We start from the raw sequence: 120,127 nt of genomic DNA, 5'->3' as shown, positions 1-120,127 counted from the left end.
TCTCTCAGCCTCTCTGGAGGCTCCGCGATTGACCAACCTTTACATGCTTTTTCTCTCTTGTCAAGGTAAGTTGGCCGTGTCCTGTCTACCGTTGTTGAAGCATGCCGCCAAGTTGGTTGGCTCAGGCTCCTCTAACCAAAGCCTGTAGAGAGACCCTGATGAGTCTTCCAGTGATTCTGGGCAGTTATTTGGCTCTGCTGCGCTTGCAGCGGTCAACCCAGGCTTGCGTACAAGCAGCAGCTGGCCGGCCTGCATCGTAGGCGATTGTGGCATCCTGCTGGGAGTGCCTCTGGTTCACTTTAATGCACTTATCCTGCCCCAACTACACCTTTGTGGGGCAACCACTGCCTGCTTATGGCCAGTGCATCACCGAGCTGGCGGTGGGGACACTTTACCCAGGACTAGCTTGGCTGCTGGACCGCTCTCGTTTCTGATCCATGGGTGGTGTCTACACTTGCCTAGGGTTACGCGCTACAGTTCCGCCGCCCTCCTGTTCCTGGTCGAGTCAGGATGACGGGAATTCGCGACCAGGTAAAGGCTCAGACTCTGAGCCACGAGATGGATGCCTGCTGGCCAAGGGCGGTATATTGCCTGTTGACCCCCTGCAGGACCCAGGGAGCTTTATACTTAAGTATTTTTATTGGTCCCAAAAACGGCTGCGGACTCGACCCAATTTTTGGACCTGAGAGGTCTGAATGTTCTTTCGAGACCATCCCCTTCCACATGTTGGGCATCAGGGGTGTGCTTCAGACAATCTTCTCCAGGCAACTGGTTCACCCTGGTTGACATGAGGGACGCATACTTTATGTCCCAATCGCACCATGTCATTGGCTGTTTTCTCTGCTTTGCATTTCAGGGGCAAGCCTTTCGTCCAGGGTTCTCCCATTCGGTCTCTCTGTCCCCATGTATGTTGCTTGGTGCATTGCTGCAACACTGTGTCCTCTGCAGGCCAAGGGGTTAAAGATCCTGCCCTACTTGGACAATTCGCTCATCTGTGCGCCCACAGAGGCCCAAGCCACTGCAGACACGAGCACATTACTCGACCATTGTAGACCTATTGGGTCTACTTGTGAGTAACTTAGTTCCATCTCAAGATGTCACGTTCTTGGAATCACAATGGACTTCCCTCACTGTGACCGTTCGCCCATCGCCTCAGCGTGTCGAGGGCATTCTGCATATGCTGCCCGACTTTCTGCCCGGCCGTGCACCCCTTTTATTGCTTATCTTCATCTGTTGGGCAAGCTGGCTCCTGCCACTACAGTAATACCCTGGGACTGTTGTCTCTGCGAGCACTGCGGATGTGGTTCACAGCCTGAGACTGGACCCTTCTCGTATGCTGTGCCATCGCACCACACTGTGGGTGTCCTCTCACTGCCTCGCATCACTGGCTCAGTGGCAAAATGCAGTATTAATGACAAAGGGTTCCACTTGGTTCGCTGCCGTCTCGACAAGAGGTTTGTCTCTACTGGCGCGTCCGCCATGGTATGGGGCGTGCAGTGACAGATCGCCCGGGGTCATGGTCTCCGCGGAGGAAAACTGCAGCACATCCACGCCTTGGAGTCGGAGTCTGTGCAGCGGACGTTGCAACACTTCCTCCCAGACCTGTGCGGACGGCATGTCTTGGTGCGGTCAGACAATACTTAAGTGGTTTTTCATATCAACCATCAATGGGGGACACGCTCGTTAACATTGCTGTGGCTGACCCAGAGGCTCTTGACCTGGGCAGCCCCTGTTCTCGCCAGCCTGAGAGCTGCCTACATTCCAGGGGTGCAGATGTTTCGGCCAATATTCTGTCTCTGGGACGCCCACCAACGGGGGAGTGGAGACTCCACCTGGAGGTAGTGGGGGTCATTTCGGAGAGGTATGGCAAAGCAGCTGTAGATCTACTTTCGTCCGAAGAGACAACACATTGCCCACTTTAGTTCTCCCTGGCAGACAATGCCAGTCCCCTGGGTCAAGACGCACTGGCACATGACTGGACGAGAGTGCTGCTCTGCACTTTTCCACCGCTTCCATGATAGGCCCAACACCCCCGAAGGTCCTTCAGGAGGGGCATTGGGTCCTTCTAGTGGCCACCTGGTGGCCAGGGAGAATCTGGTTTCCTTTGCTGCACAGGCTCTGTTGCAGCTCTCCAATGCCTCTTCCCCACAGGACGGACCTTCTGTCACAGCTGGGGGATCAGATCCTGCATCCCAATCCCAGTCGCCTCCAACTCTGGGCCTGGCCGCTACAGGGCCGACGTTTCCTTCAGAGTATGACGGGAAACATCGGACATATGATGACTAATGCCTGGGCCCCTTCCACACGACTGGTTTATACCCATATGTGGAAGGTTTAGCAGCTGGTGTCATGCAAGACATGAGGACCCTGTACACTGACATGTTTCTCTTATTTTAACCTTCCTTCAAGCACTGCTTTCTCAAGGTTGGTCTCCATCCACTCTGGAAGTTTATGTTTGCTGCCATCTTTGCTGGCATTCGGTGGCGAGTGGAGAAACGATAGGCCGTAAAAAGGATGCTTTGTGTGTCTGAGAGGTGCCCGATGTTTGCACCCTCCCACATGCCCTGTTGTGCCTGTGTGAGACCTCTCTCTCTCGTCCTCACTGCCCTGCGATCTCCTCCGTTTGAAACAGTTGGCAGATGCAAGCCTTGAGTGTCTGTCAAAAGACTTTCTCCTTGCCTTGGCTTTGGCGAAGCGGGTCAGGAAGCTACAAGTGTTGTCTGTTCACAAGCCCTGTTGCCATGGGAATCCAGCTGGTGTTATTCTCTGGCATGATGTTGGGTTTCTTCCTACTGTGGCCTCATTTGCGGGCCACACTGTGCCCCTCCAGCTTGCTAGCCTTTATACGGATGGGTCTAGCCTTTCTGCCCTGTTCGGGCACTGAAGGCATATGTCAGACTCACAGCTTCTCTGCGGCGGTCTGATAATCTGTTTGTTTGCTACTCAGGGCCCTGCGAAGGGCAGGCTCCTTCTAAACAGGGTCTTGCACGTCAGACTGTGGACGTGGTGGAACGAGTGTACGTTCTACAGGTCCGCCAACCCCCTGCTGGTGTACGGTGCCATTCCACCAGAAGCATTAGTGTGGCAGGCCACTATGGCGGGAGTCACTCTGGAGGCTATATGTCCAGCAGCCTCTTGGTATCCCGAATACCTTTGTAAGGTTTTACAGGGTTAACTTGGCCGACTTTCACCCTTTGGTGGGGATCCTATCCCAGCACGCATCCTCATCCCAGTGTGGTGGGCGTGCTTGCGGGGTTGTATATTTCTGTGTGATTCCTCAGGACTCTGTTGGTAGTCGTCATCCAGTGCTTTAAGCACCGCCTCTGGCGGTCAGTAGGGATGAAATAGAACGAAAGTTACGACTGTAACTACGGTTCTATGAATCCCGGATGACCGCCAGAGCGTTCGGTCCCTCGGAATCATCGTGTTGTTCGCGAGAAGATTAAGGGACTGAGCTGTCGTTGTCACGTGATTATATGGGCTTACCAGTGTCACCGGGGGTCACACGTGACCATGTTGGTATAAAATTCTCGACCTGTGCATGCGCAAGAGTGATCATTCAGTGCTTTAAGCACCGCCTCTGGTGTTCATTCGGGATTCATAGAACCGTAGTTACAGTCGTAACTTTCGTTACATTGACAGTTTATCGTTGATCACTCAGTAACAGATCTGCCTAAGGTGGAGCTTAGTTAGAACTGGATCTCGTGATCAAGATTTTTGACTTTGTCCCAGATTGATACCTTAATAAAATCAGTGTCAGTTATGGTATATGCTTAAAGACAGAAAATTATAAAATGATGTAAAATAACACAATACACTGTGATGGACTGGCGACCTGTCCAGGGTGTACCCTACCTCAGTGACCGCTCGAGATAGGCAACAGCCCCACTGCTACCCTGCATGGATAAGTGGGTACAGATAATGGATAGATAAATAAATAACACAATACAACTGTATCTGGACATGGCAAATGCTGATGCATTTGCCATGATAAGAGCAGTAGGAATAGTGCAATCAATACGAAAGGAGGTAGGAAAAAGAGCCTGTATGCTACCCATCATAATTCCTTTAAAAAGGAAGCTTGCAATGTCCCTCACTGGCGCAAAGGAGCCATAAGGATTCCCACAATCATTTGCTTGACATAATGTATAAGCACAGCTCATCTCACAGATATTAACACAAATATCTGGAGAGAAGAGAGCTTTATGGTTGGAGTGAAGCAATGTTAGGTCAATCAGTAACACTAATACTATTTACAGTGACATTGTTGCTTCATTTGTACTGTGTGTGACACATGCAAGTGTATGTACCTCAATATGTTTTTTGTGTAATACAGAGCTTCCACCGCTATTTGTCTGACTTGCGTTTTTTTGTAGTTCATTTTCAGAAGGCTGTAAACCCAGATGTGACTAGAATAATGATGATGGAGTTTAAGGCTGTCTGAAATCAACATAGCAGTCTGAAGTTCCTTTCCTACCCCAATAGAGTTCTTACTGTTGACCTCATGAAAGGTCAATGAACAGGAGTTAGGAACAAGAGCTAGAAGCTATATTAGAAAATTTCAGACGGAATCACGTTTTTTTTCACATCACGAGTCACAACTTGATGTTACTACTTGCGAAAAAGACAAAGAAGACAAAAGGAAATGTTGAAACTATAGCTCTTGCATAAAATTGAGTTAAAACTGGCTCATAATCCTGATGAACTGGCTGCAAAGATGAAGTTTGGAAGTGCACTTTCTCTCCTAAAATCATCTTAAAACAACTTTTTTTGATAAATGAAGGTGATAAAATCGATAGGTTTGTAAACTCCTCATCTCTTCACTGCTCCTTACTCCACCCTTGTGGTTTTCTTACTGCACGCAACCTCGCCCGTCAACAAGGCCCGAGAAAGAAGAGAAATACTTGGTCGGTCGGGGGACCAAAGCCCCAGGAAAGTAAAGCGCTGGGAAAGTGAAATAAGTTGGGCAATGTGTATGTAAATGCTGCCTGTGGTTTGCAAAACCCCAGGCTTCTCAGAAGCCCCAGGCTGTTGAGTGGCAATAGAAAAAGGGCTATAGTGGCATCCACGCGCATACAGATGCCACTCCCTGCCCACAAAATGGCGGAGAGCATGCCCATCGGATCAAAACGTTCTCTTGCTAACAGTGTTATAAAGTTATGAGTTACTTACTTCTTCACTACACATGTCCCTCTGAAAGGTCATGCTGTTCTGCTTTGTAGTTATCCTTTGGAAATAGGCTCATACTTGCCAATGGGGGAGAAGGGGAAATGGTGCCGAGCACTGGAGCGAGTTTGAGAAAGGCGTGGCTTGATACACGTCTTGTTTTGGTCTACAGATAGTGCTCCATCTCAGCCTAGTGGTGAAATATCACTTATTGTTCCTTTAAGAATATCCATCCATCCATCCATCCATTTTCTAACACGCCTATCCTTGTGGGGTTGTGAGGGGTGCTGGTGCCTATCTCCAGCTGTCAATGGACGAGAGGCGGGGTACATCCTGGACAGGTCGCCAGTCTATTGCAGGGCCTTTAAAGAATATACACAATACAATGTACTAATATATGTATTTTTTAAATCTTCAAAATTGGGATTACAGAAATAACTAACAAATGATTTCTTAGTTAAAATTACAAAGGCATTTTTAAGGCCTCCTCTTTAAATCGAGGGAAAGGAAAACTGAGTCCAAACCTCTCGTCAATGAGCCCATGTTTATTTCATGGCTTACACAGAAAGGGCTTTTAGCCATGTTTTTATTAGCTGTTCATGTCACACTCATCTGACAGAAGATGAAGCTTTCTATGCTGGCAGCATAATGGCATTTGTTTCACTTGCACTTAAAACAGAAAATGGTGTCATTCTGAAGTGTAGGTTTAACCTTGAAGTTTAATGTTTTTAGTTTTCTAAATGTGTGTGTTTGAAGTGTTCATTCCAAAACAGGAGGTGCCTATCACATGGTCGCTTTAGAGATTTTTCTCTAGTTTGTGCTAAACCTTCTTCACTCTTAAGAGGGTAGATGAGTGTTATGTACATATTTATTCAATGAATAGCTGTCAGTTTGAGGATGCCAAGCTGTTCAGCGCTTTTACACTTGATAATTTCTGATGGAAGAAACTTGTTAAGGAAAAGCTCCCTCACTCCAGGTATTCCTGCAGCATTGGATGCTGATTGACCCTTCTACAGTTGCAGAAAGCCAAAAACAAAGCCAGTTTAATAGAGCTTACCTTTTGTTCAGTCAGTAATGCCCAACATGGCCTTCTACACATGCACGTGTACAGTTAAGTCCAGAATTATTCATACTGCTACCAAACGTATATTTAAAAAAAAAAATAAAAAAATAATTCTACGAATAACTTTGTTGCTGATAGGAAATGAGAAAATGCCAGGTCAAAATTCATACCCTTTTATGAATTATATATTTGTATTGGCAATACAAGAATCAAACCCTTCTTAGAATTGCAGAGCAGTTTTCTACTATGTGTTGGGTATTTATCTTTAGTGATGACCTCTAAGTCTTTGAGTTTGGAGGCCTCTTTAATGCCACCCTGTTCTATAGCTCCTTTCAAACATTCTCTATTAGATTCAAGTCAGGACTCCTGCTGGGCCACTCCAAAATGACATTACCACCAGTCAGAAGAAATGTGGTTAAAAGATTGCTTGCACCAATTTGCATCTTTACTGTGTACATAGGCAGAAAATGCAGTAACAAGACCAGGAATTTAAGTGTCTCTAACATATTTATGAATAATAATTTTATTCAATTTCAAAGAGTACACACAAGCACAGCTTTCTTCTTCCAGGGCCAGCCAGAGTTTTTGGGCAGATTGGGTTTCATCCACTTGGATACATGCTTGGATCTGTGGTCTAGCATTAACACCGCATTGTTTGTTGGGCAGGTGGAGTCTACACAGAGCATGATCCGGATCCTGGGACTGTCAGCCACCTTGCCAAACTACCTGGATGTGGCCGCCTTCCTGCATGTCAACCCCTACATTGGCCTGTTTTTCTTTGACAGCCGCTTCAGACCTGTGCCTCTTGGACAAACCTTTGTCGGCATCAAAACCACCAACAAGGTAAATAAACAGCCATCCACTCAGAGCATTTATAAAGCAACTGGATGGGGAATGTTTAAATGCTTTGGTGCCAAACATCATTAAAGAATGCAGGTGTAGAGATTAAAAGCTTTAGTGGCATTAATACCTCCATGGTCATCATTGCCTAATGTTTGATCATTCGTATTTGAAAGTTAAGATTAAAAATGTTGAAAGGAGACTGACATGTACTGAACTTTCTAACAGTATACCAAATATTTTGAATGAGGAAGCCAAAAACTTTTAAAGTAAAAACAGATCATTATTGGTGTGTCCTGTACAGATCCAGCAGATGCATGACATGGAAGAGGTGTGTTATAACAAAGTTCTGGACCAGATTAAAGCCGGTCATCAGGTGAGTCCTTTAACATTTAAACAGAAAGTTCCCTCTGTATTTAGCATTTATACAGTTGTGCTGAAAATGGCGAGGATTTTGACCTGAAAATAAATATGTGGTACTCAATCCATGTGGGAAGGCTTATTTATAGGCATTTTAATTCAATGTTTTCTTTCTTAGAAATAAATAAATAAACGATTCAGATTAGATCTGATTGTGCAGGTCTTTGTTGGAGTTACAGAAATACCTATTCTAAAAATAAAATAACTGACAGTAATGCTGGCAGCCTTGCATCTCAAAATTCAGACTGATCCTTTGAACAGTCCCAAGTATTCGTATACAAACAAGCTCGTCATTTGCAGCTGTTGAGTGGAAGATGGAAGACACCCACAGACATCACCCTTTGCTGTACTTCGGTTATCTGGTGTGTGGTTTGGAGTTGTCAGGTATGTTTCCATTCCAGGAAACTTTCCAGGAACCAGGGTACTTTTCAGGGCTAGTTTATCCCTGCTCTGGGTTTCCACCGCACGAACCAGGGCCTAATCAGACAAATCTACACCCCCAAACCACTCCTACAAGGGTTTTTAAATCAAAACCAATCTAAGATTAATGACATTGTAGGATTTCACTGTTTTTTTAATGTCATTCTGTACTCCACTACTGCTTCGGGCAGTCCCTAGATCACTGCAGTACTACTGCAGTAGGAGGAACCGCTCAGGGAACATAATCTACATCTATGGCTGGGTATGGTGGATAAGCAGACAGAAAAGACCTAGGTCAATATAAAAGTTTGGGGAAGTTAAGTTCTGAAGAAAAAACATTCACAAACCCATAGTTGAAAAGGGCTCTTAGCCAATTAGTTGGTTAAAGGAGAAAATTAAGGAACCCTTAAAGTTATGAGTCACCCATGATTACTGGCTCTTCATTACCTTCTGACAACAGAACCACTTACAGGAAAATGTGAGCTGATGGAAATAGTGTAACTTGCAAAAATATTCATACTGTTGTGCAATTACATACTTTTTACGTTATTTTATGTTTATCAAATAACCGTGGGCCTGTTAGATATTGTCCAGTGAATATCACACCAATTGGCTGATGTTAGCAATAGTTGAAAGAGTAATTCGAACATTCTTCTCTTTTTTTGTACTTTGTGTTTGCGGTTGACTCTTGGGCCTCACTGCTTTTCCCTAGCCTCGCACCCCCATAGACTTTGGTGGCGCTGCTAATGGTGCCTCCCTTTCCGGGTGGGTTTTTGAAGAACAGGGGTTCCTAATGGAGTAAATGGGGGAGTTGTCCTTTACTCCCCATCCTAAGACGCCTCCCTCTGCCTGCTCCATCATGCTGCCACACATGTAGGACTGACATTCGTCTAACAGCAAACTCCACATACATGGAATAAATTATTGACAACTTCTCTTCAAGTATAAGAATTTACTAACAGAAATAATTGAACATTCAGAGAACACCATTATAGAATGTTGTTTACCTTTATAAATAATACATTTAAATCAACACATTTTCCCCACTAGGCTAGTGAAACTGCTCCACATTTTTAACTTCTCCTTGAAACCTCTTCCTGGGCCGCATTTCAGTGGTTCAAATGTGGTTAGGTCACTAGGGACTGTCATAACTATCATGGTAGTCTTTCTAGTTCAATATCACGGTGCACCTACCCTTGTCTGCTGTGAGGGTGATGATGTTCTTGTCTTTGCTTAGGGAGGTGACAGCAGCAGAGACAAGAGGGACACTCACCACCGTCACATTTTATTATAGGCAGAAATATGGGTGTGCTCTGGGATCCCCAGTTTCTCCTATTGTTGCAAATAAATCTCAGGAAGTCCAACATTTCACTGATAACATAAATTCTGTGGATAAATATATAAAGTTTACAAGAGAGGATGTAAAAATGGCAGGTTGACATTCCTGCACTGCGATGTCCTAGTCTTGGATGACAGTTAGAAACTGACGTGTGCCACAAACCCACCCACATGGACCAGTACTTGCAGTTTGACTCCCATCACCCACTGGAGCAAAAGTTAGGAGCCATCGGGACTCTGGATCATAGAGCAGATAACGTCCCTACAAACTCAGGAGCAAGTGAGAAGGTGAGATCACACACAAGACAGGCAAACGAGCAATGTGGTTATCCCAGCTGGACTTTCCTCAAAACTCAGAAGAAACCCAAACAGGACTCCAGCCAACCATCAGGTGAAAAGGAGGACCCCAAACCCAGACTAGTAGTCATTCCCTGTGTTGTAGGAGCTTCAGAGAAACTAAGACGTTTATTTTCTAAACATGACGCACCAGTGGCTTTCAAACCTCAAAACACACCAGGACAAAGACTGGTTCACCCTAAAGATTTGGTCCCCCGGCACAAACATTATTGGGGAAACAAAGCAGCCACTGGTGAAAAGGATGGCCCACCACAGAAGAGTGACATCATGATTCTGCAGTTTACACTCATCTGCAGGCCAGCTGTCACTCTTTTAGGGATAAAGATGGAACACTGGTTTGAAAGGGGAGTAAAGGAGGCCATTTTATAAAGAATAACCACCCATTGTGAAACAGGAGTAGAGGCCTCCAGGTCCAATTTTCCCTCTCTTACAATGCTGCTATTGCAAGTATGACTCTGCCCCCTGGAACAATAAGCAGCCATCAGAGCATTAGCGGTCAATTGGTAGGCTGATGGTCCTCTTTTGCATATTAACAACCTGTTCTGCTTGTCACAGTTAAACGTGTTGATCCAATAAGCAAAGGCTCTGCTGATAAGTCTGAGTTTAGCTGAAACTCCCAAGGCTGGCGTCTCTTGGAGAAGAGACGAAATGTGTCAATAAGGAGGAACCCATCCAGAGTCCCTACCCACTTTGTGAGCTGCAGTGGTTATTAATTTGGCCACTTCTAAACGCACTTGGTCGAGCTGGATTTTACTGTGTAAGAGGAAAGACGGGGTATCTATGCAACATGTTTCAGCTATTTATATGGAAAGACTGTGCAAAAGCATCTGTCTTTTTCCTTCATCTTTACACTTGCACACTGCTTTATGTTGGTTCATCAAATAAAATCCATTGTAGTTTGTGGTTATGTTCGAGCCATTAGAAAAACACTGTGCAATATGAGAGGGTACGAACAGAGAGCACTCCTTCTCCCATCACACACACACACACACACACACACACACACACACACACACACACACGCACACACACACGCACAGCGGATGTTTTATGACTAACAGAGCAGTCTAGGCTCAATATTAAAACTTCTTTCTCACAAATCTGTTTTTCGTAGAAAACAAACCAAAAGGGAAAAAAAATAATCTCAACTTTTTCAAGACTTGTAGTTTCTGCAGTAAATATCTAGTTGAACGTCCAAAATTAACACCTGCTATCTAAAGTCCCTTAGGTCCTTATCTACCCCAGTGTAGCCGTCCTCTCCCCCATCCCATCCCATCCCATCCCATCCCATCCCATCCCATCCCAGCACCTTCCACTCATTCTGCCTCCCCTCTGCAGCCTCAGAAGGCCTGCTGAGAACATGAGAACTGCCAATTCAGGCTTTACCATTTAGCTCCCATCTGCTGCAGAAGTTGAACTCCCTACTGAGCGCTGTTGTTATCCTCCTCCTTTTATTGCAAGTATGCACACACACACACACACACACACACACACACACACACACACACACACACACACACACACACACTTACACAAAGGGCTTTCTTTTTCTCTTCTTTCATGTCCATCCTATCCCTCATAGGCATTTATTATGCGGCATCTTGATCATACACCAGAAAAAAAATAAAAAAAAATAAATAAATATATATATATATATATATATATATATATATATATATATATATATATATATATATATATATATATATACAAAGCTCCAGTCCACCTCTTGGTCTTATGCTGCAGATTCCAGAGCCCAACTGGGGAGGCCTCTTCTTCTCTCGGTATTAAATTGTCAAGAAGTGGCGCTGACATATATTAATTTCATCAGGGAGGATGTGATGGATGAAATTTCCTTTATGATTTTCCCAGCGCCCTCCTGGTGGGAAGCATGCTGCCGGAACAAAGTTTAATAAGCTGAGAATCTGGTGCTTACGGTTCCACACAGCTCAGTGGTGCTGATAAAACACCTCCAATAAATAACATTTGCTACAGTGTTCCCTCTGGACTCTGTGTGTTGGAACATGCACACGGCTCGCTGCTGCTGCTGCTGCTGCTGCTGCTGCTGCTGCTGCATGTCTGCTGCCATGCACTTTTCTTTGCTCTTATGGATCATAAACATTGTTTATAAGCATTAAAACAAAAGCTTCTCAAAGTAACATTTTTAAAATGTTTAGTAAAATGGGGATTTCTGTTTCCAAATCTTTTCATTAAAAAAGAATACATGTGTTTTACAAATAAATATCTCAAAAGTGCAGGGTGCTTTTTTATTGATTCCTTATTACTCGTTGCCTAGTTAGTAAATACAATACAGCTGTGTATAATTTATTCTGAGTCCAAATGCAGCGGGTTCTGTTTCTGGCCTCAGAGGTTCTCCAGAGAATATTAGAGAACAACCAGAATCACAAAGACCAAGGGAACCCAGCAGACAAGTCAGGGAGAAGGTCACGGTCCAGTTTAAACCAGGGTCACGTTCTACAACAACCTCCCAGAGCTCTGATCAACCCATCATCTGAACGCTGCACTCTGGAGGAGCTGCAGAGAGCCACAGCTGTACTCTTGACCTGAGGACTGACTTGTTGGCTGGCCTGAAAAGACATTGAGGCTGATGTTTGTTGATGTGAATCATGTAGGTGTGATTAAAAGACAGGCAGATAGTTTTTTACTGTATTCTATTTGCAAACCAGCAACTACTTTTTGCAGTGTGTTGATTTTGAACAACTTTGCTCTGTCTTTGTTGAACAGGTCATGGTGTTTGTTCATGCTCGCAACGCCACAGTGAGGACAGCCTTTGGGTTGATAGAGATGGCCAAAAACCGAGGAGAAATCTGCTTCTTTCAGCCAGACCAGGGTCCGGACTATGGCCAGTGTGAGAAACAGGTAAAAAAAAAAGAAAAAGGCCACTGTTTTGTGTAAGAGAAACATGTCAGGTTAGTTTGGGCTTCAGGCAAGAAAATGATTCTGTCAGATTTGGTCCAGTACAGGGAGCTGCTGTGTTGGGGGAATGATTGAAAGCAGTGCAGTGAGGTGTCTGGGTACCTGAGGATGTAATGGAGATTGATGATTTCAGCATTTTAAAAGCTTAAAGGATCAGCACATCAGAAGTAAGCTCATGCTGCTTACTACTCTAATTAGAGAAATAGTTATTTACTTTTTTCTTTCATATTGCAAAGATTTATAAGAACAACACTCCAGACCTGCCTCTACCAACAACAGGGATGGGTACCTTTCTGATTTGAACTGATACCGATACACAGTACCTGGGAGTCAATACCGGTACTTAACGATACCTATTTTCCGTACGTGTGTTTATGTGGTAATAAATGTTATTTAGCTTAATAATATAAAATCTCAACATATTTCAGTTTAACATTTATTGCTCAATATATAAACTAGTCTGGCTCTACAAATGAACCTTATGAAATAATTCATGAATTTAAATGCATTGCTTGAATCCACGCCACATAAACCAAGTTTTTGACAAAAAGGACAGTACAGAGTGAACAAGGTGAACAAAGGATTGAATCTGTTTGTGAATGAAATTCAGGGAAATATTTTAGTGCAATAGTTGCAGGAAAAAAAAGACCACATTAAAATATTTAATTTATTGGTAATGTGGAAATGGAGAGGCTCTGCTCTCTTTGCTCTGACTGCTGACGGGTCTCAGGATGGTGCAGCAGCAGCTGCCTGTGAGGTGGCACTTGGAGAAGTGAGAAGGAGCTCACAGCAGCACTCGTTGCTAAATATAACGACCAAGTTGCTGTATTTAGCAGCAGTGACCAGGTGCTTCCTGTGATTAGAATTATTCAAGCATAATCTGCATTGCATTTTGGAAAGTGGAGGCAATACTTTTGAGCGCTTTCTGTCAGCCATCGTTGCTTGGTTGACTAGACCAGCGGCTACTGATGTCATTACACTTTTGTGTGTGCAATGCTGTGTTCATGTAAAGTAAATTGTAGAGTAAATGGCCCACGTTTCCACTCCCTCACTATCACAATGATACGTTTAGGTACCGAAACATGGTACCATTTGATTTTACATGAATAGGTACTCAGTAGTACCAACAGAATTCAGTAGGTACCTACCTACTGATTTACCAAATCCGGTACCCATCCCTAACCAACAATATATTGACTTTATTGCAACCTAAAGTACCAGGATTTAAATACCGTATTTTTCGAACTATAAATTGCTCCGGAATATAAGTCATATCAGTCAAAAAATGTGTCATGTACGTATATCATTACGAAACGAACGTTTACGTCTTGACTTAAATATATATCCTAATTTTTTATTTATATAATTATTTAAGTAGAACAATGACCAGTGCAAAATTAAGTTGTATTTATCGGAGATGAAGTGTAGACTGCAGATTCTGTCGTAGTATGATGGCTCCCACAGTCGATTGGGAGTGTCTGCCTGCGCTCTTTTCATTTATCTTTTCATTAATTATCCATTTCTTTCGTCTTTCTTCCTCCTTCGGTAAACGAAAGAAACGTACATCCGACTATTTGGAATGCCTCTGTTGTGCTGCCAGTGGCAGCACAACAAGTCGTAGGCATTGTTTAGATGCCAAAAATAAACTAACTAAAAGTACGCTCTAAATCACCCGTTTTGTAATGATAGTAGACGAGAACAGTACTGTTTTTGCCTACCAGCGGGACCCGATGTAGCGCAGACGTAGCTCGTGATGTCACGCGTGAAATGGTCTATTTTAGATGATTCATTCTGAATGAGTTTTACATCTCTTTCATGTTTTCAAAGAGGCCTGGGTTTAGGATTTTATCCGGATATATTGTGGTCCAGGCATACAGTTAGAAGTTAATCTGAAAAACTTACTTTATTGGTTAATTGCAGATAAAGGTAGCAGCACAGAACAAGATATTCTATCTCTGAAATACAAGCAGCTTTTCTTTAAAGAAGGCTTCTTTTTTTAATCCATGCCCCACCCGTGAAGAGCATTACGGACTAAACTGCTCCAGTTTGGGAAGCGCTAGATTTCCTGATGAACAGCCTATAATCACTGGCTGTAAGCCTTTCCTCATAGTTTTGGTTCTATATTGCCTGCAGTGTCGGCATGAAGTGAGAACACCGATGGTGAGTGTGTGTAATTAATGGTCTCTGTGCTGGGAGAGTACACAGAGGTGGAGCTTTATTCTTTCTCAGAGGACAGTCAGTCAGACTCCAACTCCCATATTTAAATCTCCTGCAACAGAAGCCAGAGTGATAAATTTAGTAACCTTTTCCTCCATTCCCTGGGGCTGGGCCAAGATTGATGTGCCTCTAATCTCTTCTCTATTTAAATGGGATATGTATACAAATCAGATCACTTTTCATGCTTTGTAAAACTGGAAATAGAGGCAGGAGATTAGGGAACTAAAAATGGGGCATTATGACCTGGTTAGTCTCTGAAACTGTGCTTTAAAAGTACTTCTGCAAGACTCTTTGCAGTTTATGTACATAAATGAATCTTTTTTTATTTAATAATGTGTATTATCCACTCCATTAGTTTAACTTTGAATGTGTGTTTTTTTTCTCAGTGTGCTCTCAGTGTGAGGAAGGGGCGCTCCACTTTAAACCCACACAGAGATAATGCGCTGCTTATTTGCACTCTGGAATTGCCCCACATTAATATTTATAGGTGTTTTTTTTAATCTCCAATATGCATGTGCAGTGAAATAATGCCCCTCTAAGGTCACTCAAATAATTTAGCATTTATTTATCCAGCTTTAGATTATTTATTTTTCTCTCTCCTACCCATGTTATTTAATTGGCTTTATCTCAGGGGCTGGAGAGGCTGTCAATCAAGCTTAGATATCTGAATTTACCCTCTAGAGTCACTTCTTATTAAAAACTGTTTTTCTCTTTGAGCTGAGAAGTAGAAAGTAATCCAGAGTAAGATAAAAATGGAAACATTCAGAAAACTAACTAGAAAAAGCTTTTTACTGTGCAGCTCTGCTTTTTGATCATGTTTGTACACTTGGTTTTTCAGTGTTGCATGGAGGCATTGGAAGGGCCCTCATGTGTTACAGTGTTTTACAGATTACTCTTCTCTCCGTTGAATGCACGTTGTGGCTATTTTATCTGGTAGGCAACGTTTAAAAATCTGTGGCGTCCAGCAGGAAGTTAAATGTCAGAGATAAGTTGAATTATTTAAAAACGATCCTGGCAGACTTGCTTTAGTGATGGTCTGTGCTCAGTACTGCCTTCAAATCATTATACAAAGACTGCTTTGTTGGTTTAAATTCAATTACCATGAATTCTACCACCTTCTTTAAACCATGTTTGCTTACAACAGTTAAAATACGGGTCAGTTTGGGCTTTCACGTCTGTCACAAATACTCAACTGTTAGATCTATATTTAATGAAGCTGTTTAGAAACGCCACGCTGTTTGCTCTAATCCAGTTGTCTTCTTCTTTTAGCTTTTGAATAGTTTGTTTTGTTCAATTTTTCCCTTTCCCCCTTTGCTGATCCTTGAAAGAAGTCATCATATGTTCTACTGAAAACCTTTGATTACCATCATCATGATGACTGACAATCTGTAGTCATGACCGAAACATTTCCCGGCAAATCTTGTATTTTATCGTTTGTGGCTTCAGTTTTTCTGGTGACAAATTCCCATTAAATTACTCTGCTGATAGATCGGTGACAAGATGAGTATCAGTTGAATGCAAATAACTTTGTTTTGCTTCAAAATATTAGTCTGATATTTAAAAAGAAAAATCTAATTTTCATTGTTTTAAAGTATTTTTGCAAAGGCATAAATTAATCTGTTATCCTTATTTTAGTCTGTGTTGCCACCACATTAGAAGCTGTAAAATGTTAGCTGAAATCTGTCCAACAATCTAATTAGTACTTGGATTAAAATTAGTTTGAAATTATTAAATTTCAAACTAATTTTTTTAAATTATAAATTCAACTAAAGTTGGATTTTCAACTTCAGCAACACTTTTTGCACTTGACGTACATAAAGCTGTTAGTGAATCTGCCTTTATTCCAAATTGTGTATTATCCACACTATTACATAAACTCAAACTGCTGCTCAGTGTGCTCCCCCAGAGCTACAGGAACCTTTTCCTGTAACTAGAATAGTTTTCAGGGTCCATTATTAGAAATCTTCTCTTTCCACCCCGTTGAGGATGGCTGTCTGTGCTTTACCTCACTCTGAAGGAACCTGGCCTCTGTTCCAAGTGTAAAATAACCATTTAGGGCACAATCATTCTTTTCCCAGCTGGTTCTGTTCATGACGGTTTTATAAATTCATGAACGTTTTTATGTCTGGGGCTTTGAAGCCAAGTTTTGTCAAAGACACTGTCAAACGTATGACATCTAACGGGGAGCGTAGCCGTTTTACTGTTTTATTGCTCTGTTTACCAGGGGAATGGTTTCCCCCAGAAAAAGCCACTTGTAAGGCGGCATTACTTATTGAATCACCAGGAACATATTTAGATGGAATATTGTAAAGGCAGAGAAGTAACATTTTCAACCACTTTAATTATTTCAACATTTTAACTCTTTAATTTATTCGTTCAAGTCCTGAGGGCAACTGATTTCACACCAATAGTTTAAAAGCAGAAACAAAACATGTGTCAACATTTCACCATAAATCACAACAACTCATTTAAGAATCTTAGAGCTGCAGGAGCAGATGTGTCTGTCTGCAGCTCATGCTTTCTAGATCCTGCTTCTATTTACAGTCATCTGTTGTGGAAGAGTTAGTAAATCCAACATTCAGAATTAGATGTTAGGATTTGAAAGGTATTTAGGCTCTGAGGGACAAATAGAATGCTAAAAAATAATGGCCTGTGGAAAAGAAAGTTAATACTCAGAATCTTTACGTGGTTGTGATTGTTTGCACAATCAAGGAATTTGACTTTGGTTACAGCACTCATAGCAAACAGACATTATAGGTATAAAGAGTAGTTTTTGTAATGTGTAAGAAAGAATAAAGGGAAGTTGTGGGTTACGATAGTGCTATACTTCTTTAGTTTGTCAGTGGTGTAGCTGACTACTCAAACCCTAAGGTATTCACTGGTTTTATAAATGCTGCTCTGTAGCAGGTGGTGTCCAAGATGTGTGGGGTCTGCAGAGATGTTAGCTTCTCCTTACCCTATGTTCCAGATGGAGGGAAGGTCATCCCTGATGACCCTCTCTGATTAGTCGATGCAATCTGGAGTGGCCCTGTTCTGTGAAAGAGCCAGATCACACAGTGAAGCCCCTGATGAAGGTTGGATTTCCTGAGTTGTGGCAGAAAGTCCAGTCTGTGTTGGGCCTTCTTCAGATCAGTGTCAGTGTGTGGGGACCTTCTCAGGTTCACAGAAAGGGTGATTCCTAGAAACTGGAAGTCATTCACAATAAACACAATGTTGTTGGGGAGGGTGAGGGAATAGTGTGTGTGTGTGTGTGTGTGTGTGTGTGTGTGTGTGTGTGTGTGTGTGTGTGTGTGTGTGTGTGTGTGTGTGTGTGTGTGTGTGTGTGTGTGTGTGTGTGTGTGTGTGTCTTAAATGGGTTAAGATCCAGGTGGTCAGTGCTGATGTTTCTTGAGAGGGAGGAAATGCTCCCCAGTCTCAGTCGGTAGTCAGGAAGCTGGTGAGCCACTGACAGTTGGTGGGTGGCACTGTGAGCTGGGTGAGCTTCTGGTGCAGGATGTCTGGGTTGATGGTGTTGGAGGCCGAGCTGAAACCCACAAACAAGATCCAACAGTAAGTCCCTGGGTGGTAGAGGCGATGCAGGATGAAGTGCCGTGCAAAGCCACCTGCCCACCTGTTTGCCTCGTGAACAAATTGCAAGGGGTCCAGCAGGGGGCAGGCTGATCTCCTTCAGCTGTTTCAACACCAGTTGCTCAAAGTCTTTATGATCGCAGACCTCAGGGATACAGGTCAGTATTTTAACCGTGTGGTGGTGTTTCCTGGGGACTAGGATGATGGTGGAGTGTTCAATGCAGGAGGAAACCCAACACAGCTCCAGAGACTTGTTAGAGATCTGAGTGAAGATAGGGGCTAGTTGCTCAGCATAGGCCTTCAGGCAGAACGGGGGAATATGATCAGGTCCCAGAGCTTTCCTGGTCTGCTGATGCTGTAAAGAACCTATTGACATTCCTCTGTGATCTTTAGTGCCGGATAGAGGGTCAAAGGGGAGAGGGGGGCGTTGTAGAGTTATCTGTGAGGGACACAGGTAGTCCTTTTTTTGTGGTAGTGAGGTGTAAATGGCTGGTTTTCAAACCTACAGATGAAGCCGATGAGGTTTTCCGCCTGTCAGAGAGTCTTCACAGTGCGGGAGGACAGGCTCCTGTAGCTTGTAATGTTCAAGGTCCTTCAGACTGTAGCAGGATCGACAGCTAAGAAGCTGCTTTTCAGCTCCTCACTGTAGCGTCTCTTGGCTGCCCTGATCTCCTAGGTGCGTTTGTTCCTGGCCTGCTCACACAGGGCCAAGTCCCCACTACTGAAAGTCTCTTTGTTGTACCATTGTTTGTTTTGTGTGTGAAAGTTCTTGGTCTGCACACACGTCCAACACAAAAACTGATGTATGATTTCACAGCATCAGTAAATGGTCTGTGGAAAAAGCTTCAATCGCACTCCAATTTGTGCAGTCGATACAGGTCTGTAACATCTGCCTAGACTCAGCAGTACACTTCCTCACTGTCCTAACCACTGGCTTAGAACTTTGCATTTACAGAAAATCTCAAAGTGCTACAGTCAATAAAACAATCTAATAAAAACAGGAACAATAACATGCAGATACAATTCACCAATAAAGGTAGTGAGTACAATAGAAACAAATTAAAATCAAAACAGGTCAAAACATTTCAAAGATCTCATTAAAATCATTGATTAAAATGAAAATTCATGCCTGTATTAAAGCATATCACAGTGTTTGAAGCCCTGAGACGTGGAGTCAGAGCGTGCCACAATCGGAGGGAAGCACAGGAAAAGGGTTAAATCTATTGAGGTAACAACTTTTGGAAAAATAATGCAGCAAATACAACACTTCTGTCCAAAAAAGGTTAAAGACTGGCTGAGGTTCCTTAAGGCAGCGTAACGGTGCTACGTGCTTAACTAAGAAAACAACGCGGATGTTTCAGAGCAACATAAGGCTCAGGTGCAGCATCGGTGAAGTTGTAAACCACCCGGACAATCTGTAAGCTAGCAACGCTGCGTGGATGCATACTGAAACAGCAAAACAACATACAAACATATGTTCAGGCTTTGTTGACTAAAAGTTAATGTTTCAATTAATTTTTACTCGTACAAGAGCAGCATATAGTTTTCACAAGCCTAGAGCGCCCTCTTGCGGCAATGGACGGTAATGTTTACTTCTTGGTTCATGTTGGTCAGTATGTTTTATCATTTAAAATTGATATATAAGTTACACCTGACTATAAGTCGCAGAATTGGCCAAACTATGAATAAAAGTGTGACTTATAGTCCAATAAAATACGCTATATTTGTGATTTATTTCCTCCTTTGAGTATTTAACAATTTGAAGCCTTCCATTCATTAAAATGTTTGTCTTGCTTTGGATTTTTTTAAAATACAAAATAATCAAAAAAATATTGATGCCAAAAACAGGACCAGCACTTTTGGAAATGACTCTCCATCAAATAATGGAGAACAGAGTTGTGTCAGTACTTTGTGAATTGTCTTTTCTTAGATTTACAGAAAATAATGCCATCAAGCCTGCTACTGCTGTCGTCTCTGCATAGATCTTTATTTATTTCTTTTTTACAATCTATTGTTTTTAATGTTACAGTCAGTGAGCTCCACCACTTTGATGCTATATAAAACTAGGCTAGAATCATACTTTGTGAGATGGAATTGATTTAAGTAGTACCTCCTGCCTTTCATACATGCCTTGAAAGTGAGAAAGGCAGGGACTGAAATATTCCAAAAGTTTTTCCTTTTTCTTCTAGTCATTCATGTTGTGGGCCACCCACCTACCCACTTTCAGCAGACCAGACTGAGAGGGTACCTGAAAGGGCTCAAACTCACTGCAGTGGGGCAGCCCAGCTGGAATAATGGCATCACCATTGAATCTTCCACTATGTAACCTCAGCAAATTGGACAGGCTTCCATTTTGTGCAGCAGGGTTCTCTTAGCTACAGTCTGCTAGCGTCATGCAGGCGAAAAGCTTCACTGACATCAATGTTTCCAGAAGGATACCTTTGCTTGTGGTTCTCTCGGTCCTTACTGCAGCTTATTAGCACTTTGCCTTGAAGTTGGTTCTTTGTTCATTTAGAAGAACGGTCCTTCCTTAAATTACTAAAAGGATCTTGGTGTCTTTGTGTTTGCAAACAAAAATATGCAGGCTCACTAATGTACAGTAGGCAACTTAAAGCTACTTGTTACCTTAAAATACACATTATTAGTTTGATGGAGAAAGCAAATTACCCACAGAAAACCAAGACAGACACATGGGCACCACCTTAACCTCAGTTGGCATTCTGTGGAAATTTGGTTTTGTAACACAGCCTGCTGTGACTTGATAGTGCTCTTGTGCAGTTGATTACTCTTCAACTAAAGTTTAGTCTAGCTCAGTCTATTTTCCACACTGTTATGCAGCAGTAGGTTTGGGTTGGCTATGAATAACAATAAGTGCCAAATACAATTAAGTTAGTTAAATTGTTAGTAATTTTGGGAAAAATTAACAAGTCAGGGTACCAGCTGATCATCAGAATATAATAGCGCTCTGTCTCTATCGCTTATTGTTTTAAGAATCCCTGCCTGGTGAGGTATCATATTAGAGAACAATAGAGGGAGGGAATTTGCACACCGGTGTTCTCAAACAGCAAGCCTTACGCATACAGGATACAACAATAAGCACAAACAACGTCTCTCCATAATACAAGAATTTATCAGCAAAATCCTTCAACTTCCAATTAAAATACTTTAGTCAACACTTTAACTTAACACATATTACCATGTAAAATAAAAATAATAAGGAAACCTAATAAACGATGAAATAAAGGAACATATGATGCAGCTGAAACCAGTAACCAATAAAATGATGCAGTGATATCACAGTTCAGTCTGATTATGTATGTTAAATAAAACCAAGGTTTGTTTTGAGGGATTTGGAATGAAGTCAAATTACTTTTACAACAAACAGTTGGGTTGTTTGAACAACCCCTTCACAATACAAAGCAGAAGGAAGGTGCAATGTCATTTTAATAAAATTATTTTTTAATAATAATTTGCCAAATTAGAGATAAACAACATTTTGGATAATTGATTGTTAATATTGTGTTGATTAGCCCTCTGTAAATTGTTTTTAATGAAGTTCACACGTTAATGGCATAAAACCCGACTTCATGTTTTTATCAAATCTACAAAGAGAGGCTGAACGCAAACGTTCTTTGCAGAAAGCAAAAACAAAAACATCAACAATGGTCATGCTTTATTCAACACAGTTGAAAGACTCATAAACCCTCCTGTTATTGTACCATCAGAACTCCACTCTATGAATTTGCCAACTTTTTTCAGACAAAATTAAATTAAAAAAAGCTCAGTTTTGTGACGTAGTGACATATGTATTTTATGAAACAGCTACTTGCACATCTGTCCATACTTTGCTCAGAGGTGCTTCTAGGTTTTTTGACGAGTCTGACTTTAAAGTGCAAGTTTGACGCGCTATTAGAGCTAATCAAAAACTCTTGTCAAATAGCAAAAATAAAGCTGATAAACAAGAAACAATATTTGTAATATATGAGGAATAACTAAAGAATAAAACATAAGATTATATATTACATTAAAAATTATTTAAAAATATTTCAAATTGAATAAATGGCAATGAAACAAAAATTAAATTAATACTAATAGTAAAGAGTACTATTCTGCTTACTAATAAATAGAAAACCTTACTAAAATGAATGTATATGTATGACTAACTGAACTCAAATAAATGTAAATATATAGGTAAAACTAAAGAATTGTAAAGAAAAATCTAATTTTATTAAAAATAATTGAGAAAAAGCAAAGATTTACTCTTAAAAGCTGGACTGATCAACACCAAAGCTACAGAAAGAATATATTGTCAGATTATAAAACCTTGGATAAATGTTAATTAAAAAAAAAAAAAAAAACGTTTTCAGTTATTTTAGTTTGGACTTTAGGGGTAGCTAAAGAACAGCTCTGTTAAATGCTTTATAAACAAGTAAAAGGATCTTAAACTCTTAAGAATTCCTTTTTTGATTTTTTGAGAACAGTTTTTTTTCAAAGATAAATATTTCTGAGATAAGTTTTCATGTGAAAATGTTATGTTGCATTTTTTTTTAGTTACAGCCTATGAATTTTGTATATTTAGTAAATATGTCTTTGCATTAATTGAATTCATTGAGCTGGTCCTCAACAAAAACCTTACTATTACTCCCCTTTGGGACAGTAGTCGTCCACCCGTGCTTTATACTGTTCTGCAACAGTAACTGTAGTTGCTAAGCTAAAACGCTTCATTTTTCTGTTACCACATCTGAGTTGTAAAGGTGATGGTTTGTCTCCTGAGATGGTCAACCACCGGGGCAGAAGCTGGCTGTAATTTCCTCAGCTTTGCTGTCATCGGTGTTCCCCCGGGAGGAGCCGGGACAAAAGATGGTATAACAGAGGACACTGGGCTCTGACTGCTTAAAGCACCACCCCCTCCACAGTGAGAGGATGGGTCCGTCTCGTGATAGACATGGTGCTAGTGAAGCTTCCTTTATTGTTCATGCCAGATGGTGCTTCCCATGAGACACCTGAGCAGGGTTTGAAAGAGTGCAGAAATAAATGGATGTGAGGATATTCAGGGCAATGATGGAACGCTTCACCCAGTTTAGTCGTCTGGTCCACTGATGATTCTTTAATAGTTTAGGGGAAGTAAAAAAAAGGGATGAAAACATCAGAGCATAAGCTTGGAAGCTCGATAGTTGTAAGGATGCAGCCATCACCATTTCCATGGGATCGTTGACACCAGCATAAAAAAGAAAAAGTCACCAGATGGTAGATTATAATTCATTCATCTCCTAACGGGTCTCCTTTTGCACCATCCAAATGATGGGGGGATTTTATAGAGCTGTAAGAATGGATAAAACCTAAATGATGTTCTTCAGGTCATCTGATTTAAAGGTACAATGTCTTAGAGCCACTTTCACACATGAGGCTTGCATTTGGGTAGCATCTGGACAAAGCTCTCACAGGCATTCTTTACTGCTGCTTGCTTCAACCTAAACAATCCATCCTCACTTCTCTTCTCCTCAACTACCTCCACACGCGTCTTCCATTCTCCAGCATCAAATTGGAGGGAGGCGGGCAGATTTTCAGTGGAGGATAAGAGACACCTTGTGGTCCCACGGGTCCATTACACAAATGGTTTTATGGATCTGTCCTGGTTTATAGAGGACTTTAAAGCCTCGCCTCTTACGCCTTCTGAGGGGCTTTAAACTGGGAGTGCGTAGCAAAGAGACTTTTGTAGTAAAGACAGCGTTTTTTAAACAGTGATAATGTAAAGGTGCAATGGAGATGGTGTGTCTGTACTGACAAACGTTCATATTGCTTATGTGGACATCATTCTCTGAAACTCTTTGTAGGTCTGTCCTTTAGAAGAGCAGCTTTCATGTCTTTTTTTTCCGTTTTACTCAATACGCCGACGCAGACACTCTGACGCCTCTGAGTTCGAAGCCTCCAGGGACTCTGCACCATCACCAGACAAGGCTCATTAATGTCTTGGTTTGCTTTCATTTGATGCTATTTTTACAGATTGAGTCCAGCGCCTGTCCTCTTACTTCTTCAGCTCTGTGACAACATGTCATCTTTCCAAACCTGCTCCTCGATGCACTGATCAACAACAACCAGCCACACCTCAAAGGCTGCTAGAAACGGGTGTGACAAACACACCTACTGTACTACAAAACACGCTGCCTTAAATAGAATACGGCTTTTGTAAGGTGGTGGGAGAGTGTGAAGAAAGCTGTGTGAAGTGTGAAGTACTCCTCCATCCTGTCTGACTGTTCTGGCACGACAGCTCATCTGGAGTCTCATACCCTCAGGGAGCAGTCTTGCATGTTATCTTGTTACAGCAAACAGTTGCACTTCCATTTTCCTCTTTCATTGCCTCCTCATCAGTAGTAAAACAGTGAAGTATACCACCCACCACGATCTACGACAAAGGACTTTTGTATTTTTCCTTTAACTCAGAAGTACTCTGTAAAAACAGTTGTTGTCAGTCACTGGCACCGTCCTTACGTCGGTTGTTGAAACATAATCTGACATCTTGTGGAAACAGGCAGATCTTTGCCCCTGATGTTCTCAGGTCATGGCTTTGTTGAATCCTGTTTTCACAGATTTCTCTACATGCTCATTGCACTTTACATTTGCTTTGGAAGTTTGCAAAAACTAAACAACTGAGGTAGGTATTTGGCAGGTGTTTGCAAAAAATATTCTGAAAATGAATTTCATTTTATTCATTGTTGAATTCTGCTGTTAAAGCAGATCTAAGAGATTTGAACAGTTTATATTTATTTAGACACCGCAATGCTGACTGGCCACTACAATACAATGCAGTGCAGCATAGCCTTGCAAATTAGTTTTTATCTTTGTTACCATCAGCACAATATATTATTTACAATCAACAGAACTTTAAAAAGCTTTTTTTACATTTAACAGTATTGTGTAATTCATTTATCTTTCAACGGTGTAGAACGATATGCTACTTTAGGTAAACAATCCTACCACATTACCTTTCCCAAGCCTCAGATATTAATGTTACGTAATCTCACGCAACGTAATGCATATGCTTTGTCTGTATCGATGAAATTTCACTCACCATGACAAATGTCCGATTTGGCTCCAACTGATACACTCTGACCTAGTTTCTAATTAAATTAGCTGATTATCTTCTCATTTATGGGAACTAATAGACTATGTATGTGCCAGTGAACTTTCATCTCCAGGATCATTCATTGTTGCGTCATCCAAATATATAGTATCTCTGTTGACGCAGTAGAACACAGTATTTTTCTACCCTTCACCCCAATATACACACAGTATCCAAAACAGGTGCAACAAAGCAACATATGCTTCCCAGATGTGACAGGTTTTCATGTTGTACAGTACACGTGTAATCTGCTTATATTTACGCCCACATAAAACACATTTTTAGAGACACTAAAACAATAATGACCAGATAGGAAACCATGTGATGTAAATGCAGACAAAATGAAACCAGGAGAATACCAGCCTGTCCTTTGGCCCACAGAAGCTTCAGTCCACAGCAGTGTGATTTAATCAGCTAATTAAATACTCATTTACTTTCTCTATTATGTTTGGATCTGTTTACAGCCTCTCTGCTTTTTAGGCCTTCAGAAAAAATGTGAGACCTCTAGCTTAAAAAACCCTAATTAATTTTATCATTCATTTGGCTATTTTGGAAAGATTAGACTATTTCTGCTCATGAATTAATATAAATATTTAGAATTCAAACCTTCAACGGAGAACAATTTGTCTGCAGTTCCTTTTCTTATTGGAGATGTTTAAAATGGCCCAGATCATGCAAATCAGATGAACACTATTACATCTACAGTCAGAGGGAACGATCTAATTAAATTGTAAAAACTGATTATGTAGTTTTACAGTCCTTATAATGATTTGCTGTGTGTTTAGCAAATAGCTCTCTGTGATAGAGCTGCAGTACAATGGCCTATTCAGAGGAAAAGGCAGATTTGTAATGGAAACGTGGAGTGGAGTAGGTATAAGTGGGAACTCATTCTCCCTTTTCTCTCCTGCCTTCCCGACATTAACAGGCTGCCTTTGGAGCAATAAACATTAGGACCATCAAGGGCCACTAAATGAGATCAGCAACCAGCCATTGTGGCACAGCTTACCAGAGTCGATGGATATTTCTGCTTCTCAGAGTGTCAGTGTTGATGGTTAAAGCAGACACTCTTTGCCAGATGTTAGTGGCTTCTGAATGTTTTATGGAAGTCATATTCTGTTTCTCAAAACACCAGCATGCTTGAATTCCCAATAAAATTGTCACAAAGGTAAACCAAGGCAGTATGTCCTATGTGCATTTTCCATTACAACGTGTGGGATAATAGGTTTTAGCCTGGACGTTTGCTGATGTTCTATCCAAAGTCACATCCATGACAGACTGTGAGTGGAGCTGGCAGCTAGCTGTCTCTGGACCAGGGAGGCTCTGCAGCAGGAGAGGCTGCAACCGGCAGTGCCTAATGGGACCTGATCAGGAGCTTAGGTCACTGCCATCTCAAATCCAGTCATGGCTCTGCAGACATCAGCGCTAACTCACCTCAGATTAGAGGCTGGAAGCATAGCTGTAACACACTCTGACACCTCAAAGCAGAACCTCGGTTGTAGCATTTCAATTAGCTACCTTTCCCAGCTCTGGCATACCTCAGCACCAGTGTGCACGCCCTGGCCCTGAGGGGAGCCACCAGGCTAGAGTTTGCCCTGCTTTTCAGACATATGCCTTTTGACGGCTTGGCAGGAATGTTTTCTGTTCTGTTGCATCATTTTTATGGGATTTCCATCTGAGTAAGCCAGTGCACTGAGTGCAGAGGAGACGAGAATAACAACAGCACTCCCTGCCAACTAAATGCATCGGATTTTCAGTTGGTAGGGCTAATGCTAAGAGTGTAGAGTGAAATGACTTATTGCTTCATTGTGTGTAGATTGATGTGATGTTTTACCACACTGAGCAACTTTTAAAGTAAATCTGTTGTAAATATGGTGATCTAAGCAATGCTTAATGGAAGGCTTTTATGTATTCAAAGTGAAGTCATAAATGATGAACTCAATGTGCTTTCAGTCGGTTCTGCGATTATTTGTGCAACAGTGGTTTAGCCACTTATTACCCTGCTTCCATCAGACATGCATCTACCTTTGCCTTTTTCTAATGTGAACATGTCAACCTTGGCTGTTTTTTAGTGTGAAAGCTGACCTCTATTTAGCCTCAGGTTCCTGTGATGGAAATGGAATGCATGAGGACACCTCGGACACCCTGATTCATTCTAATGCTTTTCAACACCGCCATGTTAACTAGCTTAATTATTCTGCCCCCTGGGACTGTGATCAGTTAATGGGACCAATATAATCTCTACTGCTAGTTCCACCTTGAACCCTGTCTGCAGTAGCCCTAGTCAGCTAGAGGGTTTTCAAAGAGGCATTCTAATAATCAGGTACTTGCTGTAGTTTAAGTTAGCCGTTGCTAAATGTGTTCTTTCTGCATCACTCTTGGGCATTTTGTTATTACTATACAGTGAATAGGAAAGATCCAAGACACTGGTTCTATTTGACAAGAAATTCTGATCAAGGGTAGTTTCAGTATTTTCATATGTAACACAATTAAGAATAGCCGGTTGGATTGTGGGTTGCTGAGGTATCAGGCTCCAACAGTCAGTGATTCAGAGGCATTACACTGCAAAAAGATAACTAAAAGTAAGTAAGAATGTCTTGAAATGAGTGTATTTATCCTTGATTTGAACAGGCAGGTTTAAATGATCTGCCAACAGAATAAGATTTTTGCACTTAGGAACACCTTATATCCATTATCTTATTTCAAATGCAGTTTGTCTAATAGTCTTATTTTAGGGGTCAAAATACTCATTCCATTGGCAAATAATCTTATTTACCTGCTCAATTTGAGGACAAATACACTAATTTCAAGACGATTTTACTCATTTTTAGTTCCCTTTTTGCAGTGGATATGTATGGTTCTAAAATGTGCTTGTCTAATTGATCAGGCTTCTGAGGTCCTGTCATTTCAAGATCAGTAGATCAAGTGATGCCTTGCACAACCGGCTTTAGGCAGAAACATACTGACTGTGTAAAAGCATAATCACATTTTTACCTATATCCCCAGCGCACCTGTGCCTTCTATCACTTGTACAACCTTATTTTACCAAAACGGCACTTAGTCTTAAGGTGGAACCATAGAGAGAGGGAGATCTTGGATCTTGATTTCTCCTCAGTTTAGTCCACAGGTGTTTTATGGAATAAAGATATAGGGAAGAATGATTTTGTCTGTTTAATTGTTGTTGTGCTGCTATTTTAAATGGTTGTGTCTGACAACGTTCCCTGGGCCATCAGAAGAGAAGCAGGCACACGGCATTACAGGTCCTCCATCGTACTCAACAATGGAGTCTTTAAATAACAATGAAAACAATAGTTTTTATTGATATTTTCCTGCTCTGAATACCTGCACTTAAAGTAAAAGTTGGATTTTTTCTAAATGTTTTAGTTTGGCATTAAATTCAGATTCAGCATCTTTCAGTATGAAGAGGGGCCTTATGTAGAAGTTTAAAAGGGCTTGTAATGCTCCTTAACCACTTCGACCTTTCTTCAGGTCTGCTTTTATCTGATAGTCAAGTCATATATCAATAAAAGTTGATCACTTCTTTGAAATGAATGACTTTAAAGGCCCTCTCTCTCTCATTCAAAGACTGTCAGAAAAGTGAAGTATTTCTGTAATAAAACAAAATCCCATGAGAGATGAAAAACAATTAAAGCAGATTACATTTCTGTAAGAGGTTTAGCACTATCTGAAGCAGCAGTATTACCAAATAATTAGCAATCATTGCTTTAGCAGATTTCATCCTAACTTCCTTCTGAAGCAAACCATTCATATTCAAGAGAGGGCCCTCTGTGGGTTGCCACTACAGACACTCTGCACACTTGGGTACTCCTACTTTAGTCCAAGTTTTGCATACAAATGCAGACATCCTTTGGCTCAGTGGGTGTGAGGCAGACAGCTGCTGACAATAATGGGCTGTCTGTTTGTGGTGCACAGGGTTGCTAGGCCCTGACCTCCATTTAGATGCCCGGAGAGACAGAGATAAAGCTCTTTGATGAGGACTCACCTTAAGCCCAGCGAGGTCACAGGCCTTCTGTCAGTCAAAGCGTACGTCTCAATCCACCCCACCCTGCGCGTGTCTACGTGTGTGTGGTCTCTAAGCTATAGCTGCTGTTTGAATCTGCCGCTAGTCTTCACCTTTGGACTTTCATTGAAAATTGTCTTTTATTCTATTTTGTGCTTTTTGTTGTTAAAGCAAAAATATTCTCTCGTTGTGTTTACACTAAGGATGTGGCATTCTTTGTTCAGAGTACATCAGGATTACCGTTCCCCTGCGCCCCGTCTTTAGAGCTCATCCCCAGCAGCCAGTTCCATGGAGGGGAGGGACACACTAGACTACCTGCCACTCCCCTCCTCCAAAGCCTTGAGTTCTGCTAAAATAAAGCTGAATGTACATTTGTGTGCCTAATCCATCAAACATCTCACACTCACTCCCTTCCCTCTGAGCTTACTCTTTCACACATCAAACTGACAAAACTGCTTGATAGGTAAATCTATCTAGAAAAACTAGGAATTATTAATATCTTTGTTTCATATTTTACAATATCTTCATTTGTCATTGCAACATACATTCCAATGAAATGTGTCCTCTGCGTGGAGCCCGTCCCTCAGGGAAGCTGTGAGCTGCCCCTGCATAGGGCCCAGAGAGAGCCAAGGGTTATGCTCAGGGACCCAGAGTGGCAGTCTGTGGTAGTCGAACCTGGAACCTTGCCGCCCTGCTCTCCAACCACTAGGCCACCACTCCCCCACAAGAAAACATTTCTACTATTTCTTTATGTTTTTTCAAGCTACTGCCTCTATTACAATTCTTGTTATTTTTTCAGTTACATGCTTTATTGTATTTTAATTTTATCAGTGTAAAAACAGTTCTTCTATTATTTATTGTTGACAATATTATTTTGTCTTAGATGAGAGATTATATGTCAAAAATGTAGTAGATGTATGTGTGGGGAATACTATTTAGGTATCTTACTACCATGTTGTTGTCAGTAATGTATCTTTTAGTAATAAGCTTCTTATTACACTGGTGGAAACATACACAGATGTACTTGAACAAAGCAGTCCTCAGCACTGGTGCTCTCAGCATAACATCCTGCGTGTTTTAGATGAGTTAAATGTGTTCTACTGAAACCTATGTTTGATAAAGTGTGTTGAATCAGAGAAATGTCTATTGCAGACAATGTAGAATGCCCCTTGGACCAGGACCACTGATTGAAGCAAGAAAATATGCAGTAAATACCCATTCACTTCATTATCATTTAGACTAGCAATAGAACTGACAGGAAATCTAGGCTTGCCTTTCTGTTGCCTTGTTTTATTTCATCCTTGTATTTTTTAATGCAGCTACACTATACAGGGGGAGAATGGTTATCAAACACATCACCAATTTCCTAATTAAAAATCTTTCTAAAGATGCAAGTAACATCAAACTCTCACCAGGTGTCAATAGTAACATATTCAGAGAATTCAAGCCATAGATGTCCATAAGTTGTGTAATAAAATGGAATAAGACAGCATAAGTATGGAAATTCACGACACCAATTTAAATCTACTAGTCTCTTCCACTTGATGCAAATAAATATTAGTTGTTAAAATCCCAATGATGACTTATAAAAAGTCTTTTGTTACCATAATTCTCATGCTAGAAACAACTCATAATGCTGGAAACCAGTGAGCTCCTCATGGGTCCGGGGAGCCCTGCTGTGGTCACAATGTGGACGTGGAAAGGACATCATTTCACCATAAACTGACCACAACCAGGGACTGCCTGCAAGATTTACTGCAAGAGTGAAAATAATTATCAGATGAGATATCCACGATGTGTGAGCCACTCTGTGGAGAGCTTCAGAAAGACCTAGAATTAGCAGGAACGGTTGAATCAAGGAAAACTATTAGTAATGCACTCAGCCTTCATGTCCTGTAGTAGCTCAATGAGCAAGCCTTCATTGCTGAACAAAAGGACAAAAGACCAAAATTGAACTGTTAGGATGCTTGAATGCACACCATTTGTTAAAGTCAAAAGGCACTGCACATCACATTCAAAACATCACACGAGAAGTGAATTTAGGAGGTGCAAACATCATAGTGCTGGGCTTTTTTCTGTCATAACCCATAAATTAGATTATCAAAAAGTATACTTGTTTCAATAACCCACATAACTATGGTAAACACAGTATATAGATTAATTACTCACAGACTGATGTTTTAAAGACCTTATTTTTGTAAATAACAATGATCTTTTTTCCACACATATACTGAAAACATGACATTTAAGATAAGAATATTACATCAAACTGATAAAAAAACAAAAATGTTGACTTATTGAAAAGTAAATTAAATACTATCTCAAAGGTTATTTTCAAATGGTACTTTTTATCTGACAAATGAGGCTTAATGGAACCCATATTCTAATTTATTGATTATGGCTGTAGTTGAAGGGAAGGATAAATGGATAAATGTATCGAGACACTATTAGAATCTGCTGCCATCATCACACGAGGCAGATGACGAGGACGAAACAAGATGAAGACAGCGATCTAAAACTCAGCCAAAGAAACTCTCAGTTGGTCTCAGAGAAAGAAAAGAAAGATTACTAGAAAGGCCCAGCCAATTGCCTGCACTGGATCCTGTAGAAAATCTATGGAGAACTAAAGCTCAGAGTTCATAGAAGGCAACCTTCATGATTTGAAGACCTTTAATGTAGAAGCATGGACCACAGAAGCGTCTGAGCAATGCATGCAACTAGTTTCTCCATACAGGAGATGTCCTTAAGCTGTCATCACCTCACTGAAGGCTTTTATAGTATTAGATAAACTTCAGCATATGCCCCTGTGTCATTCCATTATTTACAGATGATGCATTCACATCTATGGTTTGAATTCTTTGCACTCCAAGAACCAACAGTCTTTACTGTCATTATAAACCCATAAGGAAATTTTGGTGAGACACCGACTAGGAATTCACACATAACACACAGTCACAAATCAGAGATCTAATGTTCAAGTTGAAGGCACCAACAACACCTGAAAAATTAAGTGTGCTAATAGTCACTAGCTTTTGATCAAATCAAAATGTTTGAGTCAAAAAAGACAGATAGCAGTCACTTTACAGAACGATTAGTTATCCTGAATTACTGTGCAATTGCAGGAGTGTTTTAGACAAACATTACCGGACAAGCTAAAAAGTTCAAGAATTGAAAGCTCAAGTTGATGGATGTTCACGATGAGAAGGCAGATAGTAGTTGCCTTACAGAATTAGATGAATTAAAGCTGCAAGCAGCATTGGATGGCTGTCGCGGCCGAGTGCCGGTCAGCTTGTGTCGCAACTGCATAAGTTCAGCATCGCCACCCCCACACTTCCCCTTCAAGTTAAAGAACTGTACAATTTGCATGGATGTCCAAACAAACACTCGCTGAGAAACTTAGTGTGCCAATAGACATTAGCATGTTAACCTTACCTGCAACGTGATTTTTGTGGTATTTGTGCATTCACAAGCACACAAGAATCTGTCTTGTACTGCTCTAGCTTCAACCATTTGTGTACGAACCCAAAACGGTTCGGGCCAATCACATTGCAGTATTGATCTGGTCAGAATCCACATTGTCTTCTTTGATAGTAGAGCAAGAAGTGCCTGGACTAGCTTACCTTTGTGTGGCTTGCCATGACGTCTGCTGCTTACATTTTAATTTGATACCGTGATTGGCTAAAACCAATCACGCCCAATCAGCTCAGAGAGTTCTGCTTAAATTTCTTCCTTTCCCCAAACTGATTCAAAGGGAGCAGTCCCAGAATGATAATGTTTATGACATAGTGTGCTACACATTATCAATCTGACGGGCCAGGTTATTAGCATGTGGGAGATAGTGCGAATAGTTTTCAATTGAATCAAGAACTTGTGGACCCAGCAGGATGTTTGTAAACAGACTAAGAACTGGGCTGGTGGATTGCTGATTCTCCAGCAGGGGGCAATAGCCCTCACAGCTGTTTTCATGTCTATTAATTTTTGATTTAATGGTCCTGAATCGTTTCCTGATGGAAGCAGGTCAAACATCATTGCCCATGTGGGTGGGATCTGTGGCAATACGTCTGGACTCCTGCAGCCTCAACCTTATCTAGATCTTGCAGAGGGTATCCCACAATGCCCTATGCTGACCTCATCACCTGTGCTAAGTCCTTCCTGTCCTGTGCCCTGCTGCTCCCATACCACACTGTCACGCTGAGACACGTGGACTGGATGGGATGTTACTGCCATCTGGTGAGGGTTTAATGTCAGTTGCACCTGGTAAAACTAATTTAGACTGATGTTAATTTATATTTCTTAAACATCTGACTGCTTACAGTTATTTCTCCTCTCCTATCCAGCTCTTAGAAGCTCTTACAAAGTTCTATTCTAGCACTAGACTTTTACACTTTTGATGGAGAATCAGTTGGATGATTCCCTGTCAAGTGTTGTCTATAACTCTTTATGGCAATAAATGATTGATTGATTGATTGATTGATTGATTGATTGATTGATTGTATAATGAAGTATAGTGGTGAAGGCCATTAAAAATGCTGAATGATTCTACCCTAAGATCTAAACCCCTCCGACATATCTGATCAGCTCTCTGAATGCCATGTTTTCGGTTCAACAGGACGAACAGTTTACATTTGGACTTTTTCACTGGCTGCTCATGCAATCTGGGTAATAGAGCAGAGGTTTTCAATGTGGGGGTCACAACACAGGTACTAAACAGAAGTCCACATATGGCCCCACCCTGTCCTGCCCCTCAACCTCCAGGCTGTTGATTTGTGGTTACATGGAAAATAACATGGTGACAGCTGGTGACAGATGATAAACATAGTATTCTTCTTATTCATATGCATAAGATTTTGTATGATTAAATGTATATTTAGTCCATTTTTCTTAGCTAAAGTTTTTATATTTCTCTCTGTTTTTCAGAGAGAGTCTCACTCTTGTTTGTTTTGCATGAGATTAATAGCGGGTATGGATGTCCTGCATGGTGGGGCGGTAGGTTGACCTGCCGCTCCACCATGCAGATCATCACAAAGTTTTCTCTGCATATTTTGACTGACCTTTTCATTCCTGGCAGAGCTTTCAGCAGATTTGTATTGAAGCATGAGAAGCTGCTCCACATATTGATTGTATGCTTCGCTGTTGGCATCACAAAGAACTGTGTTCACCTTTTCCTCGCCAGACAAATGATTTCCCAGATGCTGTCTTACTTTTTAGCTCATACATTTACTATGGGATTGAAATCCATGCTTGGCAAAAAAAATAGCCTTTGTTGATCTAAACCCACTTTTAACCTAAGGTACGTGGGGGTCTGCTTTGGGTAAGTGTTCCAATGCTTGTGCCCAAGCTTTAACCTGCGTACTGATGTCTACAGAGGTTGCTTCAGAATTTCTACATGAGGTTTTTTCCTCCTGCCTGCCTTGCATTTCTGTAAAGTACATACAATCATGTATTTTACAGAAATACTTGATGGCAATACCAGCCAGCCCACCAGCATGGGTAACAATTGAGTTACAGTTTTTTTTTTTTATAAACTTATACATGTACTCGTCAGATTGGGAAAAACTCATTAAACAAACAAAATGAAGTCTGTGTTGATTGTGATTGGTCGGATGATTGGTAAGAAAGCTCCTTTAAATCGTAAACTGTGTATTGAGAATATATATCCTGAATATTTTCTTATCTCACATAATTTAAGCTCCCTATTCAATGCTTGTTATTTTGGAACCTAAGCGTTGTATTGCAACAGCATGGAAGAAGGAGTCAATATGTGGAATCTCACAATGGCTTAAAGGGAAGACTTTTTACTTTTCCCTTAAGATGATTAGTTATTTTAACAAGAACATGCTTGATAGCTTTTGGGCAATTTTGGATATTTTTTACACTTGGTTAATCCAAAATGACATTCATTCTGACATGTGGAAGGAGGACTGGTCTGGTTCTAAGGTCATCCGGTTGAAACAGCTAATCTAGATGTTGGTGGGACTGCCTTTTTTTTTCTTTGTTTCTTCCCTCATATGTGTTCTCCCTGTGTATATTTGTTAAAACACAGGGCATGTTATTTTGCTCTCGTCTTGTTGAAATTAATTTGTGCACATCTTAGTCCTGATCTTACTCTCTGACCATGTGTTCCAGATCCAACGCTCCAGAAACAAGCAGATGAAGGAAATGTTCCCAGAAGGCTTTGGGATCCACCATGCTGGGATGCTGCGGTCTGACCGCAGTCTGATGGAGAGCTCCTTCTCTAAGGGCCACCTGAAGGTGCTGGTCTGCACGGCCACCTTGGCCTGGGGAGTCAACCTGCCAGCCCATGCCGTTATCATTAAGGTCCTTTATTTTATTCCATTTCCCTTTTTTTTAATTGTTGTTGCTGACGCCTCAAGCTGCCTGTAGTGGTTGCTTGTTTGTACACACTCAGAAATAGCCTGCATAAAACGCCCTGGCAATTGTTCCCAAACATCCTAAACTGTTTTTATTTTAGATTTAGTTTATCAGTAATTTCATTTTTGGTCAGGAATTATGAAGTAAATTGAATAATGAAAGGTCTTTAACTAGGTGCACAGTTTTAGGAGGACGGAAGTCTTAGATTAACTTGAAGACTTGTTTTTTTAAACACTCTTGGACAATCTAAAGTAAAACTGATTTTGTTCCTGAAACCCACAAAGTGGGATATGGCATCCATCCATCCATCCATCCATCCATCCATCCATCCATCCATCCATCCATCCATCCATCCATCCATTCCATTCCATTCCATTCATCCATCCATCCACCATTCCGTCCATCCATCCCTCCATCCATCCATCCAGTTTTGCCTTTGCAGATATTTGGTATCACCATTCCATTCATCCATCCATCCACCATTCCATCCATCCATCGATCCATCCACTATTCCATCCATCCATCCACCATTCCATCCACCATTCCATCCATCCATCCACCCATCCATCCATCCACCATTCCATTCATCCATCCATCCACCATTCCATCCATCCATCGATCCATCCACTATTCCATCCACCATTCCATCCATCCATCCACCATTCCATCCACCATTCCATCCATCCATCCATCCATCCATCCAACATTCCATCTATCCATCCACCATTCCATCCACCATTCCATCCACCATTCCGTCCACCATTCCGTCCATCCATCCATCCCTCCATCCATCCATCCAGTTTTGCCTTTGCAGATATTTGGTAGCAAATTATATGAAACCAGGCTAGTTATGCTCTGCTCTCCATTTAGATAGATTCCTTGAATTGTGTTGCCTGAAACTGAAGCATTTTCTATATGAATCTTTCAGCTTGGCCAGACCCAGAAGGTTCTGTGCCATGTTAGCCCAGGGATCAGGTATCACTGCAGCCTGACAGAAGGTCATGTCTCAGTCTTCAAACACTGTGCAATGTTTTTAAATCGTAAAATCCTTTCTAGCCTCAGCTTCTTTTGAATGTCATTCAGGAGAACCTGCGCACGGTCGGGCTCATGTCTGTTCCACTGCTCTGTGTCTAACAGGGAACTCAAATCTATGATGCGAAGCGTGGTGCTTTTGTGGACCTGGGAATTCTGGACGTCATGCAGATTTTTGGCCGAGCAGGTCGACCTCAGTTCGACAAGTACGGCGAGGGCACCATCATCACCACCCACGACAAGCTGAGTCATTACCTCACCCTGCTCACCCAGCAGAATCCTATAGAGAGCCAGTTCCTGGGCAGCCTGGCCGACAACCTCAATGCAGAGGTTGGTCTCTTCATTCATCCAGTCAGAGAACCGTTTTTTTTCCCCAGTCTTTCTGCCAATTAAAACCCATATAACACAGGAGAGACTTCGATGGAAAGGTCTGCGGTTTCAGCTACTGTAGGTCTTAACCAGGTGTCTGAGAGTGTCTGAGAGCTTCATCAACAATGTAGCAACGCATCAACTAAATCTCCACTACTCTGCAGCACAGTGCAGGGGACACACACGTCATCATGGTTTTTTTTACAGGGTGGACATTAAACTTTAAAGGCTTTTAAAAACAAAAGGTGGCTCCACATATTCTAAATAACACTTTATCTAATAAATACAGGGTCAAAAGGTTCGATGGCACAGGGGTAGAGAGCACGACTCATGTACAGAGGCCTTAGTCCTTAATGTGGCTGAGCTGGGTTCGATTCCGGCCTGAGGTTCTCTACCTGAGAGCCCTGGTTGATATAACCACACAACAAAAACCATTTTCCAAACACAATAACAACACACGTCATTAAAAACTTCAACTCAATTAAAGAAGCTAATAAAATCTGATGTAAAAACAAGTTGCATAAAAAGATTTCTATTTGTCTTAAATGTAAATTATCCCAGAGGAATCAAAGTGGATCATTTCAGATCCTGATGGGGCAGAGTACCAAAATGTGATTTTTTTCCCCCAACTTCTGATGGTACCAATAAAGGACTGAAGGAGAGGAAGTCCTGAGAGTGAAGACTGTGGTGGACTGTCCAAGTGACAGCGATGAGGATAAGTAAGGCAGAAACAGTCCAAGGACGGCTTTATAGATGCAAATGTACCAATGTGTGAGTCTATAATGATGGCCAGTTGACCGAAAGTGTAAATGTGTAAATTGGTGAGTAAGAGATCTATACGCTGTTATGAACCTTAATGCTCCATGATAGACCGCTTAATAGACAGTAATCTACGTAACAGCAGGAAGGTCATTAAAAGGTCATTAAAGCCCCAGTGTGTAAGAATCTCCCACTGGTGCACCATCTAGTTAGCCTCGTGAGACCATCCTGATCTCGCGAGCTTTCAAGGTTTCACTCACAGATCAGTCTGGCTACTCTCCGTTAAAGAAAATTTGGAGCCGTTCACCAAACGAACGTCCAATCAGCGTTGGCTTTGAGGCGGGTTGAGGTGTGACGCAACGAGAAGCGCGACAGTTCAGTCTAAAGAACATGGCGGCTTCAGCCGATGAAACTAGCGTTAGCGTGGCTATCGAGCAAGTTTTATCGGAATTACAGAGTATTTCTTTGCTGAGCTAACGAGCCTTTACCTGCAGCAGCAAGAGTAGCTTGGCTTGTGGTTGTGTTTTCGTCGTCGCTCTGTTACGAGCGACGACGAATCTGATTGGTTCATTTGGCCCGTCTATCACCAACATAGGCCAATCAGCTAACCAGTATTTTCGCCCCTTCCCAAAATTACTTCAACGGAAGGTTTCCAGATGGATATGTGGAGCAAATCTATCTGGCGGAGTCAGGTAACCATCTAGTAGTGAGCTGCATGAACTACAAACCATCTCGCCGTTAATCGCGTAATAACTACTACGGAAGCTGCGCCGTATCATAAATGTGACAATGTCAACATGTTCTCCATGTATTAGCTACTGCTAATAGCTACGGTCATCGTGTGAAATGTTTTTGGCACTGTTGCCAAGTCCGCTTGTTTTTTCTAAAGTTGCTTGTAAATTCCATGAGTCTCGTTTTTTTTGGGCTCGTTTCTGAATATATAGTCACTTATTTCGGCTCTAAAAAAGCGACTATAAACACGAGCAGTGAACGGGATGGTTGATATCCCTCTGCCTCTCCACACACACACACACACACATGTCCTCCTCCCTCTCTCTCAAACCCCCTTTCCTGTCAGCCTACTTTGTAAAAAAAAAAAAAAAAAATGAGCCTCTAGTGCTGCCAAAAGAAAAAGGTTCATAGAGATGCAATTACATTTGCTCTTTGTACACTCTTCCTGGCAAAATGGATAGTTTGTTCAAAGTGCTTTCCTGTCACAGACCAGGCTGTTCCTTGTAGTCAACAGTCAGCTTCTCAGTAGGGTTGATGTCAACCCTACTGAGAAATGTATTCCAGAAATGTATTCCAGAAGTCCTATTTGTCCAGAAACAATGTTATAGTGTGTTTGAAATCCTTGTTCTGTTGCAAGCCCCACCTGGCCCAAACTGTCCACCTGACATGAAAGAAAATGGGTTAGGGTTGAGAAAACCCCACGAGTCACCAAGGATGAAGACTGTAATGAAGTGGGAACAGCTGCAACACCAGTGTCACTGTGAAGTCAGTGTTATGTCACTGCCGATGCCAACCCAGAAAGAAGCATGCTGTCTAAAATGTCCACATTTAGTCATGGAGGAGGACATCCTGCACAGTGTGTCTCAGCAGAGCCCTAGCTCTTCCAGGAAATAAAGCATTGCTGTTTCCTGGAATGAAGTGCATGACTTTCACGTATAGCAGCAGTCTGATGAAGAGGATGCTCCGGGTTGTCCATAATGTTCTTCAGTGTTTGAAGAATCCTTCTTTATCATCTCTTGATGTTCGAGAACATCAAGAGATGTGCGGCTGAAGCAAAGCTTCCTTAGGAAGTCCAGTTGTTGTACTGAAATGTAAATGGTTGAACGGGGTGGAGTGGAACACTCTGCGACCTGGGGGGGGGGGGGGGGGGGGGGGGTGGGGGGGCGGTGAAGTGCCTCCTCTAGTTAACAAGAGACCGAAAACAAACAAACGAATGTGGGAGTAAATTAACAAGGAATTCAGAGCAAAGCATTGCAGTTCCACTTTATTTAGAGCACAGCTGGAGGATTTCAATGTGGAAAGGAAGGATCGGCCCCTCGTGTTATCTGTTACATAGCTCCTGTGGCTCCCTGTTCTATAACACCTTGCTTCACTTCAGCGAAGCAAACTCCTGAAACTTTTGATCATGTGGCTCATAATTACAAATCTGCTGCTTATTCCGTTGAAACCTGGACACGTTTCAGTCTTCCCACTGGATAATGGCCCCAAACGCACCAAATGTGGATTTGAAATGGATAAAACAGACTAACAGCAAGCTTCCAGAAGGGCCCTCAGCCCAACCCCACTTCAGATCTGATTAGAGGGGCGCCTCCAGAAACCTTTCGTAGGGGTGGCCTGACGGGGCCATTTAAACTCTTGGGGTGGCACACTGAAACTAAAAGCCATAATTTCAGGATTTTACTCTACTCTTGTAGTAACGCTGTCTGTAGAAAACAATTTTAAAGACTTAAGTAAAAGCCTACTAATATCTTTTGGTTAATTGTTTGATTTTTAATGTTAGTAAAGATCTAATATGCAAAGACCAATAACAGTACAAACAATTACTAGAGGAAAGTAGATACTGGCAGATACAAATAAAAGTGTGATAGAAGGTCAAGATGAGTGGCTGCCTTGCTGCTTGCTTAATGAGGAGCAATGACAATGTGTTGCACTAAAATACATGACAGCGCATCATTCACATTCTTTATTTTTGTTAAGAGTTTATTATAAAGATAACGAGGTTTATCAGCGCTGCTCTAATCAACATGATGTCAGTGATACAGAACCTGGAACCTCAAACTGCATGAGGTATGAGGTGCTAGAAAAGAAAAGGCGCAGAGGCAGCAAACAGCCTCCCAGAAGACACTTCAGAAGGATAAGATTGTGAGTGGGTCTGTACGAGAACCAGCACCAAAACCGGCCCAGAAAATCTCCCCTTTCAGACATAGAACAGATCAAATTAACTTTATAAGTCAGCGTTAAAGTAAGAATTTATTAGGTCCTTGTAAAATGTGTTATTCACACATTAATGTAAAAACATTCACAAGTTCAACAAGTGTTGAGAAACGATCTCTCCTGCTAGTTCATGGGTTCAGGTCAGTTCCCATGGAAATGGGCCTGCGTTTTCATGGATTATCCAGAAGATGGCGCCAGAGACCACTGAGGGTGAGCGAGGCTCAGTGTCCTCTCTGCTGCTGTCCTGCAGGTCGCTCTGGGAACCGTGACCAACGTGGAGGAGGCTGTGAAGTGGCTCAGTTACACCTACCTGTACGTGCGGATGAGGGCCAACCCACTGGTGTACGGCATCAACCACAAAGCCTTTCAGGTCGGTCAGCCCACTCTTTCTCTGTCCGACGGGTCCCAGGGTTATTCTTTGCTTTGATGCACAGATACAGCAGGGAACAGCGCGGAACATGGCTGTCAGTTTGAACAACTCCCCGCTGGCTCTGTGGTGCAGTTCCACAGAAAAGATTCCCTTTATTTGTGTTACTGTGTACGCTTCTGCTAGAAACAGCTGCTGAACGTACAGTTAGTCTCATGAGGAGAAGAGAAACTGGCCATGGATTCTTCAAGCAAGAGCAAAGCGTTCAGTGAACGTTAGTGGCTGTAGCTGCTATTTGAGTCCTACGTAACCACACATAAAATAGAGCTGCACCTTGTTTCAGATGGATCCAGGTTTGGAGCTGTACAGGAAGGAGCTGGTGGTAGAGTGCGGCCGGAAGCTGGACAAGGCCAGGATGATCCGCTTTGAGGAGCGCACCGGCTACTTCGCCTCCACAGACCTGGGCAGGACAGCCAGCCACTTCTACATCAGATACAACACCATAGAGGTAGCTCTGTCGTGATCAGCACTTCCCCTTCTGCAGCATGCGCGTGTCACATACACACACACACACACACACACACACACACACACACACACAAAAGTTGCTGTAAATCCTGCTGTAACTCCTCTAACTCACATTTCCATTTCCTTCCTGCTTGAAGACGTTCAACGAACTTTTTAACTCTCAGAGGACCGAAGCAGACATCCTCAGTATTGTGTCCAAAGCAGAGGAGTTTGATCAGTTAAAGGTATGAGAATGTGACGCTGAACCGCTTTCCTTAGCTCTATCATACCCAGCTAGGTCTGAGCCTCGCTAACGCCGTGTCGGTCGGCAGGTCCGCGATGAGGAGCTGGAGGAGCTGGACAATATGCTGAGCAACTACTGCCGGCTGCCGGCGGCGGGCGGCGTGGAGAACAGCTACGGCAAAGTGAACATTTTGCTGCAGACCTACATCGGACGGGGAGAGGTCGACGGCTTCTCGCTCATCTCAGACCTCTCGTATGTGGCACAGGTTAGGATCAAACGAGAGCACCAGCACACCATCACCTCCACTGAAATAGAAGAGCGTCACACTGTCAATAGACAGTAATGGCAATAACCCTCTTTAGTTATCATTCCAGTGAAATGTGTCCCCAGCATTTAACCATCCCATAGGGAGCAGCAGGCTGCCACTGGGAGGCGCCCACGGAGCATCAAACATTCACAATGTCATTTCCAGGACTTTACAAGACAAACAGCTCCAGCTCATCCAGTTATCTGGAATTTAATTCCCCCACCTTTACAAATTCCCTAATTAGGGGACTTTAGGGAGTGTTATATGTTCTTTTTTTTCTTTTTTTCTTTTCCTTTTTCCCTTTTTTTCCTTTTTTCCTTTTTTTCTCATGTTTTCCCCTATTTTTTACTTATTTCTTTTTTTTTCTTTTTCCCTTGTTATATGTTATATGTTCTCAGAGAGCAACAAAGCACAAACAATAAACAAATGTATTATTTTGCACATTGAAATAAACAGCAGGAGCTGGAACACGAGACTAGATGAACATTTTACATGCCCCAAACACAGCTGTTCAATTCATTTTTAAATATTAAACTCTATAAAGTGCCACTGTGGTGACCCAGTCATGACATTTGGGCCTCCTTATTGCTCAGGCAGAAGTTCTGACTCAGATGGGTTAACGGTGCTGCCTGCGGTGCCAGTGAGGCGTCATTCGCTGCGCCCAGAAAATGCTGAAAGCAGTCAGCAGGAAGCTAGCGAGCAGCAAAGCTGGACCGGAATGGCTCAGATCTGGTTGAATGCCTGGAATGAAAATAAGCTAAAGGGACTGAACACCATTTGTGGTTTACAAAATAAAATATAGCTTTGCACTTGGGAATATTTAAATGGGCCAGGTCATGCCAAACTGTCTGCTTCTGAGTCCTGGTCAGGATGTTCTGTTCTGTTAAATGCTCCATTTAAACGAGCTTTTACATTTTTTATCGCTGTTAATTAGCTTTTTTTCTTGCATAAATGCATCTGCTGATGCATGTGGCTGGATCATCAATGATGTTCCTTGAACCACTGGTTGTTTCGGGTCTCTCAGCATCATGCACCCTCATCCGGGCTTGTGTCCAGATGGTTAGCTAGCTGCCACCACCACAGCTCTCCTCTCTTGAGCCTCCACCATCTGGGGGCCCTTTCTGCCGCTTCAGTGGCATTAGATGGATGTGCTCCAGGGTTCCTCTCTTAGGACACAGTGGACCTGCTGGTGTTTCTGCGATCCCTCATGTGTGCAGGTTAGATGGGCTTGGAGGCACATCATACACTGCCTGGAAGAAGAGTCCAATGCGGCTCGGCTCGGCTTCCAGATCTCAGTCCAGGTCATTTTCTTCTCTGCCATGTTCCTCCATCTTGTTCAAGTCCCCTGGTTCCTCATTCCCACTGCCTTGCAAGTTCTTGTCTCCTCTTGAACATCACTTCTCCTTCCCACTGGTGTTCCTGTGGGAGGTTGGAAACAGGCCAGTAACCCATATGCTACTATCAACACATCCCAGTAAGGGTTTAATAGGAGACTGAAAAGAACGCAATTGACCTTGTGGTTAGAGAACTATAGTCATTTCATTATTAGTGTGCAGTTTTTCCCAGTGATGGGCTTAGGTCCCCAAACATAATGATTTTAATGAGTCCTGTCAGATATTGGCCAGCTGCTTTCTTACTAGCTCCTGATTTGCTGATGCAGATGGCTCCCGTCTCAGAGTTCTCATAGCTTTTCCTAAGTTGATTTTCATTTTTTCCCTGGTTTAACTGAAACATGTTTCCTCACATCAAGGTGCTGAAATGCATACCAGAAACCAGCAACAGGAGGTGTTGTTTTTTCCTCCATATGCAAAGTCTAAAAATCTGCTGCTTGAACTCCATTATGTCAGTAATCAAATTCATTAAATGTCAGAACTAAAATCCACAAGCAAGTCCACATCCTCAGTGAGGAAGGAGCGCGTTAATCAAAACTGTGGATTGATGAAGGTGCGGCTGAAGCTGCTACATGCGGCTATGTTTGGAGGACTTTGATCATCTGTAACCTCACACATTCGAGTCCTTCAATTAAACTGTCCTGCAACGGTTTCCGAGAGCTGAACGTAGATTTGCAGCCATGGACCAGCAGCAACCTGGACCAAGAGGTCAAAAAATATGTCTCACCCTCAAATGATGTGCTGCAAGCCGTGTCCACAGACAGACAGAGAAGATGTGTAAGGGTGCGTGGCTATGCGCTGATCACCTGCTGGATATGGCAGATGGCGTTGAACACATTGCAAGAGAGATAAGGTCACTGGATTTAAGCCTGCCACCATCATCCTGCTAGCTGAAGCATCTAAATATCAACAACCCTTTTGTATTTAAACAGAGAAATGTCTTCTTCTGTTACCAGCAGCATTAGAAAGGAGGGTCAGCTCCTCAGTGATTAAACCACACAATGGGATCTGAGAACTATGATGCCTCTATAAGTGGTCAGTGTTTCTACACTGTGCCTCGTTACAACCACGTTGCATTTTAATGGGGTTTACAGGATGGAGCAGCACAAAGGAGCCTGTAATTTTAAAGTGAAAGGAAATGATTCATGTGGAGAAGCTCCTTCTGCAGCCCCTAAGTTTAGTTCCACCCTGCAGCTCTGACCAGCTTCCCTGTCCCTGCTGGAGAAAGACATTCCCACAGCATGATGCTTCACGGTGGGATTGATGTGTTCAGGATGGTGTGTGGTATTATGCTTGAGGTGTCTTCTGCTGCATGTTCTCCATGTATTAGCTACTGCTAATAGCTACAGTCATCGTGTGAAATGGATTTTGGCACTGTTGCCAAGTCCGCTTATTTTTTTCTAAAGTCGCTTGTAAATTCTGAATGTACAGTCACTTATTTCGGCTCTAAAAAGCGACTATAAACACGAGCAGTGAATGGGATGGTTGATATCCCTCTGCCCCTCCCCGTACACACATAACAAAGGGAGAGGGAGACAATCAAAGGAGCCGTCTCTACCGGGAGGACAGAATAGTTGCTGGACTACACTGCCCTGTTTCTAACATAACGGCAAAAATAAAATTCACTGTTAAGTTGAATTAACTTACCTGTCCACCAGAAAGCCTGTGACCACGGCATCCGTTTTAAATCCCCATTCCCTCATAAATTGTCTCCGCCTGATGATAATAGGTGTGCCAATATAGACTTATTTTTATTTTCTTGTTTACTTTCTCTTGCCTCTCGCTGAACAAAGAGTGTGGATGGTCCTCCATTTCAACAGAAAACGACAAACAGAATGGTCTATGGTCATCTTTGCTTGTTTATACTCCTCCACCGACATCACGTCTTCATATAGGAGACAGATGGGGAAAACGCAGATGGCTGACAAGTTTGTCCCCTTTCGGTTACTGAGATCAGAAATAGTGAGGCAATATGGCGCCTCCCAGTGGGTGTATTTATAAACTACTAAGTTATGAGAACACTTTCATTTTTGATGTGATGTTATTAGACTTTGCCAGAATATGTATTTAGAAAAGCAATACTTGATTTTTGCTAAAAGCTATATTAGTTACACACTGTCCCTTTAAAGCAAGATGCTTCCTGCACTGAAAGAAAAGCCAGATCTCTTGCACAGTTGGGAGTAAGGTTCAGTGATATTAGATGTGGCTCTGGAGCTGTAATCTGCAGCTTTACTGGTCTGGTTTTCTTAGCCACCGGGACATGGCTGAAGACCAGAGCAGTGTAGGAGGGATTATCAGGATGGTTTTTAGGATGTGTTAGATCTGCCCTGACTTCAGGCCTCAGCTTTCACTTGTCCTGCTTTACAAGTGCATCCAGCAGACAAGTTGATCACATTAACACCTGACTAGATCAATCACAGCTGACCACAGTTGAGCACTTTATCAGTAAGTGCTACCATCTGACCTCCTCTCCAGAACTGACTTAAGCAATTCATCAGAGTATAGCTGTAGCCACCTGCACGTCTGAAGCAAACCAGACCTCCTCCTGATTGCACATGATTAATCATCTGAGTACAGGACCCTGGACCAGCAGCAGCTGCGTTCTGCCTCTGTACCGCATCAAACATGGAATCCAGCTGCAAGGTTTAGTCTTAAATCTATTGCTTCCTTAAAAAAAGGAGAGGAGAACTGTCAACAAGTGCAGCTTTGGTACGTGGAGCTCTGTTGACGGATCTTGTTTTTCTCCTGATCTCAATCCCTTTCACAGAACGCTGCTCGCATTGTCAGGGCTTTGTTTGAGATCGCTCTGAGGAAGCGCTGGCCTGCCATGACCTACCGACTGCTCAACCTCTGCAAGATGATCGACAAGCGGCTGTGGGGCTTCGCCCACCCTCTCCGCCAGTTCCCCAACCTGAGCCACGTCATACTCAACCGCTTAGAGGAGAAGAGGCTCACTGTGGACAAACTGAAGGAAATGAAGAAGGATGAGATCGGTAAAAGTTCACCAGTGTGCTCAGGCTCAGCATGTATACATGAGACATAGGACAAACTATTGACAAGTCAAACTGTTGAGGAGAAAAAGACCACATCAAAGTCATCTTGTTGAAAATTGCACTGAAATATTGTTATGTTCATTTAAAGTTAGCTGGTCAATGCTGAGGCATTGGTAAATTGAAATACAAGAAGCTTAATTCTAAACTGTTGCAGGTTTGTCAATGCTGAAAAGAAGATGAATTTCTGCACAGAACACAAAAAGCTTCCTGTCTTACTGCAAAATACATATTTGTTGTATTTTTTTATTATTTAGAAGCATAAAATGTCTATTATATCTGAACTATCAGCCCTGCTCTGTGATAATCAGGGGTTGTCTCTCCATCTATCAAATATGGAATGAATGTTGCATCCCGACATTATCAGTATTGTGTTGCATTTCTCCAGTTGCATTGCTGTTCCCAGCCTAAATGCTAACAGGGAAATCCCCAGACCGTGATGTCAGGAGCTCAATGCTGGCTGTGGTGTTCCCAGGTCACATGCTGCACCATGTCAACATTGGACTGAATGTCAAGCAGTGCGTCCACCAGATTCCCGCCTTCACAATGGAGGCCAGCATCCAGCCAATCACACGCACTGTTTTACGTGTGCGTCTTCTCATCACTCCTGACTTCCGCTGGAATGACCAGGTAAATGAACTCATTCCGTTTTCACATCCTGTGATATCTTCAAATTCTGTTTCACAGGTATTACACACTATTGCAAAAGAAACGTTAGTAATGAAATACTGTGCCACTTGAAAGTGAAGTGGAAGGATTTGTTAACTGTTTAAAGATAAATATCTGAATAGAGTGGCATAGATTTCTAGTAAGCTCCTTTTCAGTCAAAACACTTCCCTTCAGAAGTCAACTAGTTTGTAAACAGAGTCTAGCTGTGTGTAATAAGGTACAAACACGGCTTCAGAGGTTAGGTTAGGTTATTACACAGTATCCTAGACAGAGAATGCTTCAGGAAGCGCCGTTCAGTCCAAAATACAAAAACAGGGAGACTAGAGCACAACTGCAAACCTGCAAAGTCATAGAGCTCTATCTAAAGTCTAAGATCAGGCCTGGCAAAGAGGGGATTTATCAGGCAAGTCTAGGGTATGAAAGCCACGAGAAATCCCTGAACTAAATGGCCTACTTGTTCAGTTTGAAGGGGAAAACTACAGCTGCACATTGAGCATTGCAAACAATAACAAGGCACGTTGTAATGCTACTGTATGGAGGAAAGCTCTCTGGTCAGATTAGACTAAAACTGAACTTTTCAGTCACCATGGAAACCGCTACATCTGGCGCACACCAACACATCCCATCCGCCCAATGAAACATGGAGGTGGCAGCATCATGCTGTGGGGATATTTTCCAGCAGCAGGGATTTGGAAACTGGTCCGAGTTGAGGGAAAGATGGATGGTGCTAGATACAGGGACATTCTAGAGCAAAACCTGCCAGTCTGTCTGTGATCTGAGACTGCACGGAGGTTCACCTACCAGCAGGACAATGAGCTGAAGCATGCTGCTAAAGCAAGACCTGAGTGGTTTCTGGGGAAACATTTAAATGCGTTAGAATGGCCTAGTCAAAGTCCAGACCTCAATCCGATTAAAAATCTGTGGCTAGACTTGAAGATCGCTGTTCACAAGAGAATACCCTCCAATATGAAGGAGCCGAAGCAGTTTAGCCTCAAGGAATGGACCGAAATGGACCATATGGAGGGCGATCAGTAGAGCTGATTTTAACGAGAAATTAAAAATGACCAAAAATTGGGATCTAAAGTTTTTTACTAACAGCGATGATATTCAGAACAATCCTCTGTGGATGTATCACCTCTTTCCTGTCCATGCATCTTCCCACACGTACCTAAAGACTGCTGTGCTGTCAACGTTGCTGTAACATCGCTTCAGGACTGGGGCAAAGATATTAATGAGCTGATTGTTAGCAGATTCCGAAGGATGGATTATGCTGTGGATCCAGGCTGACAACAGCTGCTGCATTTGAGGATTTAAATTCAGGGTTTTTCTCCTCCTCCTCTCTAATAAACCACGCCACTCGATATTTACACAAATTAGTTTAATAACCCAAGCAGTACAGCAGAACCACATTTCCTCAGAGACTAGAAGAGGGTCGGCTTTTACCTCTGTTATTCTTCCCTCCCTGGAATCTCCATCTGTGCTTGAGAGCCTAAATGCCTACAGGCCTCGCCAAGATGTCTCACCTCAGTGGGCAGACGGGCCATCGGGGGATCAGCGGAAGCTCGCTCCAAACCTTGTGATGGAATCTGAGGGCAACAGGAAGCCTATTGTAGCAGGGCTGAATATGAAGATGAATGTTTTTGTCCGATTAGCAATGCATGCTCTAATGATGGGAGAGTGGTAACGGAACACTGGCTGGCTTAACTGTGATCCGGCTGCAGAGCCAGGACACATGTCCCAACACATGAGCCCTCCTCCCTGAGGCACCCTGAAAACGGACCACACTGACTCATTTACAGACGCTGTGCCATCACAGGTCAAGTATCATTCATTGTTGTCCATATCACAGTCAAGATGGCAGATGTTGTTTACACTGTTTTAATGTGGCCGTTTTGTATTACAGTGCTTCACAGGAGAAGTCATTCCCCTTCATTTTCTTTGCATCTTGTCACAGACCAAATGTCAAATCTTTCTTGTTTTTTATGTGCTGCATTAGTCTGAAGTGGAAAGTAAATGAGGGGGCTGTCTCTACCAGCTCTATACTTCTAAAACAATGTTTGCCCATTCTTCTCTGCAAAATAGTTTAATCAGATTGGAGTACCTGGATCCATCAGCTGTCAAATCTTACCAAAAATTCTCAATAAAACTTTGTGTTAAACCTTTCTATATGGTATGCTTTGATTTCTACCATTCCATTGTAGGGTTGGGGTCTGGCTGTAGTTTTAGGGTCACTGACCTGCTGAACGGTGACCCTCCAGCCCAGATCCAAGTCTTCTGCAGCCTCTTTGCTTTATTACCCAGATTGTTGGGTATTTAGCTGCGTTCATCTGATCTGTCCAGCTTCCCCTTTCCTGCTGAAGAACTGCATCTCCACACCATGATTCTGCCACCACCACAGTTCACAGTTGGCATAGAGTGTTTATGTAACGTTTTTTTTTTTTTTTTTTTTTTTTTCAAGTTTGCATATATGCAGTATGTTGTGGTTTTTCACAATTGACAAGAAAAACATAGTGAAGTGTGTGGTTGTTGGGTCACGAAATGTAAAAAAGTTAGTAGGGTAATGTTACTTTTGCAAGTCATGGTGTTGATAGCATTTAGTTTGCTTTTATTCTGTCAGCTTTATACACCATATTCTGTACGTTGTGAGAGCCTGTTAGTGTCCCAATTATTTCAAGAATCTCTACTGTCATTATGTAACTGTAAGGAGATTTGGAGAGACGCTGACTCAGAATTCCCACATAAACACAAATCAAGACAGACTGAGAAGCTGAAGAGCGTGCAAATAGTCCTTAGCATCAAATAAGATTTGAAAGTTCCAGTCAAAACACACAAATAGCAGTTGCTTTACAATGTGGTTTACTGTGCAATTGCATGAATGTTGCCCAGGAGGTAACTGGGCAGAGCTGGTCTGTCGGGGTTAGCCTTTAGTCCCACTCTATTACCCTGTTAATTCTTGCGGGTCCTCTGCCTTTTAGGCCTTAGAAGCGGGTTGATCACAGCCTCTGTTGTGTGCTGCAGTTTAGGTGAAATAACATCTAGTTTTGTTTACTGACCCTAAACAAGAATAGGTTTTGTTTAGGATCCGTAAACACACATTGCAGACCCTAAACCCCGAATTTACAGACCCTAAACTCAGGGTTTATTCTAGTTCTTACAGCTCAGCCCTCCCATCCTGGATTAATGCTTGCAGCGGTGATAGCTCATACAAAAACATAAAGACAAACACGAAGAGCCGAGCACCTGGTCAGTCTGTGGGGACCCATGCCAACATCTTGGAACAACACATTTGTGACATTTAGTAATTACTGTCCTTTAGATAATCCAAAAATGAAATACAGTATTTGTGTGTAATTTGGACATTAACTCACCCCGATGTAAAGGCATAACCCCAGACCCATTCTAAAAAATGCCATCGAGCTGGGCAGTTCCAAGAGACATGGCTTGGCACGGGGATGAGTGTTGTGAATGAAGCAGGGCTCACGGCTGTGGTCAGGGTGAGGAAAAGTGATAATGTTAAATAATGGAGCATCTGGTGGTTTGGCTACGGAACTGTCTTTTGAGGTGTAAGATTTCTCACCCTCCTCACCTCCAGAGGTTGAGGGAGGCTTTGGTGGAGCTGACTGTCTGTGACTGAGATGGTTTGATACCCGTTCTGCAAAACATTTTGATTTTGGGGTGAGCTACGCTTCAACTACTTGAATTGTAGAAACCAAGAAACTTCTGCCTTCACCTTTATTTATAACCAGGAAGAACTCTGAACATGCAACTTCTAATGTTTACCACCTATCGTAGAATAAATGTGGACACATTTTAGTAATTGTTTACATAAAGATTTGATTATTGACTGGAATCAAAATGGTTGATATTCCCAGGTCTACAGGCTGTTGTTTTACCTCAACAGCTATTATACAGTTGGCATCAAAGTTATTTTACAAACAGTTCACTAATCCAGTCCAGCTGTTTCAGTATTTCTCAAGTTGTTAGTGAAAAATGTGTGCTTATTAAACTGCTGAAGAGCGACTGATGCATCAACCATAAACACAACATTGATTTTCATGGCTTTAATATACATGTGGTACGTAATGAGTCTGTGCTGTAAAATACCAAAGCATCTGATTCCACCTCAGCATCAGCAGTTACTGACTCTTAAACTGAATATGGTATCGTATCAACATTAACCCCTCAAACTCTGGAACTCCATGCACATCTTTTATATGACTTCTTGCTGTCAGCCTTTCATTTTCCTAAAGTAGTATGGAAGATAGTTTAACGCTGGACTTTCTTCTCCAAACTAGCTTAAACTGAGCTTGACTTTCAGGTTTGGTCAGTCCATTTGATCCTCCCTAACAAGTTTTCAAAAAACATTTTGAGATCAGTCCTAAGGTGGAGGATTTTTTCCCCGTCACCTTTTAGTCACATTTTAGCCTTAGATTGATAGTAACACTTCCATCGCAATTTTTTTCCATCAAGGATTATTTTGAAGGCATTGTTTGAAATAATGTGGGCTACTTGTTCTCCTCTCTCAGAACTCAGGGAGGAGAATTAACAACACTTCTGTGTGAACTTGTCCACCATTTGCTTTCCTGACCCATCTTCCCTTAAAATACATGTTATACAACTGTGATGGGATCATAATGGGTCTGCTTTATGAACATTAAGAGTAATAATTCGACCTGTTTGTAAGCAAGAAGCACTCCAACAACTGTGAAGAGTTCTGGAAGATCAGCTCTAGATACAGTCTGAAACAGCCATCTGATGAAACGTCTCCATCTGCCAATGCTTTAGGTCCACGGGTCTGTGGGTGAGCCGTGGTGGTTGTGGGTGGAAGATCCCATCAATGATCATATCTACCACTCTGAGTACTTCCTTCTGCAGAAGAAACAGGTTAGTTTTAGGTCTGGACTTTAGCTAACATGAAGATGGAGAGTGTGCCCGATTAATATTCCTGTATGTTGTTTTTTTATGTAGGTGGTGACCAAAGAGCCTCAGCACATAGTATTCACCATTCCTATCTTTGAGCCGTTGCCCTCCCAGTACTACATTAAGGCGGTGTCTGACCGCTGGCTCGGAGCCGAGGCTGTGTGTATCATCAACTTCCAGAACCTCATTCTACCTGAGAGACATCCCCCACACACTGGTACGTGCACACACACACACACACACACACACACACACACACACACACACACACACACACACACACACACACACACACACACACACACAGGATTATGTGGCTCCTTGCCTTGGGCCTTCCTGTAGCACAGTCATGGTGATGTCACCACGACCATCACCACCCCCACAGGCTCTTTGTGCCACAGCCTTGACATAGCCTGCCTCTTGAGCATTTCTCTTTCTGTCAGACTGATTTCTTCGCCTGCTGAGGAGACCTTGCTGCCATTAGAGCGTTTATACAGTAGCTCCTTTCTTGCTCAAGACATAAACTCTTCCATCAGACCACTGAGGGCCAGTTTCAGTTGGATCTTCGGCTGTACAAGCTGATGCTGCTGAGGATCTATGTTATATCTAGCCACATCAGCAAGTAGCGGCTGACCTTCCTTTTTAAAGCACTCTTCAGTGGAAATTGGCACATTATAAACCAACAATGGCAGAAGCAGTCAGGCCAAAATACTGTGCTGGTAGATCCAGGCTTTGAACATGCATGGCAGTCCTGACTGCTCCATTGCTGTCAGTTTGTAGGGCTGCAGTGTCTTTCAGGGTCCAGGTAAAAACCTTGCCCATACTCTACTGGCTTCTATCCCACAGATAGTTTCTGTGTGTCTCCTAGTGAGAAGTGGAACTGGCCTGTGACCTTTCCTTTTTTCACCACAAGCAACCTCCATTTACTTGGCCTAAAAGGTGCAAGTTGCCCCCGTTTAGGGAGCAACTGGAGCAAGTTGAGTTTTGTCCTTTGTCAAAACGTAATTATTTCTCACAATCTGGATTTAACGGTACTGGATAGGATGATTTGTTAAAAGTTTGTGAGTTTGTGTTCTTTGAGCAACTGATGGAACCCAGTGTGAACGTAAAGTTGTAGCTGTCTACGTTGTTCTCTGTCTGATACAGTGTTGGTCTTCAGGCTTAAATCTGCTGTTTCCTTGGATTTCAGTTGAGGCTGTTAGCACATGCTCTGTCCTGCACCACTCATTATGTATATATCTTTTATCATCATGCACTGCTTTTTGTTGCAACAGTAACCAGATGGGATATGTTGGGTTCATCTCTGCTCTTCCTCTCTTTCCTCTCAGAGCTTCTGGACCTGCAGCCGTTGCCTGTGACGGCTCTGGGGAACCGAGAGTTTGAGAGTCTGTACAAGTTCACTCACTTTAATCCCATCCAGACGCAGATCTTCCACACACTGTACCACACTGACACCAACGTCCTGCTGGGGGCACCAACAGGCTCTGGTAAAACCATTGCAGCAGAGCTGGCCATGTTCCGGGTCTTCAACAAGTATCCGTCCTCTAAGGTTAGAGTGGCTGAGCCGCTTTTTGCTCTCTGTTGCTGAAAAACACTCCGGGGTTCTGCTCTGGCTTTTTACCTCTCCTGCTGGTCAAATTTGGGAAAGAAAGACTCTGTTTAGTCATTGCAAAAGGACTGTTTATAGCTGTTGGGACTGTGCATGTGTTTTTTTCACCTTGCTTCAGAGAGTTAAACAACTTCTAGCTCTGTTTATTCTGTTGTTGAACAAACCCAAAAAGACAAAAAAAATAATCTTTTTTGTCCTAATTGTTGCTCTTCAGGTCGTCTACATTGCCCCTTTAAAAGCCTTGGTGAGAGAGAGGATTGAGGACTGGAAGGTCAGGATTGAAGAGAAACTTGGAAAAAAGTAAATGACATTTCACCCTTACACATATGTTCTACCCACAGTGGTACCACATACCAGGTTATCAGGGGCCCGTAAGTCTTTGTCAGCTTTCCACGTGTCATTTTTCCCTTTTCTTGTGTGTGAAGAGTGGTAGAGCTGACGGGTGACGTGACTCCAGATATGAGAGCTATAGCACAAGCTGACCTCATCGTCACCACACCAGAGAAATGGGATGGAGTGAGTAGAAGTTGGCAGAACCGGAGCTACGTTCAAAAAGTGGCCATTCTCATCATAGATGAGATCCACCTGCTGGGTAGGTGTCACTCTGTAATGTCTGTGTTCATTTAAAAACCATCCAGAGCTGCTTTTACAGCCAGCTGCCCCGGCTGACAGGTTTGGTCGCCAAGGAACTGTGTGTTTTATGAGATGTGGAAAAAGAACTCCTGGGAATAAGGAAGCCCATTTTAATGCCAACACTGATTGGACTGTGTGTGCACAGGTGAGGACAGAGGCCCTGTGTTGGAGGTCATTGTGTCCAGGACTAACTTCATCTCCTCTCACACTTCAAAGAGCGTGAGAGTGGTAGGTCTGTCCACGGCTCTGGCCAACGCTCGGGACCTCGCTGACTGGCTGGGAATCAGACAGGTGAGCAGTAATAAAAGCAACACTGTCCCAAAGCCTACATCACACTCCGTCTCAGCCTGACCAATCCTCTGTCTAAGATCTCTTGTTTTGGCTGTAGGCTGTGCACTGTAAGCACAGCTTTAGGAAAGAGCAGGGTTTGCTTTGTCTCAGTGATAACCCCACATTTCCATACACAAAATCACTGCAATAAAGTTACAGAATTCTTAATAACTTGGCAGTAATGTGGCAGTTCATCTCTTGAGTTACAGTTTGTGTTAGGAAGCTGAGAGCAGCACCAAAATGACTGACAGGACTGACTGATGTCTTTGTTCTGGCAGCCAGCAGCAACAGAAGGGGAAGCCTTGCAGGAAAATGAGTTTCTCTATTGTTTTGACTTTCATCTTGTTCTGTTAATACTGAGCAGCGAGTTCTGAGAAAACCGAGGACTTAACCTGAAAACCTGAACGTTGAACTGGTTTTATTCCAGTTTTCATTAAATAAAAAATATTCTGAAAGTGTTTCTTCAAGCATCGTAGTTTTCCTGGCTGCTTATTCAGCTGGTCTTTTATGGGTTAATTTGGATTAATAAAAAAAAAAAATACATATTAAATAATAGTGCTTTCAATTGCACTGATGGATGCAAACTTAAATGAGTGAATGCAGATGCTGTGAGTGTTGCTATCATCCCTCCTGTGTGTTTAACTGGAGCATCAAGCAGCATGAAGTGATGGGAGCAGCGCCACTTGATGATGATGTTTTATGATTAAATAACTCTACATAACATGAGTGTAAGTAGAGGGGACAACACTAGTGACAGTAAAACGTATAGATAATTATTAGTCCAGAGCCCAGCTAGTTAAGTCAGAGAACATCTGTGGTGACAGACATCTCTATAATGTGAGAGGACAAACAACTGAACATGTGATCACCTTTCTAGCAATTTGTTTTTCATCCAGAAGTTTTTTTCTCTTCTTTTACTTCATTTCTGCCTCACTTATGCGACACTCAGACTGGATGGTAAAGCATGAGGATGTAAAGTCACATGTTCACTTTTGTGAATTTGCTGCGATTGTAAGGTTTGTGCTGTTAAGTGGCTTTTGTGCAAAGCTTCAAACTACAAAATGTTATCAAATCTCTTTAACCAATTGAGGAACCCGTTTATTTTTAGGGGCCAACCAGCAGATATAGGGGAAGGACAAAATGAAAAGATGTTAAAATATTGAGATCTGAAGATTAAAATACCCCTAGAAGTAGGAATTGGCAGGCAGCGGAGGACAGAGTAGCAGCATCAGTACCAGCAACAGTTCTGTTCTGTTCTGCTTGACACACGGGAAGCGACAGACGACAGCGACTAACGGCTTTCATCGCCACCGTGGTGAAGACCCAACACTTGGGATGCAACAGCAGCGTTTCAAATCGTGCTGTTCGATCATTTGTTTCCCAGAAATGTTCTCGGTTATGAAATTGTAGGGGTTTTGATGTTTTCAAAGCTTTCCATGAATAACAAAGTTGAACAGTCAGAAGGTTTTGCTGGAATGGACTGAAATCTTGCTTTTATGTCTACTCTACCTATACCTATATATCCTAAATTACAGACACAGAAACAGCACAAGGGATATCATCATTTTAAGAGCGCACCTAATGGCTGATCCAGAACAATAGCTGTAGTGCCAAGCGACAGCAACAGAAGTTGAACTGTGTTCAACTTTCTTGTGTCGCGTTGCAAGCCCGGTTGTGCACGTTCATGTGTACCACCTCAGAATTTCACATTTGCTTGGCTGGAGGAGGGCAAGCGACTGTCGCCTCATCACACAGGTCCCATAGGAAATGAATGGAGAGCCACATAGATGCAAGTTAAATACTTCTGATTACAGAACTACATTACAGAGGCCATTTTCTGTGAAATTGTGTTACATGATGGTTGAAAAGTGTGTATGAGATGTTCCTGGACACAATCATTGACCACAAGTTATTTAGATTAAAAAACACAACTTATGGAGTCAAATAATACTGTTTGGTAAAAATATGATTAAAATGCGATTGATGAACATCAATCAATTACAAAGCTTCAAATTAATGAGATTAATTCTTTTAGTGGTATATTTTTTTAGAGTCATTAAAATCAGTAGAGACGGAGCTTGATTGATTTGCTGAAGTCTGAAATGTGTCAGGCTTTTGGTCTTTAGACTGGGGATTCACCATCAACCAGCAGGGAACCTAGATCATTTATAGCAAAATAAAAGTAGGTTTGCTCTTACATCTTCAATGTGGAATGTTGTAGAAAGTAAAGCAAAGTCAGTTAGCTATTTTTTATATCCGCAATGTGCACAGAAATAAGGTCAATAGTCAGATATGCTCAATTTCATCTTATTTTGAGACCCTTTTAATTTACAACAAGCCATAAAACATGAATGTAACACTTACAGTCAGCTGTAGTTATCTTCACATCATATGTCTGAAACTTCTGCAGTATATCTTCAAAAGCCATCTTCCTGAAGATGACTGTCCTGTGAAATGGTGCTCTGAACCAATATTTGTGTCCAGACAGTTTTCCTGTTTTATGTTTTGTGTCACACACGTTTCAGATAATCAAATGTTTATATCTGACTAAAATAACCTGAATGAACTCAAAAAGCAGCTTTCAAAAAATGATTTAATTTCCTAAGAGAAAACAAATATCCATGCTGACATGGGCCTCTGTGAAACCTCTGTTCTGAGGTTGGTCTCAGAGCAACTCGTTTTGGTGCCATCTCAGCTGATTGGTCAATGTCATGTCAGTCACAAATTTACCAATCCAGTCAGAAACCAGATGAGTTTGACTGTTAGGGTTACGCTCTTAAGTTGACACTTAATGATGGAGGACGGCGCTCCATCATTAAAAAACATAATTTTCCAAAAATATCTTATTGGAGGATAATTTTGTTTGTCCATCTTGACCTGCACTACTCTTCCAGGACAGCTCAGTAGTGACCCTGGCAGCCAAACCCATCTGTTTTCTGATTGGATTGTCAAATTTGTGATAGACAAGACATTGACCATCAGCTAAGAGAAGAAAAATCCAGTCAAAATTCATACTTGTAAGTTGAAATTCACAGCAGAAACTCTTTGCCTTTGGACTGAGGAAGCATGGTAACACAAGGAATCTGCATTTTAGAGCTGTAGCAACTTCAAATCAATCATTATTTTTAATCCAATCTGTTTTTGTCCGTCTACCCTCTATTCCTTCCCGGTGCTGTCTAACAGGTGGGATTGTTTAACTTCCGTCCGTCCGTGCGTCCTGTCCCACTGGAGGTTCACATCCATGGTTTCCCAGGACAACACTACTGTCCCCGCATGGCCAGCATGAACAAGCCCACCTTCCAAGGTCCAGCTGCACATTCACTTTCATGACTTAATGTAGTCATAAGCAGTGGGACAGATCAGGTTCTCAAGAGTTTTTAACCAACAACATTACCTCTCAATACTGAGCCAATATATTTCTGAACTTTTTCTTTCTAGCCATTCGCAGTCATTCTCCCGCCAAGCCAGTGCTCATTTTTGTGTCATCAAGAAGACAAACCCGTCTAACTGCCCTGGACCTCATTGCCTATCTGGCCACAGAGGATAACCCCAAGCAGTGGCTGCACCAAGACGAGAGAGAGGTAGGTCCTATTTCCCACCCACAGTGCCCAGGCTTTTTCAGGGTTAAGAAGGTGCTGTGAGGTTCTGTAACGCTGCTTTATTTGATATAACTCATTTTGGGACATTGTTGGGAACCTGTGAAAAACGAGAGAATAGCAGAAAAAATATCTTATGATAAAAATGGAAATTAAAGAACAAATCATTTAAAAACTATATAGTCCACCTTTTGTTGCCTTTCAATCAGGGTTGGGTGATACGACAACCTGAGGTTGTTCAGGATTATTCTGACACAACAGAGATCCTGGAATCACCTTTGGTAGGGTCTTCAACGCTGGTCCTCAGGGCCCACTGTCCTCCATGTTTCCCTGCCGCCACACACCTGACCTAAATAAATGAAGGATCAACAGGTCTCTGCAGCCCTTGATGGCTGCTGAGGAGCTCATGCAATCATGTGATTCAGATGTGCTGGACAGAGACAACTAAAACATGCAGGACATTGGGCCCTGAGGACCAGGGCTGGAGACCCCTGGCCTATCTACAATCTATGTAGATAGGCCAGATACATAGATTGTGTCCCCTGGACACAATCTATGTATTCCAGTTCTATGCTCTCGTGCCATTTTTCTTCCTTTTACTTCAACTTTTTCTTGAAAATGTTCATGTAGCTGATAAGGCCATTTTTCTGGTTTTAATGATTACAACAATAACAGTATAATTTAAATACAATTAGTTGATGAAAAAGGACCAGGACAACTTTCAGAAAAGTTTAGGTTTTTTGATCAACCTTCAAACACACCAGTGTCTCAAACATTTCTATTCTAAACCACCAAAGTACACTAACTGCTAAATGTACCTCCGGGGCTACGTGAGAAAACTGAATGAATCTACTCTAAGATTGAATCTTAGAGCCTTTCTAAGGGCTTACCCTGATCCTGGCCCTAACCTAAAACTATTTAGTCCTTAACCCACCCTAGCCCAGGGAAAAAAGGTCCTCCCTTTACATCAAAGTCCTCACTTTACTAGTAAAATATGCAGAAAGTGTTTTCGCTCAGCTGCAAATACAAGAATCTCAGCTTTTACAATGTTTAATCATAACAATGGAAAATAGCAGCATCAACTTTCATTGTTAACCAACAATAAGACAAGGATGTCAAACAGCCAACAGTACAACAAGCAAGTGTGGAGCACAACATTATTACACTGTTTAATATTTATGAATATTCTTTGAAAATGTGTATTTTTTGCTGCCTTTATGAAATAGAATTATAACTTTACCTAGTTTTCAATGACCAACATCACATTGAATCTATGCATAAAAACATAATAACTGCACCCAGTGTTTTTATTAGGCTTACCTCAGTTCTTTTAGTATTCAGGGAGAGAAAGCTAGCCTGCTTAGGGCTTCCACATGTGCGCTGAAGTCAGGTTGAATGTCTGGTGGAGATGCAACGGACTTCATCACTGATCATCACTGAGAGAGGATCTATATCTGGAGATGTTCAAATTCATCACTCACAGTGTTTGTTCAGAAATGTAGGTAGATCTATAGAGAACCAACATCTTCCGGGCATGCCTCCTCGAGTGGGGGAAGATTTCTTCTTTTAGTGAGGAATAAAACTCTGACAGGGATATTGTTTTAAAATGCTCAGCCAGTAGATTATCAGACTGTATTAGTTTAGATTAGTTGAAGCTGCACATCACTGGGTATATTATCCACACTATAGGTAGAAAGAAAAGAAATCATGTACATGTCACTTTCCACTGTTAAATCTTCCCGAAAAGTCGCCATGCGGTGCCACTAACATAGTTGGATGGATACTTGTGGAGGTGATCAGCTGATTGTGTGACTCCCTGCAGTGTTGAAATGTGAGTGAGAATGTTTTCCTTTAATGGACCTGAAAGATACTTCACCTTTCCCCTGTAAGCAGTCACCAAGCTGGATATTTAGTGTGCAAAGAGGCCCTTTCCTTGCAGCATAGTGTTGAATTCATTCATTGCTCCAAACACATCAACAACAAAGGCTGGATCTGCCATCAGGTGTGCATATGGGAGCTCTGGGATGACCTTGACTTTTCACAAAACTCTTGTACCTCTGCCCTCAGGTCCCATATTCTTTAAAGCAAAGCAGCTTGCCCAGGCTGAGCCGTCTCACAGTGCTCTGGTAGCCTATGTCAAAAAGTTCACCATCATATATATATATATATATATATATATATATATATATATATATATATATATATATTATTCTTGCATGATTTCTATTGGACTTTATAAGTTGCTACTTTGTGTTGATCTATGGAAAAAATTGATACTTCTGCAAGGCACTGTAGAGCACAGAAATGGGATTAGTCAAAGGCTGCTCCCATATACTGTCTCTTTAAAAAAAATAGTAACAACAATAATCATCATCATCTTTTTGCCATTACAACATACAATCTAATGAAATGGGTTCTCTGAATTTAACCACCCTCTTAGTAGCAGTGGGGTAGCCATTGTGCAGCGCCCGGGGAGCTTTCTGGGGCTTGTCTTTGCTGTTTTTATTTTTTATGATTGTTAAATGTCTTTCATATACTAGGGACCAGGTCTGTGAATTAGCAATTGGCTACACAACCTATGAACATGGAATTGGTTATTGTAACAATGCTTTTTGTTCTGTCTCTATCAAATAAACATAAAAATAAGTCTTGCTCAGGAACCCAGAGTGGCTGTCTGTGGGACTCAAACCGAGAACTTGCTGCCTCCAAGAGGCAAGAACCCTGTTCTAACCATTAAGCCACCACTCCCTCATTAGCTTTCGAGCAAACTACTGTTATTTGTCATCATGTCATAAATAGTGGAAAGTAAGATGTCCATTTAATCTGTCTTCTAGAATCCTCCTGGCATGATGTGTGGGTTTTTTTTAAGCCCTTAGATGATAAGGCCGAGCGATAAATATATCTGGCTTTCTTGTCAGCTGTCTATATTATACCAAAGCAGAGTTATTAGCTAACCAATAGGCTAGCTAATCTATATAGGCTAGCTAATGCCATCAGTTTCAGTATTTAATTCGTCCCATTCTTTGGCTGTGCAGATTTCTTGCTTCAGAGGCAGCATTAATGTAAGCTCGCTCCCTGTATGACAGTGTGTGTTCTGCTGATAGACTGCACTGCCTGCTGCTTCCTGGTGCTGGCCTGTGGAGCAGCTCTGCTCCCTGTTGTTTGACTAACAGGCTCCTGATGATAGCTACTCATTCTCTCTGGGGGTCACACTCAGCCCTGAGCCCCTCACTGAGCTGACAGCTTGTTCTTCTCTCTTGAGGGCCAAAGGTCCTGGTTCCAGTCTGTTTCCTGTCTCTGTTACCTTCTATGCATATTTGTTATACTGATCATTTAAAAAAGGGCTTTTTTAATATTACAAAACACTTTTTAATCAATAGATCTCCTGTTAATCTGAGGAACCAAACTGAACACTTGCTATGTACAATAATTTTTTTCTTTTACATTTATTAGATTCTTTGTGATTAAAACTCAAAAAAACATTCTACTCTTAATTTTGAACCAGAAGCTACGTTAGCCCAGATTAAACTTGTCTAGCAGTGCCCTGCCCTAAATCTGGAAAGACCAGAACCTTCGACTATCATATCTGAAAGTGAATAACCGGCTAAAAAGCTGCAGCTCATGACATCTGCTAAATATCTGACCACAGATTTCAGGAAAATCCATCAGTTCCAAGAACCAGGAATCATTTGATCTGTGTTGGGATAATTAGAACAAAGATGACCATCATGCTTAGAGCTAGCATTATTTACAGAAAGATATTGCTACATCTATAAATCTCTGCATAGCATAATTATCTGAAAACAATGAAAGTCATTTCTGGCTTTACTTCTTCTAGAAAAACAGATAAAGCCACATCATCAACATGAAACTAGGGACCAGTCTTAACGTACTTAAAGTAATCCTCTTCAGGGGACCAGTTATAGATCTGAGAAACAAAGCAGCTGGTGGACAAAAGGAAGAGCAGCTTCATCAGGCCAGGATTCTGTGGTTTACTCATCTGCAGGCCAGTGGTCGCTCTTTGAAGGATGTTGTTCATGTTTGCATGTGAACAACCAGTCTTGATTGTGACTGTTTAACTTGTTGATCAACTGTGTGAAGGTTCTGCTTATAAGGCAGAGTTTACCTGAAATTCCTCAAACTGAAGACGTCTCTTGGAAAATAGATGAAACATTTCAATCATTTCAACATGTCCAGAGGACCCATCAATTTCTTTGTTTTTTTTCTACCTGGATTGATTGAAATGCATCAGGATATACTCATCTTGATGTTGTCATGGTCTGGCGTGTCTGACATGTTCCTTTGCTCCGATTTGTCTGCAGATAGAGGACATCATTGCCACAGTGAGGGACTCCAACCTGAAGCTGACCCTTGCCTTTGGGATAGGCATGCACCACGCAGGTCTTCATGAGAGGGACAGAAAGACTGTGGAGGAGCTGTTTGTCAACTGTAAGATACAGGTATGATCCACCACTACAGCTGCATGATATGACTCCTGACATAAAGAATGGGTCTGCAGCCCATCAGTGCTTCCCTTGTTTTACCTTTAATTTGGGCACTGTAGCCTTTAGGGAGGACATTTCTGAGCACATGTTCAGTCTTTATGGCTTTTGTCTTGTGGTCACACGTCACATGAAGGTTTCCCACATGTGCTTCCTGAAGAAAGTTTTCCTGTACTTGATTATCTTCTACTGTCTGGTATTTTTGTTTGTTTTGTTATTTATATGTTTTATTCCTGTAAAAAACATTTTAACAGGTTCTGATTGCCACCAGTACTCTGGCATGGGGAGTAAACTTTCCTGCTCACCTGGTGGTTGTCAAGGGGACAGAGTACTATGATGGAAAATCCAGGCGCTATGTGGACTATCCCATAACAGGTACACAGGCTTGGCTGTTTCCATGTCCTTATCTGGTAAAGTCTCTCACTGTTTAACAGATATCCACCAAATGCACTTCATGGTCACTTTATGAGGTACACCTGTTCAGTAGTTTGTTCACTCATAGCAAATAGACCAATCACATGGCAGCAGCTCAATGCATTTAGCAACCAAGAGGTGACATGGGCAGGTCTTAAGTGTTTCAGAAACTGCTGATCGATTGGGACTTTCTCACAACCATCAGAGTTTACAGAGGATGGTTTATAAAAGATAAAGTATTCAGTGGCATTCAGCTGTGTAGACAAAGAGCATTTGATGTCAAAGATCAGAGGGGAATAGCCAGACTAGTTTCAGATGAACTAGCGGGATCTGTCACTTGGTAAACCCAAGGAATGCTTGAATGCCACGTCTGAACATGCAAAACATCAAACCTCGTGGCAGATTGGCCACCGCAGCATAAAACCCACACCAGGGGCCACTCCGGTCACACAGGAACAGGTAAATGAGGCTAGAATTCACACAGGTTCGTCAAACCTGACAACAGACAATGTCCATCCCCTCATGACCCCACCTCATTCCCTGATTACTGCTTCCAACAGGATAATACAACATGTCACAAGACTCATATAATCTCACTTGGTTTCTTCTACATAATGATGACTTCACTGAACTCCCGTGTCCTCCAAAGTCATCAGATCTCAATCCAACTGAACACCTTTTGGATGTGGTGGAACAGATCATGGATGTGCAGCTGAAAACTCAGAAGCAACTGTGTGATGCTGTCAATGCATGTTTCCTACAGCTTGCCACAAAAGTTTTAGGCAGTTCTAAGGGAAAAAGTTGTCCAACCTCTGACAAGGTGTATCTAATAAAATTGTTGGTGGGTGTAGATGTAAAAATTATTGAAATTATCCTGTAAACTTTAAAGTTTAAAACCTGTTCGGTTTCTGATCATATCCCACGTTGTAAAAAAAAAGTTTAATACATTGAGGAACAGATAAACTTACTTTAGTTGCTGTTCAAAGGTTTCTGTTTAATAGCCAGTCCAACGTGGGCTGGAACAGCAGTTCTGCTTTAACTGTGTTGTGCTTGTTCATGTAGATGTCCTGCAGATGATGGGCCGAGCTGGTCGTCCACAGTTTGATGACCAGGGCAAAGCAGTTATTCTGGTCCATGACATCAAGAAGGATTTCTACAAGAAGTTTCTCTATGAACCATTCCCTGTTGAGTCCAGGTAACAGACCCCTGTTAGCTGGATATATTTCTTCTATCATGCAACAAATGCCTGAATCTGTCCCTATATACAGCACTGTACACAGAACACCTTTAACTGTGTGTGTCTATTTGTGTAGCGCCTGTTTGCATCAATCTTGTGAATGCCTCCACCACATCAGTAATTGAGAAGTTTATTTTTTAAGGACTCTGTTCCAAAGATGACAACGACAACTTCTGTCTTGTCATAATTTAAAAGCAGTAAATTTAAAGTCATCCATGTTTTGATGTCATCGAGACATGCCTGTAGTCAAAGTAATTGATAGCCAGTGAGGTATCCTTTTTTCACATTTTCAGCCTTTGTTTTATACCAGACTAGACCCTGGAGTTCCTGTTACCTAAAAGCTCAATCTCATCTTATCAGTTTGGTATCGGTAGGATCTCCCGGTCTCCATAGCAACGATAATGGTTGCTATGGAGACTGGGCAACCCTAATGGCTTTCTTAAGGCCCCCACATATTTGCGAGGACATCCGTTCAGACAGGTACACAGATACCAGCCATTGTTGTTTATTTCTTGATTTCTTAATAAGTTAAATGCAGCTGGCTAAACATGAAGTTCATCTTCATGTTTAGAAGAGCAGCAGATTCACATTATTTCATCTAATTTACCACCATAACTCTGATTTGTTCGTTTGTCCTCAGCCTCCTCAGTGTGCTGTCAGAACATCTGAATGCTGAAATTGCAGCTGGAACCATCTCATCCAAGCAGGACGCCATGGATTACATTACCTGGACGTACTTCTTCAGACGGCTAGTGATGAACCCCAGGTTAGTGGAGGTGATCACACGGCTCACGCTTAGACCAGCAGTGGAAGAAGGTGCAAAACAAAAGCAAACACACGTAACCAACATGCTCACATTCCTGGCCTAGACCTGCAGACTGACCGAGTTAGAAGTGTGCCATTTTTTGCTGTCCAACATCTGTTCGTTAGACATACTACCGCAGAACATTCCAGCCTGGTGGTATTTGCACGGCTGTCGGCCCACATTAACAGTTGGCTGACTGATTTTGAAGCCTACTGGCCAGGAACCAGATCATCTTGATCACTGATCATCTTGGAGCTCTGATGGCTCATTATTCTAAACAATGTCAGGGATGGTTCGTTTTCTCTCCAGTCTGTTTTTTGCTGAAACTTTCTCGTAATGTTTGTGTTGATAAATGTTACGTGAAACCAGCATCCAGGTGTCAGCTGGTTCTGGAATATTCTCTGTTCCTCTAATGGCGCACCTGGGACAAATCCCCTAAAAGGTGCTGGACTGGCATCTGATCCTTCTCTGTGGACAACCTTTCATTAGATACAACTCTTAATGTATTTTTTTAAATCTTTTTTTTTTTTTCAGATTGTTGACATTGAAGACTCTTTATGACTTAGAATTATTTATTTATAAAGCGCTTTATAACATTCAAATAAGAAGACCAAAGCACCATAACAATTAAAGTCATAAACACTCAAAAACTAAAAAATTAGGTTGAAAAGGAATGTGCCAAGGCGCATTAAAAGGCCTTTCTGAACAAATGTGTCTACAATTTGTTTTTTATAAGTCTGTATTTGGTGATGGTAAGAAGATCCAAATGAAGCTGGTTCCAGAGCATGGGTGCCACCACCAAAAAAGCCCGGTTACCCAAGCATTTAAGCTTAGTCCTCGGATCATCCCATAGAAACTGGATGACCTCAAGGACTCGCCACACACACAGACAGTTAGTTCAGATGAAATAGGAAGTGTGAGGGATTTAAAAATGAACAGTAAATGTGTAAAACAGGTTCTAAAACACACATGAAGCCAACATAGAAAGAATATCAAAAAGGGTTGATGTGCAGATGTTGGGAGGAGTTGGTTAAAAGATGGGTGGCTGCATTCTGGGCACACTGAAAGTGATTTAGGCTCGACTGGGAGATACTGACATAGAGAGAGTTACTGTGATCAAGTCTGGAGCTGATAAAAGGATAATTGCCTTCTCCAGGTCAGGACGATTTACACTAAAGGCTTAACTTTGGCTAAATGAATGCAGCTGAAATAAGCTTGTCCAGACCACAGAGTCATTTTGGTTTTTAAATGTAAAACCTTTATTAAATATAACTTTAATAATACTATTATTAAATACGTCTGTCAGATCTTCTCAAAGACAGGTTTAGCCTTTGCCCCACAGAAAGGGAGCAAACGTCAAAGGATTTTGGCCATTGAGGGGTTACTATACAGTCCAGAAAGTTTGGAATTTTATTGAAGTACTTCTCAGGTGTGGATAAGTAAGAGAAAAGAAAACAGAGTATTTCTGGACTGAATTCCCTGTTTCATTGTCTAAAGGATGTTTGCATATATCTTTCCAACCAACCAAATATGAAAATTCCTTGGAATCCCTGACTTTATCTGGTTGTTTAACAATTTTAAGAAAAACCGCTGCAATCAAACAAGCCCATCTTTTCATGTACAGAGCAAATGAGATCAGTGTCTGCTGTATCTGTTGTTACTTTGGTCTCCTCATGTTTAAGGAGAGACCTGAGAGATAGAAGACAGATGTAATAGGGTGCAGCAGCAGCCAGATTGCTGTCTACATTGCCTTAAACCTGCTGCTGCTATAAGACAAGAAGAGTGTGGGTGTCAGGGTTTACAGCCAAGAGCTGACTCTCAGCCCCCGACTCAGTGAGGGACTTTCTCTATGGTTCCAGATTCGTTTTAAAGACAGAGAAAGACAGCCAGTATTTATATATAAAAATAAAATTACACTGAATAGTTAATGTTTTCCCTGTCGGGTCATTCCAGTGACATTCCACAGGTTGCCGTTCCAGCATCAGATCAGGATGATTCTAATCACTGTTAGGGTCTGAGCTGCAGGTTGGAGGTCAAACTGAGGTCTCTCACATGGTCTTCAGCTGCAGAGTAACAGCTCAGACACTCTTATCGAGGACAAAAAATCAGTTAGCTTGAGACTCAATTTAGTTTCCATGTGAGACACATATTTGACTGCAAGCCATTGAATCAAATGATGGAAAATCAACAACACCATTAAACATGAACTCATCCTGGATGAACATGGAGCATTTGTTCTTTGGATTTAGCCTCTGAATGGGGAACACCCCACTTTTTCTGTGCTGTTGTGTCTTCTTCCTCCTGAGGCAATAAATCACCATGCTTTCAGCTTTAATAGCCCCAACACAGAGAGCACACAGTGGAGTCCCCAGGGAATCATTACCCGCTGAAGCCCTGCTCCATCAGGAGCCTGGCGGTGCTGCTGCTAATGGCTATGACTTAATCAGACAGGCCCTGTGAAGTCTGTCTGCTAATAAACACGTTCAGTCCTCAGTGTACGCTGTTAATATGTGTGATAATAGGAAGAAAAGGAATACTTTTCATTAAACACACATTCAGCACAACTGTCACACCTCTCAGCTGCTGCTTCCAGCCTTTAAATATGGCTGTGATTAACTATTCCCCGCCCCAAAGGGAAGCATTTATTATTTTCCAGTCAGGAAGAATTCATTAGATCAGATTTGATGCAAGAAGTGGGCAGGTTTAATAAATAATTTTTTTTGATGCAAATTATGACAACAGCCAAAAAATCATCAAAGTTATAATCCAATCATCTGCAAAGTCAACTTTGACCTGTTAAAACCTTCATTATTCGTAGTATTTTTTTGTCTTTCCATTGTTGTGTGTGGTTAACAGAGTAAAGTACACCCTGCTAATCCTGCACCTGAGCTGTCCAGGTTCAGCACCAGCTTTTTAGGGTAAACTGCTTTTTGAGAACATGCATCCCTTCAGGGAAATTAGTTAGGACTTTGGACTACCTGAGAACCCTTCCTCCCAGAACCAGCTGAAGACAGAGGATGGGCTTGATGTGACTTTCAGCATTCAAAGACAGGAAGCCCAGAATTACTCATATCCCCGGTACATTTAGGTTTTCTTTCTACCAATATGTTGTTGTTTTAAAGCTGTATTAACGTAGAAGCAGTAGACATAGTCCTGACTTGAATCTGTGGAGGGAGCTAAAGGTTAGGGTGATGAGGAGACCATGTTCTTGGAGCTCATTACCAGAGATAAAGAGTCTAAGGCTACAGTTCACACTGCAGCCTGACGTGACCCAATTTAGATTTTTTTGCCCATATGCGACCTGTATCTGATCTTTTCATGACAGTCCGAACAACACAGATCGGATTTTTTCAAATGTGACCCGGGTCGCTTGGATATGTGGTCCTGAATCCGATGCGTATCTGATCTTTTCAAATGCAACCTGTGTCTGTACGGCTAGGTCGCATTTATCCGACCTGTACGTCACGATATTTATTGATACGGTAACAAGCACCTGTTGCAAGCCAATACAGCCCCACGGCAACGCGTTTACTTACTGCTATAGCCAGCTGAAGATGTGTGTCTTTACGTGGGAGCGCTAAAGAGAGCCCTTCACAGACGCACATAAAGGTCGCCTTTGTCATTCCAAAATTGTGAATGAAATCTGTATCAGTAAAGCCGCTCACATCGCTTTCCCACCATTCCTGGCTTCGACTCCGCACCACCACGTTTCTCTGTATGGACGTTACTGCCCCATATAACGCCATTGCCCAAAATTTGGCTCTTTCTTTACGATCTTCTTAAAAAGATTGCGTTGGTAATGTGCTGGCCCCGGCTGGAGAAGAACTTAAAGAACGCAAGATACACTGCAGCATTACGATCCATGTTTACTTCTGCAAACACTATAACATGCTTGCTATGTGTGACGTCATCACGTCCTCAACTGCGCATGTGAGACACTTAAAGGTATACAATGCAACCGGGGTTGTTTTTCCAGCGAGGCTCCCCCCAGAGGGCGAAAGTAAAAGTGCACTGTCATAAAGATGCTCAGCTGTTCTGGTTTCTCCGTCAAGCCAGGCGCGGTTGTTTTGAGCTTAGCAGACAGACGAACGCAACGAAAAGTGGAAAAAACGGCAGTACAAACAATGACTAACACAGGGAAAGTATGAACATCAAGCTTCCCGCAGCGCTATCAAGGCGAGGCGGCCGCTGCGGTAGCGTCTCGCCAACATTAAAAAAATAAATAAAAATAAATAAATAATAATAATAATAATAATAATAAAACTCGATATGCTTGCATGTTTATCTGACGTTAACACGCGGTTCTTTGTTGCTTTCGCGCGTGCATATAGTGAATGGCAGGGCAAAAACACATGGAGTTCTCGCCGTAAAGCAAGACCGACTCTCGCGGTCTTGCACGGTACTTCTGAGCCTGTGGGTGCGGGCCGAGGGCTCTTGCAATTGCAAGTACGGTATTTCCCCCACAGACCACCAGGGCGGCCGAGAAAACCTTTGTTCGACCTGAAATGACTCATTTAATCATCCAAAACGGTATGGAACACATTAATTAACTGAAAAATGTTGCATAGTATGCCTTTACGTTGTATGAATTCAGTTCACACAGGAGATCACATGCAAGTCGCATATATTTGGAAGTGTGAAAGGACACGCAAAAAAGTCAGATTTCACAAAAAAATCTGAATTGAGCATCAAGGCCTGCAGTGTGAACGTAGCCTAAAACAGCAGATGAAACATGTAGAACACTGGTCAGCAGCTATAAGCAGTTTGACATCAATTATTCAGAAAGGTAACATTCATTTTAAACCAGTCATTTTTTGATTGAATATTAATAAAGACATACATTGTATCTTTTTATATACGTTGTATTGTCTTTTGGGAGATCCCTGTCTTATTTTCTGTCAGCAACAAGCCTTTTGGTTGACTGAAAATAATTCTAAGGTAGATTAATGTTCCCATTAGCCTTCTGTGATGTAGCAGATTGTTTAGCTGTTTACATCATTCTTTCAGGGAGCCAAAGTCTTTTATCTGACCTTTATACTCTACTCCCAGATATTGGTGTGGTGAACTATTAAAGCCTCCTACTGAGGCTCATGTGGTAACTCTTACGTCTGAGCGCTGAACATGGAACCCATTTTGGCCTCTCCTCTGCTCGGCTCATGTCAGTTAATGATATGCTGGGACTCATTTTCTGGTTTTCCCCAAAAAGAGTCTAAAAACAACTCCCATTGAAGTTTTTTTTTTCTTTCCAGGATCCCAAGAGCCCTTTGTCCATCTTTATTCACATGTTTTTAGCATTAACCAGTGTGTAGTCTTTAACCATTATAAATTGTCACTCCTGGAATCTCTGCTCCATATAATTAAGTGCTGTGAAGGACAACTATTTCAGTGATTAGTTGTATGTAAATCCTGCTACCATTGTTTATTTTATTTCTGTTTTAGTGCTTAGAGCAAATTCTCTGGACAGTACAACCCGAGGCGTCTTGTTGTTAGAACGCTGCATCTTCTTTGTAGTTATTCTTTACATTTAAAGTCAGGTGAAAAAAATTCAAAACCCTTTGGCAGCCTGTGCTTTTCTAATGAATTTGGACCTGAAATATTTTATATCAATTAGGTTGTTCTTTGATTTTTCCATTTCGAAGCAAAATCATGTTTTTTTTTTGTTGTTGTTTTTTACTTTTGTTTTTTTTAAAACATTAATGTGAAAATGAAGTATCAAACTAATTAAAAATTCTAAGTATTTGATTTATACTTTAGCTTTCTAAACCCCCAACTAAATAGGGCTGCTTTTTTAAGTTGCAGCGAAACTGGAAATGACAGAAGTCACCGAAGAAGAGTTTAAAGCGACTAAAAGAAATCCTTGTAGAAATCAAAGGCCATTTCTCGGTACTCAACTCTGTTCTTGTGTACGTAATATCTACTGGCTCCCAAGTACAGCCAAAAGTACGTTCTTGCAGAGAATACAAGGACGCACTACGCTATCTAGCTCCAAAGGTGCCCGGTGGTTCTGCAGCTGGAACAGAAGGTACTGGATGGTACCGCTGCTCAATAAATGGACCTTTTTTCTCTCAGGAATATCATTATTTTACAATTATAATAGATAATAGAATAAAAAAAAACATTAAGAAATTAGGGATAAGTCAGTACTGAATTAAAAACCTTTAAGATAAGCTTTACTATGCAAATAATTATGGTTTATATTGCTTAAATATGGAGGGTTAAACAGGGACAGAATTAAATAAATATATATTATGAAATAAATAAATGTAAATATACCATAAAATAAATAAATGTACCATGAAATACTGAAATGTAAAATTAAATAAATAAATGCACCACTAAATGTCCCATTAAATAAATCATTAAATGTACCATGAAATAAATAAATGTAAAGTGAAAAAAATTTCCTTTTAAATGTACATTTGAATAAATAAATGTTCAATCTGTTTATAAAATACATCATTAAAAAATTACGTGTACCATTAAATTATGAAATGTAAAACTAAATATTTAAATATTCCATTAATAATTAAATATGCCTTTTAAATTAGGAAATTAAATAATTGAATACATTTTTTGTTAAATAAAATCATTTGAATATTCAACCAGGAAGAAGTTGTCTTGTCTTACTCAGTGTGAAGCAGCCAATCAGGTGTCAGGGTGTCCTTAATCCCGCCCACTGAGTTTGATGGGTGAAAGTGACAGTTTAAATGATTTCATGATGAGTCGGCTGCGCGACACCATGACATAAATACTGAGTGAAATAATAAACTGTATATTCAAATGAATTAATTTAACAAAAATTAAATTTAATTATTTAATGTCATAATTTATTTAAATATTTATTTTTACATTCCATAATTTAATGATACTTTTAATTGTTTAATGGTGTATTTCCTAAAGAAATTGTACATTTATTTAATTAATGAACATTTAAAGGTATATTTATTTATTTAATTTTACATTTTATTTTTTTATTTTAAATTTGATTATTTCAAGGAACATTTATTTATTTGGTTCTACACTACATTTGATGATACATTTAATGGGACATTAAATGGTGCATTTATTTATTTCATTCTACATTTCATTATTTCATTTTACATTTTATTATTCCATGGTACATTTATTTATTTAATGGTATATTTACACTTATTTATTTATTTTCAATAATAATTTTACATTTAATTTTTGACCATCTGGCCAGAGTTGTTACTTTGGCTCATTCACAATAACTACAAAACACAAAATAACAAACTTACTTTTAGTGTAGCATTTTCATCAGGCAAAGCCAAGTAGGTTGTCTACAGCATAAACGGAAACAAAATATTTTTATAAAACATTTTTTTATTAGACTAAAATAAAAACAAACATTAATCAGTCCCAGGAATTGATACATTGGCTGTAATCATGAGCAAATAACATATTTGTATTTGTCTGCAACAGTCATTGGGCAGTAGGTGAAACACACCCACCACATGTATGTCCACTTAAAAAAGGCTAAAGTCCCCCACAGGCAAGGCAAGTTTATTTGTAGCACATTTCAGTAACAAGACAATTTGAGGTGCTGAACATGAACAGAAAAGAAAACATAAAACGAAACGAAAAGAAACATAAAGAGGTCATCAAAGCCCTACAGTACCACCAATGGACCAACAGTAGGCCCTTCTACTGTTGTAGTGAATGTACGTGGTTGTAGAATCAGAAGGGGAGAAGGAGGTAGAAGATGTTAGAAGATGAGGACCGCCCATAAATCTGTGTTATAAAATGTTTTTCAGAAAGAAAACAATGTTTGACTAAATCTCTCCCTCTCTTCTGGCTACTCCTCTTGTAGCTCTTGTCACAGTTGAGCTTTTACAAAACTAGTCTTGTCTGTGTTGTTCAGTTACTACAACCTAGAAGACATCGGCCATGAGTCCATTAACAAGTATCTGTCCAACTTGGTGGAAAGAAGCCTGCGGGACCTGGAATGCTCCTACTGCATTGAGATTAAAGAGGTGTGTGTGTGTGTGTGTGTGTGTGTAATGATGTTCTGACAAGCTTTCTTTCCTATTGTCATGTTTTACCCAGAGATTGTTTTCTTTTTCCTCCAGGATGATCAGACAGTCGAGCCACTGACATACGGTCGCATTGCCTCTTATTACTACCTGAAGCATCCGACCATCCGGATGTTTAAAGAGCGGCTGAGGGCTGAGCTGCCGCTGCATGACCTGCTTTCTGTCCTCACGGTAAACACAGCGTATATTTTCTGTTGTGAAGATAAGACCACAAAGTTGTACTGTATTTATTTACTCTCTAAACAGCAACTCCAAAGCTTAATAGCTTGGGAGTAAACAAAGCTATTTAAAACGCTGGTTTTGCTGTGGTCAAGTTTGATTCCATTGTCAGTTTTTAGACGTGTGCTCAGCTTGTACTGTCGCTTTGTCTCTACTGTGTCTCTATAGACGGGGGAGTCTACTCATTGGTTGAACTGCTTTTGACTAATGATGCTAATGTATGGAAGGGGAGATACTTTTACTCAGGCTGTGTCACTCTCCTTGAACATTTGTAGATTCACACCAAAGCATTTCTGACTGTTTCCCAAACAAGGAGCACGGTGATTGGCCAATTTTCCCTCCACCCCTTTACTCCCTCTCTGTTAGCTACAAGAAAATCAAGAAACTTGTCATTATGTGTTACTATCTGCAACGTCTCTGCATTTGGGGCCAGTGGGCCCTGGCCCCACCAGATGTCGCTGTGGAGCTCTATGTCCATAATAATCAGTGGGACATGATCATCCTTTATAGAGTAATATTGTAAAAAAGGCAGATTCACTTACCAAGAAAATTATTTTAGAAACATCTGTATCTGTATCTCTAAGTCTGCCAGAAAACTGACAAGCTCGGTAGGCTAAATCCTCTTGAGGAGTCTTGATATCGGAGCTGGCCCACCAACATTTGTTTAAATACTGGACATCTGAAATTGCAGTGCGCATGCTCTCAGTAGACAGCCATGGGTCACAGTTCCTCTGGTCCCAAGCTCAGATCGTCCAATCAAAATACTGGAAATGCACACGTTACGTTTACGTTCTGCCGGCTAGTGTGCGAACATCTAGCCAAGGCAAGGCAAATTTATTTGTATAGCACATCACAAAGTGCTTTACATGATTAAAACATTGGAAAATAAAAACAGAATAAAAGCAAGTAAAAAAACTGTTGGAATAAATGTAGGAAAATTTTAACAAAATATTAATATGTAAACTAAAAGCAAATGTTAATCTAGTGTTGCTTGTCCTTGCTAGCTCATGGAAATATTGATGTGAATCTTTTCTGTTCAATAAATGAATAATATGTGTGAGCCTTTATTTATAATTTTAGGTATAAAATTTTATTACATTTAGCTTATATAAAATGGATTTTCTAGTGTGTTGGTTTATGCTAATTTATCTGTTTAATTTAACATTAACCAAAGTCAGGTTGTATGCATCACAAAAAATGTGTTGCTGCTAATAGGTGTTGAGTTTTTGTGCCCCATTTAACTCATCATGCCAGAGACGGCACTGGTTACCATAATGAAACTTTGGTGAGACACTAGCTCAGAATGCACATTGATTACACAAAATACGCAGACACAACAAGACATAATGTTTTCTTTTTGATTGAACCAAAAATACTTCCTGAGAAGCTTAAAGCGTGCAAATAGTCCTTAGCATTCAATAAGATTCATGTTCAAAAAGACAGATAGCAGTCCCTGACCCAGACGATGTAGATTACTGTGTGGACGCTCACTGAGAGGTTAAAAGTGTGCAAATAGTCATTATCAAAAATTTTAATGTTCAAGTTACCTGACGAAGATTGCAATCTTTATGGATGTCCAAACAAACACTCCCTGGGAATCTAAAGTGTGCAAATAGACATTAGCATGTGGGACACAGTGTAATAATCCTCAGTCAGATCAAGAAGCTGTGGACCAAGCAGCATATATTTAAACATGGAACAGACTATGAACTGGGCTGGTTGTTTATCGCCCCCTGCTGAGAATAGACAAACAGAGCATTGCCCAGGTGGGTGGGATGCTGCAGCTCACATGCCACGCTGTCAAGCTGAGACACAAATGCTTTCAACTGTGGCTCTGTAAGAGTTTACTGGCAGCTGAGGGGAAAGTCCAGTCTGTTTCAGCTTCCTGAGAAAGAAGAGCTGTAGGTGGGCTGTTTTCTGGACTCTTGCAGCAAACTATCACACTGGTTTACTCTTTGAGTTGCTCGTCATTGTTGCAGTGTGGTCACTAACGAAGGAGACTCACACCTCCCACCTACTGTTAGGCATTAGGCATGTGGCTTGTTTTATCCCCCAGTAATTTACTGCTGAGAGGAGGACTTTCATCTACCCTGCTTCTCTACTTGCTGCACAACATGGCGTTACTCTCTTTGGCAATATGCTTGTTTCCTTTACATGCTTATCTACACAAGATCCAAATGCACTAGCACCTAGCCTATATTACCTTGCAAAAGTATTACAACTTCAATGTATTTTATGTAGATTTTATGATTTAGACCAACCCATAATTACGAGGTAGATGAATAGGAACACAATCAGACAAGTGGATGCATTTCTATTCAGACCTTTACTCGGATACCTCTAAAAAAATCCATTGCAACTTGTCCACTTGTAAAGTCTGGAGTAGTAATAAAAAAACAAAAAACATTGAGCTGTGTGTATTTTAATCTCAGTGTAAATCCAGCTGCTCCGTTTCTGGCACCAGAGGTTTGTTAGAGAACAAACAGCATCAGGGAGACCAAGGAACCCAGCAGACTGGTCAGGGAGAAAGTTCTATTCCCATTTAAAGCAGGTTTAGGTTCTACAACAGTCTCTCAAGCTTTGAACATCTCCCAGAGCTCTGATCAGTCCATCATCTGAACATGGAGAGAGGATGAACCACCTGCAGAACTACCAGGACACGGACGTCCACTTCCTCTACTGACATTTGCAACAAACAACAAAATTTGTGTTCAAATGTTTTTCAACAAAAAACATTTGAACATAATCTAACCTTTTCCTTTCACATTGGAACAATCTTTGTGTTGCTCTGTCACATAAGATCCAATGAAATACTTTGACAGTTATTGCAACATGACGAAATCACTTCTCTCCATCTCTGTTTCTGTGGTGGTGTTGAGTTTGAGGTTACGGCGACTTTTAAGGGTTGTCTCCGCTCTTGCCTAGATCTGAACTCTATGAAGCCCCCCCCCCCCCCACCAGCATCACCACCACCACTCAGGTCCCATTTAGCTCTAGGTTCTCTGTAACTCTAGCTTATCAGTGATGGATTGAGCCTATAACGGCCCAGGCTGAGGGATGGCCTCAGCAAATGCCTCAACAGATCAAAGTTGAACATGAGTAAATTCTAGTAAAGGAGCCCTGCGTGCTCACGCATCTTTCAGCACAAATACCCACAACCATGATGAGAGAAGACTGATGGACCACAATCATCTCTACTTCCTTGAGTTTTTTCTCGATAGTGTTTTACATTCTCTCTTTTTATTTTTATTTGTGCAAATTCAGATCCTCTGAAAACTTCCTGAAGAAATATGCCCACGTTAGCCTGTGCATGTGTAGGGAAGATATAACTGTTGATTTTACACATTGCTTTAAAAGGTGTTGTTCCTGTGAATTTGCTCCTGTTAGTACACAGCTTTAAACCCCTATAGGTTTAAAGCAGGTTGAAGCTTCAAAATACCTCCAGCTGGTTCATATTTCAAATTTTAGTTTTCAAGATTTGTAGAGGGATGCGTTTCAACTTTTTGGACATCCTATAGTTGTGTTACAAGAGGCTCAACCACATTTCTATATTCACACACACACACTGTGTTGTCAAAAAGATTTTCTCACATATGAACTTGAAGAAGTTCTTATGGGGGGCACACAGGATTCTGAGCGGGACGTAGAGCGGTGAAGTGGACGGCTAAGTCCATTCATGTCAACAGATCATCCGTTAGACGTGAGCTCACCAGGGCTAACTTTCTTGCTACACCTCTGATGTTTTTCAGGAGGCGGAGGAGTACGCCGAGCTGCCGGTCAGACACAACGAGGACCAGCTCAACAGCCAGCTAGCTCAGCAGCTCCCTCTGCAGGTCAACCCCCACTCCTTTGACAGTGCTCACACCAAGACTCATCTCCTGCTGCAAGCACACTTCAGCCACGCCCAGCTCCCATGTAGTGACTACACCACCGACACAAAGACCGTTCTGGACAACGCCATTCGTATCTGTCAGGTAACGTCTAGCTTAGCTACAGCTTGTCCGCCAGTGTGGTCCATTAATCTGGAGCTTTTAAAAAGAAAGCTCAGAACGTTGAAATGCTGTCATAGAATCTGGAATGAAGAATGTATCTGAAGGATCAGTGAGTAGAGTTCATTGAGCATTGCCCACGTCACACAGAGGAGCAGGGGTCACATCATTTAAAATGACATAAACACAACATCTATTTGAAAACAGACTTAGGCTTTGTTCACACTGCAGGCCTTCATGCTACATTCCGATTTTTTTGTGAAATCAGATTTTTCTGCGTGTCCGTTCACATTTCCAAATATATGCGACTTGTATGTGATCTCCTGTGTGAACTGCATTCATACACCTAAGTGTCCCGCATGCGCAGTAGAGGACGCGATGACGTCACACGTAGCAAGCGTGCTCAGTGTTTGCGGAAGTAAACATGGATCGTAATGCTGCAGCATATCTTGCGTTCTTTACGTTATTTTTTTAAGAAGATCGAGCTTCTTAAAAAATAACTTTTTAAGAAGATTGAAAAGAAAGAGGCAAATTTTATTGATGTGAGCGGCTTTACTGATACGGATTTCATTCATAATTTTCAAATAACAAAGAAAACCTTTATGTGTGTCTGAACGGATCTCTTTAGTGCTCTCATGTAAAAACACACATCTTCGGCGGCCAGAGCAGTGAGTAAACTCGTTGCTGTGGGGCTGTATGGACTTGCAACAGGTGTTTGTTACCGCACAATAGTCAACCTCTTTGGCATAGCCAGGTCCACCGTTAGTGATGTTTGTCAAGTATCAATGACGTGTAGGTCTGATGAATGCGGCCTGGCCGTACAGACACAGGTCGCATTTGAAAAGATCAGATACGTATTAGATTCAGGACCACATATCCAAGCGACCTAGGTCACATTTGAAAAAATCCGATCTGTGTCGTTCAGACTGTCATGAAAAGATCAGATCCAGGTTGCATATGGGCAAAAAAATATCAGAATTGGGTCAGTTCAGGCTGCAGTGTGAACGTAGCCAAAAACTCCTGAAGTTCTTTGACTTGTGTTTGAGGTCTTTATAAGGAGCTTGTTTCTTAAATGAAATGACACAATAGATATATATATTTTTAAAACTCCCTTCTTATTAACTTTAAAAAAAATTTGATTAGATTCTATTTTATTGTCCCTGAAGGGGAAATTTGTCTTTGACTACATGTGTTAAAATAAAGCTACCATAAAAATGTCATAAATAAACATTGAATATACATACTGCACATTACAGCACAGTAAGTGCAGAAACAAAGCCATGTACTGCACAATAAAAACATTAAATACACCAGACCACATATATTCCAACAACCAACACAGCAAGCCAAATCCTCGCAACAGCCTTCATACATCCACGTACTACATTCCTGCCTTAGTTATTAATTTGGGCGTCTCTGGCGCTAGGGGTGAATGAATGTTTATATCTATTAAGTTTGCAAATGAGCTCTCTGCCGTTTGCCAGAAGGTAGCAGTTGATATTGTGAATAGAGGATATGAGCAGGAGCAGACCGTACTCCCCATGTGAGCCTGAGAACGGACTCCTCGTAAATGGACTGCAGGGAGGAATAATCAGTCCTCCCTGTGAGCCTCATTGCAGTCTTGACCAGATGATTAAGTTTAGAGTTTAACTGCACAGAGAGATTACCAAACCATGTTGGCGTTCCATATCTGTTAAAACTTCATGATACAGTCTGATAGAATATAAACATAATCCTCTGGTCAACCCCACAGACCCAAAGGTTTCTGCTGCAGGCAGGAGCACAACTTCTTAACGTGAACTTCCCATGTAAACTGGTTATCTAGGTGTACAGCCAGGTCCCTATAAGAAGCCCTGGTTGATTTGCTGATCATGGATAAGATGTGAGAAGTTGTCCCCTTCTGACTTGGGGTCGATCAACATTTTTTTTCGTTTTTTTTTTTTTATGTTAATGAGGGGGTGGTCATCACACCATTGAAGACTAGACCTGGTTAAGATAAGACGCGTGGTCTGTATTTTCATGTAGCAGGCCGAGAATAGCAGTGTCTTCAGAGAATTTCAAAACATAGTTTCCAGGGCAGGTCATTTGTGTAAATAGTGAAAAAAGACAGGTGCACTAACAGAACATTGAGGTGGCATATCGAAAATTATTTACAGCCTCGTCAAAAATTGCTGGCAAAATATTTATTGGGAATACAGCAATGAAGCCCTTGTTATATTTGCTAAGCAAATATTTAACGGGTTTATTATTATTTTCATTTTATTTTATTTAACTGTTATTTAACCAGAAAGTCAGCATTGAGATTAAAAATTTCTTTTTCAAGGGAGACCTGGCAAAAAAAAACAAACATCAGATCTTCTGCAGCCTCCAGCAGGTTTTCTTCTAGGCTGAATTTAGCAGCTTCCCCGCTGAAGAGAAGCATAACCACACTATAGCATGAACTAATGAAGAAATCTTTATTTCAAAAACGTGAACAGCAAATATCAGCAGAAAAAAGTAACAAAAATAAAAACTGGAATTATCAAATATACAATAATAGCCTTCATATTCAGTCAGAAAAGGAGCAGGAAGAAGCCAATGGCTATTAAATTCTACCCCCGTATGATTCACACGGTTTTTATGCCGCATTATGTAATAATGTAATAAAATTGGGCTTCAAAATGTAATAAAACATAACTGAAACCGCATTATGTAATATTTGATGCAAAGTCTAATAAAATCCTTGAACGCATTTTGTAAAAGAGAGAGCGAGAGAGAAGTTTAGCACTGGTAAAAGCAGACAAATGTGCAGCGTACTCAGCTGGAGTTTCATGTCATTTTTATGTTTGTTTGTTTGTTTTACAAACTCAACCAGTAGTTATTATTCAATAAGTCCCCAACTAATGCTGGGGGTTTAAAAAGTACCTAGAGCCTTAACGGACAAACTTGCCACATTTTTGTTTCTGCTGAAGTAAACCATGAATAAGTTTAGCATTTACTGAACAAAGTTTCACTTCAATTCAATTTTATTTATATAGCGCCAATTCACAACACGTCATCTCTTTAGGCTCTTTAAAAAGTAAAATTCAGTCATATTTTTATTGTTAGTGCAAAATCATTATAGACAAGTTAAAATCTTAGAGTTCAAAGATCTTACAACACAAAACATTTGTGTTTTAATAACTACACATTCTCTTTAATTTCATAGTAAAACGGACCACATCTATCCAGCAACTTTTATTCAAGTGCAAACCTTGGTACATTCAAATCTGATTGGAATTAATTTATTAAAATTGGCTAAATACAGATAATCTAATTTGTTTATTTAATGACCAGATCACCCAAAACTAGTGTGCCATCATGGTTTTAATTATGACTATGACATAATTAAAACTAAATAAAAATCATGAATAATAATTTGCTACCCCAACCAAAAATCCTCCACAACAAATATAGATATACTGTAGATATATAGATATGGATATATATTTAAAGTACACCATGGGTTTGTGGTGATTAGGATACTAGCACTTAATTACTAATTGATAATTGGAATTAATAATTATCAGTTACCAAAATTTCCAGAAGCATTTGGATGTTGAAACTTGGAAGTGGAATTTCAGATGTGTCTAGTAACTGTTAATAATTGCAATTTATAAATGCAGTTCATAATGAATAATTTTTAACCAAATCAAACATACAATGTAACTTCTCTACTATTAACCTGAAAAATTATTTGAGCACCAATCTCCTAACAGCAACTCTCTTTTATATAAAAATAAGCACAAACAAGTTTCCCTTTATCTATTAGTTTATTAAACTAAATCGCCCTGATACAACCGAGACTATTTCAGTCACAAATTCATTAACTAACTAGAAACACAGATCTACTAACTATTAATCAAAGGTAAATTGCAAATGATTAGTTAAGAACCAGTGAACAACTGATACGTTTGGATCAGCATTTTCTACGGACAGATCATAAAAGTTTCAGTTCAATTTTAGAATGGAAAGGCATCTGAACAGCCACACTGATTAGCAGGAGGAATCGTCACTCAGCAGCAGCAGTTTATGTGAAATAAGTCTTTGGATCATCTTGGAGACTGTAAGCAGAAATGGAACATTTATGTGATACTTAAAGGTGCCATGACATCACTGCATAAACCATTTCATGTAGTTGATATTGCTATATATGTAATTTCTCCATAGAATTTCATTAAAAAATAACTTCAGCTTGTTGTTTTGTCAGGCCAAACGTCCCTCCTCAGTAAAAGGGTTGGGTATGGTAATGATCGCATTTGGAAAACCAGTCAAACGCTCCCCTACACCCCTTCCCTCCTCCATCCACACCTCACTCCTCTTCCCGCACCACTCCGTCACAAATCCATATTATGGCTAGGGGAAGTGTTTGTGTTGCAGGATGTCGGACAGGTGAGGCAGAGCTGACCAAAGGCTGTAACCTGGCGGCGCAATTCAACACAACGGGAACGAAATACAAAGCCACATTAGACCGCGGCGTGACAGTCAGCTGGCTTCTGGCTTCAGCTCACCGCCCTTGCTCTTCTAGGGGTTGACAGAAAAACCATGCAGTTAGTAGCAGTTTACCTTGATAGTCCAGACTTGATAGTCCAGACCAGATTTTTCAGTTATAAACACACCTTCCTTACATTTGACAGCATTTAGAAATTAAATAAATTTACGGGTAATGACAGCTTTGTTTCCATTTGTTCAAAAACTCCGACTTCAGTTCCCCCACATTCAAGGAAACTCTCTTCAGTAAAGTCTGCTCCCCATAAATGGACTTCAGCCTCTCTTCTGTGATTCCCCTGACCTTTGGCTATAAGTTGAAACTTTCATAAATTTTTCAGCACCCTCGGACATAACAGCTCCCCTTTTTAGTGACCGCTGTGAAGTTAGTTTGAGGTTGAATTGGCGATATTTGCGCTCCACAGCTTCAGCGGTGTCTGGCTTCTGTTGGAGCCGATACAGGGAGGCTGATCTGGGGCTGCCGCTCCCTGTCTGCTCGCATGCTAGCGTGACTCAAAGCCGGGTGTATCAGCTGGGGGGAGGAGGAAGGCTGTTTGCTTGATGGTGTGATCTGATTGGAGAATATGAATTATGTAGAAATTACCTACGTAGGAAATTAAACTGTTTTCTAATCTGACCATTTTTGAGCAAAGAGACAAAGGTGAACACCCCAGAGCTTGATACATACTTTTGACATTAACACGGCCTCGTTAGTGCACAACAGATCATATTACACCCCCAGAAATTAGTTGTCATGGCCCCTTTAATGTTTATGATCTATGCCAGGGCAGCAGTCATCTCCAGCATAAGGGGAGGAAAAACAGGTGGCCGGTTTCTATGGGTTACTGTAATCAAAACACAGTGAAAGTCACATTCACAAACTTTGCATATTAAACTCAGCTATTCAATATCCAAAGTACACAGTAATGGTCCGGGACTATTTTATCCTGCCCAAGCTTAGGATGAAAAGTAACAAAATAATACAAATTTACTTGCTGACGTCTTCTGCCGGCTAGGGATGCACTTTTGGGTTTGGACTTTTGGAGCCAACAGCGCATCTGCTGGATCTCAACACAGTTTTCTTTACTCCAGTTCAGGAAGCAAAAATCATGAAAACAGCAGATGGTCGACTAGAAAAACACAAGGATGATGTGAATGATGTTTAATGTTATTTTTTTCCCTTCACACACACACAGTACTTCATTTTGCATGAAGGCCAAAACTGAAGCTCTGGTCTGACCAGAGCGCCTCCTCCCACATATTTACTGTGTCCCCTACATGGTTGGTGACAAACACAGAACATTTTGTTTAAACAATGTCTTTCCTTTCGCCACTCTTCCTTAAAAGCCAGGTTTTTGGAATGCATCCTTTATAGTTGTTCTCACAGCAGATTCTCCCACCTGAAGCGAGGATTTCTACAGCTCCCCCAAAGTTACCCACTTTGGGCGTCTTGGTTGCATCTCTGATTTCTGCTCTCCTTCCCAGCCTGCTGTGTGTCTTGGTCCTTCATAATGCTCTTTATTCTCTAATGGTCATTGAAAATAATTTCATTATTATGCATTTTTGTGTGCTGGTCTATCACATAAGATCCTCAAAAGGGCTAAACATCTGATTTTAAAAGCCAATTTCTCATCTTCTTTTGGGTTTACATCCTTCAACAGTTTGAATATCTATTCAGAAGGACTTTCCCACATCCACAATACAATTAGTAAGCAAAAGAAAATGAAGTTGTAGCCTAATGTTAACTTATGTAGGTATAGGTAAGTCTCTATATTAGCTTTGAACTCATTATTAGTTGTGTAAGTTGAAATGTAGAAATTAATTCACATGTTATCTCTATCCATAGTTTTTACTCATTTGTTCCTTTTAATCAACTCGTAATTTTTGCCTGTTGTATTAGAACATGGAAATAAATTACCATAAACTGGTTGGTTAGAAAAAGATTAATAAAACTAACTTTAACTGATTCATGAAATGTTTAACTGTGACTTGCTAACAGACAGTGAAACCTCTGAAGATTTGTATAGGTGAAATAATAATGAGACGATCAATAATACCATACTGTATATGGCACTTTAAAAACGACACATGGTTGGCCAAAGTGTTGCACAAGTAAAATGATTCAACCCCTCCCCACCCCCCAAAAAAACATGAAATAAAGCAGATAAAGAACAGACATTCTGTTTTTGATCCACCTGTTTGACATGTTTAAGAGGTGAGGAAAGCAAAGCATAAATATTTCCTATTTTATTTCTTAAAGCACTTTGAATATAATTTGTATATTTGCATCAGTCCAGTCAGTGTCTTCCTGTTTTGTAAAAACACTATATATACATATTTACTAGAAAATATTTTTATTTGCCTCTTTATATATTTCTATATAAAAATGTATTCATTGAGTACAATGGGGAACCTTGGGGTTCTATCTTGGTGCAAGTGAAGTCACAAGCCTCCGAGTCAAGTCCTTTGTGATTTCCTCTGTTCGGGGCTGAGGAACTGTTTGTATTTTGTTAAGCCTGCTCATCTATATCATTCAGAAGGGAAGGTTGTAGATCTATGAAGTAGGATTGGGCTTTTCTGGCATTGCTAGTCTCTCCGCTGCTAAAACAGGAAGAGAGGTCAAATCCAAGAAAGTTTAGCAATACGAGCTTCTGTTCCAGTTTTCACAGTTAGTCAGAATATGCTGGGACATTCCCGGTTTGTAGAGTTGATACTCCAAACTGGTTGGTTAACCCTAACCATACAGTGTGGTGGCCTACATATTGCCAACATGGCTTCTTTGTGACTATATCTGAAAATCTGTAAGCTATTGTCCACAGCTTGGAATGCATGTTTTTTTGGGTGTGAATGCATACATGTGCTTGTGATTTCCCATGCTGTGCATGAGGCTGGTATGGATGTGCTTATTTCTCTGCAGTCCTGCTGCTACCGTTTACTGCAATGGCTCTACTTATCACTGCACTGTTGTTTGGCAGAACTAAAGGACATTTAGGGTTTGGTACATCCACAGCGTGCATAAATGGGTTTGTCTGCCTTATCTGGATAGGAAACTACAGAATCACAGTGGGTGCAGCTGACACCCTAGACAGTTGGTCGAAAACACTTCTGCTGCTCTCTACTGACTAAACCTGCTTAGGACTGGAGCCCGTAGAGGGATAAGGCCGTTCTCAGCTGACACTTAGTGCTTAATTTTCTTATGCCCATGTCTACTTCACATGCACACTAAAATGCTCCCCCGCCACTGTATAGTGCTTTATTGAATGTATTTAAACTAAAAACACGCAGCTAGCCAATCAGTTTTCATGTTATTGGTTAGTCCTTAGCACTCCTCCTGGTGGTCCATGTGTGGAAACAGAAGAAGCAGTTTTTTTCCGTTGTCAGAGGAAAATGCTAATTTAACAACGCTTGACATCAAAGAACCAGTTTAAGACTTAGTTAAAGTCCGCTTCAAACTGCGACATTGAAGCCTGCTGCTGCTTATGCAAAAACAAGAAATTAAACTGGGAATTTTGGGAGCACGGGCGGTAGAGTTGTATTTAGAAAGCGCTGTTGCTGCTGAGAATGGTCTAAGATAGATGACAGTCAGTCAGTTCTGACAGTGCTGCAGACTGTCACAGGGCGATGCCATAGTTCAAATCAGTGCCAATCCACAATGGATGTTTCGAACAGTTTGTCTCTGTGTAATGCATTGCTCATTGGAAAAAGGCAAACATATGTCTCTAAATTGAACTATTGGATCAAAAATCTACCACTTCTGGAAAAAAAGTCCATTACATAAATCACTGTATGGTTTATCCCAAATCACATCTGTCTGTCCATCTCAGTCCTTGGTGTAGTCAGGATATAGGGCTTAAATTTCATTCATATTGGTCCTAAAAAGGTCTTTAAAAGTCCTAAATTTGAGTTGGTAACACCTGCAGAAAACTCTAGAAGTCACCACTGTAGTGGAATATTTATTCTATATTTATTCAGTTTCTTGGATGGCCACCTCCTTCTGTTGCCCCCTTTGGGTTTGGGGTAGGTGTCTGCCTCAAGCAGAGAGTTTAAGTATCCCTTTAGAATGGAACAGGAGATAGATTGGGGCTTCATCTGCAGTATGAGAGCGCTGCTCTGGTGTGTTGCTGTGAAGAAAGAGCTGAGCCATGTTCTGACTGTCACCTATGGTCATGAGGTAGGGATCATGACCAAAAGAACAAGGTCCTGGATACAAGCAGCCAAAATGAGCATCCTCTGCAGGGTTGCTGGGTTCAGTCTTAAAGATTGAGCTCAAAGCACAGCTGCTGCTTCTCACCATCAAAAGGAGTCAGTTTAGGTGGTTCAAGCATCTACATTTTCCACACAGAACCCCGGAGAAGACCCAGAACCTACTGGAGGGACTATACATCCCGTCTGGCTTACAGACCTTGTAATGTGTGTAGAGTTATTAAGCCGCCTATGGGTGGGTCCGCCTATGTTTTAGACATATTCATACAGATCTAAGACCTAATCAAATAAACGTGTCTGGAATTTTGGGCCTTTCAGTTGCTCTTCATGTTTTCTGCCCAGAGTTATTCTATGAAAGCATTTTCTTCTGCCAAGTAGCTTCCATTATTTCCTAAAAGGTGAAAGTGAGAATCTGGTTGGTAGGTCCTCTCTGGAACTAAGCCTTTTGCTTTTATACCTCGTTGCTTTCATTTCAGCCACATTCCAGCTTTAATTTGCTTTAGGAGCAATTGTTATATGTAAATCCCTTTGTTAATTTGAGCTGCATTAGCATTTTGATTACCTTGTACCTCTTCCGCTATGCACCTTGGGTCGTTTTACCCTCAAGAAATGACTTAAATTAATGATGTTTGTTTAAGATCAGCTCAGCAACCTGGAGGAGCTGTGATCTGGTCCAGCCAGAGAATATCCTGCTCTGCTCTGTGTTTCTATGTTTTTCCAACCTCTCCTTGTTCTCTTCTGATACTTCATGTTGTGTTTATACGTCCTTGGAAATGTCTAAGCCCCTCTCTGCCAAAATCTGGAGCATCACGTTTCACCCACAATCTTACTGACTTTTTGAAGACAACTGATTAAGCAGCCATTGTACAGCTTTTATCCAGCTATCATAAAGATAAGGACTTTAATATTTTTTGGTGGTGGTGTGACAATGAAGACCTGCTAGTGTTGGTCATCATATGTATAATTTAACTGTATCCATGCTCAAAATTTCACGATCGTATTGACATTTTTTGAGATTATAAACAAAAAATAAGCAGCTTGTACCGTTTATATGGGCACACGATCAGTTATTCCAATCATAATGTGCTTTTATATACACCTGGCTGTATTAAGAATAGAACATGCGCAGTCATCAATTTTCCCTAAAAACACACAGAAAATCAATCAAAATTTTGTGCTCTTTTAATGTTTCGAATAGAAAGGTTGGATTGGGAGCCCCGACAGTTTTGCTTCCTGATGAATTTCCGCCACTCAACAGTGAGGAAATACGTCCCTTTTACGTGTGGCGCACTCAGCTCAGTTTGCCACTTTGGGAAGAATTTGATCCTGACAAGCACTTCCATGCATTCTGATCAGATTATCAATCGGCCCCTCACCTTCGGAATACGATTTCATTCCAATTGAGCTTAATCCGATCACAATGTTGCGATTGGCTCGTTTACATGACTCATTTTTATTCTGATCGACCATTAATTCCGATTACTTTTATCCATGTAAATGTAGTCTGTGCCTCATAATGCCCAATAATTGTAACTAATGATGCTTCTGCATCCTGTGACATCTGTACGTTTGATTCTTAGTCCTTTTGTTTCTGTCCTCAGGCAATGCTGGATGTAGCAGCCAATGAAGGCTGGCTTGTTACAGCCCTGAGTGTCTGCAACCTGGTGCAGATGATCGTCCAGGGCCGCTGGCTCCACGACTCATCATTACTGACTCTTCCACACATTGAGCAACACCACCTGCATCTGTTCAGGTAAACAGCATCACTGCTTTACAGGTGCTTGATACTCTCCTGTTCACCAGAAGAGACCGACATCTTGTTCAGTTCTCCGTCTGTTATTGCTGTCACACAGAGGACCTGTACTGGAAACAGTAGTAGGACATTCCTGGTAGTGAGACCGCAGTTGGTTTTGGAACCGTCTAAAAGAAGGCACTGGTAGATTATGTTAAATGTTTCCCGGCAGGAGGTTGGGAAAAGCTAACGTTTCTTTGGAAGCTCATCAGAATATAATACAACATTCTCTCATGAGCAGCTCCATAGAGGGATTTTCAAACATGTCTGCAGGTTAAAAATGTCCTCTGTGGAGTGACAGGTGATGCAGGTCCTCTGAGATGGATCAGAGTCTTGCGTTGCTATAGAGACGTGGACTCGCTCTTTTTAAACTTCATCTCCTTTTCTCAGAAGCTCGTCTTTTCCAAAGAAACTAGCTCCAGGTCTGTTTTCTGACCCCCACTTCTGCGACACAGACAGACTCTTATCAACGTATCAACTGTGTTTGGATCAGTGCAGTTGTCCTCTTCTCACACATAGAGCAGAAAAGTTAGCAACGCTCAAGATGTTGAGCTGCTGTTCCGTGGTTACATTGTGATTTCCACGAAGCTTCTTATTCTCCATGCCCATATTGAGACACTTTATTTCAGGATTCATTTTTCTATGTATTTATTGGCTCATTGTGTTGTTCTGTTGAAAAGAATACATTGAGATTAGCTTTGGTATTAATGGGACCTTGGGGACGATTTACCCCTAAAACGTGTACCTGAAGCTTCCTGCAGTATGATTTAATGTCTCTTATATTTCTGTTTATTGTGTCACTTGGCAGGCAATGGGCAGGTAGAGGAGGAAGGAGTGGTGCTGAAGGCTTCCGTGGACCCATTGAAGGACTACCTGAGCTTATTGCTGCCTGCAGTGGTAAAGAAAGTGTTTTCTCTGCTATTGTCGGCCAGGAGTTTCACCCAAGTCAAATACTCCAGGTAAGTTCACGTGAACAGAAACAGTTCAGTGTAAATCAAATGTAGAGATTTAAAAACACGACTGTCCTCACATCTTCACACTCATACGTACCATGGTCAGAGTGGGCCGAGGGGTCCCAGTTCAGCTCCAGTCTAAGAGCTATTGCTGCTGTAGTGAGAGAGTTGGACAGAGTGACGGGTCCCGTCACTCTGCCCCCCCCCCCTCCCTCCCTCTGCTACCTTCACAGCCCCCACCACAGAGTGGCAGGCTCCTTAATGAAATAATTAGATGTATGGCAGCGTTCATGTCTGCTTGCTCTAGCAGAGTAATGCTCTAATAAATAGCTTTTCTTGGGGGAATCTGAGGTGTTTTTCCACAAGGACCCCAATGATCACATTTATCCTCTCCATATTTTCTGTTGCATTTATGCATTTGCCTTTTTTGTATCTTATGTTCTTCTCTTGGTTTGCCGTTTAGGTACTGTAGGACCAAATGTTACATTTGCCTTAAACCATTTAAAAGGTCCTTAAGCCCAGAGAAAAGCATCTGTGATAATAACATGGCTCAGCAGAACCCCCTGACCAATGCAGTTACGCAGCAACACAAGCTGCAGTAGTGCATGTGTTCTACTCCTTCTGTTTAGATCCAAGAGGACAACACGGCCTCTGGACCACCGCCTCAGAGAGCCATTGACTGCTGATAGACAGCCGGCCTGTTTTACCCTTTGAAAGGTCCTGACCTGCGCAGAGAGAACGTCCACCAATAGCAGGCTATCATCAAAAGGCAGTGAAGTGTTTTAGTCGATCCGATCAGGTTCTCCCTGCTAAGAGCATTCCTAAGAGAGGGGCTGGGCAATATATCACAATATAATGCAGTTCACCACCATAAACAGACATTAATACTACTGTAATACCCCCCAACAGCACAGTCACAATGTGACAACCACCATCTGACCAATGTACGGGACCATCGTGTGACTGGACCAGAGATCAGATGTGGCCGCATTGTCCCTGTACTGAATTGTGCTATATAAATAAATTTGCCTTGCCTTGCCTTGCAACAAACTTACCAGCTGCTCCTCTACCGCTGTCGCCGCTTCAACATTTGAAGTTTCCTCCATTTTCTCAACCTCCCCGTCTCTTTTGCTTCTTGCTACAAACTGGATGGGGTGGAGTCACGTGACTACAGACTGTAGCATTTTAAAGGAACATGAACATAGACTACCTATTCGTTTAAAAACAAATACTCCTTTCATGTCTTTAAATACCGAAAATACCGACATGGGCGAAGTGACGTAAATGTTGGTGTCGGTAAATTTTCGGTTTATCGGCCAGGCCCACTTTAGAGGTGATGTTGCATCCCTTCTGGCCCGGAATGAGCCAGAAAGTATCCTTGGGTAGCAGATGTCAGGATTTATCTGCTGGACCGGTTCCCTTTGTTACCCACTGAGCAGGAGATGCTGGACTTCCTTCCTTTGCCTTTTCTCTCTTTTCTCCCCAACATATCTACTTTAAGAGCTGAAGGTTTAACCAGCTGCCCCGGGCCATTCTATGAGCACAAGGGTTTCTCCACTTCAGGTGTCAAGGACCAGAAACAGTGTACGGTCAGCTGAATATAACTGGCAGTATTTCCCATCATCCCTCTCTTTCGCTTCCTCCTCCCCTGCCAGGCATGGTCCTTCCTGAGTCACCTCCCAGTGCTGGAGGTCCAGATGAGTGTGAAGGGCTGGTGGGAACAGAGCCAGGAGCAGATGGAGCGGCCCCTCCCTGCAGCGGGCGCTAACCTGAGAGAGGAGAGCAGCTGGCTGGATGTGCATGCTGACCAGGAGTACGTCCTGCAGGTGGCGCTGCGTCGGATCAATCTGGGTCAGCAGAGGGTAAGTGGGCCCAGTGCACCAGGAAGCTGAGGCCTTCTCATGAAGAGCTCACCTTTTATCAGAGGGATGTTGTAGACATCTGCAGGGATCTCCAGTTTAAAAAAAGCCGACCCTTTCTGCTTAAAAGTTAAGGTTTTAACTTATAATTCTCCTGTTATTTAGCAAATATTTCAGCCTAACCTTAGCTAAGCCATAGATTCCACGCCACCATTATTTATTTATCAAAGATTAAATCTAAATGGAAAAGGTTGTGAACAGTACACCCCAGAAATCCCAGAAAATGTCCAAAGTATTTCTAACAGTGATATTGGAAGGGGTGTACTTTCTTTTGACCAAGCCCGGCAGTGAGATGCTGAGTGAAGACTGAGGCATGTTTGTTGTTCCAGAGAAAGCAAGACAGCAAGGCCCAGGCTCCCAGGTTCCCCAAGGCGAAGGATGAGGGCTGGTTCCTCGTCATGGGGGAAGTGGATCGCAAGGAGCTGCTGGCTGTCAAACGGGTCGGATACGTCCGCAATCACACAGCCGTGTCTGTGGCCTTCTTCACTCCAGAGAAGACTGGAAAGTAAGATGTGGTTTGAAAAGAGAGATGATTGATGCCTGACAGAAATGCAGACCATTCTGTCAAAGAACGGCTGTAAAGTTTCTAGCCTTGGACCTTTGAAAAGAAATGTTCCTTTTTGAAGCACCATAAGAGCTTTCAATTTTAAACCAATGGTGCTCAAACTAGCTGTGGAGAGAGGAGGAGGAGAACTCCATCCTGACAGGGAGGCACAGGGACAGCAGCATCGTGTTTTCTGGCTGCAGGAGAGAACGGTGCCCTTCACAACATTGCACCATAAAGACAGAAGATTATGTGGAAAAACTGACACAAAACCTCAAGACATCAGTCAGGAAGTTAAAGTTGAGACACAAATGGGATTTCCATGTAGGCATGAGTCTAAGTATGCCACTACATTATTCACAAAGTGGCTTAATGGTAACAAAGTTAAGGTTTAGACGTATTCATCAGAAAGGCCTGATATTACCAAATAATTAAGACATCATTAACATCTGCATTAACATCTGAAAAAAGTTAAAACAGCTGTTTTATTCTGTCTTTTAGCCAGTAGAAATCCACACAAGCTAAATGCAAACATTTAGTATGGCTTAAAGTCAAACATTAAAAACGCAGCCTTTTATACAGTGTATGTAAATATCTGGTTTCAGATGTAGTTGCAACAGTACTGGTGGACAGATTTTCTAAAGGCGAAACTGCACAGGTTTGTCCCAGAGTCTGTCTATGCAGCCTGCACTGCAAAAATAGAACTAGAAATAAGTAAACTTTTCTTGAAATGAGTCTATTCTGCCTTGATTTGACCATGTAAATAAGATTATTTGCCAATGGAATAAGATCTTTGCACTTAAAATAGGAACGAGTCATCTTCGTCATCTTATTTCAAGGGCAGTATATCTAATTATCTTATTTTAGGGGTAAAAATACTCATTCCATTGGCAGATAATCTTATTTACCGTTTCAAAAAGGACAAAAATACCAATTTCAAGAATATTTTACTTATTTTTAGTCCCCTTTTTGCAGCTTTTCCTGCCAAACACGGGAGGCTTTATTCGCAGCAACCCTACCTTGACATCCAAGCTTTGATGAGTTATTTTACTGCTGTGAAGTTACAAACCGATGGCTAACATGACAGGGAGAGGGCTAGAGGAATAAAAAGGACAGAGTCAGAGACACAAATGACAGAAGCCCATAGCCAGCTGCTAGAGAACATCATAGAAGCAGTATGGATGTGTTTGGGTAGCCACTAGGTCCAGTGGCCCCAGGCTGGGCTAGCTTCCCAGCATCACTTCCCTCATCATGTCACCACTTTCAGCGCCGGTCGGTCTAATTTACTGGCTCCCCAGGTAAAGATGTGTGAAAGCAGCCTAGAATGTTCCGGTCTTTTATTGTGGAACCATCTGATACTAGATAACATCAAATAATGTCACTTTTTTTCAGCTCAGAGGAAAATTGCATGTTAATCATTTTCTTTAAAAAACACTGGTGCTCAGCCCCTGACCAATGGCTGGGCTTTAAACATGACATGATTCTGAAGATGAATTAACCCTGGATTCTGAGCTGCATTTACCGCTAAGAGAGCTAAAGGAAGATCTCCAAAGCAGATAGAGTTGTCTCGGGGCCACTTCTTCATAACAAGCATTACATTATGTCTACATCCAGCCTGGGCTTTTAGGGTGATACCAGCAGAAAGCATTTTCTCTCTTTCCATCACACATGTAAACATGTGGACTTTGCTCACTGTATCAGGACGTTAGCTGGAACTGTTAGCTTTGGTCACATGAGGTTAGGACACCCGTGTTGGTCTGGGAAGCAAAAGATGAATTTATTTAATGCATCTCATGCTGTCTGTTAAGTATGGCAGAGGACCTGTGATGCTGCGGGCCTTTTTTCTTCCCACGGTCCTGGAAACCTTTAAAGTGCATTGTGAACTCTGGAATTAAAAAAGCATCTTTCAGCCTTTCAGCAGAACAAAGGTTCCTTACATATAGCCACTACATCATTCTAACTTTTGTTTTATTAAGATTTCTTGTAGTTATCCTGTTGGATTCATACAGTGTCCTAAGGCTCTTTTAAATGGAAGATGTTATTCTTATTACTGAGGTGATTCACAAGACAGTTTAACGCCTTAATAAAATAACACAAAAAGTTTTTTTCTACATTTTCCGGCGTGATATTGTGCTACAGTAGTAAATAATGAATGTATTTTCTGGCGTTATGCACATATTAACCAGGGATGCCCAGAGTTGTGTCTGGCACCGTGTTTTCTCTCTGATGTTGGTGCCGGTCCGCCTTCCTCTGCAAATCTGATCATTTCCATCCTCATCGCTGCTCTCTGGGTTGAATACAGAACTTTATAATATGACCATTTTTATTCTGCTTGGTAAAGTCATTGCTGAGCTGGTTTCTTCTCTAAGTTCCTCACCAGGGAAGTCTGTGGACTTGCATAGTCTCCCTTCAGTTTCAGCAATCTGCCTTTACAGCACAGGGGAGCATGAGCACAATATTTGCTCTAAGAAAACTGAGAGCTTGGCTGGAGTCAAAAGCAGCTTGCTGTCATCTGGTGGAAGCATAACTCACCACTGAACCTTCTGCTCGTAGGTGCATCTACACCCTGTATGTGATGAGTGACAGCTACCTGGGCCTGGACCAGCAGTATGACATCCACCTGAATGTAACGGCAGCCAGCATCGCCGCACAGGTCAACACAGAAGTGGTGGACTCGCGGAGCGCACCGTCCTTCAGCTGAGGACCGGCCGCAGAGGAACCTTTCATCTGCCGCAGCACGGCAGCAGCTCAGGTGTCGCCGTCAGGAAGTCACGGTGGACCTGAACACAGCGACCAACTCCTCTCACATGTCCTCTTTGGCCGTACTTATCTGTCCTTAGTTTTCACACATTATTTTCTAAAGTTTAAATAAAGTTAACAGGGGTCCAAATGCTTTGGTTTCAAAAGAAATTACTTTCAAACAGCTAGTTTTTCATCTGTGAGCTGCCAGTTTGGACCTGAGTTTGCAGCGTGAGAGAGCGTAGAGGAACACCTGGTAGTTCTTCCTCCAGCTGATCCATTATTATAGAACATCATCGGCTCATTTATTCCTCAACTCAAGTAACAAATAGAGGAGCCTTGAAGAGTTTGCAGTTTAAAAAATGCAGCAAGTTGGAGGTTTAAACATACCTTGCCTGCATGGTTTACTGGAGCAAATCCAAACCTGGTTATTCAGCTACTGGGAAAATGCTTTGTTGTTTCTATACGTCGCTGGTGCTGGTGGCGGAAATTCCTCATTTAATCAGGATTTCTCTGACTGATGAAACTCAGCTTTGAATTGAAGAGTTGGAAACTGTTCCTCCGCTGCTTGACTAGCAGCCACCCTTCCATCAACAGAGGGACAGAGCAGTTCTTTTTTCTGGCAGTAGCATAGTTCATGAAGGCTCCCAATCATCCATGTTGCCGTTATTAGACAGCGATCTCCCCACATTGTGATGGCATGGGTGTGAATATTGTTTAATGTTATGTCATTGAAATGTATGTCAGCAGCGGCAAGTATTGAGATAAGACCACTACTCAGTCCTACCGCTGCTACGAGGAGACAGCAGTGAACAGAGCTGTTGTGGACACAGCCTTGTGTCATCCACTGTGGCCTTGTGGGGACCTGAGACCCATAGCAGTTCATTGGATCTAATCTGAAATAAAGGTTTAAAGCAAAGAACAACAAATGTGTGTTTTTTTTTATTTCCATGTTTAAGATGGAATGTGTACACCCTTTAGTTAATTGTTGCAGCGGGTCAAACCGAAAAAGACAGACAGTTCAATGTGCTGCAGTGGATTTAAAGTGCAGATCAGTGACCGAGTACGAGTGTTGCTCAACGGAGGATTCATCTGATGCATGTCTTCTCACTGACTTCCCACCTCCTGGGTCACCAAGCAGAACCAACATGGCAGAAATGGATCTGCGTTGAAAGTCACATTGTGAAACAAGTCAGACTGACTTAATACCAGACCCTGGAATTATTTCAAAATAAAATTTCTCTTTGAGATGAGATCCTGATTTTGTGTATTGGTGTTCACTACAGTTCTGACGTCCCCTTCACCTCTGGGATGATAAAGTTGGTGCCCTCAGCCGAATGAGCAATAATCTGGCCTGAGGTGAAAGTTGGAACTCTGGAAGTTTGGACCCATATGCGAGAACTTTAAATAAACCCGAAAACCAAACTTTCCCTCTACAATGTATAGCAATGCATATACGTGTGGACATGTCTGTTGTGTGTGTTATGTGCTTCCTGTGTTGCTGTCTTTGTTCTGTTTTGGTGAGTTGGCATGCTTTCAGTGTTCTTTCCCCTCTGCCCATGGCTCCAAAATATAAAAGTACCTATTTAGAGATTTTTGGACCCTTTTACTGGAAAAAGATTTACCAGGAAACAACACAAATCTTCCAGCTGTGAAGAAAACACACAAAACCTAGCATATAGAAAGTAAGGCCATTTGTTTGGTTCATTAGATTGGATAATTAAAGGAGTTTAGGCATACTGACATCTTAGAAGGTAGTTTGGTCCCTAACAGTGGAGATTGGTAATTGGCACTGATAAGAAAGAATAAATGGTAAATGGCTTGTACTTGTATAGTCCTGTGGCAGACTGCCAGAGGCGAGGCTGTCAGACATCAGCACCACTGACAGCAGGCAATTGGGGTGAATTGTCTTGCCTAAGGAGTGGACACAACAACTGAGATGGTGGGAGTGGGGGATTGAATCAGCAACTCACCAATTACAGGACGAACTCCCTAACTACTACTCCACTGTTGTCCCAAAAAAGCAAATTTGACTTGAAATTAACTATGATATGCATTGGTTAATTCCCCTGAACTTAATAAATCTCATGAACAAATACAAATATGAAAAATGTTAACACTAAATAGTAAGGATCTGTAGCTCCTGAGATAGAGCAGACAGACCATGATAATCTGATGGAGTTGCATTAAGCATTAATGTAAGCAAACAATGTTGCATGCAGTGATGTACTGGCTCTTTATTATACCAGCAGATTTATTATACCAGCAGATTTATGTATTTTCCCCCAAAACCTATAAGTATGATCTTTCCCCCTTAAGCTCTCAGTAACAACTCCAACAAATGCTGATGGTGATACTTGGAGTATACCTTTGCCATCAATAAGTTCCTAAAATATGACTTTTACCACTGAAAATTGTGAATTTTGATTTTTCCTTAGATTTAAATATAGTTATTTAAATTGAACAATGAAGCATATGCACTAAAAACAAAATTAGCATCCTTCAGAAGTGAATGAAATTGTGAACAGGAGAGAACCATGGTTGTATCATCAGCAAACATGATTGGGGCAAGAATAATGGAGACATTTGATGAATTGTTTATGTAAATCAAAAATAACAATGGCCCAATAATGGAGCCTTGATATATCACAATATATCTTAGCTTTGTTAGAATTGCAACCCCTCATGCTAATGAACTGCTGCCTGTTGCACACAGTTACTTAACCATTATGTGAACAATACCATGAAAGCCATGCCTCTACAGCTTCTCCATTAGGATATGATGGTTAACAGTATCAAATGCTTTTGATAAATCACGCAAAAGACTAAGAATTGATTCTTTTCAAATGCAGAGGTAACCTTGTCAGCCAGATGAGGCAGAACCATATGTGTTGAGTAATTTTTCCTAAAGCCATGTTGGTGTTTATAAAGAATGGAATCACCGTCTAGATGACACAAAATGCTTTTATATAGTTTTTCTAGTATTTCTGAAAAACATAGCAGAATAAATATAGGTCTGTAATCATTACACCAATATGGTTTGTCTGCCTTGAACAGAATAATAACCTTAGCAACTTTTTAAGGATCTGCTACAATTCCTGTTCTCAGAAAAATGGGTCCAAGTGTTGTTTGGTAGGGACATCTCCCTCTTTGTCAGGTCATTTGGGATTTTGGGGAGTAGTTTATGGTTTCTTGTTTCCAGTTTCTTGTTTGATGTTGCGAGTCTGATTTTCCAAGGCTACCTTCATTAAAATAAATAAGAACCATAATCTTGCCTAGGGCACCAAAATGCTAAAAGCTGGCTCTAGTGACGCCACCTAAAAGGAAGTAAACACATTTTCCACTGGTATTAGATTCCTTCTCAGGGAACAATGTTGCAGTTAAGGAATAGTCAACCAAACCCAAATGTAATTATTTCTTCCAGTGAGTCCTATACCACCTCAACAACACATGCCATATTTCCAACATCCAACCCTCTTTATTTCTAAAGCACTTAGGAACAAAAAGAGAGGCCAAAGTGCTGCACAGAAAAAGCTACATGACACCCGTAGAACAGATGAGTTCAAACATGGCCATAGAGGGAGGGAGGATATCTGCCTCATGAGAGTAGTAGATCATTCCAGAGTTTAGGATCGGCTACAGAGAAGGCCCGGCCCCCTCTGAGCTTACGCCTGGTTTTCGGTACTGATGAGAGCAGGTCATGTGACCTGAGACAACAAGGTGGTACGTGGGGCTTTAAAGGATGTAAAACAGTTTAGAGGGGGCGAACCTATTTAAAGACTTAAAAACAAATAAAAGAATCTTATTAAAATGGATCCTCAAATGCCAGTGAAGTGAGCTTAAAATTGGCTAAATTTGGTCCTACTTGTGTGTGTTAGTTAAAAAACACAGAGCAGCATTTTGCACCATCTGCAGGTGTGTGATTAAAGACCTGACGCCAAAATAATGGGCTACAGTAATCCAGCCATGTGGTCACAAAGATGTGCACTACTGTCTCTCAGTGCTTTTTTATAAGCATGAGCTTCCCGAAGTTGCCGAAGCAGAACTTGACAATAGCCTTAATCTTGCTGACAAATGCAAGCTGATGAGCCATTTTAAAATCAAGATTTATGGCTGTCGACTTCAGAAACTAGCCAAAGATACCCCAAGTCCAAACACAGATATGTGCATCCGAATACCACCTCAGTCTTTGAGTTAATAATTTGAAGGGATGGATGGATTTCGATTTCTAAAATCCTAAACAAAACAAAAGTTAGGAAAGGGGTCCAACAGGGTCTGTGTCACCCATGAGGGGCACATAGATTTGGTAATCATCTGCATAAAAGTGGGAGCAGATAAAGAGTAAAAATAAGGAGGCCCAAAAGTGAAACCTGACTAACTCTATTTGAGAGAGGTGCAGTGGAGGACACAGAGTCCCCCATTCTGACACACAATGTTCTGTCGGGTACGATCAGGACCGCTCCAGTGTGGTTCCTTGGATGCCCATCCACTGCTCCAGGCCAGATAAAAGAAGTTAATGATCAACGTATCAAACGCTGCATTTAAATCCAAGAGCACACAAACAACACCAGCACTATTAACTAAAAATATGCTAAAGCCTTTAAGATGCAGACTCTGTGATGTGAAAGGATTTAAAACCAAACTGAAAAATGCAAAAGATATTATTTATATTTAAAAAAGAATGCTATCAATTTGGTATACACAATCTTCTCTAGAATCGTTCATTTGAAAGAAAGTTTTGAAAACGATCTACAATGACCAGAAATTAGAGGTAATGAAAATATGAGCACCTAAGAACGGTATGGCTATGACACTTGGTTGGTTTCAAATATTCTGGTCAATATCAACATGTTACAGATAAGAGAAATGGCTTACACACAAAAAAGGAGAAACGAGAGCTCTCTCTTACACTCTGCAGGCCTCACTAAGCTTTGACAGGTTTTAAACAGGACAGTTAGAAAAATGGTCACCAACTGTGCTTGTTTGGAATAGAATAGAATAGAATAGAATAGAATAGAATAGAATAGAATAGAATAGAATATCCTGTATTGATTCCACACTGGGGAAATTCTCTTGTAAAAGAAGTATAGCATAAGTTCCAGGATTTCTACAGATGTCTGTCCCCTCTGGTGGCAAGTTGAAATGATGCCAGTGTTGTGCATGGGAGAAAGGGGAAAGTATCTGTGTAGAGTGGTGAGGACAGCGAAGAGGATCATCAGGACAGTGCTTCCCTTCATTAATGACACTGCTCGCAGGTGCTGCCTGACCAGGGCTCAGACAACCATAAAAGTCCCCTCCCACCACCATCATGGACTATCCAGTCTGCTGCCCTCTGGCAAGAGGTTCAGCAGCTTCAAATGCAGAACAACCAGTTCCTCTACAGCTTCATTCCACATGTCATAAGACTGCTAAACTCCCAATAATCCCCCCAGACAAACTAGTAATTTACATGGTCACTGTGAGCCAGAGGTGGCTAGAGTAGCCAGAATCTTTACTCAAGTAAGAGTAGCACTACTTTAACCAATTTTTACTCGTCAAAGTAAAAAGTACCCAACCAAGAAATCACTCAAGTAAGAGTAAAAAGTCTTGTGCTTTCAGCCATGTTGGATAAATCAAACTGTAAGTTGAAAGCCACGTGAACTTTGAGACTTTTACAGGCATGGACTGCCCCTTACAGCAGGTGGCACCGCAACAAAGCTAAACTCTCTCTCCCTCATCTTTCTATTTGCCTGTGGGCTGTGAAAGCCTCCACACTGGACAGACCCACAAACCCCATGGTCGGCCAAGCTAAGTGCATCCCTACCCTTTTCCAACATTGGCACTTGAACAGCCGACTCCCATGGAAACAGGCTGTTTGTAACCTTTCTCAGGTATTGTAGGGAAGTTGAGTCGAGACGGCATGGAGCAGTGTCCTGCGGCTCGGCCGAGATAAGAGAACGGCTGACCTGAAGTCACCCGCTGCAAACTGAGCAGGCCCGCACAGGAAGCCTAAGGACACAGGCACACTGGGAAGGATGTGTGGAGGTCCCCATGTTTCACAGCCCGAACGCAGCCATTGGAACCCTTGGAAAGTGCAACCGAGGCCGGGGTTCACGGGAAGTTTCCCTCTGAGCTAGCCGCATGCTAACTGCCCCAGACCAGCTTTACCCTAGGGTGACCAGATGCCCCCGATTCCCGGGACAGTCCCCGTTTTGGATGACCTGTCCCCTGGCTGTCACCAGAAATTTCCCCGATTTCCTTGTATCACAATGGAGTAAAAAAGTTTAGCGCAAAATAAGGTATTTACCCAGCGTAGCTAAAGAGCTGTGCGAACGCACCCCCCTCCCCCCCATCAGCGTTGCATATCATGCAAAACAAACCAACCTCTAGACCACAGGTGTCAAATTCAAGGCCCGCGGGCCGAATCCGGCCCGTCAAGGTAAATTATCCGGCCCTCAAGAGCCAAACAAAGGCATATCATGTCATAAAGTAGAGGCATATATCCTTTTAAAGTGTATGAAGTGGCTAACTTAAAGTGTAGCTCACTCCAATATCAACTTTTTTTGCAGATAAACTGTATAAACTGGGCCTAAGGTTGCTACTTTCATGTTACTGTGCATTTTTTTATACTTCTATGTGAACTGGAATGAAATTATGGAATGAAAAGTATCGTCTAAACACGTGCAACCGGCCCTTTAAATGACTTCATGACGCCAAAGTGGCCCCATATAGAAATGAGTTTGACACCCCTGCTCTAGACAGAGATTCTGCTGTATCATCATCAAAATATGTCTTAAAATTAGCTTCTCTAATAACTCGCTACTACTCTAGTAGTTAATAGGAGGTTAATAAGGAACAATAATGTCGATTTAATGGTGTTTCATGTAACATTAGGTTAAAACTTAACTCATCAAGGTAATGTAAACACAGCCAGGACGCGCCAAGATACGTCATTTCCGATCGATCATAAGCTACAGCACCGTCTAGCTTCCTACGTTATCGATTTGAGTCTGAATTATTTCCAGGAGAGATAATTACATTACTAAAAATCAAGTGTCCTAAGGGTTATTGGTTTTTATTTTGTAAATCATTCTTTAAAATGTTATATCCTCAAGTAATGTTTTGTCTAATTCAGGATTTGCATTGTGAATTGGTTGAACACATATCAAATGTTGTTCTAAATTAGTTAAGATAATTTAACCTCATTCCACATTCTTCAAGATGAACTCTGGTTTTCTCACTTGTATCTGCAGTGAACCAAGATTCACTGAATCATTCTGATGATGGTTTTCAACTGTTTGATTTTGTCCTTTTGTTATTTTGTGTGTACGTAGTTCCTTAGCTTCTTTTTATCTTAATTTTGCTTAGTAGTTTTAGTTGATTTTCACTAGCATAGTAGAGAGAATCTGTTGATTGAAGTATAGTATTAATTCAGATAAGCATTCTGTAGTGATGTTCTCTGGAAGTTCATTTTATTTCTGTCAATAAATTCTTATACTTGAAGAAAAATTGTCACTCCTTTATTCCATATGTGAGTAGAGTTTGCTGTTAAAAGAATGCCAGTTCTCAAACCACTTTTTCAACTATTGTCCTAATATCAGCTGTTTGGGCTGATATTCACCGGACAATACCTAACAGCCTGAGAATAATTTATTAAATATTAAATAACTTAAAAACATGTGCAATGCCACAACAAAGGTACTTGGTAAGAATGCCACTCAAGTACTGAGTAAATATTTAAAAGTTATGTAATTGGTTGGGCAAACATATTAAATTATATGCAAATTCTGGTATTTTAATGACTAACATGAAATTTACAGATAATAACTATTATAAAGTAATAAATTCAGGCAGAAGAAGCGCTTTTCTAAACAATGTTTTTTCAACATAAAACTTGCGAAACAAAGCAGTTAATGTATATACAGTAAGTTAGGACAGTGCATAGTACTTCCAATAAAAATATCTACTGTTTACTGTATGGTTACTTGACCTGTAAATGGCTGATAGAAAATACCTTTAAAACAACAAAGCTTGTGAACAAAGTGCATACCTTAATATAAACTGTAGGTGTGTGTCTCTCTGGTGCATTTTTGGCGGAAACAAGTTTGTTCTTTATTCAGTGAAGTGACTCTAAGTGGACAGAGTAGACATTTACTCAAGTACAAGAGTAGTGCTACTTCGTCATAATAATTACTCAAGTAAAAGTAAGAAGTACAGTGCAGTAAAACTACTCCTAGAAGTACATTCGGTTCAAGAAATTAACTCAGTAAATGTAACTGAGTGGATGTAACTAGTTACTACCCACCTCTGCAGTGAACTGTATTGCACCGACTAACTGTACTATCTACATTCATTGTTCTTTGTTGCAGCACATTTTGCTGACGCGAGTACTTGCACTGTTCAGGTTGTTTAACACATAACTTTTCTATACGTATAAAATGTCTTTTTGGTTTGCTTCTACGTTCCTGGCAAATGACACATACTTATATTTAGAATGTTTCTCTTTTGTCTTCTGTTTTTATTCGGAGCCTTGAAATTTCGCTCTCATGTATGTTGTGAATGTGCAGTTGAATAAAGTCTGGCTAAGTCTTTTATTTGGATAAGATTGCCTGGAAAAACAAACAAAAAACTATTCCCTCTAAAGTACATGGCACTCCATTCAAATCAGCCTCAGAACTTCTGGGACAGAATCTGTTGCAGAGATCTTACCAAAAGAGCGATGCTTGGATGTAGTCTTAGGTTTGACAAAAACCCAACACAGAACAAATACCAGCTGGCAAGCATAGTGAGAGAGGGATGATGATTGGAGGTTCTTCTTTTGCACCCACGGGACATCAGCACCTGGAGTCATTGTATCAGCTACCAGTTTCCCTTATACCAAAGTCTATCCATCCATTCCTCCCTTCCTTCCATCCTACCGTCTTTCAGTGATCAATAGACAAGAGGCAGGATCCACCCTGGATAGGTCGCCAGTCCATCACAGGGCAGCACAGAACCCACAAGACAACCGTACACACACACACACACACACACACACACACACACACACACACACACACACACACACACACACACACACACACACACACACACACACACACACACACACACTAATAGCTCATTAAAATTAGAGAGCCAGTTAGCCTAGCAGTGGTGTTTTTGGACTGTGGGACTTCTTTGTGCTGAAAAGCAACAGTGCTACATATTGCTCCACCGTGCAGCCCTACACCAAACTATTAGAGTTAAATGAGAGGCCATCTGTCTGGCAGCTGAGGCTTGGCCAAAACTGGGTCATGTAAGCAAAGTTGCAAAGAAGAGCAAGTCAAAATTCCTCCACCAATACCGAGTTCTGGCGTGCAGTTTTTCACACCCAGCTTTTCCAAGTTAGCTTCATTTCTGATTAAGTAAATATTAAATAATTTTGATTCCCAGATTAAAATAAATGTAGAACTTGATGAATACCTCAATATTTTATAACGCCCTGACAGAAAAATTACCTTGAAAGACATTTGAAATTTGTAACATATATATATATATATATATATATATATATATATATATATATATATATATATATATATATATATATATATATATATATATATATAATTTTTTCTTTGTTTTTTGGTTGTCAATAATTATGTTTTCAGTCGTCACAAAAAGGGCAGATTAGAAATCTGCTTCTTTCAACTAAGCTATTTTTTTATGTTTTTATGTGTTTTAATTTCCATATTTTGGGAATGATTATCAATTCAAAAATTAAAATAAATTGTAGCTCTGACTTCGTCAAATGGCCCGCCTGAGATAAACCCATTTGTTTGGGAAGAATCATGAAGGTCTCGTTTTAATCTGGGCCCCTGTCAATCTGAGCGCAAAGGATAGACCGGCCTATTTCTAGTATATGTAAATAAGAAAGGAGTTAACGAATCTGCATTCTGCCAAGAAAAGTAATTCACAATATTTACCGCGATCATTTAGTTCTTTATATTCGCTTAATGAGAATGATCTTTTCACACTCCAGCTGATTGTGACTGCACGCTTGTCCGTCCTCGCTGCATGGAGAATTAATCTTCTGGAGTATTTTCGCTCTGTTTTTTTTTTTTTTTTTTTTTCCACATGTGCGGCCTGGTTATCTGGATACGTTGTAAACTGAAACTATTTTCGTAGGCCTGCAGCAATCTGAGAGTTTATTCCCAAACAGAGCTGGATGCCATTATCGAGAGTCTCCAACACCCAGGAGCGAAGAGTGCAACAGAAGTGTGAGAAAAAGAAGTTTTCTAAAGTCTCTACTCTGTTTTGCAGTGTGCATGAAATGACTGGCTCATTTGCTCAGTGAATGCTTAAGGTCAATGATCACAATTTCACCCTAAATTAATAATAAGAAGATGAAAAAGACAAAGCAACGCTTTTATGGAAGAGACATATAAATATTAGTGCTAGTAAATGTAACAACGCATGGTTTTACATAGATCTCAGATGTAGCTACATATTAAACAATAAGATACCAAAATCATAAATGCCTCCATGTTACAACTCAAAGACATAATGGCCAAATGTTTGAGCACCCCCCCCCCCCCCCCCCAAAAAAAAAAATCACATTGGTAAACGACTTAAACGCAATATTAAATAAATGCTGGTATTTGTTCAAAGAAAATGAATAAATAGTCATTTAATTTATATAAAAGAGTTCTACATACCGTTTTCTTTGAAACGAAAAATAACACAGAGTGGCCGGTGGTCTGACTTCATCACCTTGAACATAGAGGTGAATATTTCCCCAACCAATGACCGACCATTGTTTTAATGAATAACCAATAGACATTCTCTGAGCGCAAGCAATCGTCCAATAGCAGCAGGCTTGTCCTCAGTGGGCGTGTCCCGCAGCGTGCTGCAGATGAAGCTGGAGCTGTGCTGCTGATCACAGAATCCCACAGGATGGATGGTCAGGGAACATTGCGCTGGCTGGGGGTTCTGTGCGGATACCGCCGAGTCCAATAGGCCTTCCAGTAGAAATTGTTGATAGTGTCTGCGTTGAGGTAACAGATTTTTTTTTTTTTTTTTTTGTGATATATTCAGTTTCATTCTAACAAGTGTCTGTCAATGTATGATCTCGTGTTTACCTCTAGTTCTGCTTGGATGCTCAACTTTTTTATGTATTTCTATTCAAATAACCAACCTACAGTTGTAAATTGGCAACAAATGTGTATTTGATTTTTTTTTTTTTTTTTTTTTTTTTGTCTTTTTCCTTTCTGGCCTTTTCTGCGGCTGTTCAGTTCTGTTTAACACAAGGTATGGATCCCAGTGTGAGTTAACCGTGCTTCTGGGCCACCTCAGCTGACTGTAACCCCTATGAACTCCAGGAAGTAGCCGGGTCCCATGGGTCTCTCAGGTAGCGGATCACCTGTAATCATGAAGAGGGGTCCGCGCGCCGGCTGCTGTGGAATTTAGGCCGGGCACGGGGAGAGAGCGCGCGCCGCTTCCAGAGCAGGACATGGGACAACTACACGCGCTGTAAAGGCACACCGACTCACAGGAGACCGGACCGGACCGGACCGGACCGGACCACACGGCTAACATGAAGGAGAAATCCAAAAATGCGGCCCGGACACGTCGGGAGAAGGAAAACAGTGAGTTTTATGAACTGGCCAAGCTGCTGCCGCTTCCCTCTGCCATCACCTCCCAGCTGGACAAAGCCTCCATCATCCGCCTGACAAGCAGCTACCTGAAGATGAGGACCGTGCTTCCTGAAGGTAAGCGGCCCGGCAGCGAGCCGTCCGCCACACGCCGCAGAACACACCAAACTAGCTGTTCTCCAAGAAATGGTCTGTTTATAAGGAGGCAGTTTCCTCCGACCAGTGCAGCTGTTAGCAGCTCGCTGGTGTAAAACTGTGTCAGATGCATTTTATTAGCGAGGAGCCCCCAGCCTCAGAGACCTGCAGCTCATCAGCGCAGATGGACGCTTAGAACAGTGGCAACGGCCTACAAGGCGCTAAAGCCGCTCAAAACGGGCCAGACGGCTTGTTAACTCCACCGACTAGGTTCAAATCATTTTCGGCATGCCCCTTCCTCCGTCGGACTATAGTTAAAGCGCTGTACGAGTACAAGCCATTTACTATAAAAGGTAAATAGAAACAGCAACATGTCTGCGGCTTTTTGGTCGTTTAGAGAGGCCTGAGACTTTGAACAAACTCCAGGGTTCAGTCTAGCAAGTTAGCCTAAACTAAACAATATATATATATATATATATATATATATATATATATATATATATATATATATATATATATCTATATATATATCTATATATATATATCTATATATATATATATATATATATAGTGGTCCAGGAACATGTGGAGCTTGCTGATGGGGAACCAACGATGCTGCGATGATTCAGATAGAAATCTAAATCCCGGCTCCGCAGTATTTCTGCTTATACCGGAGCGTTGGTTGGAAGGAGGCCGCGGAACGGGACAGAAAAATAAGAGTTCCTTCATTAAATTTAGATTTCTTGTTTTCGGATGCTATTAGAGCGTCCAGATGTGTCGCTTTGTTCTACGGTGAAATTATTCCCACATGCCAACTTGGCTGATCCTAATTATTGCAACACTTCGAGATGATTCAATTAGCTAAAGGGTGATTAAAAAGTAAAAACAATAAAAACGCGTCTCGAGTTTTCTTCCTTTTCTGAAGTCAATCAGGTCTGGTCGTGAGTCTGAGCTCGGTTCTTGTTGGGGAAGGAAAAGGCTAAATCTACTGGGTTGGATGAGCAGAACCAGAACCACGGCGTGTTCCAGGCCCACTGAGCTCCTTTACCCTGACTTTATACCATTATAATCTGGATAATGTCCATAAAAACACTCAATTCCGTTAACAATGCATTTATAACCAAAATGCCCTTTAAAGGGTTTTGCTTTGTCTATCATGTGGGGTACTATTTCCTTATCAAAAGTGTTTGCGTGTATTTTTTAAACTCAGAATTATATTCTATAAGCAGGTTTTCCATTTCTGATCTTTTATAAATAAATGTATTGACTTTATTCCACCACGTTAATGGCAGTATAATGCTCCTTTTTTTAGTCTTTTGCTTTTTGCTTAGTTAAACACTTGCATTTTATACATTTAGGATTTATAGTAGTAGGTTAATAAATATAGTAGGTTGTAAAGATAAGTTAATTTAATTTCATAACGTTTAACGTGAATTATTACCGTAGAAAGCGTTGATAGTTCAGTCTGTTTCTAGGTGATTATTATTATTATTATTATTATTATTATTATTATTATTATTATTATTATTATTATTATTGTTATTATTATTATTATTATTATTATTATTATTATTATTATTATTATTATTATTATTATTATTATTATTATTATTATTATTATTATTATTATTATTATTGTTGTTGTTGTTGTTATACTGGGCGGCTTGATGAAATATTTTCTCTTTCATGAAGCCACCGCCTGTAGTTTTCTCTCTCTCTCTCTGGGCTTCTTTCCTTAATGCTGTTTTTCTCTGACCAGCCGCTCAGAGCGGGATCTGCGTCTGAAGGCGCCGCCGCTGGTACCGCCGCTGGTACCGCCGCTGGTACCGCCGCGGGAAGGGCTCGGTTCTCTCGCAGGCCTCTTCTCCGCCGCAGATCTCTGGTTCTTTTCGGACTGGGCGTCTGTAATTGTTGCGGTGGCCGTAGATCCTAACCAAATCAAAACAAAGCTCGTTGAGAGAAGCGGGCCGGCTTCTGTCCTCATATTGGGTTCATTCACACTGTAGGTGGCAGCGCTGCCCTTCAGGGAGCTTTACAGTCCAACCCAAAGCGGTTCCCTTGCTTTTATTCTAATATCATTCGGGCGCAGAGCTGAGTGTGTTTTACATTTTGTCACAGTAACTGACTGATTTTTCTTCGTGTTAGAGCAGATTCATAGACAACCTGCTGAATCAACATCCGCGTCTTTGGACCCAGTCACAGTTCTGTGTACTAATAACTGATTTTCCTGCAGGCCTTGGAGAATCCTGGGGTCATGTGAGCCGCAGCTCCCTGGATGGTGTCAGCCAGGAATTAGGCTCCCACCTCCTACAGGTACTGCTGGAGGGCTCCATGAAATATTTATTTATTTATTTCATATAATTAGTTATTTATTATTGTTATTTTTTACTGTGATTATTATTATTATTATTATTATTATTATTATTATTATTATTATTATTATTATTATTGATTTTATTATCATTGTGATTATTATTATTATTATTGATGTTATTATTATTGTGATTATTATTATTATTACTGATTATTATTATTATTGTGATTATTATTATTATTATCATTATTGTGATTATTATTATTATTATTCAGCCATGCTGGCTGGGCCGTGTTTGTGTGTGCTGTGGCTCAGTAGCTGTCACCATCTGCCTCCTGCTGCCTTCATTCTCCTTGCTTTGAGGGTGAAATGAGTTGAACACATTCCTGGTCACGCACAGGTCCTGCGTCTCCTACTCCCCCTCTCAAATCAGCAGCAACACAATGGAGCGCGTCTGTAGGGCTCCAGGCTAACAAAAAAAGAAAAAAGAAAGTAAAGCAGGGGTTGCCTGGTACTGGTCCGACAGATTTACTAATCAGACATTCACCAAGCAGACCTCACTGCTGGAAGGAGAGGACTTCTGAGAGAGGTGAAGTGACCGCGCTGATAGCCATGCTAATAGGCAGTTTGCTAAACAAGTATTTACATCAAGTAATGTGTGAGGGGGTTTTAGGACTAACCACAGAGTTTCTATTCCATCAACGGTTTTCACAGGTAACTAATATTTACACAAATACTAAAAATTGCAAGTGAGCAATTATACAAAAAATAATCAAATCAGAAAATTCACAGAAATTCAACAGTTTGGTGTAATTGTAACAGCAGACTTTCAGTTTGAAAAAAAATTCTCATTTCATTTTCAATTAAATAATAATTTTCAATATTTTAACAAATAGCAGCATCATTCCAAGTAATCTGTGAATAAGGCTGCCTGAAATAAAATGGGAATGGTAAAAATATGATGGCAATATTTCTGACTGACCCACTTTAACTTTGGTACTTAAAGCTTTTTACAGAGTAAACCTTCTCTAACTGTGGCGTTCAAAGGAAGTCTAGACCTCTGCAGACAGGCAGTGAAACGACTCCAATGCTGACTAATATTAAATGTGAGAAGTTAATGCACATCAGGAGGTCTACCAAATGTTACGTGAAGGAAATAAAAGAGTCAGTGTTAGAGATGAAGAAGAAACTATTTTACAGTAAATAATTCAAAAAATGATCACCTGACTGCAGGACTCTTAAACTCTTGGGGTTAAAAGATGAACAACGATGGACATGGGCCAGCAAATCAGAGGCATAGCTTCCTCAGTGTCTAAAAGATGAGAGCAGTTTTTATGCTTGATCTAAGAACATTATATTAATGCTGATATTAAAAAGCTGATGTTTCAAGCTCCTGAAATAGTCATGCAATATAAATTTTTGGGCAAGATTTTCTACTAACGAAGATCGCCGAACTATCATCAACAAGACCTGCGTTGTTCCTTTTTAATTGTTGTTCTACAATTCAACAACAGTAATAATAGTAGGGAAAACTTAAATGTATATTACATTGTTAAGGGAGATCAAAAGGCCCTTTTATAAATAAATAAATAAATAAATACATTTTCTAAAGATGGTTAATCCCTTCTAGTTGAGCCAACATTGTCCTGTGCCCCTGTGCCAGTCTTTAGTGCCTTATTCTTTCGGCAGCTCTACTGCTGTTAGTCCTGCTATGGCAGCTGCGCTGAAATTTTAGCAATATGCAAAACACTTGACTTATGTTGTTTTTTGAAAAGAAGAAAATATTCTTGTTCTTATAATAATGATCCATTCTTTCATTTTTTTCTGTCCAGACATTAGATGGATTCATTTTTGTGGTTGCTCCAGATGGGAAAATAATGTACATATCAGAGACAGCGTCGGTGCACCTGGGCCTGTCACAGGTTCGTTTTTCTTAGCATAACATGATCCAACGGCTCCGTTCCGTTCCAGCGCTGAGCCCAGTCTTCCCTTCCACAGGTAGAGTTAACGGGAAACAGCATTTATGAGTACATCCATCCAGCAGACCACGATGAGATGACAGCCGTCCTCACAGCCCATCAGCCTTACCATTCCCATTTCGTACAAGGTGATCCCTCCAGCCGCTGTGCAGCTCTGCAAAACATGTCGCTGCCAACATGAATGACTTCACTGTTTCTACGTTTATGCAGAGTATGAGATGGAGCGCTCCTTCTTCCTTAGAATGAAATGTGTCCTGGCCAAAAGAAATGCTGGTCTCACCTGTGGAGGCTACAAGGTACAACATTCACACTGGTAAAGCCATCACAACACAGCCAGGCTTCTCATTCTTTGGTCTAACTGGCACCCTGAAGGGATGAGCAGACCCTCAGTAAGGCAACAGGATCCAGAACAAAAGGGCTCTGTTAGGGTCTCAAGAGACTATGAAAAATGAAAAAGATACAATTAAGCCCAAAATTCTTTGATGGTTTAGATTTAAATTATTCCTTTCATTGAACCAAGAAATGTTTCTTCCAGGCAATGAGATGGGCAAGACATAAAAGGAGAGTCAACTATGACAATCTAATTAATCTGTTTTTGTGTTATGCTTTACTAAAAATGACATATTGCAAATTATTTATACCCTTCTCAATAACCGATGGAAAAATCCACAAACCCTTAAATCCAAGCTCCCTGCATCAGCTTTAAGTTGGGACTTAAAACATCAATAGTATTACTCTCTGCCTCCTTAAAATATTTAGCCTTACAACTAACAATATAAGAAGTAAAGCATATCTGTGTATTTTGTTTCAGACCATTTTTACTCTTAGAGAAAAAAATGGAAAAAAGCTCACATATATGAAACAGAGTCACAATAACACTTCATGGTCTAGTTTATTGTATTTATAAATATTACTTTAGTATACATTATTGTACTAAAATAATCCGTTTTGACATGCTTCACTATGATTTAATTATGTTTAAAAGGTAGTAAACCAAAAGTTTGCATAATGACTATTTACTATAAACTATTATCTTCTGAATTATAAACTGAAAATTTACCATCAAAAATGTAATGCATCATAAATACCTAAATACTAGATTAGTTATTTATTCGGGTGCATTTGATATCTAGTTTTGTATTTTGTTAATAGACATTAAAGATCATGTGTGCTGATGCCCGCTGCAGAACGTTTACATGTTTACATGTTTACATGACACTTTCCGCCTCAGTAGAGACAGAGAAGCGTCGTCATTATCGCTAGTGATCAGCAAGTAGGAGGTCTGGCACATTTATTATAATTGTTATTAATGAAGTCATTAAAATGTTGATCATTACCACACTGTCATTCCTCTGAGGTAACAGGCCTGATGTGTTGTTCTGTGTGGGACTTCTCTGGCTCAGGTGATCCACTGCAGCGGCTACCTGAAGATCCGTCAGTACAGCCTGGATATGTCTCCGTTTGACGGCTGCTACCAGAACATCGGCCTGGTGGCCGTCGGTCACTCGCTGCCTCCCAGCGCTGTGACAGAAATCAAACTCCACAGCAACATGTTCATGTTCAGAGCCAGCCTGGACATGAAGCTCATCTTCCTCGACTCACGGTACGCTCGGTCTCATATACTGTTACTGATCTGATGAGCACAGAGGGTGGAGTCATTGTTTTGTAATCAGAAAGGTGCGGTTTTTATTGCAGCTTCCAGCAACTTGCCTACCGATCAGCTTCTGAACGTGTGTGTGTTAATGTGTGTGATTTGGTAAATGTGGCTCTAGAGTCAAATGCTATGAGTGGTCAGTATGAGTTGAAAGGCAAATTCAGTCCGTTTACCTTTTGCATACCCAAAAGGGTATTTGTGGAGCTGTGTGACTGTAGCATCTTACTTATATCACAATAATTACTGTATAACGTGTTGACCTGCTGTCCTGAGACAATGCGAGTACCATTACTTGTATTTTTAATAAGGAGATGAAACTGTTATCAAAGCTGTGATTGTCTGTCTTCTCAGAAGAAGCAGCAGCTCCTCGTGGAGTGGATCATTTCATGTGATGAAAAGCTTTCTTTTGTGGCATGTGTTGCTCAGGGTTGCAGAGCTAACAGGCTACGAGCCTCAGGATCTTATAGAGAAGACTCTCTATCATCATGTCCACAGCTGTGACTCCTTCCACCTGCGCTGCGCACATCATTTGTGTAAGTAAGTTTGGATTTAGCTTCCAGTAAATTTTCTTCTGTGGAGATGAAAGGTGTTGCAGTTTAAAAAATAGTGTTGCATGTATTACATTTTTATTGTTTTTTATTTCATTGTATCAGGTTAATAATATCATATTGATTTCTTATATAGCTTATTTCTGTTTGCTTTGAGAGGCTTCGGCGTAAACACCCCTCAAACCTGCTGTAGTTGCACTGTGTGTGAAGATCATCCCCACATGGCTGACTCCTTTCTTCTCTCTCTGCAGTGCTGGTGAAAGGACAGGTCACCACAAGGTACTACCGTTTCTTGGCCAAACAAGGTGGCTGGGTCTGGGTTCAGAGTTATGCAACTATTGTGCACAACAGCCGTTCATCCCGACCTCACTGTATCGTCAGCGTCAACTATGTCCTCACGTAAGTGTGTGCTCCAGCTCCTGGAACTATACTTTATATGTGCACAGTTTCCATTAGATTACTCTCAATGTTATTGAGCAACAGGTGATAGATTCCCTCCCACAGGACTCTGTGAAACAGATTTGCTTCAGGTTGAGTAAGAGAAAAAATTCTCCTGCTAAATTAAAACTTGATCTCTAATTTAAGAATGAAGATGTTTTCTATTCTGCTTGCAACATGTGCCTAAGGTATGTAGATGTGGTTTCTGGAAACATGTTCCTGAATAACTGTGGACAACATCTGTGAGTCAAAATGTAGAGAGAAGAGGCCTAAAGAGGCCTTAAACATTGCCCTAAATTTCTAAAATTAAATATATATACAAGTACAGAATATTTCTTCTTTATTCTGTAGCCAATACAGTCTACAGTTGCATAAGCCAGGTGTCAGAAATGTTGAAGAGGCTGCAACATGTTTGCTTGGTTAATAACTGTTATTTATTGGATGCATCACCCAGGAATGTGTTTACCTTGATACCAACAGTGTACTCATTCATACTTTGCACTGTATTAGAGTTAATTTAGTGGTTACTTGCAATAATACAAACTGCTGCAGCAGATCTTGAGGACTTTAAGAGTTAATAGGTTTAAGCTGGATACAGATACATCATCTGTACCATACAGTTACCACTCATGTCAATAATCTGTGAGAAATGTATTGCAAACAAATAAATTCAGTGACTGGTTTTTTCTCCCCACCGTGTCATATCCGGCTTCAATTTGAGCAGAATGGTGCACTGGCTGCTGTAGTACCAAACATATTTGCTTTACCAAGGGAGGCTTTATACCCATAAATCCTCCACTGATGCTCAACCCTTGACGTTTTATTTTATTGCAGTTAAGGTATTATGTAGAAGAGGGAGAACAAGGACAGAGTAAGAGAAAGTGAGAGAGGACCGAGACACAAAGAGAAAACAGAGACAACAGAACCCGACAACCATCTGCCACAAAAACGTCCTCTTTTCTGCCACCATGGGGAAACAGGGAAAAGACCATGAAAGAACAACACCAGCAGCAATGACATGGAACAAAACTGTCTATACTGATGGAGAGAACTACGGAGCAAACAGCTACTGCCTTATGACTGCATAATGTGTGTGGGAACATGAAAATCATGGTGGAGTAGATGTTACATGAATTGTGCTCGGTGAAGGGTGCAGAGTGCCATCGCCATCCCCCTTCCAGGAATCAATTCAATTCAATTCAATTCAATTTTATTTATATAGCGCCAAATCATGAAACATGTCATCTCAAGGCACTTTACAAAGTCAAGTTCAATCATATTATACAGATTGGGTCAGATTATACAGATTGGTCAAAAATGTCCTATATAAGGAAACCAGTTGATTGCATCAAAGTCCCGACAAGCAGCATTCACTCCTGGGGAACCGTAGAGCCACAGGAAGAGTCATCTGCATTGTACATGGCTTTGCTGCAATCCCTCATACTGAGCAAGCATGAAGCGACAGTGGGAAGAAAAACCACCCATTAACGGGAAAAAAAAAACCTCCGGCAGAACCGGGCTCAGTATGAACGGTCATCTGCCTCGACCGACTGGGGTTACAGAAGACAGAGCAGAGACACAACAAGAGAGACAAAAAAGCACAGAAGCACACACTGATCTAGTAATCTGTTCTACATTAGATGGTAGTAGCGGGTGAGCCGTCTTCTCTGGATGATGTCACAGTTAACAGAACGCCAGACCAGGTGTACCTACTATGAAGAGAAAAGAGAGAGAGCAAAAAGTTAAAGCAGAAATGACAACACATAATGCATAATTGAAGAACAGTAGAACTCAATATAGTGAGAAAATTAGATCCTGATATACTCCAGTAACCTAAGCCTATAGCAGTAAAACTATAAAGGTAGCTGAGAGTAACATGAGTCACTAGTTATAATTTTTGTCAAAAAGAAAAGTTTTAAGCCTTGTCTTAAAAGTAGACAGGGTGTCTGCCTCACGGACCAAAACTGGGAGTTGGTTCCACAGGAGAGGAGCCTGATAGCTAAAGGATCTGCCTCCCATTCTACTTTTAGAGACTCTAGGAACCACCAGCAGACCTGCAGTCTGAGAGCGAAGTGCTCTGTTAGGAACATACGGGGTAATCAGAGCTCTGATATATGATGGAGCTTGATTATTAAGGGCTTTATACGTTAGAAGAAGAATTTTAAATTCTATTCTTGATTTAACAGGAAGCCAATGAAGGGAAGCTAAAATTGGAGAAATATGATCCCTCTTGTTGATTTTCATCAGAACTCTTGCTGCAGCATTTTGGATCAGCTGAAGGCTTTGAACTGCATTTTGTGGACTTCCTGATAGTAAAGAATTACAATAGTCCAGCCTTGAAGTAACAAATGCATGGACTAGTTTTTCAGCATCACTCCTGGACAGAATGTTTCTAATTTTGGCGATATTCCGGAGGTGAAAAAAGGAAACTCTGGAAACCTGTTTAATATGGGATTTAAATGACATGTCTTGGTCAAAAATAACACCAAGATTTTTTACTTTATTACCAGAGGATAATAAAGTAAAGAATCAGAAGCAAGCAGAGAGGACCCCAAGACCCAGGAAATCATCAGCACCACATTGCATAGAGGGCTGCCAGCCCACCACGCACCCACCCAGAGGACAGCAGAGGAAAGCCCAAAACAGAGTCCCCACGGCCATGAAGCAGAGCCCCCCAGGAACCAGGGGCTACAGCCTACCAACACCGCCAGGCCCCAATCATGTGTGTGTCAGGTCTGGGATCCAAAGGCCCACATGCCCAAGCCCTCCCTCCCTCCAACCCCCAGCTGAGATTCAGCCAATACCCGAGAGGACCCGCCCCTTAGACAGCTTCCCGGGGCGGGTAGCAAGCGCCCCCAGCGCCGAAACCCATGAGCCCATACTGAACACAGCCGGGTGCATTAGCAAGCAGCGAGGAGGTGGTGAGCCCTGAATCCCCCCTCAGCCAGGAATAGCATGTGCAGGCCTGTGGGCACTAAGCCCCGACCTGAGCCCCGTGGGTCCCCTCCCCCTATAAAAAAGGGGGAGGGGACCCACACTCCAGTTCAGCAGAGCAGGCACACCTGTAACCTGCAACACTCTAGTAGCAAAACTACGGTGGCCCTCAAGCCCAGAGACGGACCACATCTCATGGTCCCCCCACCTTAGGGGTCCTCAGTGTCAGGCAATGTCAGATGCAGGGAACCGGGCTAGAACTGGAAGCACCGCTCATGGGCAGCCCTCCTTACCAAGGCAATGCCCACCAACTAAATTCAATGACCGTTATCAACAAAGGGTTAGCGATCAGGAAATGAAAGGTTCCTTTCTATTGCAGAGGTGGAACTGACTGCATGCTTAGCCTAAAGCACAAGGTTTAGGGTTAACTTTTCAGTTGTCTGTAGCAGCAGCATTCTCTAATGAAAGAGTGATAAATTATTCTATCTAAAAATGTATTGGCTAATTGTGTCATGTGATGTAAACAAAGCTTTTCCCTCACAAACGCTAACCACCTGCCGCTTCTTATGACTGCTATTTCGTTACCCGAGGCGGCAGTGATACATCCTGGGTTGTTGGTGTTTAGTGTTTAGTACAGCGGCATACTAGCTAGGTGGAGCAGCAGACCTTTCTTCTGAAGCCTCCCCAGAGGGTTCATAGTCAACGCCGTGGAAGTGACGGCAACTGCAGTTCCCTAAAGTTTTGCTGGAATTGTGCCAAAACACGTTTTTTTTTCCAACGTTTTTTCATTGTCGATATAACGTTAAGGCTAACGAACTACATATGGATGCTTTGATCACAGTGGGTACTTTGAGGATAGCCAGGGACTTAATCCAGCATAACTCAGGAGTGAGTTTGACGTGTATTTCTAAACTGTTAATATCCTATCATGTTAGCTGTGATATAACAATTGCAAGTGGAAGTAAATCTGGGGCATGTGTGCTGGAAAGTCTGAACAAAAGAAAAATGTAACATATATGGCAGCCACATTTATCATGCTCAGAGACCACATTGAGAAAGCAATACATTCTGGTGTCTAAAAGTGGTTAAGCTTGCAACAAGTGACACAAATCAGTTGTGGGATCAGGGGTTAGGGTGGCATTGAAAGTATTGCCTGATGGACCGGACCAATTTCAAATGCCTTCTGCGGTCCATGCTAACAGATTTATACACACCTTCGCTGTGAACCAATTAATTACAAGCTAATTTAACAACTGACACATACTTATGAAAAACAAGTACTTTGCAAAATATGGCAACCATTTCAATTGATATTACTGTTATTATTGTTCCTGTTGAAGACTAAAACAAACTGAAAACCAAGAATATGTCTATGCTGTCTCTTTTGTTTGGCTGCGAACATTCCGGTACTATCTCAGAGCGCAGCCTTTATTCCACAGTTTGCTCTGCATGCTCACGTGTTGGCGCTCACATTTGGTGGCAGCTCTGTGCTGGCTAATTCTCCTGGCAGCTCCTGATGCAGATTGTAAACACGGGGGCAGGAGCTGAAGCCTTTCGGGCGGCATTTATCTGACAGCAGCAGTGTTTTCTAAATCACACTGTAAAATCAAACAGTAACATCAGCTGTAAGTCTTTCTCCGTGAGCCATGCTGTTGTATGTGGGAGAGAAGCAGTTTTCTGTTATTCTGTTGTTTTATCTGCTCTCAATGAGCATATTTCACAGATGTACTAGAGAACACAAGGACGAATAATGCCCATAAAACCCTCCATTAAGCAGCATGACTAGCTGCATTTGGAGGTGGGAACAGCTTGGCACATCTTTTCTCCACCTCAAATCCTAACAGCTTGGTGTTTATAGGCTTTTAATTGGTAACTTGTAAAGTTGATTAGCCCTGATGGGCTCCAACTTGCTGTACTAGGAGTGAATTCTTATTTTCCTCCCATCCTCAAAATTGCAAAAAATGGAAATAAAAATAGGTAATATTTTCTTAAAATGAGTGTATCTGTCCTTGATTCGAGCAGGTAAATAAGATGATCTGCCAATGGAATAAGACTTTTGCACTTAAAATAACAACTCATCTCCATCGTCTTATTCAAGTGCAGGATGTCTAATTTTCTTATTTTAGGGGTCAAAATACTCATTCCATTGGCAGGTGATATTTTTGTCCTAGATATTACCAAATCTAGGACAAAAACACACATTTTAAGAACATTTTACTTATTTTTCAGATCTGCTTTTGCAGTGAATGCCCAGCTATTGCTTTAAACATCAAAAGTCTCTTTTGTTCATTAGCTCTCTCTTTTCTTAGTCTTTCTCTCTTTGCATTAAACCTGGAAGAAAAGATAAAGCAAAGCAGTAGACTGTGATATCTGGAGTAGAGCTAATTTACACAGTAGCTTTAAGTGTATACAGTGTTTGATAATGCAGGTGATGGAGGCACTTCACCTGCATGTGAACTCCTACTGTGTGTTCAGCCCTGATAACCTCTGCTCCTGGCGCCCCAGGTTTGGAGATCTTCTGCTTGCCACCACAGTCCTACAGGGAGTTAGTAATGCTTCCCTTGTAAGCCTCGTCTGAAGAGAAGTAATTTGATGTCTCCACACGTAATCATTTTAGGCCAATTTCTGTCTTTTTTTAGTCAAGTGTTAGAGAAGCTTGTTCTTTTTTGGATAAAACTTTCCTTTAAACTTTAACAGCAATCCACTGGCAATAATCCTTCAGATCAGATCAAAACTCACCGTCAGATCTGATTCAAACAGGAAATTCAGAAATCACATTAAAATGTTACAAAAGACCGCATTTAATCACCCGTATAACATGACTGGAGAGCCACTGTTTCTCTCACAGTCCATTGTAGAGACTTTTTAGAATTTGTGAAACAGCCTATTCTAATGCTCTGCTTTCTGTTTGTCCTAAGAGACCAACGACTTTAGCTCTATTACAGCTGCTTCAGAACAAGCTGCAAGAACATTGACGGGACCAGAAAGAGAACTCACATCACTCTGACTTTAAAATGTCTGCATCGGCTATCTGTTTGTGTTGGAGCTGATCTTAAGGTGTTCTCACTGATATGATAAATACGCTGGTCCTGTTTATCAGACTTATTTCCAGGCCACTCAGGTTGGTACCTAGAGTGGAAACTAAACTTATGTTGAGGCCTCTTTTTCCTATTAGGCCCCAGCTGTTGAACAGGCTTCCTGAAGACCGGGAAAAGAAAGAAAGACTGTCCGACCTACCCTGAGCAGAAAACAGATACAATGGGTAGATCTACCCCACTCTGTTATACTCAGGCCTAATCTTCACAGATTCAAAATAAGGAGTGCTAAATTGCTTGGACAGAAAAAAATAAACTGTGTGACCAGTAAGTGGCATGATGTGCCTGATCTTCAAATACTGCTTCCACAGTGGATAAGACGTGCAAAACGGATTTGGTCTGCCCCTTAAATGAGTAAATGAGTGTATTACTGGCACTTGGGATCTACTGTAAAAGAAAGAGGAGATCAAATCCTTCACATTATCTCCAGACTCCCAGGATGCAAAAAGGTTAAAAATAATGGAGAACTTCTGCTATTTAACTTTTCTCAGAGATAATATTAGTTATTATTGAACATATTAAAAAATTGTAAATTATTAGAAAATAAAGAAATACAGTTGTTTTGTCAGCCAAAGTTCTACTAAACAGGAGAAAAAAAAATATTATCTCTGAGTTTATCAAGAAATACAGCTGACAAATCAGAAATTTGGTGTTTATCGTTATTCTACTGGTGGTAATGGTGACCACGTCACCAATGCAACAGCTGAGCAGAGCTCAACTAATATATAGTACAGTGAAAGGGTTTAAATCACGGTCAACAGAGTGAATAGGAGCAGTTGGAGGATGCAGAATTGAGGATTGCAGAGGAGAAATGGTTGTAACACCAAATTAAAATATATCCAGATAGGTCTGTGATCTCACCGTTTTATGAATGAGAACTAACTGAATGTTGCGCAACAACAGCAGGACAAAAAGGAGAGCTGAGACCCCTCCAGTGGCGTACACATGCACACTGTGGACCTGCAAAATGCGCCACTC

At 41.3% G+C, this 120,127-nt stretch overlaps 2 protein-coding genes across 4 annotated transcripts; both read left to right on the top strand.

Moving 5' to 3' along the window:
• Positions 1-6,895: 6,895 nt before the first annotated feature.
• ascc3 (activating signal cointegrator 1 complex subunit 3) lies at positions 6,896-95,693 on the top strand (the record flags this gene model as incomplete). 2 transcript variants are annotated; one of them, XM_036128700.1, is given in 32 exon segments in its annotated part: positions 6,896-7,072; positions 7,374-7,445; positions 12,350-12,484; positions 35,590-35,781; positions 36,973-37,197; positions 41,192-41,311; positions 41,652-41,816; positions 41,974-42,060; positions 42,148-42,324; positions 46,525-46,750; positions 47,283-47,437; positions 52,262-52,360; positions 52,445-52,613; positions 53,725-53,945; positions 54,220-54,305; positions 54,431-54,597; positions 54,784-54,929; positions 58,152-58,272; positions 58,407-58,549; positions 62,887-63,024; positions 63,321-63,441; positions 64,543-64,675; positions 65,358-65,483; positions 73,405-73,516; positions 73,613-73,747; positions 77,545-77,769; positions 88,095-88,246; positions 89,094-89,244; positions 90,894-91,100; positions 91,487-91,662; positions 94,255-94,417; positions 94,456-95,693. In XM_036128700.1, coding segments are annotated over 31 exon segments (4,707 nt in total), but the record flags the coding sequence as incomplete, so codon positions are not given.
• Positions 95,694-105,815: 10,122 nt separating this feature from the next.
• On the top strand, positions 105,816-114,294 carry LOC118558195 (single-minded homolog 1). 2 transcript variants are annotated; one of them, XM_036128692.1, is made up of 9 exons: positions 105,816-106,169; positions 108,421-108,500; positions 110,334-110,423; positions 110,500-110,608; positions 110,691-110,776; positions 111,884-112,083; positions 112,561-112,667; positions 112,934-113,081; positions 113,955-113,973. In XM_036128692.1, exons 1-9 carry the CDS (start codon positions 105,995-105,997, stop codon positions 113,956-113,958), a joined length of 999 nt encoding a protein of 332 aa, XP_035984585.1. In that variant the 5' UTR covers positions 105,816-105,994; the 3' UTR covers positions 113,959-113,973. The 2 variants fall into 2 exon arrangements, with proteins under 2 accessions (XP_035984585.1, XP_035984579.1); XM_036128686.1 differs by having other exon boundaries at positions 112,561-112,671; positions 112,934-114,294.
• The last annotated feature ends 5,833 nt before the right edge of the window (positions 114,295-120,127 follow it).

The sequence above is a fragment of the Fundulus heteroclitus genome, chromosome 3, assembly GCF_011125445.2.
Source record: "Fundulus heteroclitus isolate FHET01 chromosome 3, MU-UCD_Fhet_4.1, whole genome shotgun sequence".
Taxonomy (NCBI): domain Eukaryota; kingdom Metazoa; phylum Chordata; class Actinopteri; order Cyprinodontiformes; family Fundulidae; genus Fundulus; species Fundulus heteroclitus.
Note: the sequence above shows the minus strand (reverse complement) of the source record. Positions and strands in the feature narration are given on the sequence as shown.

Excerpts from the sequence above, each read along its gene's own strand:
- LOC118558195 (XM_036128686.1), top strand. The coding sequence starts at position 105,995 with ATGAAGGAGAAATCCAAAAATGCGGCCCGGACACGTCGGGAGAAGGAA. Across the intron at positions 108,501-110,333 it reads TAGGCTCCCACCTCCTACAG|ACATTAGATGGATTCATTTT; the intron begins GTACTGCTGGAG and ends TTTTCTGTCCAG. Across the intron at positions 112,672-112,933 it reads TGCGCACATCATTTGTGTAA|TGCTGGTGAAAGGACAGGTC; the intron begins GTAAGTTTGGAT and ends CTCTCTCTGCAG.